At 40.1% G+C, this 135,437-nt stretch overlaps 3 protein-coding genes across 3 annotated transcripts; 2 read left to right on the forward strand and 1 right to left on the reverse strand.

Moving 5' to 3' along the window:
• Positions 1-1,812: 1,812 nt before the first annotated feature.
• H2AJ (H2A.J histone) lies at positions 1,813-2,475 on the reverse strand. Its single transcript, XM_079714739.1, is given in 2 exon segments — positions 1,813-2,003; positions 2,006-2,475. Coding segments are annotated over 2 exon segments (441 nt in total). The 5' UTR covers positions 2,373-2,475; the 3' UTR covers positions 1,813-1,929.
• A 2,564-nt stretch (positions 2,476-5,039) lies between these two features.
• On the forward strand, positions 5,040-5,351 carry H4C16 (H4 histone 16; the record flags this gene model as incomplete). The annotated part of the gene is made up of 1 exon (XM_079715571.1): positions 5,040-5,351. The coding sequence occupies one exon, from the start codon at positions 5,040-5,042 to the stop codon at positions 5,349-5,351; it is 312 nt and encodes a 103-aa protein (XP_079571697.1).
• A 41,524-nt stretch (positions 5,352-46,875) lies between these two features.
• On the forward strand, positions 46,876-118,847 carry GUCY2C (guanylate cyclase 2C; the record flags this gene model as incomplete). The annotated part of the gene is made up of 27 exons (XM_079715213.1): positions 46,876-47,092; positions 51,202-51,314; positions 52,633-52,697; positions 55,521-55,736; positions 58,310-58,431; positions 59,874-59,970; positions 61,980-62,097; positions 64,129-64,264; positions 73,256-73,341; positions 75,906-76,017; positions 82,355-82,436; positions 84,932-85,037; positions 88,534-88,596; positions 89,206-89,277; positions 89,737-89,841; positions 93,826-93,912; positions 95,040-95,172; positions 97,190-97,327; positions 98,133-98,221; positions 101,167-101,258; positions 103,617-103,775; positions 107,779-107,971; positions 111,351-111,525; positions 115,089-115,187; positions 115,720-115,814; positions 117,483-117,559; positions 118,673-118,847. 27 exons carry the CDS (start codon positions 46,876-46,878, stop codon positions 118,845-118,847), a joined length of 3,222 nt encoding a protein of 1,073 aa, XP_079571339.1.
• Between the last annotated feature and the right edge of the window lie 16,590 nt (positions 118,848-135,437).

Consider the following 135,437-nt stretch of genomic DNA (forward strand, 5'->3'; position numbering starts at 1 on the left):
CCTCAAAGTTTTTAGGAAATTAAGACATAAACGTCAAAACCACCACCTGATATACACTTTTTTTCCCTCCACTGCCCATCCCTCCACAAAATGGTAACAATGAGAACTATTCCTGATAATTGGGCATTAAAAACAACAAAATCATATTAACTACAGTTACCTATTCCCTAACCTATAAAGGTAAGCCTATATCCCTGTAGAAAATGGTACTTCTTTCAATTTACTGACCATCTAATATCTGGCATGCAATAAAGGAACAATATCAGTCATCAAAATAGGTATTATGACTATTAGTTTACATATGAGGAAGCCTTCTGAATAGAAAGTGGTAAGTGGAGTAAACAGCTGGACACCTTGGAAACTGCCCTGGGTACATACCCTTGGTATTTTCTCACATTTCACATATTTATTAAAGCATTACTGTGCCATTAATCAACACAACCCCAATAGGCATTGTTGGAATGAGGTCATTACTTTAGGCCTCCGAACACGGGTTTGTGTGGCCTAACCTTTGTATATTTCAATCACATGGGAGAAGTAATCCCAACATTCATTCCACAAGCAACAGAGAGACACAAGTACTAGTGGAAGCTGAAGGGAAATCTTTCTCTGATAGTAACTTATTTGTTCAGTGTCCTATCTTCAGGACACTGAACAAATAAGTGAGCTTTCAGAGTCAAAATCTAGTTGGTCTCATCTACAGCTATACCCCATCACCCAACACCTAGTACTGTGCATGGCATATAGAGATGCTCAATAAATATTGGGGAAGAAATAAAGACAGTCCATGTGAGAAAACGGGCCAACTACAATACTACCAAGGATGAAGACATACTCTTTTTTTTTTCAAGAAGACTTCAACTCTGACTCACAGGAAAGATGAATCCAAAGATGTGAAATCTAAACGGGGATCTTTTTTTGTGGACCATGAGGGCCAGGACAAAGCTTGTAGAAAAGGGTGAAATGGAAGGGTCAATTAAGGACAGATTGGATGGCTAGTGTGTAACTTTCAAATTCCTGATCTGAAATCATCTGTCCTTGCCTTTTCTCACATCTCACATATTTATTAAAGCGTTACTGTGCCATTAAGCCACACAACCCCAATAGGCATTGTTGGAATGAGGTCATTACTTCAGGCCAGTGGTAGAACATAAGGGACATCAAGAGGGTGATTTGTTGTTATAAAGCAAAATCAAACCAATTACATTTCCACAGGAATCTAATATGGTGGAGATAAGACCATTATGAAGCCAGAAACTTGAGAAAATCATTTTTAAAGCTCATAAGCATATGAAACTCATGACGAAAGGTGCTGCACCGTTCTGCAACATGAGTGTCAGGGGAACAAACTTCCAACTTCGTGACTCAAGCTTCCGTATTACACATATTCCTGGATGTTTCCTTCATTTTAAAGAAATGTAAACATAAGCATGTACATAAAAATACAACTTCCTGCCCAAGACCAGCTCGAAGCCACCGCCTCCTTCCTAGAACAGGTTCCTGAACTGCCCAAACAGGGCAGGGGAGCAAAGGCCTTGGGAAGGGAAAGTAAAAATAATTCCCCCAGCCGCATTCGCACCTACTCTGTCTCTCCTCCGCCTTCAGGCGAGGAGGGAGAGTTCCCAACTCTGCCCACCTCCAGGCCAGTGGGTCCCTTCTGGTCTCTCTTGTCCGCCTTGAGGGTGACCTGCGGACCAAAGCAGCCCAGAAAGTGGATCAGGCCGACCCACCAGTACCTCCTCCAAAAGGCCTCCCGGTTGCCCCCTGGGTCACCCGGCAGGCCCCCGCGATTACACAGTTCTCTCGACCAGACAACTTTCACCGACTTTATTGGCCCCCGACCCTAATGGGCCCCTCGCCGCCCACCTCCCCACTAGATCGCGCCGGCCCTCCATAACATCAACCGTATTCAGAAACACTGCGGGGTGGCTATGGAAAGAGCCTTTGCTGAGGAAGCCAGCTCTCCTGGGGCGGCGTCAGGGTCACTTGCTCTTCGCCTTCTGACTCTCCGTCTTCTTGGGAAGCAGCACGGCCTGGATGTTGGGTAGGACGCCGCCCTGGGCGATGGTCACTTTCCCCAGCAGCTTGTTTAGCTCCTCGTCATTGCGGATGGCGAGTTGCAGGTGGCGAGGGATTATCCTGGTCTTCTTGTTGTCCCGCGCGGCGTTGCCAGCCAACTCCAGGATCTCCGCCGTCAGGTACTCCAACACCGCTGCCAGGTACACCGGCGCCCCGGCTCCCACTCGCTCTGCGTAGTTACCTTTGCGCAGCAGTCGGTGCACTCGGCCCACCGGGAACTGCAGGCCTGCGCGAGAGGACCGGGACTTGGCCTTTGCCCGCACTTTGCTGCCCTGCTTTCCGCGACCAGACATGTTTGTCTCTCGCCTAAAACTCCAGCTAGGGGAAAAAAAACCCAGCGGTCCAGTTCCTAGAATGGGAGGGCAACGTACCACATCTGAACTGCCTCCACCAACACTTTGCTGACACTAGGCAGTGCCTTCCCATTGGGCGCGGCAACAACCTCGGCTCCGGTGACCAATGACAGGCAGCCTCTTCTCCCAATTAGAGCGCTGGCAGAAGGACCGCCTTCTCCATCTTGCTCCAATCAAAAGAAAAACTGCTAACCCTCATTTACATAACCTCCCATATGAATACCCTGGGCCCGACTGCTCCGCCTTTAGGGGGTCAGTTGAACTTACAAGATCCTGAGGTTTCAACGTCCTCGCTCACTCCCAGGAAAATAACGTCTTAAGAATTAAGTAACCAGGCTTCCCTAGTGGCGCTAGTGGTGTAGTGGTTGAGAATCCGCCCGCCAATGCAGAAGACACAGGTTCTACCTCTGGTCTGGGAAGATCCCACATGCCACAGAGTAACTAAGCCCGTGTGCCACAACTACGGAGCCTGCGCTCTAGAGCCGGCAAGCCACAACTACTGAGCCCGCATGCCCGCCGTGCTCTTAGAGCCCATGCTCCACAATAAAAGAAGCCACTGCAATGAGAAGCCCGCTCACGGCAACAAAGAGTAGCCCCTGCTCACCGCAACTAGATAAAAAAAAGCCTGCACGCAGCAACGAAGACCCAATGCAGCCAAAAATAAATAAAAATTAAGAAACCATGGTAAGAAACAGAAAAATCCAGACTAAAGTACAAGGCCTGAAGCAAGAAATGCCTCTAGCACTTGAGGTCGCAGGGTATTATGCCCCCTATTTTTGACTTATTATTATTATTATGGACACCTTTTATTCTTGTAAACAAGAGAGATCTCTAACTTGAAAATGTTCTAACCTTGATTTCTTAGTAAATATTTAAAAGCCAACCTATTTTATCATTACAAGAATCCTGACTCTTCAAGACTTTTCTTCTTTGAGTCAAGGATTAAAATCATGTGGTACAATTTGACTATTTAGGATTTTTTTTTTTCAGCCATCCGGACAGTGTTCTGAGAGCTCTTTTAATTCTTCTTTAACAACAATAACAGTAACTTTTTTGTGCTATGGAGATAGGTAAGGATAGGTAAATAATAAGCATTTAGGTATATATAAATATTTACCATAAGGCTTTCCTGCTGGAAAGGCTTATTCATCAGGACTAGGGACAGGGAGCACAGTTTACTAAAATATTTGTTCCTCAAGGTGTTAAGTACCTGGGAAAGAGTTATGAATCATCCTCTAAATACTGCTGCCTTTTATCGCAGTAAACCCTTTTGGGAAGACAGACAGTCCTATCTCCTAGAGGGGCGACACTACTCAAAAGTTTCGTTTTTGCTCAGGGATTCTCTTAAGAAAAGAATGGAGAGCCTCCTAATTGGGGATCTGCAGTATAAATCACTATTTAAAGCCACGATCATGGCATCCATTATTTTACAAGAACTTTGAATTTTTAAGTGAGAACCTCGGGTTTTAATGAAATAAGAATATTACAGTATTTTAACTAAATAATCACAGAAATAGTTATTTGATTGAAAAGCAAAAAACGCGCTTCGGCTGGAGGCGGCGGAGGCAGTAAAGTCTGCCAACTGTGCAGAAAAATCTTCAAGGGAAAAGTCTGGGGGGATTGAGGGGGAATGGGTAAGGTTAGACTTTTTTTTTTTTTTTGCGGTACGCGGGCTTCTCACTGTTGTGGCCTCTCCTGTTGCGGAGCACAGGCTCCGGACGCGCAGGCTCAGCAGCCATGGCTCACGGGCCTAGCCGCTCCGCGGCATGTGGGATCTTCCCAGACCGGGGCACGAACCGATGTGCCCTGCATCGGCAGGTGGATTCTCAACCACTGCGCCACCAGGGAAGCCCAGGTTAAAGTTTTTGAAAGGATTTTAGTTCTTTCTCCACGGGGCCCCCAAAAGAAAAAAAAAGAACCATTAAAAGATTTTCTCTACCCCAGCTAGTGACTTAAAAAGATCCACAGGTGTAAAGCAACTGCTTTTAAATTTAACATGTAGTAAAGCATTCCTGGTTCCTATTGATTTTCACATTAGTCTGAGAATGGTATTATAAGAGTAAGCATTCCGTTTGAAAACTATAAAATTAGAATTCCCGCGCCCTACAGAGAGAGAGAGAGAGAGAGAGAGAGAGAAAAGGCAAAATAAATTTTATCGAGTCTTTCCTCAATTTCATGGCAAAAATAAGAAAAACTTTCCCAAATAAGCAAACAAGAATATATTTTTTTTTTTCGGTATGCGGGCCTCTCACTGTTGTGGCGTCTCCCGTTGCGGAGCACAGGCTCCGGACGCGCAGGCTCAGCGGCCATGGCTCACGGGCCCAGCCGCTCCGCGGCATGTGGGGTCCTCCCGGACCGGGGCACGAACCCGTGTCCCCTGCATCGGCAGGTGGACTCTCAACCACTGCGCCACCAGGGAAGCCCTATAGGGAGAGAATTTAAATTAAAAAAAAAAAAAGAAAAGAAAGAAATCTCCTGGAGCCTATAGCTCCGCCCACTTTCTTGAGGTTTTCAAACAGGTCCGCTAGAAGGAACTATAAGCCCAGGTTCACAGCTCATAGAACTACTAGCAGCTTGCTTTTCGGTTTTAGCTGTGTGTCGTGAAAGATGTCCGGCCGAGGTAAAGGTGGCAAAGGGCTGGGTAAGGGAGGCGCTAAGCGCCACCGGAAGGTCTTACGGGACAACATCCAGGGTATTACGAAGCCCGCCATTCGCCGTCTGGCTCGCCGTGGTGGTGTAAAGCGCATCTCTGGCCTCATCTATGAAGAGACCCGGGGAGTGCTCAAAGTGTTCCTGGAGAACGTGATCCGTGATGCGGTGACTTACACGGAGCACGCCAAGCGCAAGACGGTCACGGCCATGGATGTGGTGTATGCGCTGAAACGCCAGGGCCGCACCCTCTACGGCTTCGGCGGCTGAGGTGTGCCTGCGGCTTATCTCCAGATCCCAAAAGGCCCTTTTTAGGGCCCTCAAAACGTCAAGAAAAGAGTTGGTAGTGCTTAAACTGCCGTGTGAATGTGCAGATAGGTGCTTCAAATGAAGCGTTAATTGGGGTTAGGCTTGAGGTTTGGGGAGGTGTGAGCAGCAGAGCTCGAGCGGGGAACCCAGCGTCCGCGCTTAGAACGTAGCCTGGGAAATGCGGCGCAGGGCAGTAGTGACCTTGCTCTCTGTTTCAGAGCCGGACTGCCGACTTTGGATTCCTTTTGGGAAAAGAAGGCATAGCTACCTTTCGAAACCCACGTCTTGGAAGTGGTAGACTCTTCTTGGCGGCGGAGGCCTGAGCATATATAGAATGGCTTGTATGCAAATAGGGTGAGCCGGCTATCCTCCTCCGATTGGATAGGAGGCGTCAGAGGGGGCGGTTCTCGCTGGTCGACCCCGCCCCGTCTCTGAGACCGCGGATATCGCGGCGTCCAATAGGAAAGCTCGAGGTGCAGGCCTAGTGTGGCGCGCCGGAGTCTGCCGGGTGTGAATATTTTATTTTTTCACTGACTTTGTAAGGGGTAACCCAGCTCAGGCGCTGAATGCAGGGTGGCTGCGTGTGGGCGAAGTCCAAGGCTGGGCCTGAGCCCTCGGCCCCTGCGCTAGCCGTGGGTCAGCTGCACAAAGATAGACGCGCCGAGCAGGTGAGCGTTCCGATCCCGGAGTACCCTGCGGCGGTGCTCGAACTCCTAGACGTGGGGAATCCAGGAGTTAGCCGGCAGCGTGGCCGAGGCGCAGGGCAGCGTCCTGCCCAGCATCCATGCGCTGCTGTTGCTCGGGAGAGAGGGTCGTGTGGCCCGGTAGCAGCCGGGAGATAAACCCTCACTTCCTAGTAAAAGTCGTTTTCCGAATCGCGGGCGGGGCTGAGGAGAGGAGAGAGGAGGCGAGTTGGGTTCTAAGGGGTTCAGTGAAAAGGATGTGGCGAGAGAGCTGTGTAGTCGTGGAGTCCTAAGCAGTGATCCTTCCCAGGAGAGCAAGGAGCGGTCCGTTTGCGGGCGCTTTTTTGGGTCGCCGGCGGAGCTGGAGACGGCGCCCCACCTGCGTGCCGCAGGCAGGGGCCGCCAGCGGGGCGAGGCGGAAACCGAAGTCATTAAAGGGCCTCGCTCGACTCCTGTCTCTGTCACTCCTAACTAACCTGTTTATATGAGGGAAATGGGGAAGGGGCTTAAGGCCCCCAAATGCGGTGTGATCCCATGCCCCTTAACTGATCTCCCCCAGCTCCGGCTTGTCTAGACATCGTGAAATCACTTAGCTTCCTAGAGGTGGTTGCCTGGATTGGCTTTGGGGTAATTTCCCAGCCTTGACTGCGATGTATGTGTATCTCATTTTAAGCGGTATATCAATATATCTCATATGTACTCTAGCCAGGGAAACATTTCTTGTATTCTCTCAGCAGAGGCTGGCATCATATCATTTATTGAATATCAGACACTTTGGGACAAATTGTATTCCATGATTGCATTTGATTCCCCAGCAAATTTACGAATTATTATTAATTACCATTTTACAGATGAGGAAACTGATACGGGGTGGGGGGCAGAACTGAGCCAGGATGTGAACCCAGCCCTGTTGGATGCTGCACGCTTTGACCTTAACCGTTATGTGCTACTAATTCTGCCAGGGAGGCTCCCGTCCCTATTTGCTGACATTTCACTTCTAAGTGCTTTCTTCTGCTCCATACTCAAGTGTATTCATGGTGCTGGTATTAATTAAATTTCTGGGGCAGTGAGACAGTCCCATAAGTTCAACTTTCTTTAATTCAAGTGAAAAAACCCCTGAGTTACTTAAAAAGAAGCAGCAGGGTCTGGCACACTTCTGTGCCGTTGTATTTGTTGAGTGAGCGAATGAGTGAATTTGAGTAGATAGGTAATGTACCTATTAAATCCCCAATTTAGTGTGAATCAGATTATTGAGGATGAAGGTGGGACTGCAGTGGAGCATGAAAATAAGTATTCGTATGACAATTTAAAATATTCTTTAAGTATTTAAGTTATTTGGAATTAATTTTTTGTTTATATTTTTGATGGTGGCCTCAATTTTTTTGAACCTGTCTAGTAGAACTTTATTTTCCCTTGTAGCACAGCTTTTTTGTTTTTGTTCATGTTTTATGTACTTTATAAAATATGACCAAATTATTTGAACACGAGAAATCTTTTGTTTTTGTCTGTGAGTATGAGTCCCATGGTAGTGTCCAGTCCTGAAGTAATCATTTTCCAAACCAAAACTGGGTCACATGATTTGAGAATGCAAGATATCTGAAACTAGAACTGACTGAGATTTTCTGAAGTTGACTAATAAAATGCCTTCCTACACGTTTGTTAAAGAACTTAATTTAAAGCTGTTCTATAAGGCTTTTCTTACAATATGAATGAAATGCTGTTGAAATTAGATCCTGTAGCAAAGTCATCTCTTCTGAAGTTGAACATTTAATGCCTCTTTTGTCCCAAGAACTGTTAACTTTTGAAGATTCAGAGATAAATAAGCCATCAAGAAGCTTCTATTTTCCAAGTAAAGAGCGAGGGAAGGGGAAGACATCTATGTGGTGGTACACATGTGGTTTGCTATAATGGAGTGGCATGAATGAAATGCTCTTGGTGTACAGAACAAATTTTATCAGGCCTAGGGGTGTCTTCAGAGATCAGGTAACATTTGTTCTGAGCTGAAGGCCCTTTGGGGAAGGAGAAGGCCACAGCAAGCTTGGGGAGCAAACAGTGTGAACTAATGCCAGAGTAATTTCTAGGCATGATGTATTTGGGAAACATTCTAATGTTGGATATCTAATTTGTTCTGTTGCCTGAGAATAATGTAGTGGACCAGGTAAACAGTTGGATATAAATTGAAACCAGGTCCAAACAAGCCAATAGAAAAATGAGTAAAAGACAGTGGAAAAACATGGCCAATAAGCATAGAAAGAGATGTTCAGTTTGAGTCATCAGGGAATTGCAAATCAAGACCACAGTGAAATGCAATTTTTCATTCACTAGGTTGGTAAAAAATTTTTAAATGACAATAGTAAGTGTTGCACAGAATTTCTTATAACACTAGTAGGAGTATAAAGTGATTCAACTATTTTTGAAACAAAACTTTGTCATTGTCTTGTGAACTTGAAAATAGATTCACATTTATGCTGAACCAGCAATTCCATTCCTGCATATTTACCCGAGGGAAATGATAGCACTTATGTACATGGTGCATGTTCACTAAAGTTCTTGGTAGAGCTCTTCACAGTAGCAAAAACAAACCAGCTGCACATGGACAAGAGACTGGATGAATAAATTACGGTGTGTTATAATTTGGCAGTCAGAATGAACTGATAAACACAGTCAATTCATGGTGGTCTACAGCACATGAAGACTTGTGACTTTATTTATTTGGCAAATATATATTCTAAACTAATATATGGTTGAAGATCACCTGTGGGAGTCCTGAGGAACTAACTGAGCATTGCTGCCTTCCACAGAAAATTAACAATTTCTTCTTCTTTGGGCTGGATGCTGCTATCAACCTGTGACCATTTTAGTGCCCTGTGGGTGTCCCAGGTTGTTGAAGAGGCTCATATTCTACTTCGCCTCCTTACAGATTTATTCTCCATTGCAACCCTAGAGTGGAGGCTTGCTTACCTCTCACCTTCAGTTGTTATTTCACTGTCCTTTTATTTTTTATTTTTTGTTCTTTGATGTCCCTTATTTTCTTCTGGCCATAATAATGCAGTGTTTGTGCTAGAAGGTTCATTCAGATTGTGTAGATTGCCAAACTGCTGTAAGTGGATTTCACTAACTACAGCATTTGAATTTATGTGTTTTCCCTGACTAGTCTGTGAACTCCTTGAAAGCAAGAATCTGATTCATATGTGTACCCCTAGAACCTCGGACCTAGAATTTGGAATACTCATAGGCACTTATTAATATTTTGGGAAAATTATCTATTTGATAATATGTTAACATATCTTACTAAAATGAGTTGTTTTCCATATATTTTCATTTTCTGAAAAGATTTTATACCATGACAATTATCTGTCCCTTAAATTTATTAGTAAACCATTTGCCTTGACCTGCCCTGGAGGTTATGTTTTGGTTATCTTTTCAGATTCTTTAACCATTTTTATTGGTCAGCAAAGTGACCTGACAGGTGGAGAGAAGGGCTACCTTAAATATCATATGTGGAATATTAAAAACTTAATAAACAAACAAAAATTGTAGTTGATGTTTACCCTTAAGTAATTCTTTAATAACTGGCATTAAACATTATGATAATGATTATATTCTGATATAAGAAATAAGTTTGCTTATTATCAAATCCAAAATTCTACCTAAATATTTTTGTACTTACATACATAAATACCTACATATTTTGTATTCTAAGGTTATCTTTCACAAAACTTTTTTCCTTGAGCTCACTCAAATAATAATGTCCCAAAATCTGAACAACTGCTTTACTATCTTGAAGATTATAATCGTGCATAGCAATAAGTACTTGGTGTCTAATACTTTCTTATGGGATATATGAAATTTGATTAAAAGCAAGCTATCTTAGAGATAAATTTTATATTAATCTTGCAATTTGCTAAACCTTTGAATTAGGCATTCTAGATATATAAAAAAGAGATACTTTTATATTTTCAATTAAATACCTGCAATTCTGCATCATCTTTACTCATCTTCATTGTCATAATCATTGCTGCCAAACTCTTGGGGTTTTTTTTGTTTTGTTTTGTTATTTATTTTATTTATTTATTTTTGGCTGCATTGGATTTTCCTTGCTGTGTGCGGGCTTTCTCTAGTTGCAGCGAGCAGGGGCTACCCTTTTGTTGCAGTGCGTGGGCCTCTCATTGCGTTGGCTTCTCTTGTTGTGGAGCATGGGCTCTAGGCTCCCAGGCTTCAGTAGTTGTGGCACGTGGGCTCAGTAGTTGTGACTCGCAGGCTCTAGAGCACAGGGTCAGTAGCTGTGGCACATGGGCTTAGTAGTTGTGGCTCACGGGCTTAGTTGCTCTGCGGCATGTGGGATCTTCCCAGACCAGGGCTCGAACCCGTGTCCCCTGCATTGGCAGGCGGATTCTTAACCACTGTGCCACCAGGGAAGCCCTAAATTCTTGTTTATTCACTGAAGAATAAGATAAAGAAACTGGAGGAAGGTGCTGCCTGAGTTCAGCCTTTTTAGGAAATAATTTTCTTATAGTTTTGTTTCTCTGCAACTTATAGTGGTTTTATATTTTTAACTTAATCTGACAGTTAGCTTTTAATGGAATTCAGTCCATTGTCACATTTAAACAACTATAAACATGATTCTTTCTTTCCATCTTTATGTTTTTCTATTGCTGTTCCTTTTTGCTATTTCTACTGGTTTTATCACGACACTGTGGCAGACATCACTGGCAGACATCCATTATCCATTCTCCCGTTTGTTCTTAATACCAGAACCTAAATTTTTGGGGGAGTGATAATGCACTCAGGAGAAAAACTGTATTTCCAAGTCCCCTGTGGTGAGAGGAGGGCCGTATGGCTGGTGGAAGCTGTGGGTGGAGCTTCTGGGAAACCTGACTAAAAAGGAGGATAACTCAGATGAGAGATCCTTTGTAGTTCCCTTTTCCTCCTCTTTTTCTACTTGGAGTGTGAGAGTAATCATGGCCGGGTAGCACTTAGAAGATGGCATTGAAAAAGGAAGTCGAATATTCAGGATATTGGAACAAAAAAATTAAAGGAGCCTGGACAGTGATGACCTCGTGAAGCCACTGTTGTCAGCCTTGAGTGGTCTACTTTCAGGGGCATGAGGGAAAAAATAAACTTGTATCGTCGGTAAGACCCTGTTATTTCAGGTTTCTATTACTAATTACTAATCGCCCCAAAGTAATACCAAACTGGCAGAATGTATATTCCCCTTTCTTCTTTGTTAATTTAGAAGTAATACTGTATTTTTTATTACTGGTTACATTCTCTTTTGACATGCACAGTTAAACCATATTTCTTTACCCTTTTTATAAAATACCAGCTTTTGCACATCCAGCCCCTTCACTGTTCCCCCGCCTCAGAAAGTGGAGATTTCAGAATATATGTACTTCCCCGCCTTCTACCTTTACTCTCAGGTTAACATCTTTTTAATAGTTTTATTTTCTTCTTTATATCCCCTGTCAACTCCAAAGATTTGTTGAGATGATTTAGCACTTTAATTCTAGACTATTATGATTTCTCTTGCAGAGTGCCTTTTTGTTTTCAAGAATCATTATGTAGCATTTATATTACAAATTCCCAATCACTGTATCATTATCTACTCAGACTTAATTATACATACATTGCAGGAATCATAGCTCACTACTATTTGTTTTCTTCTTCATCTTCCCTGATTTTGAAGTCTCTGTTCTGATTTTTCTTTTTTTTTTTTTTTTTTTACTTTTGGCTGCGCCATACAGCATGCAGGATCTTCCCCAATCAGGGATTGAACCCATGCCTCCTGCAGTGGAAGCACGGAGTCCTAACCACTGGACTGCCAGGGAAGTCCCCTGATTTATTTTTCAATTGAGTAGTCCTTTTTGAAGAATTTCCTTAGGTGAGGTATGTGAGTAATAGAGTCTATGAAATTTTGCAGCTCTAGGAATATCTTTCCTTCACCCTGACTGGTAAATGTTATCTAAATGATATGTAGACCCTTAAGTTGTAGCTCTTTTTTTTCCTCAGAAGTCTGGATAGTGTTCCATGGTCCATCAGCTTCCAATGTGCAGCTAAGAAGTACCATTCTCGTTCACTGGCCTTTATTCATTTATTATTTGTGAGGTTTTATTTTTATCCTTGGAGTTCAGTCATTTTACCAGGATATATTTGAAGGTATTTTGTTTTTGTATTCCATTACTGTGGTAACTCCTTTTCAATCTACTGACTCAACTTATTCTTCACATTAGGGAACTGCTTTCCCTGAATCAGAGCCTAAGACAGGGCTTGGGTGCGGATTGTTTACTGAGGGAGTGCTTTTCAAGAAAATGTGAGGGCACAGTGGAAGCCAGGTAGGGAAAGGAAGTTATTTCCAAGGGCAGGTAAAGTCTAGCCTTGGTCTGATCCACAGGAGTTTCTGGAGAGGGAATTATAACTCTGAATTGTCCCATCTTAAAGCAGAGGCCACAAAACATGTATAATATAAACATATTTTAAAATTTTCGGAGGTAAACATATTTTTAAAATAAGAAAAAATTATGATTAAATATTTTATTGTGGTATGATCAAACATGGTTTTATCCATATCTTTTCTTGAGCTTTTTTGGTGGTGTTCTGGATTATGTCAATTTATTTCTTTTTCTCAGTTTTATTGAGAAATAATTGACATACATCACCAATGGTTTGATTTGCCTATATTGTGAAATGATCGCAACAATAAGTTTAGTTAAGAACCATCATCTCATATAGATACAATAAAAAGAAAAGAAATCCTCCTCACGATGAGAACTCTTAGGACTTAGTCTGTTAACAACTTTCCTATGCAGTTGACCTTGAACAACTCAGAGGTTGGACACACCAACCCCCGTGCAGTTGAAAATCCTCCTATAACTTTACAGTCGGCCTCCTCATTCGGTTCCAAATTTGTGGATTTAACCATCCACAGATCATAGTACTGTAATATGTATTTATTGAAAAAAATTCATGTGTAAGTGGACCTGTGCATTTTAAACCCATGTAATTCAAGGAATAACTGTATATCATCCAGCAATGTTAACTATAGTCATCATGTTGTACATGATATTCCTAGTACTTATTTATCTTATAACTAGAAGTTTGTACCTTTTGACCACCTTCCTCTAATTCCGCCCCCCACCACCCCTCTTCTATAGCCACAGATCTGATCCCTGATCTCTTTTTCTGTTTTCTATAAGTTTGGTATGTTTGTGTTTTTTTTGTTTTTTAGATTCCACATATAAGTGAGACCATTCAGTATTTGTTTTTTCTGTCTGACTTGTTTCACTTAGCATAACACCTTCAAGGTTCATCCGTGTTGTCACATGTGGTAGGATTTCACTGTTCTTTATGGCTGAATAATATTCCATTCTTTATCCATTCATCCATCAATGGACACTTAGGTTATTTCTGTATATTGGCTATTTCAATAGTGCTGCTATGAACATTGGTGCAGATATCTTTTCAAGTTAGTGTTTTCATTTCCTTTGGATATATTCCAAGAAGTGGAATTGCTGAATTTTATGGTAGTTCTATTTTTAATTTTTTGAGGACACTCCATGTTTTTTTTTATAGTGGCTGCTCCAATTTACAATCACACCAACAATGTACTAGGGTTCCCTTTTCTTCACATCCACACCAACATTTGTTATCTCTTGTCTTTTTTATGACGGCCATTCTAACAGGTGTGAGGTGATATCTCATTGTGGTTTTAATTTGCATTTTCTTAGTGACTAGTGATGTTGAACATCTTTTCATGTACCAGTTGGCCATTTGTGTATCTTTGGAAAAATGTCTATTCAGGTTTTTGACATTTTTTATTTGAATTAGTTGCTTTTTTGCTTTTCAGCTTTATGAGCTCTTTATGTATTTTGGATTTTAACCTTTTCTGAGATATACGGTTTACAAATATTTTTCCCATTCTGTAGGTTTTCTTCACTTTGTTGAGAGTTACTTTTGCTGTGCAGCTTTTTAGTTTGATGCAGTTCCACTTGTTTATTTTTTCCCATTAGGTGTGATTTACAAAAAAAACCATGACCAACACCCATGTTAAGGAGCTTTTTTCCTACATTTCCTTCTAAGAGTTTCATGGATTCAGATCTTACATTTAAGTCTTTAATCCATTTCATGTTAATTTGGGGGAGTGGTATAAGATAGGGATCAATTTTCATTTTTTTACATGAATATCCAATTTTCCCAACAACATTTATTAAAGAGATTGTCATTTCTCCACTGAGTATTCTTGAATCCCTAGTTAAATATTAGTTAACCACTTATGCTTGGGTTTATATCTGGCTCTCAGTTCTTTTCCATTGGTCTGTTTGTCTGTTTTTATGCCAGTACCATACTGTTTTAATTACTATAGTATTATAGGATAGCTTGAAATCAGGAAAAGCCTCCTGCTTTGTTCTTCTTTCTCAGGATTCCTTTGGCTATTTGTGATCTTTTGTGGTTCCATATAAATTTTAGGAGGGTTTTTTTCTATTTCTGTAAAAAATGGCATTGGAATTTTGATAGAGATTGCACCAAACCTATAGATGGCTTTTGGTAGTATTGACATTTTAACAATATTAATTCTTCCAGTCCATGAACGTGGGATACCTTTCTATTTATTTGTGTCTTCTTTGATGTCTTTCATCAGTGTCTTACAGTTTTCAGAATAGAATTCTTTCACCTCCTTGGTTAAATTTATTCCTAAGTATTATATTGTTTCTGATTCTATTGTAAATAGGATTAATTTCTTTTTCAGAAAATTTGTTGTTTGTGTATAGAAATGCCACTGATTTTTCTATGTTCATTTTATATTCTGCAGCTTTACTGAATTCATTTATTAATTCTAACAGTTTTTTGGTTTTGTTTTCATCTGCAAGTAGAAATAATTTTATTTCTTCTTTCCCAATTCTGATAACTTTAATTTTATTTTCTTGCCTGATTGCTCTAGCTAGGACTTTAACCTTTCACCACCGAGTATGATGTTTGCTCTAGGCCTCTGATGTATGGCCTTTATTTTGTTGAGATATGTTCCTTCTGCACCTAATTTGTTGATTGTTTTTATCATAAACAGTTGCTGTATTTTGTCAAATGCTTTTTCTGCCTCAGTTGAGAAAATCATATAGTTCTTTTCTTTCATTCTCATTGGGGGATTTTTGATTATGCAGTCAATATCCTTACTAGTAATTGGTTTATTCAGATTTTCTGTTTCTTCCTGATTCTGTCTTGGTAGGTTGTATGTTTCTAAGAATTTTTTCACTTCTTCTACGTTGTCCATTTTGTTGGCATATAGTTATTCACAGTAGTCTTTTATGATCCTTTGCATTTCTGTGGTATCATTTGTAATGTCTCCTTTTTCGTTTATAATTCTGTTGATTTGGGTTCTCTCTCTTTTTTCCTTGGTTAGTCTAGCTAAGGGTTTGTCAATTTTCTTTATCTTTTCAAAGAACCAGCTCTCAGTTTTGTTCATCTTTTCTGTTGTTTTTCTGTTCTCAGTTTCATTTATTTTTGCTCTAATCTTTATTATTTCCTTCCTCCTGCTAATTTTGGGCTCAGTTTGCTCTTCTTTTTCTAGTTCCAGAGGCATAGAGTTAGAATTTTTATTTGGCTTCATGCAAAATGGATAGCAGAACCTAGATTCTTATGCTAATCACATGGCAGCTTTTTTTCCCTTGGTCTTTGCAGAGTAGAATGTAACTGTTAGCAATCTGGACAATATAATTTTTACACTGTTGGAGTGAAAGATATGAAGGAAACATAGAGGAAATGATAGAAGCAATAATATTCTCAACTTACAAAAAAGGGGATTGAACTTAAAATTCCTATGTGAAGTGGGGCTGAGATATCTGTAAGGACATCATAACATTTTTTTTCTTTTGATACCATATACTCATATTACTTTGTTAACTTTTTTTTAAGATCCATTTTGAGAAACAGCAATTTATAATTTTAGTGACAGTAATGTAGTAATTACCCAGAAGCATATAAAATTTCCATTTTTTTGTTATCTGTGAAATGTTTATAAGGAATTTTAGTTTCTGCTTGGTCATTAATTACCTCTACCAGTGTATATTGATATTTCAATATTATCTCCAATACTATCTCATAGGAAAGATACAACCCAGTACAGCACCTTCAATCTGTCTAGATCTTTTCAGAGAGCCATTGTCTTTGATAAAGTTACATATATTCAGACCCACTGAAAGACTAATTCCTGGTGTGTGGTGAATTGGGGTTTTTCAGTGAAATTTGCTGCAGTCACCAACCGAAGAGATTGTTGCCAGGAAGAAACAAATGAAGCCATGGTTTTAGTTGGAGATTAATTTGAAAATCATGCCACATTAAATGCCAAGTATATATCCAAGTTTTGCATTCTAGAAGGACCTTGTGCATGCGTGGGGAGAGACAGAGAGCAAATTCTCCGGTGTCTCTTCTTATAAGGGCACTCATCCCATCATGAGGGCCCCATCCTCATGACCTCATCTCACCTCACTTTCCTCCCATAGGCCTCATCTTCAAAAATCATGATATTGAGGGGTAGAGCACCAACATATGAATTTTGGAGGTCACAAATATTCAGACCGTAATACATGCCTTGTATGTTCAGGGAATACCCAGATGGCCAGTGAAGGTCAAGCAGAGTTGGCTAAAGAAAGACTGGGAGGAGATGTGGTCAGAGGGTCTGTTGGCTTAAGATACTAAAAGGGCGTTGCCCTTTATTCTGAATGAGATGGGGATCCACTGGAGGATCTTAAGCTGAGGAGTAATATGATCTGACTTATAATTTAAAAGAGCTAGTTTGTTGGTGGTGAGGAATATAAACTGTAGGAGGCAAGAATCCAAGAGATGATGATTGTTTGGACCAATGGCAGTAATTTGATTCTAAATGTATTTTGAAGGTAGAGCCAACATATTGGAAATTAGAGAGGAATTGGATGTAGGATATAAAAGAAAAAGAAGAATCAAGGAGGGCCTGAGAGGACTTCCCTGGTGGCACAGTTGTTAGGAATCCACCCGCCCATGCAGGGGACATGGGTTCGAGCCCTGGTCTGGGAAGATCCCCCATGCCACGGAGCAACTAAGCCTGTGTGCTGCAACTACTTAGCCTGTGCTCTAGAGCCTGCGAGCCACAACTGCTGAGCCTGCATGCCACAACTACCAAAGCCCATGCACCTAGAGCCTGTGCTCCGCAACAAGAGAAGCCACCGCAGTGAGAAGCCCACGCACCACAACAAAAGTGTAGTCCCTGCTCACCGCAGCTAGAGAAAGCCCACGTGCAGCAATGAAGACCCAATGCAGCCAAAAGTTAATTAATTAACTAATAAATTTTTAAAAAGTGGTATTATTAACAACAAAAAAAAGGAGGACCTGAGAAAGTAGAGTGGTAGAGAAGTAGAGTTATAATTATTGAGATGAGAACAACTTGGGGAGGAGCAAGACTGGAGAGAGGAGCTGAGGAAAACAGTAGTGCAGTTTTGGACATGAGAAATTTAAAGTATGTATTAGACATCCAGGTGGAAATGTCAAGTCAGCAGTTATATATAAAATTCTTGAGGTTAGGGGAGAAGTCAAGGTTAGAAATATATGTGTTTAGGTGTTATCAGCATATAGACAGCATTTGGAGCCTTGAGTTAGATGAAGACCATCTCATAACTCATAACTCCTTTTTAAGAGCAAAGAAACCTTTTCAGAGATCCCTAAAAAACCTTCCCACATGTCTCACTTGCCAGAATAAAGTCACATGGCCATGCCTAAGCTCATCATTAGAAAGGCAATGGGACCACTGCAACTGAATCAGTTAATTAGGAGTCACCTCCTGGAGCAGGGGAGGAGCCAAGCCTCCCAGAAGCTCATGTTAGCATGAGGATTAGCAGATAGCTGTACAAATTGTGGTGCCAGGAAAAAGGAGGGGTAGGCCTTATAATCATTATAGATGTCTTTAGCAGCAGAGATCAAATTTTAGGGGCAGCTTTTAAAGGTCTGGCATTTTCCTCCTTCTTCCAGCAGGTGGGAGTATTTCCAGCAGTCTTTCTCACATCTTCTATATTACTTACCGATACCACCTCCTCTTCAGGTTTCTTCTGCTGCCAAAGGAAAGTGAAAGGAAGTGTGACATGTTACAGTGAAAAATAAGATACTTTTTTTTACCCGTGTGGCAGTTTATTCTGTATTAAATATTTTCATGAGCTAATCTCTAATGGATATCTCACTTTAGTAAACTATTAATTATTAATCCATCAATTTTGACATAAACTAAGCTGGGCTTATTCTTACCTTGACTGAGTTGTTTCGATAGTTAAAAAATAATGGATGTAAATTATTTAAATAACTTTCTGCAAAATACTTTGCTATGAAATCAAAGCTTTAATTACTTACCTTAATTTGATTCTGGAAAAGCTTATAGAATCTTAGATACCTAAGTATGAAATTGTCTTCTCTTTCCTTTTATCTTCTAATTGTTGCACTATTGTTGCACTAGTAATACAAAATTCATTTTGTGTGCAAAATAGTTTTCTGTTTCATATATAAATTAGACTAATACAGTTTCTTGACAAAAGAAGAGTCTTAATTGCATTACTCACAGTTCAGACACTCCCCCCACATTGTAAAGAAGATATGCAGGTAAATATTCATTGTGCACTTTCCTTATTATCCTCTTTCTTTTCTGTGACCCTCATACTCACAGAACAGCTTTGTACTGGGCCAATAATGCCACTTAAGGCTAACCACCTTTCTCTTTCCCTCACAAACTTGGACAACTCCTGCCATCTCAGGTCTTTAACTGTTAATTCCTCAGTTAAAGATCTGGAAGCCAATCTAGTCATGGTGTAAAGGAAGAAAATTAAAGACAAAATTCAATAGTAGATTTCCACTTCCAAAATAGTAGGGTAGATGTAGTTTGCCATGTTCCTCCTGCTAAGTACACCAAAACCCTGGACACTATATATAAAGCAAATAAAAGAAGACTCTAAAAGGTGGAGAGAAAAAGACAGATTGACGAGGGAACTCAGAATCCAATGAACAACAAAGTGGTGAGTTTTCTGGGTTTTCTTTTTGGCCTGTAGATCCCAGTCTTGGAACTGCAGAAGCTAAAAAACTGGAAACACTAACAAATGCAGACAAAACAAGCCCAACAAAAGCCTGCTCTCTCTAGCTGGAGGAAAGGGAAGCCTAACAAGACAGAAAACTTTTAGACAGTAACAACTCTCTCCAGCCAAATACCAAAGAAAAACTGTTGTCTCACCCCACCTCTACCAGAAAAGGAGCTCGGATTTCCACCCTTGCTGGGCTGTAAGAAGGCATAAGTGAATAACCTAGACTCCTATCTCTATTTGGCAGTAATGAGGCTATGTCTCTCCCTTTCCCTGCCAGAGTGATGTCCAAAGAAGACAGATAAAACAGAAGGTTAAAATAAAATTCAGAGTCTCATAGTATAATATCCAAATGTCCAAATTTCAATAGAAAATCATGTTATACCAAGAACCAGAAAGGCCTCAAACTGAATGAAAAGATAATCAATAGATGCCAAGATTGAAGTGATAGAGATGTTAGAATCATCTGTCAAATATTTTAAAGCAGCCATCATAAAAATACTTTAATGAGAGCTTACGAACACACTCGAAACAAATGAAAAAATAAAATTTCTTCAAAGAAATAGAAGATAGGAAAAAGAATTATACAGATGATTTGTTGGAGCTGTGAAACTATTCTGTATGATACTATGTTGGTGGATACTTGTCATTATATCCAAACCCATAGAATGTACAGCATCAAGAGTGAACTGTAAGCTGTAGACTTTGGGTAATAATAATGTGTAAATTAGGCTCACCAATTGTAACAAATGTACCACTCTGTGGTGATGATGCTGTGAGGTTGATAGTGGACAAGACTCTGCTTGCTGTGTGGTGGCCATGAATATATGGGAACTCTGTATTTTCTGTGAATCTAAAATTTTGCTGTGAATTTTGCTGTGAATCTAAAATTGCTGTAAAAAAATAAAGTCTGTTAAAAGAATCAAATGTAAAATTTAGAACAAAAAAATAAATTAATTTAAATAAAAACTCAGTTGATAGGCACAAAATCAAAATGTAGAGGAAAGAGGAAAGAATTAGTGAACTTAAAGATGGAACAATAGAAATTACCCAATCTGAATAATAGGAAGAAAACAGAGCAAGAAACAAACAGCCTCAGGAACTTGTGGGAATATAACAAAAGATCCAACATTTTTGTCATTAGAATGTCAAGGGAGAAGAGAAAGGAGGGCTGCAAAAGTATTCCAAGAAATAATGTCTGAAATGTCCCAAATGTGGCAAAAGACATAAACTTAGATTCAACAACGTGAGTAAACTCCAAGGAGTATAAAACCCCCCAAATCCTACCTGGGCACATTAAAGTCAAACTTCCAAACACTAAGGACAAAAATTCTTGAAGGCAGTGAGAGAGAAGTGACAGCTTATATATAAGAGGAGAACTATTCCAATGATAGCACATTTCTCATCAGATATTGTGAAAGCCAGAAGGAAGTGCCACAACAATTTTAACATGCTGAAAGAAAAGAACTGACAACCCAGAATTCTGTATATAGCAAAAATGCACTTTAGGAATGAAAGGTAAATCAAGACATTCTCATTAAGGAAAACTAACAGAATTTGTCACCAGCAGACTCACTCTAAAATAATGGCTCAAAGAAGTTCTCTAAACTTAAAGGAAACAATGAAAGAAGGAATCACAGAACATCGCAAAGGAAGAAAGAATATGATAAGCAAAAATATGAATAAATACAATAGACTCCCTTCTCTTGGGCTTCTTAAATTATGTTTGATGATTGAGACAAAAATTTAACATGTATCTGGTGTGATTCTAAATATATGTAGAGTAAATATTTAATAAGATTATATTATGAATGGGGAGGGTAAAGAGATAAAAAGGAGGGTCAGGATTCTGTACTTCATTTGAACTGGTCAAACGATGGCACCAGTAGACTGTGATAAGTTATGTGTGTGTATAACACCTAGAGCAACCATTTAAAAAATTATATAGAGAGATACACTCAAAAACATTACAAATAAACCAAAATAGAATTCTACAAAATGTTCAAATAACCCACAGGAAGACAATAAAAATGAAACAACAAAAACAGAGAACAAGTAGAAAACAAACATAAAAAATGATGGACTTATTCCCTAGCATATCAATAATTATATTAAATGTAAATGGTCCAAGTAAACAAATTAAAAGTAATCTTGGCAGAGTGGACTTGAAAACATGACCCAGCTATATGATGTCTATAAGAAACTCATTTCAAATATAAAGATATAGGCAAGTTGAAAGTAAAAGGATGTAAAAATTTATATCACACGAACTTTAAAGAAAGCATATATGTCTATATTAAAATCAGATAAAGCGGAATTCAGAGAAACATAACAAAACCCACCAGAGCCAGAGGGATATAATGTAATAATAAAAGGGTCAATCCACCAATAAGACATATCAATCCTAAATGTGTCTGTATCTAATAGCAGAACTGCAAAATATTTGTAACAAAAACAAATAGAAGGGAAAGGAAAAATAGACAAATTTACAATTATAACTGGAAACTTCAGCACCCCTCTTTCAATAATTGATAGAACAACTAGACAGAAGACCAGCAAGGATATAGAAGAAGTCAACAACACTATCAAACAACAGAATCTTATCAACATTTATAAAACAGTCCTCCCCAAAATAGCAAAATACACATTCTTTTCAAGTGCCCAAGGAACATGTACTAAGATAGACCATATCTTGAGCCATAAAACAAACATTTTTAAAAATTTAAATCATACAGAGCATGTTCTCTTGCCGTCATGGAATCAAACTAAAAATCAACAGCAGAAGGAAAACAGGAAAATCTACAAATGTTTGAAAATTAAACAATGTACTTCACGGTCCTCTTCAAAAAGGAAACCTGAAAAGAAATAAAAAGCGCATTGAATTGAAAGAAAATGAAAATATATCAAAGCTCATTGGATATAGCTAAAGCATTGCTAAAAGGGAAATTTATAAAATTAAATAAATGTATTAGAAAAGGGGAAGGGCCTCAAATCAATAATCTAAGCTTTCACCTAGAAAAAGAGCGAAGAAAATCCGAAGGAGACAAATATAAGGAAATATTAAGGATAAGAGCAGAAATCAATGAAATTGGAAACAGAAAGACAGTAAAGAAAGTCAATGTAACCATGGGTTTTAAAAATTTTTTTATTTAATTTTTATTTTTTAAACTTTGGCCACACCATGTGGCTTGTGGGATCTTAGTTCCCCAACCAGGGATTGAACCTGGGTCCACACACTGAAAGCCTGAGTCTTAACCACTGGAGCGCCAGGGAATTCCCCGTGGATATTTTTAAAGGTCAATAAAATTCATAAACTTCTAGCAAGACTGATTAAAAAAAAGAGAAAAGACACAAATTACCAATATCAAGAATAAAATAGGGTTAGCACTATAGACTGCACACACTAGAATCATGCTAAGGGAACAAACTCTATACACATGAACTTGACAACTTAAATGAAATGGGTCAATTCCTCAAAAAGTACAAACTATCACAAATTATCCAAAATGAAATAGATAATGCTAATAGACCTATAACTATTTTTATAAATTTATTTATTTTATTTATTTATTTTTGACTGTGTTGGGTCTTTGTTGCTGCGTGCAGCTTTCTCTAGCTGCGGCGGCGAGCAGGGGCTACTCTTCGTTGCGGTGCATGGGCTTCTCATTGTGTTGGCTTCTCTCATTGCAGAGCATGGGCTCTAGGTGCGCAGGCTTCAGTAGTTGTGGTGTGTGGGCTCAGTAGTTGTGGCTCACGGGCTCTAGAGTGCAGGCTCAGTACGTGTGGTGCATGGGCTTAGTTGCTCTGCGGCATGTGGGATCTTCCCAGACCAGGGCTGAAACCCGTGTCCCCTGCATTGGCAGGCAGATTCTTAACCCCTGTGCCATCAGGGAAGCCCGGACCTATAACTATTAAGGAAATTGAATTTACACTTTAAAAAAGTCCCCCAAAAGAAATATCTCCAGGCCCAGATGGTTTCACTGAAGAATTATACAAAACATTAAAAGAATTAATGCCAATTCTAAACAATCTTTTCTAGATAATAGAAGAGAAGGAAATACTTCTTGACTTATTTTGTAAGCCTAATATTATCCTGAGAAAGAAAGAAAGAAGTGGAGAAAGGAGGGAGGGAGAGAAGGAGGGAAGAAAGAAAGGAAGGAAGGAAGAAAAGGAAGAAAGGAAGGAAGAAAATTGCAGACCAATATCCCTCATGAATATAGAGGCAAAATTCCTTATCAAAATATTAGCAAATATAATTCAACAATATAGAAGAATTCTGCATAATTAATTAGGTATATTCTAAGGAAACAAGGATGGTTCAATATTTGAAAATTAATGTAATCTATCATATCAACAGAAAATTGCATAATATTATTAATAGATGCAGAAAAATCATTTAACAATATTCAAGATCCATTATGATAAAAATTCTCAGAAAATATGAAATAAAAGGAAACTTCCTCAATTTGACAAAAATAATCTACAACAAAACTGTAGTTAACATTACACTTGATGATGAAATACTGAATTCTCCCCTTCTCTTCTCCAAGACTGAAAACAAAGCAAGGTCAAAGTTACACTATTCAAAATCAATATTAATTGTATTTCTATGTACTAGTAATGAATACATGGACACCAAAATTTTAAATATAACACCATTTCTAATCACTCAAAAAATGAAATACTTTGAAATCTAACAAAGCACATATATTACTTGTATGCTGAAAACTAGAAAACTCTGGGGAAAGAAATCAAATACAATCCAAATAAATGGAGATACATGTTCATGGCCTGGAATATGCAACATAGTAAAAATGTCAGTTGGTATACAGGATTAGTGCAGTTTGTATCAAAATAGTGGCAAGATTTTTTGAAGGCATAAACAATATTATCTTAAAATTTATGTGGAAAGGCACAGGAACTAGAACAGCTAAAACAATTTTGAAAAAGAAAAGTAGGAAGAATCAGTCTACCTGATTTCAAGACTTATTATATAGGTACAGTCATAAAGACTTTGTTAAAGGCAGAAGGATAAATCTATACATCACTACAACTGAACAGAGAATCCAAAACTAAATCTGCACAAATATGATTTTTTGAACATCTTTATTGAGGTATAATTGCTTTACATGGTTGTGTTGCTGCTGTATAACAAAGTGAATCAGCTATATGTACACTTATATCTCCATATCCCCTCCCTCTTGCGTCTCCCTCCCACCCTCCCTATCCCACCTCTCTAGGTGGTCACAAAGCACCAAGCTGATCTCCCTGTACTATGCAGCTGATTCCCACTAGCTACCTGTTTTACATTTGGTAGTGTATATATGTCAGTGCCACTCTCTCACTTCGTCTCAGCTTACCCTTCCCCCTCCCCATGTCCTCAAGTCTGTTCTCTACGTCTACATCTTTATTCCTGTCCTGCCCCTAGGTTTTTCAGAACCCCTTTTTTTTAGATCCCATATATATTTGTTAGCATAGAGTATTTGTTTTTCTCTTTTTGCAAAAGCAATGCAACGGAGGAAAGATAGCCTTTCCAACAAATGATACTGAAGCAACTGGACATCCATAGGCAAATAAAGGAATGAATGAATGAGCGAATGAATGAATAACGACCCTCCATCTCAGTCTCACTTAAAATAATTAACTCAAAATGGATTATAGACTTAAATGTAAATTTAAAACTATAAAACTATTTTTTAAAGTAGGGGAAAATCTTTGGGATCTAAGGCTAAGCAAAGAAATCTTAGACTTGGCACAAAAGCATTATCCATAAAAGAGTTCCATAAACTAGACTTAAAACTAAAAACCCTTTTTCTGTGAAAGACCTTTTGAAAAGAGGATGAAAAAGTAAACTACAGACTGGGGAAAATGTTTGCAAACCACATATTGGACAGAACAGTAGTTTGTAAAAATATATAAAGAACTCGCAAAATTCAACTGTAAAAGAATAGACGATCATGGGCAAAAGACATAAACATTCGTATCACCAAAGGAGATAGGCAAATGACAAATATGCACATGAAAAGATGTTCAACATCAATACCTGTTAGGGAGATGAAAATTAAAACCACAATGAGCTATCATTATACACCAGTTAGAATGGCTAAAATTAAAAATAGTGACCACACTGGGCTTCCCTGGTGGCGCAGTTGTTGAGAGTCCGCCTACCAATGCAGGGGACACAGGTTTGTGCCCCGATCTGGGAAGATCCCACATGCCGCGGAGCGGCTGGGCCCGTGAGCCATGGCCGCTGAGCCTGCACGTCCGGAGCCTGTGCTCTGCAACGGGAGAGGCCACAACAGTGAGAGGCCTGCGTACTGCAAAAAAAAAAAAAAAAAAAAATAGTGACCACACTAACATTCTCTGCTCATGAGAATGCAGAGAAACTGGATCACTAATAGATTGCTGGTGGGAATTTAATGGTACAGGCACTCTAGAAAACAGCTTGGCAGTTTCTTACAAAACTAAATATGCAGCTATCATGCTGCCCAGCAATTGTACTCATGGGCATTTATCCCAGAGAAATGAACATTTATATCCACAGAAAAACCTGTACATGATTGTTCACAGAAGCTTTATTTGTAACAGTCCAAAACTGGAACAACCCAGATGTCTTTAACTGAATGAACAGCTAAACAAACTATAGTACATCTATACCATGGAATACTATTCAGCAATAAAAAAGAATAAACTACTAAAGTACACAACAACCTGAGGAATTTCCATATTATACTGAGTGAACAAAAGCCAGTCCCCAAAGGTTATATACTGTGTATTTCCATTTATATAACACTTTTGAAAGAAGTATATAGAAATTGAGAACATATCAGTCAGTGGTTGCTAGAGGTTCTCATGGGGATGGCAGGAGGGAAATGGGTATGGCTATGAAAGAACAACTTGAGAGATGCTTCACTCTGTCAGTGTCAATATCCTGGTTGTGATATTGTACCATAGTTTTGTAAGATGTTACCATTAGATAAACTGGGCAAAGGATCCATGGGATCTCTCTGTTATTTCTTAGAATTGCATGTAAGTCTTCAATTACCTCAAAATAAAAAGTCTAATTAAAAAAAATAAAGTAAGAACATTTTTTAAATGTTTCTGATTAGTAATACCTCTAAGACAACTGATGAAAGCAAGTGCAAAATAATCCCTGGGTTAACACGTTTAATACATAAGCCCCCCAAAAGTTACAGAGATAAATTTCCCCCCAAAATGAGATACCAATAGAAAACACTACCACACACAAGCAACTACATAAACAAGTGTCAGAAGAAACAATGGCAGAATCAGGCCACAGAGTTTGCAGATATTGGATTTAGCAGTTACAGAGCATGCAATAAGTGAATTTATTATGTTAAAAAAAGAGACTTGAAACCATTATTAAAAAGATAAACTTCCAAAACATACTTAGTGGATTAGAAAACAGGTAAAACTTATTTAGAAATTAAAGATACAGCTCCTAAGTTTAAACTCTTAATGGGCAGGTTAAGCATCTTCTTTGGTATAGCTGAAAAAAAAGTTGGAGAGCTGGGAGATAAATCTGAAGAAATGATCCAGAATGCAGAACAGATAGGGAAGAATAAAACACTATGAGAGAGGTATAAAGAAACAGAGAAGGTACATCTCTGTCTAATAGAACTTTAAAAAGGCAAGAAGAGATGGAATGAGAGTGAGGCAGTATTTGAAGAGCTAGTAGTTGGCACTATCCAGAAGTGATCAAAGAAATCAATCCTCATAATCAGGAATATCAATAAATCCCAAATAGAAAAATAAAAATAAATATCAACCTAGAAACTTTTTGGTAGAACTGTAGAAGCCAGAAGACAAGAAGACTTTAAAAACCTCTAGAAAGAAAAGACAAAGGATTCATGATTAGACGGATGACTTCTTAACAGGAACAATGGAAGCCAGGAGACTGAAGAATATATCTTCAAAGTACTGTCACCCTAAAATTGTATAGCTGTTGAAAAATGTCTTTAAACTTATAAAACAATTCTTAATTTAACTCCTAATAAGAGCAATGTAATTAGAAATCTGAAATATCATTTCTCACCTATTAAGTAACCCAAAGTCTAAAAGTTTAACAACACGTTCTGTATGAGGGGCTGTGAAGAACCAGGTAGTCTCACATATTACAGGTGGGAGTGCCTCACATGAAAGGCCAAAGTGGGTAAATCTAGCAATATACACAGAAACTATAGCTTGCATTTACTCTTTGACCCAAACATCTCCCTTCTAGGAATCTATTTCTCAGATACAATTATACAGCTATAAAATAATGTATACAAATTACCCATTTGAGCAATATTTGTAGCCAAGGATTGGGAAAAAATCATGTTCAATAAAATGAGACTGCCTAAATAAACAATAAAAAATTACATGATGAAATATTATGCAGTTATTTACAAAATAAGAATGAAGATCTCTATGTACAGGTATGAGCATAGTTCTAAGATTTTTGTCATTAAATGATGTCAGTAGACAAGAAAAAAGGTTAAAAAAGAATATATATTCATCTATGCTTTTAAAAAGCTGGAATGATTAAAGCAAAATTAAAACTTGTTACCTACATAAGGTTGGTAGAACAGAATAGAGGGGACAACGATTAGAATTAAATTGTGTAGATCATTTTTATATTTGATTGTTTCTTACTGATTTGTAGGTGTCTTAAGGTAATCTGCACATGTTAACCCTTCGGCAATTATTCATACTACAATTATTTTTACTCTTTTTTACAGTGCACTTGATGAATAGAAGTTCTTAATTCTAGTGTAGGAGAAAAAAACTAGCTTTCCCGTTGTGATTTTCACTTTTTTGTGTTGTTTTTAAAAATCTCACCCTCCCTAAATATTCAAGAACAGATTATTTCAACCTTATATTCAATACAAACTCTTCCAAAGAATAAAAAAAAGAAACAATACTCCTCAACTCATGTTATGAGATTGACACCAAAACCTGGCAAAGGCAGTACTTTCTCATATTATAAAGATAAATTACCAATATCACTCAAAACAAAGATGCAAAAATCCAAATGAAATAATAGCAAACCAAATCTAGCAATGTATAAATAAGAAATAAATATATATAATGACCAAATTGGGTTTATCTCCAGGATTCAACTACTCCAGGAATAGTTCAATATGATAAATATAATATTTTTCATGAGGAAATTAATGATATAATTTCCTCCTGAAAAAATAAAAGTAGAAAAAAACATTTGATCATCTCAATAGATAAAGACAATACAACTAAAACATCGTTTATGATTAGAAACTTGGGAACCTAGAAATAGAAGGAAATGTCATTAACATGATAAAAGAATCTAAAAAATAAAAACTAAATTCCTACAGTGAATTTCATACTTAATGGCAAAATGTTAAAAATCATTGTCTTTAAAATAAGAAATATAAGAAGATATGTATTGCTAGGTGAAAACAGTAAGTAAGAAAGGAGAGAAAATAAGTGTATAAAAACTATCTTACCAACCCACCTAGGCAAACTAAGATGCACAATCTTCCGAGATCTATTAGGAACAATACAATAAAAAGAGAAAACAATCATTTAGTAAATGATGTGCTTTCATATATAAAAAACTTTCATCTACAAACTATTAGTATGTAATAAAAGAACTTAGCAAGTTTGCCAATATGAGATCAATACAAAAAAATTTAAATTTCTATCCATAAACAATAAGACATTTTAAAAACACAACTTACAATTTACTTGCAATAACAACAAACATATATAAATATATAGTAGTTATGAATAATTCTAATAGTGTACAGTATACTTATGTTGAAAATAGTAAAATTCATTTAGATGCATCAATAAAGATGTAAGTAAAGGGACCGAGCATGTTCCTGAATAAGAAGACTCAGTATACTAAAGATGTCTAATACCCCAAATTGACCATGTTCATAGATATTAACCTTTACACACACTATGCTCTAAAAATACTGTGGAAGAAATTTCTTTTTTTAGAAGAAGAATATTTTAAGTGCCTTTCTAATTTCATCTATATCCTAAAATATTTTGCATTCCATCCAAGTGTAATAATGGGAAGGGGAAAATAAAAGAATGCAAGTTCTATATTGGTGTGGAGAGAATATTAAAGTTGATTATAAACTATGAAAAGTGTCAGGAGTTAATAGTCATTGGGAGATTAATATTGAAAACTATTATAAACCACCTTATAATGCTTTGTGCTTTTCAAATTACTGCAATATCTACTTTTAATTCCTCAAGGTCTTTTAAAATATTTATTAAATTTTGACTGCACAATTCTAGGAGATGGAGATACAGAAATGAATAAGACAGCTCAATTCCTTGAATTCCTACACCTTAAGTTCTAATGGGGGAGGCAAATTAATTAATAAACAAGATAATATCAAATTATGATAACTTTTATAAAGAAAGTAAAGCAGAGTAACGTAATAGAGAATGACTAGGGGAGTGAGGTGTCTTAAACTGGTTAATCACAAGAAGTGTCTTTAGGAGTTGCCATTTGAGCTGAAATCTGATAACAATAAAGATAGCAGTGGCAGAGAGTTCCCAGCAGAGGGAACAGTTGATGCAGATGTCCTTAAGTGAGTGGAACTTAGCAAGACAGAGCAGGATAGGTGAGGAGACATGCAACTTGGCAAGTCAATTACCATGTAAAACAGTGGTTCTCAAAGTATGGTCCGTAGACTCCTTGGGTAAAGGCACTTTAAAGGGTCACAAGACACTTTAAAGGGTCACAGAGTCAAACTATTTTCAAAAGAATACTAACATTTTATTTGCCTTTTTCTCTTTGTTGACATTAGTGTTAATAGTTCAGAAGCAATGGTGGGTAAAACTACTATAACCTCAGCACATCAAGGTAGTGATACCCAGACTATACTAGTATTCATTATATTCTTCATCCATCACATATCATTTGCATGATTGAGTTGCAAGCTGAATTAGTCACCTTTTTATGGAAACCATTTTTACTTGAAAGACAAATGATGGTTATTCAGATTTGAATGTTTGCAGACATTTTCTCAAAAAGTAAGCAAAGTGAGACTGTCACTTCAAGGAACACAGCTGACAGTATTTGTTACCGATGATAAAAAGTCATGCATACAAGTAAAAATTAAAATTTTGGAAAACTTGTATCTGCTACCATGATCTTGACATCTTCTTGATACTTGACTTTTCTAATGAGACCAACAGTGATACGACAAATGCGATATTTTGATATTGTACTATGCAATGTGTTAAAATTTGAAAAATCTGCAGAACTCAATGAAACAGTATTTTCCAAATTAACTGATTCATGATGTTAAAAATCATGCGTGTGTGAAAGATTCAATCAAAGTGCATGATAGCTCAGTAGATTTTAATATATCAGGGTATGAAATTTCCTTGATATGGTTCCAGATCTCAAATTTCAACTAACCTTTGAGAAACTATCACTTGTCAAGTTTGGGTATAAAATCAAAGGATATCTGAAAAGGTTATGAAAATTCCTCCCCCCCCCCTTTTTCAGCTGCATATCTATGTGAGGCCAGATTTTTTTTTTATTAGTTTCTGCTTTATAACAAAGTGAATCAGTCATACATATACATCTGTTCCCACATCCCCTCCCTCTTGCGTCTCCCTCCCTCCCACCCTCCCTATCCCACCCCTCCAGGCGGTCACAAAGCACGGAGCTGATCTCCCTGTGCTATGCGGCTGCTTCCCACTATCTATCTACCCTACGTTTGGTACTGTATATATGTCCATGCCTGTGAGGCCAGATTTTCTTCATATACTTCAACCAAAACAACAAATTAAAACAGATTGAATGCAGAAGTAAATATAAGAATCCAGCTGTCTTTTATTAAAGAGACACCAAGGAGGGACTTCCCTGGTGGCGCAGTGGTTGAGAGTCCGCCTGCCGATGCGGGGGACGCGGGTTCGTGCCCTGGTTCGGGAGGATTCCACGTGCCGCGGAGCGGCTGGGCCCATGAGCCATGGCCGCTGGGCCTGCGCGTCCGGAGCCTGTGCTCCGCGGCGGGAGAGGCCACAACGGTGAGAGGCCCGTGTACCGCAAAAAAAAACAAAACAAACAAACAAAAAAGAGACATCAAGGAGATCTGCAAAAATGCAAAACAAAATCACTCTATACATCAGCTTTTATTTTAAGAAAATACAGATTTTTTCATAAAAATATATTTTTATTGAAGTATAATTGATTTACAATATTGTGTTATTTCAGGTGTACAGCAAAGTAATTCAATTATATATATTGTTTTTCAAATTCTTTTCATTATAGGTTATTACAAGATATTGAATATAGTTCCCTGTGCTATACAGTAAATTCTTTCTTATCTATTGCATGTGTAGTAGTTTGTAATCCCATATTCCTAATTTATCCCTTCTTCTTTCCCCTTTGGTAACTGTAAGTTTGTTTTCTGTGTCTGTGTGTCTGTTTCTGTTTTGTATATAGGTTCATTTGTGTTATTTTTAAGATTCCACATATAAGTTATATAATATTTGTTTTTCTCTGTCTGACTAACTTCACTTAGTATGATATTCTCTAGGTCCATCCATGTTGCTGCAAATGGCAATATTTCATTCTTTTTTATGGCTGAGTAATATTCCATCTTCTTAAACCAATCATCTGTTGATGGGCACTTGAGTTGTTTCCGTGTCTTGGATATTGCAGACAGCGCTGCTATGAACGTTGGAGTGCATGTATCTTTTTGACTTAGAGTTTTCATCTTTTCCGGACATGTGCCCAGGAGCGGGATTGCTAGATCATATGGTAGCTCTAGTTTTAGTTTTTTTAAGGAACTCCCATATCGTTTTCCATAGTGGCTACACCAACAAAAAAATGCATTTATGTTAACATGTCATGGGTTTAACATTATTATTTAAAATAAGTTTTTTTAATAAATTTATTTTATTTATTTATTTTTGGCTGGGTTGGGTCTTCGTTGCTGTGCACAGGCTTTCTCTAGTTGCAGCAGACGGGGGCTACTCTTCGTTGCAGTGCATGGGCTTCTCATTGCAGTGGCTTCTCTTGTTGCAGAGCACGGGCTCTAGGCGCATGGGCTTCAGTAGTTGTGGCGTGCAGGCTCAGCTGTTGTGGCTCGCAGCTCTAGAGTACAGGCTCAGTAGTTGTGGTGCACAGGCTTAGTTGCTCCGCGGCATGTGGGATCTTCCCAGACCAGGGCTCGAACCCGTGCCCCCTGCATTGGCAGGCGGATTCTTAACCACTGCGCCACCAGGGAAGCCCTCTTTTATTTTCAATATAATAAGTATCAGTAATTAAAACCCCATAAACAAAAGCTCTTAGGGTCCTCAGTAATTTTTAAGAAGGGGTCCTGAGATCCAAAAGTTTAAGAACTGGAGATGTAAATTTATGAATTCAGGTTCTGTTGAGAGACAGTACAATGTACTGCTAAAGAACACAGACTCTAGAGCTAGATTGCTTAGGTTTGAATCCCAGAACCAACACTCAGCATGTGTATGACCTCAGACAAATTACTTAATCAGTCTTGCCTAAGTTTCCCCATCTGAAAAATAAGAATAATAATGAAACTGATATCATAGATTTTTGTGATGATTAAGTTAATTTATATAAATCACTTAGATTATGTTTGGCTCTTGGTAAATACTATACGTGGTCATTATTATTATAATAAATATGACAGCAAGCCACTGAGAGTTTTAGGAAGCAGTAATACATAGTCTGATTTAGTAGTTTTTAAAAAAAATCTGTTGGCTGTTGTGTAGGAAATGGATTTTAGGAGGACAGAAGCCAAAGTAGGGAGACAAGTTAGGAGGCTGTGACAGTATCTCAGCAAGAGATGATGGTTTGGACTAGGATGGTAATAATGGAGAGGGAAGGAGTGAACCTTTTTGGGAAATACTGTGGCAGCATAGCTGATAGGATTTGCATACCCTATTGGATGTGGAAGATGAAGCAAAGAAAGAACTCAAGGATGACTATTAGGGTTCTGATTGAATAGGGTAGATGAGGATTCCATTTCCTGGAATGGTGAAGACTGGAAGAGGAACATGATACAGGGTGATGCAATCTAGAGTTCTGTTCTAGACATGCCATGTTTGAGGCTTCTATTCCACATCCCAGTAGAAATATCAAGACAGATATTTGAATCTGGAGTTAGTTCAGGAAGAGTTCAGGGTTCAAGATGTAAACTTAAGTTCACTCACCTTCTAGAGATTATATAAAGCAATGGATGAGATTTCTTAGGAGGAAAGTGTAGACATTGAAAGATAACAGACTATGCAACCCCCCCAAAAATGCCCCTTTGGTATATTGATTATTTTGAGCTGTAGTCACTTGAAAAACAGCAAATACAAACAGGGGCTTTCTCTGAACTCCTTTTATCTGCCTAAAGACAGATCCTCAAAAGCAGTTCAATTGTCATAAATCCCCTCCCTGGGAGTTTCATCAACCAGGGAAGATTGACTCTTGTCACAGGAGAAGAGAATAAAAGTGGACACCGCAGCCAGACAGACGGTGTCACAAACTAACCTACTTCCCATCTATTCGTCTAAAGGTCCGTTCATCTTTCCTAAAAATCACTTACTCTCCCCAAGAGGTCTACCTCCCTCCTCCCCTTTCCCTATTAAGATGGTATTTAAGCCTGAATTCTAAGCCATTTTATAAGTTACTCATTTTTCCCTGGGAATCTACCCCATATACATAAAATATACGTTTTGTTTTGTATTTGGGGGAGGGAGGATTTGAAAAGATACTTTATTATTTATTTGTTTACTTGTTTTTAGCTATTCCAACAGGTTTTACTGTATTTTTTCTTCCAGTTTTTTTGAAATATAATTGACATACAGCACTGTATAAGTTTAAGTTGTACAGCTTAATGACGACTTACATAGATCATGAAATTATTATCACAATAGGTTTAGTGAACATCCATCATCTCATATAGATATAATGTTAAAGAAATGGAAAAAAATATTTCTCCTTGTGATGAGAACTCTTAGGATTTGTTCTCTTAACAACTTTCATGTATAACATACAGCAGTGTTAATTATATGTATGGTGTACATTACATCCCTGGGACTTATTTATCTTATAACTCTGCTTATTGACTGCTCTCATCTAATCTTCCCACACACCCCCACCCTCCAGTAACCACAAATCTGATCTCTTTTCCTATGAGTTTGTTTGTTTGTTTTTGAAATATAATTGACCTCCAGCACTATGTTATTTCCTGTTACACAACATAATGATTCAATATTTCTGTGCATTTCACAGTGATCACCATGATAAATCTAGCTGTGATCTGTCACCATACAAAGATATTACATAGTTATTGGCTATATTCCCCACACAGTACATATCATGTCTGTGAATCATGTATTTTGCAACTGGAAATTTGTACCTCTTATCTCCCTCACGTAGAGGTATTAATAACCTTCTGTTTGTTTTTCTCTTGTTAATCTGTCCTTAATTACAAGGGTCTCAGCTAAGAACTCAGAAGAGTAGAGGGAAAATTATTTCTCTCCCCTGCCTCGAACAGCAAGTACTGGGACAGTTCATTTTTACAATTTTTTTCATAAAAGCTATCTAAACAAAATGCCTTGTGTGGCACAAAATCATATCCTTATAAATTAAACACTTTCAAGGTTTTGCCATTTTCCCTTTACCTGTTTTGCTTTCCTGTGTCTATTATCCTTTTATACTCTTTTACACCTTTATGTGTCATTTTATTTCCCTCCAAAATTTCCTCACTCTGCTTCCATAAACTACTTCTTTGTTATTTAAGTCCATCTAATTCATTGCCTTCCAGATGTTTCACCACCTGCCCTCCTCACCAGCTCCCAGCCCCCAGTCTCAAGTAATAAGCTCAGAGTGGAGAAGGCTAGGCTTCTGGAATGTGGCAAAACCGATCCAAATTCTGGCTCTGCTACTTACTACCCAAGCGGCCTTGGACCCAAATGTTACCAACCAGGGTTCTTGGTCTTCCTTAATCAATAGAAATTGATCACAGGCCAGACAAGAAGTTCAGGCAAGGCTTTACTGGGGCTCCTGCTGCAGCAGCGGGGAGCGAGAACAAGTAACAGTCCCTTGCTAGCTTGCTTCCCTGAGTGGATGGGGCGAGCTAGTTCCTTATATGGGGTGAGGGTAGAGGTGTGTCCAGGGGTCGGGCTGGAGGGTTGGCTCAGGTGTCAGCCCACCCCTTTGTGGTGTTGAGTTCGGGGGGGCATGCGAAGGGCCTTCCTGAGCAGACCCCTCCCCTCAGGTTCTCTGCTTTAACTCCTCTCTGAAGTACCTAGGTAACAGTTATCTGATGCACATTTCCTGAGTTGTTTTACAGATGCTAAAATTCCCACCAAATGGAAGAAGTTAACTACTTGATGACCATGAGCACCCAGACTTATTGGAGCCTGAAGATTGATATTGTTAAACCTGTGACCCTGCCCTGTTACCTCACCCTGTCAACCAGTCAGAGAATTGCATGAGCTGATCACAACCCTGTGACTCCCTCCTTCACCTGGTCTTTAAAAATGCCTCCCTGTGGGGAGGGTGGGAGGGAGGGAGATGCATGAGGGAAGGGATGTGGGAACAGATGTATATGTATGACTGATTCACTTTGTTATAAAGCAGAAACTAATAAAAAAATTAAAAAGAAATGCCTCCCTGAAATCCACTGGGGAGTTTGCACTTTTAGAGCATTAGCTGCCCCAGACTCCTTGTCTGGCGCCTTACAATACACAGTGCACTTTCCTTCATCACAACCCAGTAGGTTGACTTTATGTGCAGGCAAGCAGACCCAAGTTTGGTTCGGTAGCAAAATCCAAACTTCCAGTATCATTGTTATCATTCCTGCTGATTTCAAGTGTGTGTTTCAAACTACCCTTGCAACTTTCTAAATTTATGTCAAGAATTCTCACTAGCCTCTACATTCACGTCCTCAATATAATTGTATATTCTTTCCCGACAAATTTACAGCTTTGTACTTTGTTTTGTTGACTCTTGGCCTCCATTTCTCTGATAAACACCTTAGTCTCTCCTTTTATTTCACAGGGATGCTGTGGGTGTGAGCTGTAAATGGGCTTGGTTTCTTTTCTCAGTCTTTTTTTTTTTTTTGCAGTACGTGGGCCTCTCACTGTTGTGGCCTCTCTCGTTGCGGAGCACAGGCTCCAGATGTGCAGGCTCAGCGGCCATGGCTCACATGCCCAGCCGCTCCACGGCATGTGGGATCTTCCCGGACCGGGGCGCGAACCCATGTCCCCTGCATCGGCAGGCGGACTCTCAACCAGTGCGCCACCAGGGAAGCCCTCTCACAGTCTATTTTACATCCTTACCTATCAGGGACAGTCTGTCACTGTCTAGACCTCTGAGTGTTTTAAAAGCCTATAAAGGTGTTTGAGACCTAAAAGAAAGAAGTCTTGGCTCCAAATTCAAAAAAAATAACTAGAAAATCAAAACTGATAGCAAAACTATAAAACTCCTTTCAATTATTTACAGAAAAAATGTTTTACAGAAAAATGATACATATCAAATATATTAAATGTGGTCGCATCTAATACATTTGATATGATGTGTCTTTGGGCGACCAGTTTCTGCAATCTTGAAGCATTAATAAGACTTTTCTCCCCTTGATCTTTGTATCCCTTTCCATCTAGTCCTATTTCATCAGGCATTTGTTCATCCTTCAAATAATTTTGCCAAGTTTTAAGCATTTGACAAATTCGTTTTTCCTAATCTCATACATAAGGTGAAAAGGAATATCTACCACTCTACATTTCAGAACTTCTTTCTTTCAAATATATCCTGCTGATTCACTGTTAAATATAAAGAAGTATATCTAAGTAAAAGTAGTTTACATTTTTGTTCCTGTGGTAGATTCCAAATGTTTGTCTTAGGGACAATTTTTTAATCACATCTAGCCACATAATTATTTCTTGAATACAACTGAAATTTCTTTCCATAACTATTCTTTTCTAATAAAGTGAAGTTGTCATATACTTCGCTTTTTCAATTCAATTAATTTCAATTAAATAAACATTCAATTAAAGTTGGAGAAGGTATTCCTACTGTACACAAAAGTAGCACAAAGGAAGGAGCAATTGATTGTGCCGTTTAGAGAAGGGCATCAAGGAATAACAATAACTATCTAGGTGCCAGGAACTTTCTAATACCATTTTCTGCTTTAATTTAAACCAAACTTCCTTGTGCTAGAATCTGTGAAGTTCACGCAACAGTAGTAACTTAATTTTCACTTGCTGGTGCTCCTGTGAATATATCTAGAAGTTGCTAGGCATGTCTTGAATATTGTCCAATAAGTCTGTTTGTCCCGGGAACTGCTGTGGGCCCACTGAGCATGAGGGTCTCCAGTGGATTCTGCCACCTGGTGAGTGCAATTTGCTCACACATTGAAGTCCCCCACTGGGTGCTACCACAGCTCCAGCAATCCCGACATCCACCATGGAGGACTCTCAAAGTGCCAGAGCAGGCTGCCAATTTTTGATCAAGTGAGGTACGACATCCCTCTTCTTTGTGTGATAGAGCCTGTTAGAGTGGCCCTAGGCAATTATATGTATGACTTAATATTCTACTGACTTCTTTATCAGGTTGTTCTTCCAGTTTTTTATTCCAGGCCTTTTTCTCTTTTGAACTAAGGTCTGCATGTATGGACTGGATTCGAGACAGGCTTGAATAATATGGAAGATATTGTTTGGCTGTTTCCCTGGGAATGCATCACCTATAGTGTGACTCGTCAACCCCAGGTGAGCGAATGTTGTTTGGGCAAATCCCATCAATCATCTGGCACACCTACCCACATCCAAACTGCAACAAGGGTCACAGCTCAGGCTTACTGGCTAGAATAGAAATTAAATTTATCTTACAAATAAGAAAACTAAAGATCAGCAAATGTAGGTAATCTGCTCAAGTTCATATGCTTAACAAACAGTTGAAACATGATTCAAATCCAGCTTCAAGTTTGGTGGGTCTTGGTTTTTTGTTTAAGAATATCGAACTGCCTCCTGAAACTCAAAGATGCTCTTTTTTACCTCAGGATATACAATTCTGTTCTTTAAATGCTTGCCATACCTTTCCAACTTTGTAAAGAAGCATCAATAAACAAAACTGATAATTACTCTGTTCCTAAGGAGTTTACACTTCAGGGGACCGATCACTTTTTTTCCTTCTTTCCCAAGCTATTGTTTTAACCCGTATAACTAGGAGGAAGTAATCCTTCAGCTGCCTTGGCGTGGTGGGGAAGAGTAATGTCCAGCTTCTCTACAGGAGAATACAGAGTTCCTCTTTCAGAATTGACATATCAACCCAACCAACCACTCTTGGCAGCCTACAGCCTGTTTCCTTCCATGTGTTGGAGGTAAGAGAAAACAAACAAAGCTGTTTCCAGAGCATGGAGAAGTTTATTGCAGCTGAGAGGCATGACTACTGTCTCCAGCACATATTTCCCTAAGTAGGTAAAACTAGCCACCTGGACAGAGGAGGTAATCCAAGAGTCACTAGGAAATTGAACAGAATTCCAGCTGCCCCTGCAAGTATATAACAATGACCTACTCCAGCCTTTCCTGAGCATATGAGAAGACTGTACAAAATGGGCTGGGGAAGGAGGGAGAGGAAGACATTGCTCAGGGTTTAAATAGAGTTTCTTTTGTTGTTTGTTTGTTTTATTGGAGTATAATTGCTTTACAATGTTGTGTTAGTTTCTGCTGTACAACAGAGTGAATCAGCTATAGGTATACATATATCCCCTCCCTCTTGAGCCTCCCTCCCACCCCACCCCCATCCCACTCCTGTAGGTCATCACAGAGCACGGAGCTGAGAACGGGAGAGGGGAAGACAAGAGGAAACAGGCTTAACAAGGAAAAGAAACAAGCCTGTCAGCCTCAAGTGCCCAGGCACTGGTGCTGGATTTAGATATGCACCCCTAGTGTACAATAGTGATTTGGGTGTCAGTCGGGTCACCCGACCTTGTGATCTAGATAACATGACTTTGACTCTCATCGCATCCTTGTAGAAAGTTCAGAAACACTTCCCAATATTCCATCAAACCCTGAAGTCCTAAACTACCATGATCATCTCTGACTTCAGACTCCTGCTTCTGAGAATCACCTAGCCATCCTACTCCTGTTCTTACCCCATGAATCTAGACACAGATATGACCACCTTTCCATAATTCCCAAAAGTTAGGCAAGTCGTATCTGGCACAGACTTGACTGAAGGTTTGGGAACCGTTACCCAGTTTTATCAGTTTTAAATTCCCGGTAGAATACAATTATCATGAAGGCAGAAACGTGTTCATTTGTGTAACCCCAATGCTGAGAACGGTTAGAGGGTGCTCAATAAATATCTGTTGTATGGATGAAGTAAAGCATCTTTTCCTCAAGGAAATGACGAGCAACCTCTTATTTATTTTACACGTCCTTGTTCTTGAATGTCTTCAGCCCGCATCCCACTAGGCCTTTCCTACAGGCCATTTATTTCTATGTAGCTCCCATCTCTTTCCCTTTATCTCTTTCCATCTCTCCTCCTCATTCCCTTGTTCCTGGATTGGCCCTGAGAACTTCACATTTTCCTCATTTTATTATGTAAAGCAATTTCTATTTCTCTATGCCTAACTCAGAAGGTTTGCGTAACCAAATCCATTTGAGTACTCGGCAAAACCGTATAGCCTTTTATTTACCTGAACCCATCTGGCATTATGTTATCCTGTGTGAATAGGACCAGTAAGGATTTCCTTCACAGGAAAAAAAACAGTTAAACTAGGAATCATTAAAAATTATATATTTATACCTTAAAAGTTGTATTTTATCTCAAAACATATTCATGTTTGTTTATTCACCCATTGGTTGATGTCAGGCCAAGTAATATTCTTTGAGCATGAGTAGCCAGGTTGGAGCTCTGTATCAGCTTTCTTTCTTTTTTTTATTGAAGTATAGTTGATTTACAATGTTTCAGGTATGCAGCAAAGTAATTCAGTTGTGACACAAAGTGATTCAGTTGTGTCTTTTTCAGATTCTTTTCCATTATAGGTTATTACAAGATATTGAATATAGTTCCCTGTGCTATACAGTAGGTCCTTGTTGTTTATCTGTGTTATATATAGTAGTGTGTATCTGTTAATCCCAAATTCCCAATTTGTCCCTCCCCCCGTATCAGCTTTCTTAAGTAAACCACACCCCTAGTGCATCTTGTACTGCTTCTGGTGTTTGATGTTTTAAGGTAATTGACAAGTTCTCTAAGGACAGAATTCCTTTTAGGTTTCTTTGTTATTCCCTGGTGTTTTATAGCAGTCTCGCCACAGCAGTTTTCTTAGTAATTTGCTTTGTTTAAGATTTCCAACAGTTTTTGTACTCATTTTATCAGATTACATAACATTTAATTAAGGACATAATTTAATAAATACGTTTGGCAAATTTGGGCGCAAACGCAAGGGACCCTTGGTAAGCAGATGACTTAATTGGAAGGAGCAGTATTCACGTCCACTGGCTGCAGGCATTCAGGGTGTATTTCAGCTAATCTGGTGCGTCTATTAAATCATCCGTTCAGAAATACTCTAATGTACAGCATGATGACTACAGCTAACACTGCTATATGATACATAGGAAAGTTGTTAAGAGAATCAATTCTACGAGTTCTTATCAGAAGGAGATTTTTTTCCTTTATTCTTTCCTCCTTTCTTTTCTTTTTATTGTATTTATATGACAAGACGGTTATTAGCTGAACCTATTGTGGTACTCATTTCACAATATATGTAAAGCAAACCATCATGCTGTATGCCTTAAACTTATACAGTGATGTGTGCCAATTAGTTCTCAGTAACACTGGAAAAAGAGAAGTACTTTACTGTAGCCATTTTTCCTCAATAAATCCAGATCAGAATCTCTACTTCTGTGCTTATTTAAAAAAAATACTTTCACGTTTTAGTTCTATCAGTTACATTAGTTCGTAAACTCACTTTTGCATCTGCACTGAGGTAGGGAGAGAGGAAGCCTAGGACTGCTACAGACTGTAGAGATGCCAAGTATTCCGATAGGCCTGAAGGTGAGCAGGGGATCTTAATGAGAAGCATACAAAAGGGACCCAAAGTCTTGCCAGAAACGAAAGAGTGGCACATGCAGGTGACCTGCACAGCTGCCCCTCCCCATGTGGAGTAATATCCCTTTTTTTCCTCATATCTTTAGGGCTTTTGTGTTCTACCGAAGAGTATGTCTCATAAATCTGCCAACTCAGTGTTCCATTATTTGTTTTCACCCTTGAAACTTTCCCAGCAGAACCTGCCTCTCTTTAATCATGATCTACATGCTGGTAGTTTTACAACATAAAGAAGACACACAATGTTTGCCTTAAAGGATCCAGAAAAGACTGTTATCTTGTTCCTTCCCTTTTGAAAATCTTCCTGGTTCCATGCTATAACCAAAGGGTTCCCAGAACTGCATCTGCCTCTGTCTTCCCATCTGAATTAAACGCACCTGACAGTTACAACTTCGTCCATCCCTTGATGGTGGCTTTTTTTTCATATTTGCAATTTGCAGACCAAATCAAAACACAAAAACAAAAACAGTCTACTCTTTCTCCTACCACAGGAAGTGGGAATAGCAACATATTAACAGACAACCACGTTTGAGTCCACAGTAGCAAAGGTTAATCACCGTTGTGATGGCCGTGTGTCTCTCTACAGCCTGCTGTTCCATTCTTCCTAACGTCCACTAAAAGTATCCAGGGGCACCCACTCCTGACCACTCTCAGTCACCCATCACCACGTACTCCCCCATAAAATAACCCCAGTGCCTTCCTTCTGAATCAAAGCTGAATCCTATGAAGTCTGAACATCTACCGTCCTCCCTCCAGGAGACACTAGAATTGAACCCACCTTATTCCACATCACTCATCCCCCCACACATGAGTACTTGAGGTCATATCTTCTCTAGCCGTTTTTCATCCCCATATTGCTACGCCATGCTCAACACATGCCTCAATATCCTGTATCTCTTCATGGACTGTTCCGTACACCTCATGGCTAGGTTGGGAGAAGCAGAGGTGATGTGTTAGGGATGGGGCACACAGAGTACAAAGGCTCTAGTAACATTTTATACCTTAGGCTGTAATGTATGTACATGAGTGTTCATTTTATTATTCTTTTAATTTGTATATATTCATTGTAGATATGCCTTTACATGTATGGTCTACTTCATAATTTAAAAATTAAAAAAAAAATACCTCTGTTCCCTTGAGGCAGGTACCATCTAGCCAGGATACTCTCTATCCCATTTCATCAACCACTGTCAGTTACTGAAGTCCTGGATGTTCTCCCTGGTTTATTACTCCCCAACAAGGGCCTGCTATCAGTCTGGTTGATTTTCATACCCAGGAGGTAACCTGTCCAACAGACTGGACTCTGAGTTCCTGAAACTCCTCTGTTCAAAAACATTTTCCTTCCCCCGCCCCCTCAGCCACCTTGAACTTTTCAAATCAGTACTTCAGAAAATCCACCCTCTAATGCAAACACTACCCTTACAGCTGTTTGTTTCAGCTGTTCCCTTTCCACCTGTACTTCTGCCTGCCTACTGTACCATCATCCCTTCAAGCCTCTTCTTTTTTTTTTTTTTTTTTTTTTTTTGGCCGTGCCGCGCGACATGCAGGGTCTTAGTTCTCCCACCAGGGGTTGGACTCACAGCCTGGGCAGTGAAAGCATGGAGTCCTAACTACTGGACGAGCAGGGAGTTCCCTCAAGCTTCTTCTTTATGCCTTTCCCTCACTCCCCTCCTGCATGCACTTCATTGTTATTCAATTTAGATTTTATAGTCCATCTCTCCACTCTTTTGACTTTGTTCAATTTTTTTTTTATCCATTTGTTCTTTCATTGCACCTACCTGGAAAAACCATACCTGAATAAGCCCAACCATTCACTTTCCTGTACCAGCTTTTGGGCAACTAAACATTGCTAGAGAAAATCATAAAGCTGGGCTGAGTAGGGCCAGTTTTCAGTCACTCATCTCCTAATCTCACCACTGACAACCTTAGGACGCATCTCTTATCAGTCCCTTCTCTCACTCATCACAGTAACTTTTCAAGTCCCACCCTTCTCAAGCCTCTAACTAGCCCAGCTCTCCTTTCATTCTCAGCCAATGACTCACCACCTTCAGAAAATAAATTTAAAAAATCATACATAAACGATCTCATCTTCCAGCCCACAAGTCTAGAAATATACATGTGTATATGAAACCGAGCAGATCCCTGCAGGGCCTTCGTGATTCCAGACCCTTCCATGTTCCCCCACTCCCACCTTTAGAAAAAAAACACCTTATTTTCCCTGGCCTGTTTGAGAAAACAGACTCAAGCAATTAATCATTTAAGGAGTAGCAAAAGTGGGAACTAAGAAAAGGCAGTCAAGCAAGGAAGGTGATAACAACTTAAGCAATAAGTAAAATTGAATGATTGGGTCATAAAGTCCTAGTTCTCCTTGAGAAAAACAGATAACAGTGTCTGACACACATTCTTAAGTTATTTCTTATGGAAACCAGATCCCCGACCAGGTGGAAACTGCTGACCCTGAACATATGGACCCAGACCATAGACTGGTTGGAGCTGGAAAATTGATGATCAGGATTACTGAAACACCACCCTGTCACCTTACCGTCTACCAATCCGAAAAGTGTCCATGAGCTGATCACACACCCTGTGACCCTCACCCCAACACTGTCTTTAAATACATTTCTCTGAAAACCATCGGGGAGTTTGGGTCTTTGAGTATTAGCTGCTCATTCTCCTTGTTGGGTGCCCTGCAGTAAACACTGTGCTTTCCTTCACCACAACCCAGTAGATTGGCTTTGCTGCGTATCTAGGTGGGTGGATCCAAGTTCTGTTCAGGAACATACACGATCATCCTACAACATGTTCTTCCTTTTATAAGGAAGAGTTGTTCTTTCTGCCATGTTTGGAACCCCATTGCCTCTCATTTTCTTGGAGCCATCATCATTTACACCTCCTCTCTCACATTTGCCACCTCTCCCTCTCCACCAGCTCCTTATCAACATTTAAATAACTCAACTAACTTTCACCCTTAAAAATCCTCTCATAACCCTTTCCCCACTTCTGGTTATCACTCTGTTTCTCTCCCCTGCTTCTGGTAAAAGAAGCATAATTTCTGGTTTCAATCACTGAGTGGATTTCTAGAACCAGCCTATTTTTCAGGTTTTGGTCTACTATAAAATGAGGAGAATCACAAATACTGTCCCATTCAATTTTACTAATCCCTTCTATTAATGTCTGGTTCATTGAGTACCCAGAATGCATTTCTCCTTTTACCTGGGATGAACAGTAGAACCGGCAAGGCTAAGTCAAGGGAGTGTTACACCAAGCAATTCCTGTCCCATCCCAGGAGGTCTGGAGGCAGCCTTTCCATGATCACTCACAAGATCTCTTTCACATCATGATCTGAGGAAGTCCATTCTCCTTGTAGGCCCTGCAGTGGGGGATGCAACTGCCAGTGTAGAGGTGTGATCAGCTGGGACATGGTAGGTCACTAGAGGGCCATTCAAGTTAACCTGAAGAGTGGCAACAGCCCAGATTTTATTAAAAATTTTTGTAGCACAGCACCATAAATCAACTATACTCCAATAAAATTAAAAAAAATATTTTTGGCGGCCGACCAGTGTGATTGATTGAATTTATCATTTCATATATTGCATTTGGTCAGTTTTAAACTGTAAATAGAGTTACTTCTGGGGAAAATTTGTAGGGCTACTTTCTCTCGCTGTCTTCTTTTGCTATTTGATGGTTTTCTTGTAATGATTTGCTTTCAAGTTTTTTCTCTTTATCTTTTTTGTACCTACTATAGTTTTTTCTTTGCGGTTAGCTCAAGGCATGCATAAAATATCTTGTAGTTGTAGCCATGTATTTTAGGTTGATAACACCTTAACTTCAATTGCCTACAAGAACTTTGTACTTTTACTCTCCTGTCCCCACACTTTCTATATTGTGTGCCCAATAACAAATTTTTATCATTTAACTTTTATATTAAGCTTAAACATAACTTAGGTACCACCATTACAATATTATTTTACTCTGCATTTTTTAACGTATTTACCTTTGCCATGAGATTTATGCTTTCATATGCTTTTGCATTGCTGTTTAGTATGTTTTCATTTCAATTTGAAGAACTCCTTAAGCATTTCTGTAAGGCAGGTCTAGTGGTGATGAGCTATCTTAGTTTTTGCTTATCTGGGAAAGACTCTATCTCTCCTCCATTTTTAGAGGATAATTTTGCCAGGTATAATATTCTTGATTGGCAGGGTTTTTTCTTTCAGGTACTTTGAACATACCATTGCACTGTTTCCTTGCCTACAAGATATGGGCTGAGAAATCCACTGACAGTCTTATAGGGGTTCCATTTCATGTGATGAGTCACTTTTCTCTTGCTTTCAAAATCCTAGAGCTTGGTCAACAGCTTTCCCATCCACCCAGCTGAGTGTATAACGGGTCACTCTCGACTCCTCCCTCTCTCTAATGCCCCAAGTCCAGTGAAATATCTTCTTATCATTTTACCTTTTAGATGTCTCTTGAACCCACTTCCACTGCCACTGCCCTCATCTGGCCCCCTTCACTTCTCACCTAAACCACAGAAGCAGCCTCTTAATTTGCTCCATGACCCCACTCCTGCCTCTCTCTAGGTCATTTCTTCCATGGCAGCCTAAGTGCTCTTTACAAAATTTATCTGATCATGTCCCTTTCTTGACTTAGGGTAAAGTTCCAAATTCCTAATGGCTCACAGGAAACCCCCTGGCCTATACTTGCCTACTCCTCTGGCATCCTTTACTGCACTGGACTAGCTTTCTTCACTTCAGCCATACTGTATCTCTTTCAGTTCCTCAAATATCCTTGCCCCCTCCCACTTCTGGGCCTTTGCACAAGCTCTGTCCCAGCCTCACATGCTCTCCCTCACTTTCCATTCAGCTAACTCCTGTTCATCCTCCAGGGCTCAGCTCAAAGGATACTTTCTCAGGGACGTGTCCTTGACTTTCCAGAATAGGTTAGGTTAATCTGCCATGTGCTCCCACAGCACTCTGCACTGTTTTTCATTGTTGAGTTTAGTTATTCATAATTATTTATTTAATGTTTGTCTTCCCCACCGGAAGACATGTGTTCCATGAAGACATTAATGTATCCATGTCATTCATGGCTGTATGCCCAGTGCCCTTCCAATGCCCCGTGAAGTCTCAATAATAGTTGCTGACTGGGTGAGTGAAACACAGATCTTCCTAGTTAGGGATTCAGTTTCAATGTGAAGGATTCAGTTTCAATGTGCAACTATAACCTAAAAGCTAATAATCTATCATATTTGTGCTTGCCTTAAACACTTTGACCTTTATTTTCCACTTTACAAAGCGTTTTTGGTATATGCAATACTGCCCTCTTCCTCTTTTCCCTCTTCTCAGTGATGTGTCACCAGTGATGTTTTTTTTATTGGGTGAGGTGCAGGTAATCTCCCCGTTTATAACTCTGACCTATCTGTGAGCAAACACGTAAAGTGAACTTTGGTTTATCTCCTACTGTAACGTAGCTGCTAATTACCGACAGGGAGGCTGTATTCTGTGGTCCACGTGACCAGTGGGGTGACCAGAAAGGAGCGTGGGGAAGAGTAGACCAAGGGACCCAGTGACAGGCTGTTCAGCTGGAGTTTCTGCTTCCCTGAAAGCCCAGAGTAAAGCAAGGTGTATGGTGCTGAGGTGAGGGAGGTCATGAAGACGCCACTGTTGGCCTTGGCCTTGTGGTCACTGCTCCTCCGACCAGGGCTTTTGTTCTGGAGCTCCCAAGCGAGTCAGAAATGCCGCAATGGCAACTACGAGATCAATGTCCTGATGATGAACAACTCGGCCTTCCCAGCGTCCCAGGTTAACTTGATAGAGGTGGTGAATGCGGGAATGGAAATAGTGAGACAGCGTCTGCTTGAAGCTGGTAAGAAGATGGTAACAGAATTCTCCTCCCTGTTACCACCTCTGGGGTCAGAGGGTTGCTAAGCCAAGACCTGTGTTCTTTGCCTGATCACCCAACCTTCTCTAAGGGCCTGGCCCACAGGCCTTTTCTATTTCAAGGCAATAGATCCTCAAAGAGAAGGATTTGAGCCCTACCTCAATGAGTTCACTCATGATCTACTCTGCTTTTGGGATGGCCCCAACCCAGGTGTTCACAGCAGTGAGATGTCCCAGCTAAAGCTGGATTTAACTTAACTGGATTTAAGTAGATAAAACTACTCAACATCAGGAAGGCATTATGTTTCCTTCTGTAGCTTCTCAGAGGCAAGATTTGGTCTGTATCTGAGATTTCACAGGATTACCAGTCAAGAAGATGAATTAAGTAAAGATCCAGGTGCTAAATGTTTCACTGGGATTTTTAATCCGTCTATTCACTCTTTACATCTCTGGTGGCTGTTATTATAAGATACAGTCAACATGATAAATTTGCAATCAAATTCAGTGTTGAAGTTCTTTATTGTATCTCCTTTTTGGGGGGAATAAGAAAATTATTTTATTTTACTTTTTAAAATGTTTTATTGAATATAGTTGATTTACAATGTTGTGTTAATTTCTGGTGTACAGCAAAGTCATTCAGTTATGTGTGTGTGTGTGTGTGTGTGTGTGTGTATTCTTTTCCATTATGGTTTATCACAGGATGCTGAATATAGTTCCCTGTGCTCTACAATAGGACCTTGTTGTTTATCCATCCTATATATGCTAGTTTGCATGTATCTCTTAATTATTAAAATAAGCTATAGCAGTAGATAAAACATGTAGAATAAAGGGAAAAAAGTCACCCCTGATAATTTCCAGCCACCTGGATATTTCCAGTATCTTTTCATATGCCTCCGAGTTTCTTATTTTTAAGAACATAGTTGGGGTCACTATGGCACAGAAACAATTTTCTGTCCTTCTTATTTCATTTCACATTATTCTACAATTGGCTTTCCTAGAGCTGCATAATCTTCATAGCATCATGTGAATGAATGACCAATACCCCTTAGAGTAGATATCCTCCAAAATCATGTAATAATTCCCTATGGTAGGACATTCCATTGTTTTTAATTTCTCACGATTATTTAAAAACTACTACAATAAACATTTTTATGTACATGTTTTTTTCCCATGCTTTGAGGTGAGATTGCCATAAGTATAATTACTGAGTCAACGAGTATTTCATACACCTTAATGGTTATTTATGGTTCTAAGGAGAGGATGTCTTAATTTTCTCTATTTAAAATTTGTGGTAATAATAGCAGTAGGTATCATAGATCATGTATCCTATATGTGTAATAACTGTCTTCTGTGCAATATACATTTCTTCAGTCCTTTCTGAGACTGGATTCAGATATAAATGGATGGATCTGATCTAGCGCTATAATGGAACTAGGAGGTCATTTAGTAAAATCCCCTTATTTACCTGGGCAGTGTGGTATAGTGGAAAGAACATTTGATTCGAAGTCTGAGGACCTGAATTGGAGTCCCTGCCAATCTCATGTGAGCCATTTCCCTTGGTCTCCCTGAACTTGGTGTTCTTGTGTTTTGAGTACCTGTCAAGCGCTAAGTAAGATAGATAATCTCTTTACTCGCCACAGCTCTGTACGATCAACACTGCTGACACTGTTTCACAGCAGAGGTTTAATAACTTTGCTGAAGTCATACAAGTTGTCTGCTTGAAATGAGAGTCAAACCCCTATCTGTCAGGTTCCACAGAGTGTATCATGTCGCCACTGTAAGATCTTTACCCACCCATTGCTCGTGAAAGTAAGGTAGTGGAACACTGGTTAGAAGCAGAGATTTGGAATCGGACAGACCTTGGTTCATATTCCAGCCTTTTATCCACCCATTTGTCACCAGTGACTTCACGCAAGTTACTTACATTTTCTGAGCCTCAGTGCCCTCACCTGTAAAATCACAATAAATAGTAGTTTCCTTCTGTGGGTGTGGTGTGAGTTAAATGAGGAGATTCACATAAAGGACCTAATTCACTGACTAATACATAGTAAGAACTCAATAAATGGCAGTTGTTTTATTGTTGCTGCTCTTACTGTTGTGCTTGTGAAGGACGTTGATATTGTGTTTGTTGCTGTGGTGTCGGAACATGTTACTAGGCATATAAAATAAACAGCATGGTGCATTGGTAAGATGCTGATCTCTGAACTCATATCACCTGAATCAGCATTTCTGCTCCATCGTGTACTAAGTGACGTTGAGTGAGTTACTGATTCTCTCTAAGTTCGCTCATCTCATTTGTAAAATGGAGTCAATAATGGTTTTTAAATGGACTCAATAAAAGGAGAATTGGAAGGGGAGGTGTGTGAAAGAATGAACATTGATGCCCAGATTTCTACATTTGATCATACGTTTTGTCGGACAGATGTTCAGGCATAGTAAACTCAAGAAGTGCAGCTTGTGAGAGAATGATAGATATATGGTCTAAACATGCTAAGCATTGTTATTTGGGAAAAAGCTTAATACGGTATACTTAAGGGCTAATTTGAAGAAAAGAAAGAGTTCAAATGTGGGTGATGTCCAAATGCAAGAGAGCAATATTTTTCCCTAGTACTTAGGAAAGCTTTGTGGGTTTTGAAGAATACATAGGACTTGGTGGAAAACATGAAAAAAAGATTCCTTCAACCTTAGGAAATCAGCTTCCCAAGGATGTATGTGCCATGGCTAAATGTACCTGGTCCATACCCTCCACGTGCTCTCATGTGCTAAGGGGGTCCATTTCCTAGACTCCAGCGTCTATATCCAGATTCACTTTGGTCCAGTCCCATCCACAAAGCCCTAGATTTGAAAGAGAGCATTCTGAGATCACCCTGTATTCCATAATGTTCTACTAACCTCCCCAGGACTGAGATCTCATGGTGTTCTGGGGGGAGTGCCAGCAAGACAAGGATGAAAACAGCACTTGGAGGGAACTGCTTGTATCTCCCCAAATCTGATTTGAAGTCATCCCGTTATCTCAAAAGTGAAGCCTGATTTGAAGTCATCCCATCCCATTGTCTAAAAAGTGCTCAGGGGCTTCCCTGGTGGCGCAAGTGGTTGGGAGTCTGCCTGCCGATGCGGGGGACGCGGGTTCGTGCCCCGGTCTGGGAGGATCCCGCGTGCCGTGGAGCGGCTGCGCCCGTGAGCCATGGCCGCTGGGCCTGTGCGTCCGGAGCCTGTGCGCCGCAACGGGAGAGGCCACAGCAGTGAGAAGCCCGCGTACCGCAAAAAAAAAAAAAAAAAAAAAAAAAGTGCTCAGTATTTTCTTGAGAAATCACTTGGGATTTGAGGAGATAAAAGTAAGCAAAAACACATCACATCACCATAATAATGAGAGGCAGCAGCTTACTACAGTACGTTCTACGGAAGTGGTTCTCAAACTTCCCATCTCAAGGGCTTTTTACGCTCTTAAAAATAATCATGGGTTCTAAAGAGTTTCATTTATGTTACATTTATCAATGTTTATTATATGGGAAATTAAAACTGAAAAATGTTCAAAATATTTTCTTATTGATGCAGTTAGAATAACAATTGTAAGAGTTTGTTAACATAAATAAAATTTCATATTAAAGAAAACATATTTCTCAAACCAAAAACTAGAAGTAGGTGAGAAAAGTGGCAGAGATTCACATTTTAGCAAACCTTTAATATCAGGCTTAATAGAAAATGGTTGGATTCTCATATCTGCTTCTGCAATTAAAATGTTGCCATACTACATATTATGTAGCCTCTGGAAAACTTCACTATATGCTCGTGAATGTCTTAAAATAATAGAATAGTTTTGACCTCATGGACCTCCTGAAAGAGTCTCAAGGTGCCTCAGGGGTCTATGGCACACACTTTGAGAACCACTGATCTATAGCATATTGGTTCCAGAATCAGACTGCCCTGTGTTCAAAACCCAGCTCCACTACCTGCCAGCTGGTAACCCTAAGCAAGTTAACTTACCTCCTTAGATCTCCTTTTTCTAGAAAGGTAGAAAAATGAAGTCTCATGGCTGGTATAAACTTCCTGAGAAATAACACTAGTCTTCTCTTTCCCCTCATTTCTGGATAATAGGCCTAAATGTGACCGTGAATGCCACCTTTATCTATTCGGAAGGTATGGCTTATAAGTCCAATGACTGCCGGAGTAGCACCTGTGAAGGCTTCGACCTACTCAGGATGATTTCAGTGAGTACCTGCCTTTGCAGAGTCAGCTCACACCCTCCTGCCGCAGGAGGGCCACAGCGTGAGCTTGGGCGCTGGCCCGCCAGGATCTCTCACATCATCTCCAGCTATGCAGCTGAGTGATTTGGAGACCGGGTGCTCCCACTGTATCTCCGTCTATTTCCCAAGTGACAGGCACCCTCCAGGAATCCAGGAAAGCGGGGAGAACCTTAGCTATGTTCTGTCTGTACACGTTCAGTGGTATGGAGGGGAATTATTTTGTTTTCAGCTGTTTTTAGAACTTTTAAAAAATTTAAATGTTGGTATTAACTGGTTTGCCTTCGTGTCCCTCAAGAAAAATCTGAGGTGCCCCATTAAAAAATATACTCTAAAGCCTTACACCAGACATCTGTTACAAGTCATCACCATATACACGGTCACAGGTTTATTGCTTAAGGGCTGAATCTGACACCTAACTTTAAAGTAGTAACTGTAATGTCAATCCGTAGAAATGGGAAGAGAGAGATTCTTGCCTAGTTCCTCCTACCAACTCCATCCCCAACCAGAGCTTTCTGGAACTGAAGAGTAGTCCAAGCTCTCTAGAGGCAGGTAGGGTGTGAGAGGTCCCTTTGGTACAGAGACCTAAGGGAAGGCCGTGCAGGAAGCTGAGCACTGGGCACAGATCCATGGCTCTGAAGCTCTGATCAATAACATCACATCGACCAGATTGGCCGCACTCCTGTCAGGAAGTGGTCATTCTTGATCATGGGAGGGCAGGGAGTGAGCAAGGGGAGTTTAATAAACAGGTGTGCCTCCTCCCTGACTCCGCAGGTGGGAGGTCCCACCTCATTCCCCAACACCAGTGATAGAATGCTCCTAATCAGTTTCCCCTTGAGAAAGAGTGGAATCAAGATCTGTAGTCTCCCACCTGGCCACACTGCATTTTCTTCTCTCCAGCCCCACTTTGTAGCTCTCTCTGAACCTGAAACTTGCCCTGTCCCTCCACAGCACCTCCAAATCTAGCCTCTTCACCCCTTGGCCTACAGATAACTGCTAATGTGACAGTCTGCCAGTCCCTCTCCACCACTGGACATCCTCCTCTTGATAGAGTCCAGGTTCACGTCCAGTCAGTTCACCTTCAGTGGGATGCCCTTCCCTCCCTCCGCAGCCTCTCCCCTCTCGGACCCCTTTATCCCTCGGCTGCTCCTTTCTGCTCTACATTCTAACATCTCGAGCGGCCCGCTTTCTAGCCTTCTGGGAGCCTTCCCCTTGCTGGTTCTTTCCTGTGCATTGAGTCATAGTTTTCGTTTTAGGAATTGGTTGTTATTTTTTTCTCCTACAGAGGAACCAACAGATGGGATGTGTCCTCATGGGGCCCACGTGTACCTATTCCACCTACCAGATGTTGTAAGTAGTTTGGTTTGTTGTTGTTTTCATGCCCCTGTGAATTGAAGTCAGGACATCATATCAAGATTTAAATGACTTATCAAACAGCAATCTAGTCAAGGCAATACAATTGAGGGTGCCAGGGCCCTCGTATTTCACAGTCCCTCTGTAAATGTCATTCCCTCATCCGGGTAACTCAGCCTTTGCTCAGTGTGGGGTGGATGACAGTAGATATTCCGGTTCAGTTACTAACATCTGAGCTTGAAAAGCAAAAAGGTAGAGGTGAAAAGTTAGACTCCAGGCGGGAAACAGGGAAGATAGTGAACTTAGATGTTTTGAGAGTTGAATAAAGGAAATCTTCCCAGAAGTATGGGCAGACTGTACCCAAACACAAAAGAAAGTGCAGCACCCTAGGGCATTAACAGGGCTCCGTTCCCTCCTTAGGGCTGTAAGAATAGGGAAGGTAGCGGGGTTCCTATTTCAAAGCACTATTTGAGGATTATATACATAACATACTAAAGTACTTTGCACAGTGCCCTTATCAGCTTAGAAAAAAAAGAAAAAGCTTCCACTGTATTTAGAGTGAAAATACTTCCTGGCTTTGGGAAAATCGCCCTCATCCCTTTCGATCATTTCACTCAGTGTAATTCTCCTCACTGCAAAACACTTTGTTCTGCCAGATCACCTCTCCCCCAATCCACATCCCTCTCACATGCCTTTCTTTCACATGTTCCACCTCCCCGTGAATCAAGGATCACCCTTTGTCTACACAGAGAAAACTATGCTGAAGGAACACTTGCAGTAGGTTTTGAAGGGTAGACATTAGACTTCTGAAATTTCTGTTGCAAAGTCTGCTTCTCACACCTGCCACCCAGCTGTATAAACAGACTCAGACGTTCAAACCCACACAGACCATAGACACCCCACAGAAGCACATTTGACCTCATCTTCTGTACCAAAGTGCAGACGAATACAGAATCTTATCTTCCTTGTGCTCATTCCCAACTGTCATCTTACCTGACCATTTACTGATATTGCTGGAGAGTGTGCCCAGAAGGAAAGGAGAAGTAGAACATTGATTCACCACTTATGAGGAACTTCCATGTGCAAAGACGCATTTTTGTGGTGTCAGAGTGGAGACAATTAAGTAAAATAGAGAAGGTGACAAGGACACTGGTGACCAATACAAGGCAGAGTGGGACAGGTTCCCTTAGAGAAGTACAAGCAAGGTGCTATAGATGCACAGAGGAAATGGTCCCTCTGATTGGGAGAATTAAGCTTCAAGAGGAGAAAGACTTCATGAAGGAGATGGTATATGAGTTGAGTGTTGAAGAATGGGTTAAACTGTAATGGGTAGATGAGGTGATAAGCATCCCAGCCAGCAGAGGGAGAAGTATATGTAAAAGCAAAGCATCAGGGAAGTGTAGAAAATTTGTGAAAGTCTGTATTAACTGGAGTGAAAGAGAATTATAGGGGAGGTAGTAGAGATAAAACTAGGAAAATTAAATAGGGCCATATTTGGGTGGTCATGAGTTCTAAGTGAGGGAAGCGTTTTTAATTAGATTTGCATCAGAAACCACTAAAACAGCAGGGAAGTGCCATCAGAAGCAGCTCAACTTTGGGGAAGAATAATTGGCAACAGTGTAGAGGAAAGGCTGGAGCCCACCAGGAGAGACTGAGGACAGGAAAATCAGCACCGGGGGTGGGGGTGGGGGGAGGAGATCCTGAACTAGTGAGAAAGCAGTCGACTTGCAATAGGAGGATCGCCTTAAAGATATTTAAAAGTAGAATCAATAGCATTTGATAACTGATTGGATATTGGAGTGTGGGACGAAAAGTAGTTGAAAAGGCTTTGAGATATCAAAACGCTAAAAGAAATGGGAAAATCAGGATAAGGAACAGTTTTGAGAAACAAAAATAAGAGACAAATTGAACTGTGGCCATTAGGAGTTTGAAATGCAAGCAGGACACCCAAGTGAAACCTTTCAGTGGAGCACCGAAGATGGAAGGGGAGATCATTTTCCTCCCTTTATCAAATACATCTTAAGCATCTACACATAAAGCAGGCAGACCGGAAATGCTGCGGTGAACAAGCTGGGCGTGATTCCACCTTCGTGGCGCTTGCAGTCTGGTGGAGGAGACAGATATTAAACAGGTTCTCTCACCCATGATTCCTGGTCTTAGTTATCAAGGAAAGCTCTCCTGATGGATAAAGAGATGTTTCATTAAGGACCTGATGGATGAGTAAGTATCAGCCAGGCAAAGACAGAGGGGAACAGCATTTCTGGCATCTGTAAAGACCCTGGTAGAAAATAAAACTTGCTGTGTTTAAGGGACCACAAGCAGACCTGTGTGCCAAGCAGCGGAAGGAAAACAGTAAGGTCCTCAGGTGGTGTCTGTCTCAAAGGCCGTCTGTAGAAGAGCTGGAAATAAGGCAATGCATGGAGGGAAGCTGCAGAAGGCATCTTCTGGGCTTTACAACATTTGTAGTAGCTATGGTGGCCCATTTTCTATTTTTTCTCTGCCCTACTGCCCGAAGTCCATATGTCCTAGCCTAGATGTTAGGACAACCCAAATGGCAACTCATTTTAGAATAAATCAAAGTAACCAAGCCACATATACAAGAAAACACCCAGAGTATGCGTAGAACATAGCATACGTTCAGTAAATATTGTTTTAGATTCACCTGTGAGGGACAGACCTATATACATGGAACACCTGCTTGAATGACCCTGTTTCATTTTTGTTATTTATACCCACACGCTGAAACAGCTTAAAGAGGGATCTTATTTGTACTACTTAGGTTAATCCTGATATTGGTTTCTCTCTCACCTCTTGGCATAGCCTTGACACAGATTTGAACTATCCCATGATTTCAGCTGGAAGTTTTGGCTTGACGTGTGACTACAAAGAAACTTTAACCAGGCTGATGTCTCCAGCCAGGAAGTTGATGTACTTCTTCGCTGACTTTTGGAAGGTCAATTCTTTTCCATTCAAAACTTTTTCCTGGAACACTGCCTATGTTTTCAAGAATGGTACCGAGTCTGAGGACTGTTTCTGGTAAGCAGGACCATTAATATCCTTCTGGCACTTAGCAGGGAGAGAAGCCATAAACTCTCAGCAGGCCACTAGTTATTATCAGACATGGCTTCCATGAATAGTAGCATTGGGAATGGAAACCAGCCCACTTTCTTACACACAAGTGGTACATAGCTTACATTTAATTGATTTCATTCTTAAGCTGTAGATATATATATATATATATATATATTTTTTTTTTTTTTGTGGTATGTGGGCCTCTCACTGTTGTGGCCTTTCCCGTTGCGGAGCACAGGCTCCGGACGCGCAGGCTCAGCGGCCATAGCTCACGGGCCCAGCCGCTCCACGGCACGTGGGATCCTCCCAGACCGGGGCACGAACCCACGTCCCCTGCATCGGCAGGCGGACTCTCAACCTCTGCGCCACCAGGGAAGCCCTGTAGATATATTTAGATAAGGCTGTTTGTTACTCCTGTTTGAACTACGTATATTAAGCATAGCTCTCTGAAGTAGATACCCATTAACTTTAGGTCAAATTGAAATTTCACTTGGAAGTGTACAACAGTTCACTGATTCCATGATCTAAATCAGTAGCAACAGGTAAAAATGTCTGTTTTTTTTTAACAGCAACTTTCTTTGAGTCCTTACTTTTTGCCAAACATTGCACTAAGCACTTTCTTTTTCTTTTTTTTTGGTTTGAAGCCATTTTTTTTTAATTGGAGTAAAATTGCTTTACAGTGTTGTGTTAGTTTCTGCTGTACAACGAAGTGAATCAGCTATATGCATATCTATATCCCCTCCCTTTTGGACCTCCCTCCCACCTAGGTCATCACAGAGCACCGAGCTGAGCTCCCTGTGCTATACAGCAGGTTCCCACTAGCTATCTGTTTTACTTATGGTAGTGTATTTATGTCAAACCTAATCTCCCAATTCGTCCCACCCACCTCTTTCCCCACTGCGTCCACATGTCCATTCTCTACATCTACGTCTCTTTTTAAAAGAATTTTTATTGGAGTAAGTATAGCTGATTTACAATGTTGTGTTAGTTTTGCTGTACAGCAAATGAAAAATGTCTTTTCAAGAACATGTTTAAAAAGTTACCTAATATTTATTTCCTAAAAGGAGTGCATGGAGTTATTCAAGGTGGCCACAATGTTCTTCCTGACCTCTACCTAAATTGTTATTAACTACTAGAACGTAGTGGTGTAAGAAGGAGAGTCTGATGTTGAGGCCGACAGTCTTAGGATATGAGCTCTACAGATTCAATTGAATAATGAACGTTTATTCTATAGGGTGTGCAGCTAATGTTTCATATTAATAAAAAGGAATCATATGGAGTGTGTTATATGTCTTGAGAACTCTGAATAAATGTTTTTTAAACATATTTTCAAAAGTTGCATTTTCTCATAGAGTTTTTTAGTTAACAGTGATCTGATTTATTTTGTTGTCTCAATGTGATTGACATAAAGTGTCTATGTAATCGTAAATACATCGACTAAATTTTTTTCTAATTCTTCCCAAATGGCATAAGTGACCTAGCAATAAGTATTTATATATATATTTTTTAGATTTATTATTCATTTATTTATTTATTTTTTGGCTGTGTCGGATCTTAGTTGCGGCACTCAGGCTCTAGTTGAGGCGTGCGAGCTCAGTAGTTGTGACACGCGGGCTTAGTTGCCCCAGCATTTGGGATCTTCGTTCCCTGACCAGAGATCAAACCCACGTGCCCTGCATTGTAAGGTGGATTCTTTACTACTGGACCACCAGGGAAGTCCCAATAAATATATTTTCATGAAAATAAACCCTCTAAAGAAAAGAGAACAAGTACTATGATCTCCATTTTACAGATAAGGAGAAGGGAGACCAGAAGTAAATGCTGTCATATTACCGTGCAACATATGATAGCAGAGAATATGCATTCTGCCTGTCCTACACGAGTTAGAAATCATTTCTCTCACAGCTTTTCAGAGGAATAAGGGTGGTGGGGAGAACAGGATATTGGGTACCATTGCTAAAATAAAATCACAAGGCTCACACAACTCCAGCAAAGGTGGCAGAAAGAACCTCTTGAAGGAGTCTGCAGTAGCTCTCCACCAAAGCATTCAGAGGACTAAAATAGGGTACCACTGGGAACACACATCCAGGGAACAACAAGAATCAACCCTAAGGCAGCATCCTAGAAATTCTGGGATGAACTTAGAGCACACAAAAGTCCGTTTCACACAGTAGGAGAAGTTATTCCTATCAACTCTGAATTTTTGTACTATAGATTCAAAAGTTTCCATTTATCTGTGATAATGGGACAAGCAGAATAGTCTTCCTTCAGCAAATAACAAGAAGCCATTATAAGGGATTTGCCAAATGTCTACTATCTGTATATATACATGAAGATTCCCTAAAACTTTCCCTAAATTAGATGTCCTTAGTCCTAACCATTGGTATCATGCTGTGTATTGTCTATTGTGTTAGTGGTAGAAATGAATTTTAGGTGAACAAGTCCCTGGTCAGTTCTGTAAACAGTGAGCAAACAACATGGAAAGCCATGAAGAAACTAAGCTGATTTCTTAGAGTTTCTCTTTTTTTCTGTTCTAGGTACCTCAATGCTCTGGAGAGTAGTGTTTCCCATTTTTCTCAGAAACTTACCTTCAGGGAGACGCTGAGAAGAGATAACGAGTTTCAGGATATCTTAATGGGCCAGAACAGGAAAAGCAATGGTAAGAAGACATGAAGATAATTTTTGGCCAGCTACGTCCACACAACTGCCACCTCCCTATGAGTCATTCTGACAAATCTACCACCACAGAGCTATCATCATTACTGTATATTTTGTATATTTGCAGAGATCTGTAGCTGCATGCACCTCCGTTATACTGTTCCTTTTGCTGATTAAAACCTTATCCTCTGAGAGAAATTAGCAAAGTAATGTTGAGCAAATATATTAACATTATGAAAGTAATGATGATGCTAAAATCCAGCTTTTATAAGCCAAAAATGATATCACGATCCACCATTAGTAAACTGCTTTTTAAGTTCACCACAATCTAATATATTGTTGGATTTGTGACGAATTCTCAAATATTCTGAACCCTGGTCCCCTGGTGACCAAGAGGATGTATTTATTGATATGTAGCCTTAAGCAAAATTACCAGGTAGGCAAGGATTGTCTCACTTTGCTTTACTCTGTCGGTATTTTACCTGCCTAATGATCTCTCAGTTATAGGCCAAGTGTGAAAAGCCAATGGGATACTAAGTTATTTGGTGATTTATTTCACTTCCCACAGAATTCTTTTTGCAAATAAGAATATATCAGGAGCAAAGGAATCAACTGTGGAATTTTCTACGAGGAAATGTTCTTGCTTGTCAGGATTTCCTGGTATCGCTTGAAATATCATTTGCTGTTATAATTAAGCATTTGCCATATTAAGAGCCTACCATATGCAAAACGTTAACCAAGATATGGGGAACAAGAAATATAAGATGATTCATGTCCCTAAAGTGTTTACAGTTCAACTGGACAACACAGTGTGAACAGATCTCATGAAGTGTCTCCCAGCTTATTCATCTTACTCATCAAGCCATGCATTTGGGAAATCTGACTGCAGTGGATAGGAGAGCTTAGAGAATCAGACTGGAACTCAATCACTGAAATCACTGAGTTCTAAGCTAAGAAGCTGCAACCAAAACCTAAGGAAAGGTGCTTAGGAAGACTTCATAAATTCTCACGTTCATTTATATCTTTTCCAGCTACTTTACAAGTGGCAGTGCCCTTCACTTACCACTGAAAATAGCTTCTATAACTACTCCAGCCTTGTGTAATGGAATAAGCACTAAGCCAGACTCAACTACTTGACTATCAGAATTATTCATCCACCAGTTTTTTATCTCATTGACATTTTAGCTACAGTCTCCTTAAATCAATAAAATTAAGGGGAAGGACCAGATGATTCTTTTTAAGATCCCATGCAGTTCTCCTCTTCTTCTGTGACTGTAAATGAGACATAAAAGGAGGGGGCAGTGAGTTGGAGGAACTGGTGTTCATCTTAAAACACGAATGTAGCATGGCCGTACTGGGTTCAACTTCAGGCCCCTGGTTCCCTTCCTGCTTGGGAGTAGACCACTGTATATTTTTCTCCCTGTCTTGCTCTGTCTCCTGCAGTGATTGTTGTGTGTGGTACACCAAACACCATCAACGTCCTCAAGGGTGACCAAGCAGCGGCTGAAGACACTGTCATTATTCTAGTGGATTTATTCAAGTAGGTATCATGTTTGGAAGAACTCTCCTCCTTTCAGAAAGGAAATACTCTAAGGATTTCTGGAAGATATTCTCTTTTCTCACGTTTTGCACAGCCTAAAATGGGATTCTGTATGAAGATAATACTTTAACCAGTGTTTCATTTCTTCTTTATCACACCCTCATTCTTATTTAATTAATTATAGCTTTAGCAGGGATGTATACCTTTGACATCACTATCATGTCAAATACAAAAGTTTTATGAAATCCCCGTTAAACCCGCACGCTCATTCAACAAAGATCCTGGCCTTCAGCCTGATTTTAAGGTGTTTTTTTTCCGGGCAGTAATAAATCAACTAATATCCCAATCATATTTCTGAGAACGTGGGCCCTATCTATGCCTTCAATTGCTAATGGTCTTTGGTCCTAGATTATTTTTCCTTCAGCCACCTTCGGTAAGAGAAAAGTTCCTGTTAAGTGAATTTGATTTACACAGTTATTCTTTGCCCTCTGTGGTATAGTCATTGGGTGGTGATCTTTTCCTCTGCACTTATCTGGAACTAAGGGGAGGAAATTCTGGAGAACAGAAACTACCTTTTATCACATTCCCTCTTTTTACTACTCATTTTCTAACATGGTTGGAGACCCCACAAACAAACTGTGCAAAGGTAATATCTGAGTCAGATTAGGCTTAAAAAAGTTGTTGCTGGTACACCTGTGTCCCTTGCCCCATCAGCTAGATCATATGACTTCACTTATCTGATTGGATCATTAATCATTCCCTGTCCGTATTCAGACCAGAAGCTATTCCTGCACTATATCATATTAGCCTAATCATTTCACCCACACTAAATGCACTTGTCCCAGTACTGAGAAAAATGAAGCATAGGAACTGCAGGCCTATCTTGTTCACAAAGATAATTTAGTCAACCGAGCCTTTTAGCTGCAGAATACGAAAAAGAGGGCAAAATGATCAACATTTTATTCCTACAACCACATTGATAGCTGCTTTCAATAGCTGCTTTGCCCTCTGGAAGGAGGCCTCAATGTAACAAGCCTGGTGTAATTTTATTTTTAGCAAATCCTCAATCAACTGCCAAAGTGTTGGCATTCTTTTGTCACTATTCCCTAAGGACCTCTGGGTCTGTTTCGGAATGCTCATGAGATAGATTCATTTGAAACTAGACATAACTTGGGTTCAAATTCTAACTCTGACACTTCTGGTTCATTTGACTCTTGGGTATTACTTAGTATATCTTGAGATTCTCATTTGTAAAGTGAGAATAAAAATGTCTACTTTATAAGGGTGCGTTTAGGATTAGATGTGACAATATGCGCAAACTATTCAACACAGTCCTCTGTACATAGATGTGTTCACCTACTGTTTGCCTATTAAATGATGGTCATCCTAGTTACAGCGGTTCAAGCTTGTTAGATTATTTGCATATTAAAACATTAAAATGATTAGGAAGCTTGGGATCCATATGATTGGCAGTGCCATCCCAGACGGTATTGAGGGTCCACAGTGTACCAAATACTGTCTAGGAGTCGAGGATACAAGGACCGATAATCTAATGTTAAGAAGCTTACAGTGTTAGAGAAAATGCTTAGTCTTTTCATGCTTATGTTTCACCATCTGGAAAGTAAATTTAATTCATAAAATTTCTCTCTGTCCTATCCCTAAATCTCTAAAGTGTTATGAGCACTTATGGAAAAGAAAGTTTCCAGGTATAAACCAAGAGTCATTAAGCCTTGAAAACAAGCTTATGTGCCCAGAGCCCCCAAAAAAGCTTCCTCATATAAGTATCTGTGTTCTGATCTTCCTTTCCATTTGTGTATGTTAACCACAGCTGCCTAATTTCTGCTATTCAGGGTAGCAGGTGTAGAAGGAACTTATCTGGGAAAAGTAGAACGTTTTGCAGGAAAAAGATGTTTTAAACTATTTCAAGCCTGCTGTATGAATTGTAGAAGCTCCATTTCTATTTTTGGAGGAATCGAATTTTCATGAGAAACTTGTACTTTTTATTCCAGTGACCAGTACTTCATGGACAATGTTACAGCCCCTGACTATATGAAAAATGTTCTTGTTCTGACACTGCCTCCTGAAAATTCTGTCTCAAATAGCTCTTTCTCCAAAAATTTATCACTGGTAAGCTTCATATACATATATATTATTATTTTTTTGGCAAGGGTAAAATATCATCCTTCCATTTGGGACCCAAATTCTAAAATGAGCAATTCATTTTTTTCACTTGTTCCAATTCGCTCAACTGAGGCCAATAGCAGGATTCCTGCTACTAATACTGTTACTATAGGTCACTGTGCTAGGCTATAGATCAACAGCAAATTGCACACTGCTGGAACATCAGAACAGAAATGACAGTGTGGGAAGATCAGAAGAAGCCCTGCTAGCGTAGGGGAGGTAGAAATTAAACAATGAAAGATAAATGAAGTCCCCTACATCCTAAAGCAACTTTCTGCTGGCCCTGATATCACAGTTCTACCTCTAGAGCTACATATTCCTAGGTTAAGACATTGTCCTTTTTTTTTTTAATTAGGTTGGCCATTGTTCAAATTTGTCCAGGCGAGGCCTGGTTTATTCCTCTTATCCCAGCATCCCATCTGGTTTAGCATTTGTCCCAGAAAAAGAACCTCCAATTGGACATTAAATCATTCATGTCTCAGGACTTCCGTGGTGGTCAGTCCAGTGGTAAAGAATCTACCTTCCAAGGCTGGGGACGGGGGTTTGATCCCTGGTCAGGGAACTAAGATCCCACATGCCATGGGGCAACTAAGTCCGCACGCCACAACTACTGAGCTCACATGCCTCAACTAGAGAGTCTGTGTGCCCACGTGCCGCAAAAACTGCAGACAGAGCCCATGCACTCTGGAGCCCGCACGCCACAACTAGAGAGAGAAAACCCAAACGCCACAACTAGAGAGAAGCCCACGCGCTGCAAAGAAGACCAGACACAGTGGAAGAAAATAAAGAAATTTTAAAAATATATTTTAAAAAAATCATTAATGTCTCAATTAAATGCAAGACCCCTGCCGCTAATACCACTTTGGGTTTTATCAGTCACTGCACCTTAACGCGACTAAATTCATCAGATGTTTTCTGCCCTCAGACACAGTTGAGAGCAGGTTTGGAGAGAGAAGTGGAGGGGCAGTCTGTCCTGAGGACCCTGAACAACTTTGGGATGACAAGGCCCAAAGAGCAGTGAGGAAAGTTGGGGACCTTTGAGAGAATCACAGTTTTGCCTAGACTAGCAGTTCTAAGCCCTGTGTTTTGCAACCCTGCCAAAATTAGGGGCTGCAACCCCTTTGGGGGCTGGGTCTTAACTGATTCTTTTCATGTCATAAAGGGATGATTTCAGCAAAAGACACTGAAACCAATGAGAAGTGTTTTAGTTTTTCCTTTTTATATTTTCTAGCAAATATACTTCTGGGTGTAGTATTCACATATCATTTGCACAGCTTCGAGGCTCTAGCAAAAGTCTGATTCTTCACAGGTGGGAGTTCCAAAGTGTCTGAGCCGACAGAACTCATGTGGTCTCAGGGGGGCACAGAACTTTTAAGCCATAGCCCATCTCTGTGAAGACAACCACACAACTGTCGCAAAGGCAGAGGAGTTCTGACCCCCTTCTTATGTTCCCCAGGGCAGACCTTTGTGGCTTGAACTAACACCCAATCAGGACTATCTCCAAAGCAAATTCAATGGTATCATCCAATCAAAAGTCTTCCCACCCCACCAGGATACTCAAAGGCAGTGGGGTTGTTTTTGTTGCTGTTCTCTTTTCCTCTTAAATGAAAGCATTATTTCTATATAAAACCTTACAGGAATTGAAAATGCTGTATGTTGTCCTTCCTGGTCGAAGTAAAATATTTTCTCATCATGGGAAGGAGGAAGCGCAGCTGCTTTTATATACTTCCCTAAAGGCAGGGTTTGCAGTTTATTGATCCCAAGAGAGGACAGAATTGTCACGTGGGGATGATAAAGAGCCCTGGCCCAAGAAAAGTTTTTCCAAAACTTCCTTTAAGACCACCCCTACAATTCCCCTAATATTCCTTCACCTTTCCAGTTACCCTGCTGACCCCAAGAATGTGTTTCTCCAGGTTCAAGACCAGAATCTTTTTTTTTTTCTTGGAACTCATTTTAAGATTTTCCTTTACCATTCAGGCAAAAGATGATTTCGCTGCTGCCTACTTTAATGGAGTCTTGCTCTTTGGACACATGTTGAAGATATTTCTTGAAAATGGAAAAGAAGTTACCACCTCTAAATTTGCTCATGCTTTCAGGAACGTCACTTTTGAAGGTACCGGTTTCCTAGGAGCAAACAACACTTACCTAACAGTTTCTAGAGGAATCTGATGAAATATGGGCCCTGTGGGCAGACTTTGGGAAGGAAAGAGAGGGTGTGGCAATAAACGGATTAACAGCTAAATACCTTTAACTTAATTGGAGGCAAACATAATTGCATAAACCTTGGGGATGCTATAATCTTTAGACCCCAGTTTATGCTTCAGATCTTGAGAATCTTTGGATATCAAAGAAAGAGCAGGTAGCTCAGGCCCTATACTTATGAACAAGCTCATCACAGGGCGTTTTGGCAGTGATGTCCTGACTCTGCTTAGAGACCAGCAAGAAGGGAAGTAGCTGCAGTTTGATTTTCATCCTTCCATGTCTCCCTTTCTGTCCTTCAGGGATCAAGGACCCTGTGTTACGTCTCTAACTAAAAACCCTCTCATAGCAATGCCATCCAAAACCTCCCAGTACATGTCCCTCTGAACCACATGGATCAACATTCCTTTTCTACACAAACCCCTATTGAAACTTCTGTCTTTCATTTCCCAGATCTCATCCAGGTATTAGGAAGAAATTCCCTTTTAGATTTAATGTGTATTACATAAAAGACAAATGACGGTTCACCTCTCTAACTTGCCTGAAATCTTTACTCTGGAAAACCTTTATCCTGCTGCAGAGTGAGCCTTCTTCTCTTGGCTTCAGAGGGCAGCAGACACCCATCAGTAAAGACTGAGGGCTGTACCAGCATCTGTGGGGTAGGACAATGACAGGAAGAGATACTTCTGCTCCCCTGAAGATGCAGGGAGGGAGGGAGAGTCATTAATCATTCCCTGTATCCCAAGTTCTGCCAGTGACTTTATGTGCATTTTATCTCAGTTTTTTTTATTGTGGTAAAATACGCATAACATAGAATTTACCATCTTAACCACTTTGAAGTGTACAGTTCAGTGTCATTAAGTACATTCATATCGTTGTGCAACCATCACCATCCTCCATCTCCAGAACTCTTTCAGTTTGCAAAACCAAAATTCTCTTCTTACTAAACAATAACTCCCCATTCTCCGCTCCCTCTAGCCCCTGGAAACCGCCATTCTACTTTCTGTCTTTATGATTTTTACTACAGTTTTGACCATGTAATCTTACGATTATGATTTATATGTACCTCATATAAGTGGAATCATAATATTTTTCTTTTTGTGCTTGCCTTATTCTACTTAGCATGGTGTCCTCAAGTTTCATCCATATTGTAGGATATGTTTCCTTCCTTTTTAAGGCTGAATAATATTCCATCATATTATATACAACGTTTTGCTTATGCATTCATCTGTCGATAGAAACTTGAGTTGCTTCCATATTTTCGCTAAGGTGAAGAATGCTTCCATGAACATCAGTGTATAAAGATGTCTTCAAGACTCTGCTTTCAATTTATTTGAGTACATACTCAGAAATGGAATTGCTGGATCATATGGAAATCTTATTTTTAATTTTTTAAGAAACCATCATATTGTTTTACACAATGGCTATACCATCTTACATTCCTACCAATAGTAGTGCACAAGGGTTCCAATATTCCACATCCTCAACAACACTTTTATTTATATATATATGTGTGTGTGTGTGTGTGTGTGTGTGTGTGTGTGTATGTTGATGAGGAGAGAGAGAGATATATATAAGCCATCCTAATGGGTATGAAGTGGTATCTCATTGTCATTTTGACTTGCATTTCTTTAATGAATAGTAATGTCTAGTACCTTTTCAGGTGCTTATTGGTCATTCGTATATCTTCTTTGGAAAATGTCTGTTCAGGTCCTTTGTCCATTTTTGAATTGTGTTGTTTTCTGTTGTTATTGTTGAGTTTTAGGAGTTCTCTATATATTCTGGATATTAATCCCTTATTAGATATATGATTTGCAAATGTTTTATCCCATTGTGTGAGACGTCTTTTCACTGTGCTGTTTTTTTATGCACAAAATTTTTAAACTTTTCATGAAGTCCAATTTGTCTACTTTTTCATTTGTTGCCTATGCCTTTTAGTATCACATCCAAGAAATCATTGCCAAATTCAGTGTTGCAAGCCTTTTGCCCTGCGTTTTCTTCTAAGAGTTTTACAGTTTTATGTATTATATTTAAGTTGTGGCTGCATTTTGAGTTGACTTTTGTATATGGCATTATCTAAGGATCTAACTTCATTCTTTTGCATATGGATATCAAATTTCCCAGCACCATTTGTTGAAAAGACTATGTTTTCACCCATTGAATTGTCTTGGCACCCTTGTCGAAAATCATTTTACCATATATGCAGTGTTTTATTTCTGGACACTCTATTCTATTCCATTGGTCTATTTGTCTGACTTTATGCCAGTATCTTTTGATTACTGTAGCTTTGTAGTAAGTTTTGAAATCAAGAAGTGTGAGTCCTCCAGCTGTGTTCTTCTTTTTCAGGATTTGTTTTGGCTATTCAGGGTCCCTTGAGATTCCATATGAATTTTATGATGAGTTTTCCTATTTCTGAAAAAAATATCATTGGGATTTTGATAGGGATTGCATTAAATGTGTCAGTTGCTTTGGGTAATATTGATTTCTTAACAATATTAAGTCTTTCAATCCTTGAATATGGGATGTGTTTTCATTTATTGATGTTTTCTCAAGTTTCTTTCAGAAATCTTCTGTTGTTTTTATTGTACAGGTCTTTCACTTCCTTGGTTAAGTTAATTCCTAAGTATTTTATTCTTTTTGATGCTATTTTAAATGAAACTGTATTCTTAATTTCCTTTTCTGATGGTTCATTGTTAGTGTATAGAAATGAAACTGATTTTTTTGTGTTGACTTGATATCTTGCTACTTTGCTACACTCTTTTATTAGTTATAAAAGGTTATTTGTGTTTGGAATCTTGTGAGTTTTCTACGTATAGAGTCATATTTTCTGTGAACAGAGTTAATTTTACTTCTTCCTTTCCAACTTGGATGCCTTTTTTTTTGTCTTGCTTAAATGCTCTGGCTAGGTCTTCTAGTACTATGTTGAATAGAAGTGGTGAAATTGGGCATCCTTGCCTTGTTCCTGATCTTAGAGGAAAAGCTTTTAGTCTTTCACCATTGAGTATGATGTTTGCTGTGGGTTTTTCATATATGGCTTTTATTATGTTGAGGTAGTTTCCTTCTGTTCTTAGTGTGTTGAGTGTTTTATCATGAAAGTATTGAATTTTGTAAAATGCTTTTTCTGCATCAATTCATATGATCATGTGGTTTTTTTCTTCATTCTCTTGTAGTGTATTATATTGATTAATTTTTATATGTTGACCCATCCTTGCATTTCAGGAATTAATCTTATTTGGTCATGTTGTGTTCTCCTTTGAATATGCTATTGAACTCTGTTTACAAATATTTTGTTGAGGATTTTTAGATCAATGTTCATAAGGGATATTGGTGTGTAGTTTTCTTTTAGTGTCATTGTCTGGCTTTGGTATTAGAGTAATTCTGGCCTCATAGAATAAGTTAGGCAGTGTTTCTCTCTCTTCAGGTTTTTGGAAAAGTTTGAGAAGGATTGTTAATTTTTTTTTTTAATGTTTGGTAGAATTCACTGGTAAAGTCATTAGGTTCAGGGCCCTTTCTTAGTGGGTAGAGGGTCTGGAGATGTTTGACTACTGATTCAGTCTCCTTACTAGTTATTGGTCTATTCAGATTTTCTGTTTCTTCATGGTTTTGTTTTGGTAGGTTTTGTGTTTCTAGAAATTTGTTCATTTCAACTAGGTTATCAAATTTTTTGGCATACAGTTGCTCATGGTACTGCCTTATATTCCTTTTTATTTCCTTAGAATTGGTTGTAATGTCTCCACTTTCATTTATGATTTTAGTAATTCAAGTCTTCTCCTTTTTTCCTTACTCTATCTGGCTAAAGGTTTGTCAATTTTGTTGAACTTTTTGAAGAACCAACTTTTGGTTTCATTGATTTCCTCAATTGATTTTCTATTCTGTATTTCATTTATCTCTGCTCTAATCTTTACAACTTCCTTCCTCTGCTAGCTTTTGGTTTAATTTGTTCTTTTAACTAGTTCCTTAAGTTGTAAAGTTAGGGTGTTGATTTGAGACCTTTGTTGTTTTTTAATGTAAGCATTTATAGTTATAAATTTCCCCTTAGCACTGCTTTCACTGTGTGTGTCCCATAAGTTTTGGTGTGTTGTATTTTTATATTCATCTATCTCTAGGTCTTAAAATTTTTCCCTTGTAATTTCTTCTTTGATCCATTGGTTGTTTAAGTGTGTGCTGTTTCATTTCCACAAATTGGCGAATTTTTCAGTTTTCCTTCTGTTATTGATTTCTAACTTCAGCTCATTGTGGTCAGAGAAGATACTTTGTATGATACCTATCTTTTAAATTTTACTGAGACTTAATTTGTTGCTTAACATATGGTCTATTCTGGAAAATGTCCTACAGGCACTTGAGAAAAATGTGCATTCTGTTGTTGGGTAGAGTGTTCTGTAGTTTGTCTCTTATATCTAGTTGGTTTATCATTTTGTTCAAGTCCTCTGTGTCCTTACTTATCTTCTGTCTTATTATTCTATCCATTAATGAAAGTGGAGTATTAAAATCTCCAAGGATTATTGTAGAAGTGTTTATCTTGTGCCAATTTTTGCTTCATATTTTTTGTTGGTCTGTTGTTAGTTACATAAATGTTTATACTTGTTATATATTTTTGCTTTATTGAATGTTTTATTAATATATAATGAATTTCTTTCTTTGTCTCTTGTAAACTTTTTTGATTTAAAGTCTGTTTTATTTGATATTAGTATAGACACCTCTGTTCTCTTTTGGTTACTATTTGCATGAAATATCCTTTTCCCTCCTTTCACTTTCAACCCATTTCTGTCTTTGGATCAAAAGTGAATCTCTTATAGACATCATATTGTTGTATCACTTTTTAAGTCCAATTTGTGAATTTCTATTTTTGATTGGAGTATTTAATCCATTTACATTTAAAGTAATTACCGATAAGGAGAGATTTATTCTGTCACTTTGTTATTTGTTCTTTATATGCTGTATAGCTTTTTTATCCCCATTTCCTGCATGACTGTCTTCTTTTATATTGTTTATTTTTTATAGTGAAATGTTTAAATTCCTTTCTTATTTTTTGTGTATGTGCTTTAGCTGTTTTCTTTGTGGTTACCATGGGGATTACATGCTAAAATTATAACCCTCTAGTTTGACTTTATACCAGTTTAACTTCAATGAATACAAAAACTCTGCTCCTTTAATAGCTCCATTCCCATCCCTTTCAGACATAGGTGTTTCAAAATTACATCTTTATACTTTGTGTCCAAGTAGGAAACTAATGTTTTTTTAAGCATTAGTCTCCTAAATTGCTTCAAAATCAAAGGGTGGAGTTACAAGCAAAAATTACAGTAATACCAGCTGTTAGACTACTTTTTTTTAATGTATCATCTCTCTCTCTCTCTCTCTCTTTTTTTTTTTTTTTTTGGCTGTGCTGGGTCTTTGTTGCTGCGCGCGGGCGTTCTCTAGTTATGGCGAGCAGGGGCTACTCTTCGTTGCAGTGTGCGGGCTTCTCATTGTGGTGGCTTCTCTTGTTGTGGAGCACAGACTCTAGGCACGTGGGCTCAGTAGTTGTGACTTGCGGGGTCTAGAGTGCAGTTTCGGTAGTTGTGGTGCACGGACTTTGTTGCTCCGCGGCATGTGGTATCTTCCTGGACCAGGGCTCGAACCCACGTCCCCCGCAGTGGCAGGCGGGTTCTTAACCACTGCACCACCAGGGAAGCCCTGTTCATCTCTTAAGTCATGTAGAAAACAAAAAGTGGAGTAACACATTGTTCTTACAATAATACTAGATTTTATAATTGCTTGTGTATTTACCTTTACTGAGATCTTTATTTCCTCACATGGCTTCAAGTTACTGTCTATTGTTCTTTCATTTTAACCTGCCAGACTCCCTTGAACATTTCTTACAGGGCAGGTCTAGTGGTAGGTAACAAACCCTCTCAACTTTTATCTTAGAATGTCTTACTTTCCTTTCACTTTGAAGGACAGCTTTGTTGAATAAAGCGTTCTTGATAGACAGTTTTTTCTTTTAGCATTTTGAATATATCAGCCCACTGCCTTCTGGCCTTCAAAGTTTATAATGAGAAATCTGCTTATAAATCTTATTGAACATCTCTTATATGTGATGAATCACTTCTCTCGCTGCTTTCAAAATTCTATGTCTTTGGCTTTTGACAATTTGATTATAACGTGCCTTGGCATGGATTTCTTTGAATTCATCCTACTTGGCATTTATTGAGCTTCTCAGATGTTTATATTCACGTGTTCCATCAAATTTTGGGAAGTTTTCAGCCATTATTTTTTTAAATAGTCTCTTTACCCATTTTTCTGTCTTCTCTTTCTGGGACTTCCACAATGCATGTATTGGTCTGCTTGCTGGTGTCCCACAGGTCCCTTACACTCTGTTCACTTCTTTTCAATCCTTTTTATTTCTGTTCCTCAGATTTGATAATTTCCATTGTCCTATATTCAAGTTCACTAATTCTTTCTTCTGCATGCTTAAATATGCCTTTGATCCCTCTAGTGAATTTTTTATTTCAGTTACTGCACTTTTCAGTTCCAGAATTTCTTTCTGGTTTCTTTTTTAGGTTTTCTACCTTTTTATTACTATTTACATTTTGTTCATACATCATTTTCTTTTTTTTTTTTTTTTTTGTGGTACGCGGGCCTCTCACTGCTGTGGCCTCTCCCGTTGCGGAGCACAGGCTCCGGAAGCGCAGGCTCAGCGGCCATGGCTCACGGGCCCAGCCGCTCCACGGCATGTGGGATCTTCCCGGACCGGGGCACAAACCCGTGTCCCCTGCATCGGCAGGCAGATTCTCAACCACTGCGCCACCAGGGAAGCCCCATACATCGTTTTCTTGACTTTATCCATGCCTTCCTTTAGTTCTTTGAGCATCTTTAAAGACAGGTTTTTTTTGTTTGTTTTTTGTTTCTTTTTACATCTTTATTGGAGTATAATTGCTTTACAATGGTGTGTTAGTTTCTGCTTTATAACAAAGTGAATCAGTTATACATATACATATGTTCCCATATCTCTTGCCTCTTGCGTCTCCCTCCCTCCCACCCTCCCTATCCCACCCCTCCAGGCAGTCACAAAGCACCAAGCTGATCTCCCTGTGCTTTGCGGCTGCTTCCCACTAGCTATCTACCTTACGTTTGGTAGTGTATATATGTCCATGCCTCTCTCTCACTTCATCCCAGATTACCCTTCCCCCTCCCCATATCCTCAAGTCCATTCTCTAGTAGGTCTGTGTCTTTATTCCTGTCTTACCCCTAGGTTCTTCATGACATTTTTTTTTCTTAAATTCCATATATATGTGTTAGCATACGGTATTTGTCTTTCTCTTTCTGACTTACTTCACCTCTGTATGACAGACTCTAGGTCTATCCACCTCATTACAAATAGCTCAGTTTCGTTTCTTTTTATGGCTGAGTAATATTCCATTGTATATATGCGCCACATCTTCTTTATCCATTCATCCGATGATGGACACTTAGGTTGTTTCCATCTCTGGGCTATTGTAAATAGAGCTGCAATGAACATTTTGGTACATGACTCTTTTTGAATTATGGTTTTCTCAGGGTATATGCCCAGTAGTGGGATTGTTGGGTCATATAAGACAGTTGTTTTAAAGCCTTTGTCTAGTAGATCCACCATCAGGTCTTTTTCAGGGATAATTTCCATTGGGTTTTTTTTTTTCCTCTTATTTTGAATGAACCATATTTCCTGTTTCTTTGTATGCTCTGTGTTTTTTGTTGAAAACTGGACATTGGAATCTAATAATCAGTAATCCTGGAAATCACATGGGGAATGGGGAATTTTCTCATTCCCCAGGGTTTGCTGTTTTTTGGTTTTGCTTTTTGTTTTTGTTTTTATTGTTGTAGGCTATCTCTGCTGAGGATCAGCCTGAGATATAAACTTAAGGTCTTCTCAGGTCTTTTCTGAGCCTCTGCCTTCCCCTGGGCATGTGTAGTAGCTTTCTAATTTCCCTCATATATGCAGTTGCTTGAATATTCTAGTCTTCAATGTCTGGCTCTCAAAGGGGAAAAAGAGAAAAACAAAGGGGGATTGAGGGGAGCACCAACCCTTTACATCCCTTGACAGTCACAATCAGCAGAGGGGGAAGGGCTTCAACAATGGGGGAGATGCAACGGCAGTGGCTGCCACCATTTTGCCTGCAGCTCTGTGATCATAAGCAGCAATTAGTCACCTGCTAGCTGTACCTATAACCTGGAACAAGTTAGTAATATTTCTGACCTCAGATTTCTCATCAGTAAAATGGAGATAATAACAGCTTCTATGTCATGGTATTTGGGGAAGAATAAAATGATAAATGCAATAAAACACTTAGCACAGAGCCTGGTCTAGTAAACAGAAAATAAGTATTAGCTATTATGTTGAACCATGTGAAATTGCTGATATTTGATCAATTTTTTTCTTTTACCTAAACAGCCATTTCATAGGCTCATCCTATATGGCTATAATTTCATAGTTGAGAAAACTGAGACTCAAATAACTTAACTTTTTCAACTTAACTTTTTCAATGTGTTCAGCTAATACATGGTAGTGAAAGGACTTTGACCTTTTTACAATCTAAGTTAGATTATGGAGTGACAAACACTCTGCCACTAGTTTAGTAAATACTCTCAACAAAAACTTTTCACTAATAATCAAGAGAAATCTACTGACTGATTACATTTAGTATCATCATTCTAAATGCAATGAAAAAGAATTTTCCTTCTAACTAAATACCATCTCTTATAAAAATATCCTTCAGAGATCTCAGGGCCAAGAACCAATCCAGATGCCCTCAGATTACATCATTAAGGTCAATAATTTTTCAGTAAAATAGAGCAATTTGAATCTATTTTATACCCTCTGTCAGGATGTAACTGGTCTTTCAGTCAAGAAGTCAACAATGGCCTCTAACTCTTTCTGATTTTGCCCTAGGGCATGGGGGTCCTGTGACTTTGGATGACTGTGGGGATATTGACAGTACTATGATCCTTCTGTACACCTCTGTGGACACCAACAAAGTATGTCTGACTTCTTATCAGGAACTTGGGGTTAAGTGACTAGGTGAGGAGGGTTATCCTGGAAGGCAAATATTGGGTTGGCCAAAAGGTTTTCTGTAACTAAGATCTTACAGAAAAACCGAATGAACTTTTTGGCCAACCCAATACTAGCAAAGGAATTAAGAGAATTTATGTTTAGAATCCAGAGGTTAGTTTATTTCAGATTTACGATTTTGCCCCCCTTGGGGCCGTATTCCTTAAACATTTTCTCCCATAGAACTTCTTATTCAGAATATCCACTCTATTTACTGTATAAAAAATACCCACCCAGAAAACACTGGTATAAAGACCAGACTGTTGATAGGATACCAATGAGAAGGTGACGGTTTTTTCCTAAGAATTGTTTATTCATTTCCACAACTAAAAATTTGAATGAAGTATTAACTCTTCTCTCTCCTTCTGAAGTCTCATGAAAATCATTAATTGTGTAATCCCTCTGGCACATACAAACAGCCTTCTAATGTTATGCTTTATGTTCACACACTATATATATACATAGTACATATCTATCTATAGATAGATATTTACACACCTACATATGTGCTTTATGTTCACACACTATATATACATCTATCTATAGATAGATAGATATATTCACACACCTACATAGTAGGTTCTTTGAAGAAAGGGAGTGGATCTCATTTCTCCATGTCTCCTGTGCTTAGCTTCTTTTTTTTTTTTTTTTTTTTGCGGTACGCGGGCCTCTCACCGCTGCGGCCTCTCCCGTTGCGGAGCACAGGCTCCGGACGCGCAGGCCCAGCAGCCATGGCTCACGGGCCCGGCTGCTCCGCGGCACGTGGGATCCTCCCAGACCGGGGCACGAACCAGCGTACCCTGCATCGGCAGGCGGACTCTCAACCACTGCGCCACCAGGGAAGCCCCTGTGCTTAGCTTCTTATCTGGCACATAGTTGATGGCTGCTAAGCGTTTAATTTAAAAACAAAAATACCTGCCTTTATGTCACCCAGAGTTGTGCCCATCATGAACTAGAAGCCACTGTTCTAACCAACCAAATGGTAGGTAGAAACCTTTTCTTCTTTAAGAAGTTAGGTCCTGACATAACCAGGAATCTACTAGAAAAATTTTTTCATTTTTTCATGTAATTTTCCAATGTGAGCATTCTGACATCCCTAACTCATATATTGACTGTATGTATTGGCCCAGCTTTGTAAAAGACATCTATAATGCGAAATGTGGAAAGCTAGAGAAAAGATGCTCAGATTGAGAAAGTTAAACTAGAAGTTCGGGATGGGGGTAGCAGCATTTCAGAAAAGTAATGCATCGTTTTTAGTTACATTGTTTTACTTATACTGAACCTTTACTATAATGCTGTATTTGGCATCATACCATGGGAATACCTTAAAATGAAATCTGCTCAATACTTCAGTTTCTAGTAGTAACTACTGAGATAACTACATGCCCCTCTAAGTTATTTGCACCTGGGATGATGCCTTTGCCTCCCTTGGAGAGAGGCAGATAGATACCTGCAGTGAGATTCTATGTCAGCCTTATGATTGCTCTTCAAAATGAAAAATGTGGTTCTGTGCACTTGCTGTCCACAGGCAAGTCTAGTTGAACTTTTCAATAATCTAATGCCATCAATTGTGCTGTATGATATGTATCTATGGGGAAAACAGGGATTAATTCTCAAAACATAGGGCTATAGATAAGTTATTCCATAACCAGAGTAGGTCTCAGTAGAGATATAATCTACCAGCCCCTAATATATAGGATATTTTCTATCCTCAATATATGCAAGTTTATATTCTGTTTTCAAGTTAAGAGCATAATTTTGAGAATGTAAAATTTTGTCCAGAATGTTTTGAGGGAGCATGGTGAATTTAGAAGGATGAACATTTTCCAGATGCCTCTTACAAAACTGACTCAATATATGCAGCAGTAATTTAAGGATATATTAATATTTCCATTGACAGATTACTTGAAAAAAAACCTTTTATCTTGGAAACCTAATGAGTGTCATGTCTAAGAAAGCACATTAGAGCATAGGGCTAGAAGAGATTCAAAAATTATGTAATTGACAGAACTTAAGAAATGTAGAATTCTCTAGGAGCCCCTTGACGTGTATAAATATGGATAATGGATGTTAGCTATGGTGCATTTTCTCAAGACATCATTTTTAATAGCAACTTAATATTGTGGAAAACACTGCTGCCTCCCTTGTCATGTGACTTGGAGCTAGCCATTTAATTTTTCTTGCTTCTATTTTAACATTAGTAAAATGAAAGACTTGAACTAGAAAGACCCAAAGAATCTCTGCTGGGCAGGTGTAGCATATGGTCATAAAGAAACAGAAAACTAATCGGCCCACAGGGAGCTTAAATCCATGTTCATGGTGAGAACCAAGTGGATCTTGACTAGCTCCTGGCTGGTAACATTTACCTTGTTTCACTGAGAAACATTGCTATGAAATTCAAATGTCATTGGGCAGCACGGTTAATCTCATCAGAAGTCATTCTAAAATGTCTTTTTCTGTTCATCCTTCTTCTTTTCATGCCCCGACACAGTACAAGATTCTTTTGACCTATGACACCCACATAAACCAGACTAACCCGGTGGATAAGAGCCCCACATTCATCTGGAAGAACCACAAACTTCCTAATGATATTCCAGACGAGGGTAAGATATCCTTCGTGAAGTTTCTTTTCCTGAAATTGTTTTTTTGGTAAGGAGAGTAAATTCTGTGGTTTATGAAATTAGCCTGTGTTTTTTGTTTTGTTTTGCTTATTGTCTGTATTAGATTTGCCAGGTTTGTAAACATGGACTTTACGTCTCTGTCCAATGAATAATATTACAGTTCTGATAGAACACTGAAGATATTCCATTCTAATTTAGCTATAACTGTCTTTAATATAGGGTGTCTCTAATAGGGTGTCCTACCTACCCTTTGACGTAAATTTTCCTATAGAAAACTAGATTTGGCAATTGGCAAAATGAACACAGAGACACATAGTCTCACTCCATTTACATTTTACTGAAGGAAACTCATGGAATATATACTTCAACAAGGAATACTCGATGTCATTAGGCTGAGGGTGGTAAGTGAGCATGGCCTCTGAAGTCTTCCCCGTTTCCTGAGAGGACACATACTTGGGTCATAATGATGGTTACCTTCCTACCTGAGTGAGGTCCCATCATGTCATGAAAGCCCTAACACGGCTAGGGCTTCACCCATGCAACTTGCCATGCAACTGTATAACACTGACTGTCACTGGACAGGGCCAGCTGAGTGTCTCATGGGCAACAAGGTCTCAGGACACTCTGCCCATGGCTGGCTTGGCCAAGGCTTTCCACAATAATAGTAAGTAATTCCATATTACTAATCAATTTTTAGGAAAAGAGTTTAAATTTGAACAAATATTTATGCCCAAAGATGCAAAAGAAAAAAAAAAGCTGGAAACATTATTAATAAAATGACTTAGAAAACTACAATGTATTCATAAATGGGGCAACATGCAACCAATTAAAAATAATTATTTACAAAGAATTTTAAATGACATTGGAAGTTATGAGTAAAGTAATACAGCTTTTTTATTTAATGAAAGTCTAACTTTGCAAAACAATGTATAGAAATAAGACTGTAGAAAAATATGCTAAAATGTCAATAGTCGTAGCCTCTGAGTAATAGTATTCTAGATTTTCTTTTTGCTTTTTTATATATTTCTTAATTTTCTAAATTTTCCATAATGACTCTATTAATTTACCATTTTTTTAAAATATTAAAAATTATAAACTAGAAATACTTCTATCCTAGCCCTGCTCTACAGCCAGAAACTCTGGATGAAAGGTTGATCTGGCTGAAGAGAACAGTTCTGATTAAATGGGCTTGTTTACATTATAGCTGTAACTATGTTTCTAGTTCTTGTGTTCCATGAGTCAAATTTGGTTAAAAATGAATCCTGTGTTTTTAGTCAATAGACATGAGGTAGTTGACTGAAGCAAAGAGAGAGGTAGGAAGTAGGGATCCCATTCTTCTAAATGATTTACTGTCATCATTGCTTTTTAAAGTTGATTTGTTTTCTTTAGCAAGCTTTTTTTTTTTCTTTTTAATTATCTCTAGAACCATCTTCAAGCTTCCTAGATTCAAGCCAAACTTGAATATATCTCTTTTCTCACAGGCTTCTGCAGCTCTATGCTTCTTTCTTTTGTAATTTTTTGAGTTAAAATTATTTTTCTTTTTCCTTAATTATAGCCCTCAGTGACAGAGTTGGGTTTGTATTTTTAATATATTTCTTTAAAAGTTTTTAGATATTTTGGTTATTAAACAGAAAGTCTGTACTGTGTAAAATAATGAACTTCTCAAAACATGATTTTTGAGAGAGTTCTCATTATTTACCTAAATGAGATCACATTAAATATTTACATTACATACGACAGGGACATTGCCTCATCCTGGGCAACTTTACTTCATCCTCAGTTAACCAGAAAATTCAGTTAGCCAGAGCTTTTCATTCTTTAACTATTACATTTAGTTTCAAACTTTACAAATTAAGTAACTCAGTCTTTCAAATAGTATACAAGTAAGATAGTCATGCCTGGTCTTTCATCTGTGTACACAACTGCCAACTAAGTAACAGAACGTTTCATCTGGAGATTCTACCATCACCGTCTTTTCATTCATCTGACAAATATTTACTTAATGCCAGACAATGTTCTAAGCACCTGGGACACAGCAGTGGACAACGCAGATCTGGTTCCTGTTCCTCACCCAAGCCTTCCTCAGCCGCCTCCTGGGTTCCAATGACATCCATCTGTCTTCCTGCTCAGCCCCACCTCCTACCCACCTCAAACCCAACCACCACTGCCGCCAGAGGGACAGCGCAAATCCAGTCGCATTACCCAACTGCTGCCAAGTAACCCTTCGATTGGCAGCTTCACTTTGCCTTCAGAGTCCAAATGACTTATTATAGCACAAAATGTCCCTGATCTTCCCACGTCTCCAGCCTTCTTTTTCATCTTACCTGAAATCTCTTCCCCACTCTCTCAACTTCTGCCTACTTCCTTAAAGAAAGGGTCTTGCAGCTTCATGCTCCTGGGTCTTTATTGATGCTACTCCCTCTGACTAAAATCTGTCACCACCACCCCCCATAGAACTAGTAAACAACCACTCATCCTCAATGTGTAACTTGGATTTCACCTTTCCTAAGCTTTTTCTTAGCATCTCAGGAGGTTATTGATCTTGCCCTTATTACACTGGACTTCTAGCATATTACTTATATCTCATTTATTTGTTTACACCATACACTGTGTAAGTGTAGGGTCCATTCTTTACTCAAACACAGTGCCTTGAAAGGAAGGAAAGAAGGGAGAAATGAAGGGAGGAAGGAAAGAAGGAAGGAATGAAAGACAGTTTGAGATAACTATGAATATGCATCTATTCAGTCCTAATCTAGACAGTGTTCATTTCAGTCCATTTACTTCTCTAACTATGAGTATCTTCCTCTGTTAAGTCAGGAGATTTGTTAGCTGATCTCAAAGTTCTTTCCAACGATCATGTTCTATGACCTTGGGGTTATAAAACTCAATCTGCATTCACCGTCTATCTAGTTAAATAGGCTGTGATAACCACAGTAGCCACCAGAGGGCAGCAGAAACTTAAGCTTAGAACTAATGCGATAGGGTGATTTACAAGTATGTTGAATTAAAAATTACTATATTTAAATAGTATGTAGTATATTTAAATATCATAATTATATTTCATGCAATGTGATGTTTACAGTAGGGAAGAATTGAGAGGGGCTAAGGACTCAGCAGATATTTCCTCCAACTCATGCTGTAGTCTGGAGGCTGGGTAATTTTAGTAGACTGATGAGTAGAATCATCTGCACTGTTGAAATTGTATTCCTCGTACTCACTGTTGTTTTTCGTGTGGGGTTGGGGGTATGAGAGTGGTGGTGATGGGGATGGAAGTGGTGATTGTAGTAATAAACGGAATTCACCAAAGACAAATATGCCCACAATGCAGCTCCACCTCCAAGGGAATAATTTATTTCTGTGCTAACGAGAATAGAAACCCAGGGCTCACATTTTCACTGTTAAATTTTTCCCTTAGCAGAAAACAAAATAACAAGGAGAGGCAAAGTTATAAGTTAGCAAAGCATAACTCCTTCCAATTCATCCCTTATAGAAAGGTGTGGCAGTATGAACCTTACTAAACCCTCTACCTCAGAAAAAAAAAAGGTTAGTTCATTAGAAGGACATAATGTGATGAAACAAAAATGGTTCAAAAATACATGTGACATGTAAGCTAAGTCTAATAGCACAAGAGATTTTTTTTATGTGAATTTATTTACATATATTATTTGGGCATTTTTCTTTGCCTCTTCTCAGAGAGTGAGATGAGCAGGGCCAAGTTTTTATTCAATTATTTATTTATTCAGTAATTTTTTATTGATACGTGACCAGGTACCAGGTCTGGTGCTGCGTGCTAAAGGTATCAGGATGAGCAGACAGAACACTGGCCATGCCCTCAAGGGTCTATGTTATGGTGCCATGAGAGAGAATACAGTGTGAGGTGTTGAGGTGCTACCTGAATAAGATCTGACCACTCATCATTCCAGGGACACCTTCATTAATTATATTTTTATTGTATAAAAATTCATGCACATGATTTTAAAAGCCAAGAGTAGAAATATTCATAATGGAAAGTGAGTGTACCTGGTCCCACCTCTGTGCATCCCTGGCCTTGCAGTCCCTTCTGCTTAGTTTTTTTTCATATTTTTAAATAATATGCATATATTTCTTGCTTTATAAGCTTTAGATGTTATCTATTTATTTCTTGTATTGATAAATGAAGATATAGTTCATTTTCACTAGCCCTACTTTTCTCTAAGCTCTTCTCAATATAGTTATATCTTTTTGTCAATACATTTATTGGTGCCTTGTAATTTTAATTAATTTTGCATAAGCTTTGAGTTCTATCAAGTATATATAAAAGTTCTTGCTTCCCAGCTTTGTAAGATGAAGACGTTAGTGTCACTTTCCTTTCTTCTACCTCCTTCCCACCTCCCAAATTCTCCTGTATTTTGCTTTAATTTGTCTGGGCTGCTAATATTTTTTTGGTAGCCATATGAAGCCCTCTGTCATTTACCTATCAGTTGAAAATTACTAAACATTTTCATTATTATTATTTTCATAAAGCTAGATAGCATGTCAGGATAACATTTCTTTCTGTATAACTCCAATGTCTCTCCTTTGTGACACACACACACACACACACACACACACAAATGGATTTTTTAAATTCCAAATTCTCAAACTATTTTACCTCGTTTTATTTTTAGATTGTGCCTTCCTTGAACATCCTTCCCTAGAGTTTCTGATTGGGTCTCTCTTATTTATGCTATAAAAAAAAAAAAAAAAACCTGTCTCCTTCACCATATTGCTATTACCTTCCAGCTTCTTACACACTATCTGTTGCTTGGAATCCATTCCGTTTCTTCTTCTTGAACCCTCTAACTTCCTATTCTAATAGGGATCTGTTGAGGCATGTTTGAACAACGACTTTCTTGTACAGTTTTTTTTTGGCTGCATTGGGTCTTCATTGCTGTGCACGGCTTTCTCTAGTTGTGGCGAGTGAGCCAGGGCTACTCTTCTCTGCAGTGAGAGGGCTTCTCATTGCAGTGGCTTCTCTTGTTGCAGAGCTCAGGCTCTAGAGCGTAGGCTCAGTCGTTGTGGAGCACGGGCTTAGTTGCTCCACAGCATGTGGGATCTTCGCCTGCATTGGCAGGCAGATTCTTAACCACTGTGCCACCAGGGAAGCCCTCTTGTACAGTTTTATTACTGTTGTTGTCCTTCTTAATCTAGGCTTAGCCTCTGCACACTCAGAGTCTGCTTCAGTGCTTCCTTGGGTTGGATCCACATTTTCCTGAATTCCACTGACTCTTCTGCGAGTCTCTCAAATTCCTCCTTCTACACAGCTTCACCTACATGCTCATAAATCAAATTCCTTACATTCTTCATTGACTTCCCTCAATGACCCGGTTGAGCTTGGAAAGGACCAGTGGGCAACATTGTCATGTACTCTTCGTTCCACACTGTCCTACTTTTCCTCCGATTTGTTCTCTGTATTGAAAAACAGTTGTCTATTTCTTCCTCTATGAATCCTCCTTAGGTATATTGGTTTCAAAGACGTCAGATAGTTTTCCCACCAAAATTATTTGTGTGCCAGAAACTATTTTATGTTCTTGTAGCTTTTGATGATTCCCGTAAGAAACGAGATGTCTAAACTATAAGAGTAGATGAAATTAAGCCACTTTGGGGCACATTCCAGACAGTTTTCCTCATAGACCAAGGATGCAGGATCTGTATTACCAATGAAGAGATTAATAAAAGACAGATATCTTTTTTTAATTTAATTTTTATTTTATATTGGAATATAGTTGATTTACAATGTTGTGTTAGTTTCAGGTGTACAGCAGAGTGCTTCAGTTATGCATATACCTATATCCATTCTTTTTCAGATTCTTTTCCCATAGAGGTTATTAAGAGAATATTGAGTAGAGTTCCCTGTGCTAGACAGTAGGCCCTTGTTGATTATCTGTTTTATATATAGTAGTGTGTATATGTTCATCCTAAACTTCTAATTAATTTATCCCTCCCTCCCACTTTTCTCCTTTGGTAACCGTAAGTTTGTTTTTACGTTTGTTTGTTTTTAAGTCTGTTTTAAGTTTGTTTGTTTTTAAGTTTGTTTTAAGTTTGTTTTTACTTAAGTTTGTTTTGAAGTCTGTGAGTCTGTTTCTGTTTTGTAAATAAGTTCGTTTGTATCATTTTTTTAGATTCCACATATAATTGATATCGTATGATATTTGTCTTTCTCTAAAAGACGGATACCTTAAAAGGTCTCTCCTTTTCCCCATCCTCAAGTTACATTACACAACTAGGATCGTGTGAGGTGTGCACATTGTCTTTTCAAAGGTCCTTACTGGTGCCATTTTCACCGTCTTTTCTGCCCCAGGCCCTCAAATGCTGATGGTCGCCGTCTTCACTCTCACAGGGGCTGTGGCCCTGCTCCTGCTCATCGCCCTCCTGGTGCTCAGGTAACTTCCAGCCCCTCTACCCTGCTGTGCTCCCCACTCAGAGAGGGAGGGGGGCAAGGGGGAGAAGTCACGTCTGTGGGTGATAGTATACATTCACAAGAAGCTCTCCGGACAGAGCTAAGGTCATGGAGGCATTCAGCATCAAAGACTCTATCAAGGGAAGAATATTACTCAGTGGGTGGATTAGAGCTTTTGGCCTCAGAGACGTGTGAACTCAAATCCCAGTTCTGGGCTTTACCAGTCGTGTGGTGTTTACCATATTATTAGCAGCTTAAACATGTTACTCAGCTTCAGCATCCTCATCTGAACTGTTGTGAGGAGTTGAAATAAGGTCCATATCGTGACCATATACCAGGCATTCTACAGGTAGAAATAGCTATTTCTGCTGTTTTATTAGTATATTGTGGGAAATTTCAGAGTCTCTATATTACGCACTGTCAGGCCGGAAGAGGCTTTAGAAATCATCCATTCCAAACCTCCTGCTTTAGCCTGAGGAAAGAGAGACCCAGAAAGCCAAATGGCTTGTCTGCAATCACATCACCAGGTAGTGTGTTGGGCCAAAGGTAGAACTCAGGCCTTCTGATCATCAGTTCCATGATGGTTCTGCTCAGCTTGGACATATGAAGAGCCTAGTGCAGTGCCAGAGACATAGTCTGTATACTCAGAAATATTTCTTGACTATATAAATGAATGAGTGAGTCCCACACTACCTCCTAATCTGTGTGTGTTAAACACACAAAACTTTCTATCCCATTATAGTACCAGGATCACTCCCATTTCCTAACTAAACCAGACAACAGTTTTTCTCTATGTATCACACGCTTTGGTCTGTGTGTCACTGTACCCTCTCATGATGAGAGTCCAGTCCGTTGCGTGTCAGTTAGAGGTTTCTCCAGAAAAGCGGGTAGATTGTTCTCTTCAGTCTGAAGGCAGAGCTTGACTCCTGTGACTCTGTATTACCAAGAAATGTAAGAGATGATTTACAGTGTATGGTGACCATTTAGTTGAAGGTAAGAGGAAACCAAAATTTGAGGAGAGTAAAGGCAACAAATAGCAGGGCCACAGATGTGGCTATTGTCCCTCAGACACCAAGTCCAAATGGGCGTCAGCTTAAGATAGGATGAATCACAAAGTAAGAAACAGTAACAGGTGGAAACAGGCATTTTCCATTTTCTCTGAGCAGGGAAGGCAGAGATAGGGCTTCCTAATGGCGAGAGCAATACCGTGTCCATGAGGAGATATGGAAGACAGATCTTATTCTTATAGTTTTCCATTCCAACAGCTATGCAAGAAAAGTAGTGAATGATTTATAGCATCCTCTAATTCAGTATGAATGGCGGTTGGCTCTGTGGAGTCCCAAGAGTCTTCTGCAGTGCAGAGATGAGAGTCTGGGAGCCTTCAAGGCCCTAATAGTCACGCCACTTGCCACCAGGTCTTAGGACCAAAATCTTTGGCCAATAATATACTATTTTATATGTATCTAATAGAGGAATAGTCAGAGTTAGATGGAAGCATAGGAAGAGAATTTAGGGGACATTCACAAAGTCATCATCAATGACCTTGACAAGGTGAGTAGGAGTTCGTCAAATGAGCACAAGCAAAGACAAACTCAGGGACAAATAGGCCAATGGAAAAGAATACAGATTCTAGAATCTGACACGAGCAAGCGTGAGAACTTGGCATATGATGGGAACATTGTGAGTCAGTTGGGAAATGATGTTGGAACAGTAGGCTCTCAACATGAAAAAAATGAAATTAAAGCCCTACCTGAAACAATACACAAAGCTAAAGTTCATTCCATATGGATTGTAAATGGACTACAGACCTAAATGTGAGAAAGCAAACTCAGAAGAAAGTAATAGAAAATGACTTTATGTCTCAAGTAGGAAAATACTTCTCAGTCAAGATAAAAAAGAAAAGTCAAAGAAGAAAATAATATAACCATGACCTTAATAAAATCAAAACTTTTTATACAGCAAAGCTCAATAAAGCAATAAACCAGAAGAAGGCATTTGCAACGCATCAAAGGACAAAAGATTTGTTTTGCAGAATTTATAAGGAACTCATGTAAACTAATAAGGCAAAGACAATGCAATAGAAAAAAATGGGCAAAATTATGAATAGGCAACTCTATAAAATAGCTAGAAAATATTTGAAAAGATATTTAATCTCTCTAATAATCAAGAAAATGAAATGCAGAGCAACAAACACCATTTCACATACATCCTAAGGGTTAAAAAAAGTTAAACAATACCAAATGTTGTTAAGAATACGGAGGAAACAGGAATTTTCACAGTGGGAGGGCAAATTGGTGCAACCGCTTTGGGAAACAATTTGGCAAGGTCTGTGAAGTTGTGAGTGTGCATTCCTATAACCCAAGAATGCTGCTTTGTCTATACTATCTGGGGGAAACAATCACAAATTCCCTAGTGTTCAGAAACCGAATGGCATGAATACTAATACAAGCCTATTGGCTGGTTCTATTCCTTTCATAGAAAATATAAGAGAGAACATGCACTTCGTCAGAAAAAGTGGTTCCACATTCCTCCTGAAAATATCTTGCCCCTGGAGTCCAACGAGACCAACCATGTTAGCCTAAAGGTAAGGTGTCCCTTACCTGGTGAATGCAAGGGCTGGTGCAACTTGCCAGGGATTTGACAAGACTTTGGTACATGGTATGAAATGTTCCAGGCCAGGATCATTTGTTTCAGAATCCAAGACTTAGATGTTTTCGAACTCTCAGCTTCCTATCTTTCCCTTGGCTCTTCATTGCAGTAAATGTCAGCTACTTGAACCAGTGAACACTTCGGTGGAGGCTGAGATATGGTGTGTTCCTCATTCTTTGCATTTGACCCAGAAGAGAAATGTACAGAGTGAGAATATTTTATGGAAGGGATACGGAAATGGGTAGAGCATTTGAGTTCCTCTAAACCTTGGGGAACTACTCTGCTTAGACTAAAAGACGTGTGACTTACTTGCTCATTGCTGAAAAAAGAGGTCTCTGCTGATATTTGCCCACATTCTCCCTCAGCCAGGAAATCTCAGCAGCAGCCCATGATAACTCCTCCCATCCACTGAGGCTGATGCGGGACCTAAGTGGTCTTATCCACTCCCCACAGGACCTCATGAGATGGACTTTATCATCATAATTTTGCTGATGAGAAAATTGAAGGGCAAAGGGTTGAGAAACAGAGCAGGATCACACACAGCTAGTGAGTCAGATTGCTACAAATGGTACAGCTAACATTTCCTGAGCACTGGTTATGTGCCAGGTGCATTGACCCATTTCATTGTTCCCGAGCACTTTGAGGCAACAGGGCTAGAATTTCAGGAGCGTGGCCACAAGTTGAACCCAGTCTGTGTAACCGTGAAGACCACGATCCTAACATTCACCATGCACCATAGCCTTATCAGAGGTTTTATACCAAAGCATACTAAGAGGAGATGGAGTCCCAGAACCTCCACGTGAAGGAGTGAGCAGGGTCCCTCAGAGTAGGGCCAAGCCAACAGCATCTTGTGACCTGGGGTGCCTCCCTGCCTAGAATCAGCAAAAGTAAAATTGTTTCATGGGTCAGGTTTGTGCTTGGAGCCTCTCCGCCAGCTCCTGGCATTCCACCCCAAGTCCTGCACGCTGCACTCTGGTGCCTCAGGTCCCCTCACGGCTGTGCAAGGACTGGGTCTTCCCATCCTCCAGAAGTGCGCCATGCTCAAAAGCGATGCTCCTGTTACATTCTGAACCACAAAAATAAAGGTGCTGTTGGCAAAGACCAAGGACTTGCCCGGCGGTCCGGTGGTTAGGACTCCGAGCTTCCACTGCAAGGGGCATGGGTTCGAACCTTGGTCAGGGAACTAAGATCCCGCAGGCTGTGCAATGTGGCCAAAAAGTTAACCAACTAACTAACCAAATAAATAAATATTTTTAAAATTAAAAAAAAAAAAGACCAATCTGTCTCAGGCAAGTGTCAGGATGAAATCGATCTTGTGGTCATTCACAGTACAATGTAAACAATCATCAGATTATTGGCTTTTCAAAGAGAGAATTTATTGACCTGAATGACTTACCGGCAGTACCCTGGGAAGGGGAGAGGAGACCTTTGGAAGGAGTGAGTGCTCCCCTGCCTCTGGTGTGACACGAGGATGGGCTCCCACATGGTTCACCTCTGCCATGTCCAGCCACGGCTCCACTCCTCACAAGCCTCCCCCACTGCCTCAAAACCCCAATATTGCACTTGGTTCTTTTGGGTTAAGCCTAAAACATTGTGTCTCTGTGCATTTTCTTAAAATATAAATACTCCTAGGAGTATACCCCATCTACCCCTCATCAGGCCTGACAGAATTCTTATGAGTTAATTCATCAGTTGGCTAAGGAATAGGTCTTGGGGACAGTAACCGAGAAGGAGGAAGGTTAGAAGTGATTCAGAGCAGTGGGGAGTCGCTGTCACTCTGAGGTGCAGCCCAGCTAGGGAGCAGGCGGCTGGGAATTGGCCGTATGGAGAGGTCTTCCGTCGCTCTGAGTCCGGCAGGGCCGGGAGAAGGCCCACAGAGGTCAGGCAAAGTCAGCAAGAGGGGAAAATGCCACACAACCAGACAGGCGGTGGTTCGAGCTCTGGATAAGGAAGCAAGACTAAGGGGCGAGAGCATGAAGAAAGCACCCCGGGCTAGAAGAGAGAGGGCCAGAAAACCAAGGCAGCCAGAGGGAGAGAAGTCAGCAAAGCCCCAGGGGGGAGCAACAGACAGAAAAAAAAGGTAACGATGCAGAGGACTCATTTGAGGATAAAACGCCTTTGCTTGCAAGAAAACGTCACCAACTTTGTCTCAGTTGATTCCCAGGCATCCCTGTGAGTTAGGATTGCCCAGATAAGGAAGGGACTGAGGCTCAAATGGTCTAAATGACGTATCGAGGCCTGAGAGGGTGAAAAGAATACTAGACCAGAAGTCATGCTTGGTTTCCATATGTTCTTAGGCCACATGTGGTATCATGTAACCCTTTGGGTTTTTTTTTGTTTTGTTTTGTTTTTTGCGGTATGCGGGCCTCTCACTGTTGTGGCCTCTCCCGTTGCGGAGCACAGGCTCCAGACGCGCAGGCTCAGCGGCCATGGCTCACGGGCCCAGCCGCTCTGCAGCATGTGGGATCTTCCCGGACTGGGGCACCAACCCGCGTCCCCTGCACCGGCAGGCGGACTCTCAACCACTGCGCCACCAGGGAAGCCCCTCGTGTAACCCTTTTGTACTTCATGTATAAAATGAGAAACAGGAGAAGGGGAGACAAGTGACATTTATTAACCTGCATTGTGCTGGGCATCATGCTTGGAATTGGATATAACTTATTTCACTCACATTTTCAAAATGTCCCTATGAAGTAAGTTTTAAAAAATATAATACACAGGTTTTTATGAGGATCAACTGGAAAGATGCAATAGTTCTCACTCTTTTTTCTGCCTTTAGACTGGCAGACCAAGAGCCATACTAGCCTGCAGGGGTGTGTGTGTGTGTGTGTGTGTGTGTTGTGTTTCGTTCCATATTTAACTTTTTAAGAATTAATTACCAAATACAAACATCTTGGAATGGCATAGGAAATCCATATTACAAGCTTCTTTTGACAAATCAGATGATCTGGCCACTCCAGGCTGAACCCAGAGCTGATGAGGCTGCCCTCTGAAGCCCCAGCACAGTGTCCTCACTTGCGTTGCTACTTGGGCATTTAGGCATGAGTTTGCAACTCAGATGCACAACGTGCTCCCCTAAGACCATCTGTCTGGAGCTACAGGCAATGGTTCCCAATAGATGGGGGAGCTGAGAGAGAAGGAAGCAAAGGAAATCGCTGGCTGAAATAAGCCACAGGAGGAAGGGAGGAAAACCCAGGATTAAGCTGGCGGATACTTGGAAGGAAGATACCGTTGGAGGGAGAAGGTGAGAATGATAGGGAGGGAACACAAGTCAATTATGACAATTTTTCTGAGCCTGCCCAGAGTGCTGTGAGCAAACTACAACAGATACAGCCCACCCGCAGAGCCTCTCAGCCTTGTCTGGCAGGTGGGGGGGGCGGGGGAAGACTAGATATGGAGCTTGTGGAATAATTGGCCTTTCCTTGTGCCAGATCGAGGATGACAAGAGACGTGATACAATCCAGAGACTACGACAGTGCAAATACGACAAAAAGGTGACTCTAGTCTCCTCTGCTCTTCTGAACTCTCAATCAGGAGTATGTGGTGCTGGGCCTTCTGACTCATTGTTGCCCCAGCTCTGATGTTGGCAGTGCGATGGCCGGGGTGCCCGGGCTGACCCCACGGGCTGTTCTTGGAGCCTTTCACAGGGATGGGCAGGCCTCTGCTTCAAGGGTTACAACACTCACAAGTCATGAGTATATTGAAGGAAAAATAGAATTTTTAAGAGGGGGAGAGTGAAGGAAGGAAAAGGAAAAATTAAAGAGATTCAGAGCAGTCCAGGCAACCCTGTATATATTTCAGCTCATTGCAGTGGGAATATTACAATCCCATAGGGGGGTTTTGTATCTTCTTTCCCTCCCTCCCTCCCTTCCTCCCTCCCTTCCTTTCTTCCTTCCTTTTCATTTAGTCATTTTTAAGAAACATTCCCATCTGAGCCTACCATATCCCAGGCACTAGTTACCAAGGATATAAACAGCAATAAAAGTGTTACCGCTCTCGAGAGCTTACAGTATTGTGGAAAGATAGACACGTGAGCAAATTATTATAACATGCATATGAGTGGTCATGCTACATTATCTCCTTAATTCAATGGATCTTTGCAGCGAGTGATTCTAAAGGATCTCAAGCACAACGATGGCAATTTCACCGAGAAACAGAAGATAGAATTGAACAAGGTATGTGTCCCTTACTTAACACCTTTAAGTGAGAAATAGCTTCACTCCATTTTCCCCAAGCATTGAGGTCCCTGGTGGAGCAAGGTGTTATTGGGGAGGCTGACAGAGAAGCCCTCAGACCGAGAAATGGGTGACCATACTCACTGAAAATTCTACCAAAATATGTTGAAGGGTGATGTTTGATGGTGTAAAACATGTCGGCATGTCCTAGAAAGTGGTCCTGATGTGATTTGAGAGTACTCAAAGGTTTGTATTCCAGTCCCCTTGCTGACAAAAGAAAGGCTGTGGGGTAAGATGTAATTCCAAGTGCAGTAGGAAATGAACTGACACTTCATTGTATCAAGAGCAGTACATCTTCCCAGAGATCTGAGACACGACATGTTTTATTAACATATTAGTTTTTACTCAGGCGCTCCTTTCTGGCTGACTTGCTTTGTAAATAAACATGTTATATCTTAGTTGCTACAGATTGACTATTACAACCTAACCAAGTTCTACGGCACAGTGAAGCTTGATTCCATGATCTTTGGGGTGGTTGAGTTCTGCGAGAGAGGATCCCTCCGGGTAAGGAACCAGGATCGTTTCCAGTTCCCTAACTAGCCAACCGTATGCATAAAAAGAATATTTAGTAGCGATTTTAAAGGCTCACTCAGTGAAATAATATCAGAGAGTTATCAGGAAAAGTGTATGGGCCCATATGCTTGTCAAACTAGATCACTCAGGTTTTGTCAGTCATCCGTATTATATCTTTATAAGAAAACTAGCTAAGAAATATTCAGGAGTGTAGACTTGAAAAGACAAAGAACAGATGTGGAAGAGTGATTGCCTCTTGATTCATTTTATTTTACGGGCATACTTGCTTTCGTATTAAAAGGAGACCGGATGGTCATTAAGACAGCAAGGAGGCTTGTTCCTAAGTCCTAGTTCTGTCTAAATCCTACCCTTGTCTCCCTTGGGAAGCATTGAGGATGACCCAGGAGTTGCCAGATGGGGTCAGGAATTCTGGCTGAACAAGTCCAAAGCAGAAAAAGAAAGACAGGACTGAGGCAAGTTCTTGGGAAGAACCAACTATCCAGCTAAGAATATCCAATCATTGGCTAGTTCAGAAGGGCAGGCACACACAGAAGCAGTCAATCAAAAAACAAAGTCAGGTGTCGAGGAAGAGGGGGGGAGGGGCAGGAAGGAAGCCGGGACAGTTGCTTCAAAGAGTATCGAAATATTTGCTGCTCACCTTGAGCGCTTTCTAGGCATATGTTACAAGAGGTTTCAGCCTTTTAAATACCTTGGGGTAGGGTGACCATATAATTTCATTCTCAAGATCCTTTGAGAATGAAAGGGGGTAACAAAATAATTATGTGGTAACAGCAGACATAAACTGCAACTGGCCCCAAGCAAACCAGGAATTGTGGTCACCCTACCTATGGGCTCCTTTCCGACCTCGTATCTCTTAAAAACCTCAATGTTTTCCCCAACAAAGCCAGAATACTAACATTGGGGGCAGCAGCAGCTTCAAAGAGGTCCAAACATTCATAATTCAATAAAATTTTAAGATAATGAAAGGTGCTGAACTAATAACTTAAATATTTTTGTTCAATAAGCTTCAATTAAAAAAAAAAAAAAAAAAGACAAACACAAGAGGGAGTTCCCTGACAATCCAGTGGTCAGGACTCCGCAATTCCACTGCAGGCAGCACGAGTTGGATCCTGAACTGAGGTCCTGCGTGCCTCACGCAGCATGGCCAAAAAAGAAAAAAAAAAAAAAATGTAGCTTTAAAACTGTATGTATGGCATAAACTCAAATCTATCTTCAAAGAAAACAATTATATCCCTAAATGCTCTTCTCTCTTAAAAAAATAATCTAAGTATTCAATGCAAAATTTAGAAGAATAACTATGGCCTAAGGACAGGAAACCTTCACAATTCAATTACTATAAAACTGGTAAATTTTTAAAGTGCATTCATGAGTTGTTTATTTTTTTAAAAACTACAAAACATACAAGCTTCTCATACTTCTAATTAAGTCTCTAAAACAAACATAAAAATACACAAAAGTGAAAATAAAAAAAATAAAGCTATGAAAAAGATGTTTTCAATTATGAAAGAATGTCATGACTATTAAGTTAAAAAAATGTTAAAAAAAAAGGAAAAACTTCAGAAACAATATAATCATGAAAACTTGACTCAAAGTAAAAACTTAAGGAGGTCAGTAACAGTAGAAGAAATTAACACTCCCATTACAAAGAAAACCAGATTCAGCTTAATTTTTCTAAACTTCAATGAATAATTCTCATCATCTATGTAAATACTGTTCTAAAGTTAAAAACATGAACATCCTCTAAATTCATTTAACATTCAACAAGGCTAGCATAAAGTTGATACTTAAATGTGATTAAAGACTAATTACATTTATGAATGTAAATGGAAAAATTATAAATAAAATACTGGTAACTAAGCCAGTTGTATATGAAAAGTATAATACAACTAGATACGGTTAATTCTATGAATGGAAAAAATATTACTCTAATGCATCATATCAAAAGGTCTTTGGAGAAAGACCATATGATCATTTTAATTGATGCTGAAGTGATCGTTTAAATTGCTGCTGATATAATAAAATAAACACATTCCTAATAATAACAATTTCACGTCTTTCAAAATTCAGTGTTTTCCATACAAAGGCTAGACCATATCTGATTCATTTGATTTCAGTGCAACAGAAATTTCCAATTAACAGAGCCTGGTCAAAGGGTTTCACACGGTCTTTTAATCCCTAAAATGCCTAGCCAACATTTAAATATCATATGCGTAGTGTTTTGTTTTGTTTTGTTTTTTTGCGGTACGCGGGCCTCTCACTGCTGTGGCCTCTCCCGTTGCGGAGCACAGGCTCCGGACGCGCAGGCTCAGCGGCCATGGCTCACGGGCCCAGCCGCTCCGCGGCATGTGGGATCTTCCCGGACTGGGGCACGAACCCGTGTCCCCTGCATCGGCAGGCGGACTCTCAACCACTGCGCCACCAGGGAAGCCCTGCGTAGTGTTTTTGACTCTCTACCCTATGGTGGGAAACTTCATTTACCTGAGTGGCAAATCCCATCAGAAAACTACTTCTGTGAGGAAACAAATGAGAAAGTCTCTCCCTAGACAGAGTAAAAACAATATACTTCCCATCTTATAAATATACAGCAACCAGGACTTCCCTGGCGGCACAGTGGTTAAGAATCTGCCTGCCAATGCAGGGGGTGCGGGTTCAATCCCTGGTCCAGGAAGATCCCACATGCCGCGGAGCAACTAAGCCCGTGCGCCACAACTACTGAGCCTGCACTCTAGAGCCCGTGAGCCACAACTACTGAGCCCGTGAGCCACAAATACTAAGCCCGCGAGCCACAACTACAGAAGCCCGCACGCCCAGAGCCTGCGCACCGCAACAAGAGAAGCCACCGCGATGAGAAGCCCGCGCACCACTATGAAGAGTGATGAAGAGTGGCCCCCGTTCGCCGCAACTAGAGAGAGCCTGCGCACGGCAACGAAGACCCAACGCAGCCCAAAAATAAATTAATTAATTAATTTAAAAAAATATACAGCAACCTTGGCTAACCTTGTTTAGGCACAGTTGATTCATTCATGCAATAAACATTTATCGAACATCTATTCTGTGCCAGACACTTAATAGATGTTGCAGATACACCAGTAAATGAAGATTATCACAGAGTTGACATTTTTGTAAGGAGAAGAGATAGTAAACAAAAACATAGAAAATGTCAGTGCTCAAGGGAAGAGTTACTTAGGGTCTGTCTGCTCAGAACTCCTCTCCCTTAACTTGGCCTGCTATCCACAGCTCCTTACCTGAAATGACTGACGGCTTTGGACCCTCTGTTGGAAACTATTGGTGCAGCACCTGAGTTAAAACTGGGCTTTTTCCCCAAATAAAAAACTATTGTTAGGTTCTCAGTTAGGGTGCTGTTTAGAGTTTTACTGTGAAGAATAGTTTTCAGCGTAGTTAAAACCCTGTATCTTGATAGAACCATCATCACGTTAATACTGTGAGTTCAAAATTCTAGGTCCTACACTTCCCGTGAAAGTCCAAGCGCTCTGTCTTAACGACAGAGGACTTAGTAAACGGAAGAAACACTTAGAGGTATTAAGCCAATGGATGCAGTTGATCATGTAAGTGAAAACATAGCCTAATGAAGGAATTTCCTAATAGCAATTCCTTGTTGAAAAACACTCGGGTAATTTTGCTGAGACAGAGCCTGTGTCTCAGCCCACGACCCCACTCTCCTGGCAGGTGTCTGTTCATTCCTTTACTCCTAGTGGAAGAACCGGTATATTGGATCTATGGTCATCTCCTGCTCATCTCCTTGGGATAAGAACCACCTAATGTTTCTTAAATCAGAGAGAAAAGAAACACATGTTCAGGAAAACCAGGACAATGGAGTTCCAACTTGTTCCTGAGCCCAAGGCCTCATGATCAGAAAGTCATTATTTGCCTGTAACAGTCTTTCCACAATAGCCTCCTTCAGACAACTCATCTTCTTCTTTTTCTCCTGCTCAGGAAGTTTTAAATGACACAATTTCCTATCCTGATGGTACATTCATGGATTGGGAGTTTAAGATCTCTGTCTTGTATGACATTGCTAAGGTAAGAGACCCACAAACACAAAAGACATTTATGAAAGTTAAATCTGGGAAGACAGATGTAGCGAGCTATTGCATTGGTCTCTTCACCTGTAAAATGATAATAAAAATAGTACCTATGTTATAGGGTTGTCGTGAGGATTTTATGAAACAATGCATGTGCTCCAAATAAGACCTGACAAGCAGGTATTCAATATATGTTGGCCATTATTATTTTTATTATTAAATTCTTTCTACACTGGGCTTGGGGCACATATTTTCACAGATTTGCTGGAAGTAAAAAAATCACATAAGGTCTCAGAGAAGATGACTGAATCCTCATCTTCATAAGAGAAAATATTAAGGGTAGGCATTCGTCTTGCATGAGGCAATAATAAATCTGGACATGTATATTTCCCAGATGTGCTATGAAAAGGAAGTGGATACCAGTAACTAGGGCCCCATTCAAGAATGAAGAAAAGCAAGTCCCGAGAGTAAGCTGTGTGATACAGTCTTAAATCACTTGAAAGTCACATAGGATCAGAATCAGTTGGAAAAAATGTGACACAATACCTTATTTGGTACATTTCATCCCTGGGATCAAGGCCAAACACCAGTTTCTGCAATACCACCTCTGGCCACCAGGGGGAGGCACATCAGCCCAAAAAGGTCTTCCTCTTTCAAAACAGAATGAAACATTCTATTTTAAAATAGAATGAAACAGTTTAGACTTTAGGAAATAATCTAGCCTCACCTCTCCCTTCAGGAAGGCAAGGCCTTATTCATGTTTTTTCATTGAGGTAGCAGAGGACTAGAGACATACCCAAGGTCACAGACAGAATAAGTGGTAAGCAGAAACGCTTTTAAAAAAATAGGATCAATCTTTGCTTCATATTATATACAACTACTAAACAGAGTCTTCAGACAATTGCCTTTTACTGTGTCACCTAAATAGACTTCAAAACTAGATGCAGTGCTTAGGCAAATATTGGGGCTTTAACAACATTAAGTTAAACTTAATGGAATTAAATTTAAAATTTGATGGTGATTCTGCATGCCAAAATAATTTCAAAACGTCATTTCTTTCCTTAAAATAATGGAGCTGCTGAAAAGTGTCATATCTCTGTTTTCCTGTTATCTGAAAAACTACAGGGGATGTCATATCTGCACTCCAGTAAGACAGAAGTCCACGGTCGTCTGAAATCCACCAACTGCGTGGTGGATAGTAGAATGGTGGTGAAGATAACTGATTTTGGCTGCAATTCCATTTTACCTCCAAGAAAAGGTCTGTCATGAATGAAATTTTTACTAGTTTCCCACTTAAAAATTTTTTTTTCTCACAAGTCCATGTAAGGTGTTCAGGAAATGGTGATACTGATCAGAAAATAAACACTTGGAGTTGTAAGAGGCATCAGCTGGGTCATTCTCCAGCACTACCCCCTTCTCAGTGTTCAGTGCATGCTTGTCGAGTTGAACAAATCTCCTCTGTGGATTTCCTTCATCTGTGTGTCCCTTGATATCAGGGAGAAATCATGAAGAAGTTATTGGCTTGTGGAAGCAGGACTGCGTGAGAAAATACAGAAGTTAGAGCAGTAAGAGATCTTAGAAATCGTCTGATCGAACCCTCTTCATTTGTAGAAGACAGAATTGAAGCTCAGAGAGGTTAAGAGATTTGCCCAAGAAGATAGAGTACAAGGCTGAAGACCAGTTTCCCAATTCTAGACTTCATTCATTTATCTGTGATAATGATAAGAAATGATAATGATAAGAAAAAAGTCTTACCAGTAAAACGTATTCATACTTAGCCCTTTCAGGATTGTGATGAGGGTCAAAAAAGCAACACACAAAAAAAATGATTTGTAAAGTATAAAGGGCTTTTCATGTTGAACATTCACCTGTTCTTTACTAGAATTCAGGGTTAAACAGCCTCAGAAGGCTAGGACTCAATATATGCCTCAAAATACTACCTGGATCCAAAAACTAAATTCTACCTCTAATTCTACTTTGGAATCCTCTAGTTTTCCCTTAATGGATGAAAAATTACAGTTCTGCCCCCCACTTCTTCAGTCATGTCAAGGATGCTGGGACATTGGACTCAATCTAGTAAGTGCTTGTTGAGGACCTACTGTGTGCCAAGCAGTGCTCATCATGGAGTGAGCAAATCTCTTTCATGAAATGACTCACCTTCATGAAATGACTCACCATGACACAGCATCAGATGAACTGCAGGCCAAATCCGATCCTTCTGGACATCATCCAGTTATACCTACCTATCTGTGGGGTCGGTTATCGGAAATTTTAGCATAAGTAGATTTATTTCCCTTCCCACAAGTTTAACCATTAGGATCAGTTGTTCATGAATCACAAGCCACATGAATTCACAAGACATAAATTCAAAAAGGCAGTGAACAGTTGGATGGAAAACTAAATGAGGAAAGTGTGCTTCATCTTAAGCATCTCACCATACTGAGAACACATGAATCTGTAGGTTTATTTAATTGAAAATGCTGAAGGTAGAAATCTCAAAAAGTCTGCAAGGAGCTAGGTGATCCTGGAAAACTTCCAAGGGATGTTGGAGGATAATTAATTGTGTGCCCTCATTATTATACATAAGATATGTGATAGGGGTCCAAAACCCAAGTGTCTATAGGAGCCAAACACAGGACACAGGAGTGCTTCACTCGTGTGAAGTAGACTTGATAGAAAGCACTAGGAGTAGCAGGCACACTAGTAAAACGTGAGTAAAGTGTATGCATTCTTTTTTTAAATAATACTGCGAGCACCAAAGAAAACACATCCGTGGATAATAGCTGGCTTCATGGCTGCCAGTATGTCACACCCAGAAAATATCAGTGATGGTCTCTTTGTTTATTTTCTTTTAGGAAACATTATCAATATATGTATTGATAATGTTTTATATTACATTAAATATATAGTTTTAAAATATTTATAGAGGCTTTCATAGGTTTATGCCATATGTTCCGTAAGCTATTAAATCCTCAGCCTCTTACATTCTACTGCATTCACCCCACAAATATTTACTGAGCGCTTCCTATACCCCAGGAGCTAGTCTAGGTAGACCTTGAGGGTTTCAGGACTACGATCCAAGCAGTTTTAGGGAAGGCATTGCCATATTTCCTCACCCAAATCCTGGCCTTGCCTAGTCAGCTTGGAAGGCAAGTGTGTGTTCTGCCCTATCACCAGCATCAGCATGGTAGAGGGACTTAAACATAAAAGCAAGTCGGGGACCTCTGGGCCGCTCACCCCGTCTCAACCTCGCGATCTCCATTCTGAACACACAGACCTGTGGACTGCCCCGGAGCACCTGCGCCAAGCCAACACCTCGCAGAAAGGAGACGTGTACAGCTATGGGATCATCGCCCAGGAGATCATCCTGCGGAGAGAAACCTTCTACACGCTCAGCTGTCGGGACCAGAAGGGTGAGAGTCTGACCCTTCGGGGGCCTTCTCTGGGACCCAGCAGGAATTCTAGGCTGGCTGAGACCCTGAGGTTTCTGTGACCACATCTCAGTCCCTCATCTGCAAAAGCAATGTCACATCCACCCTCCACACTCCATGGGGTAGTTGGAGGAATTCAGTGACAGTATGAACGTTAGAGGACTCTGAAAAGCATAGGACAATATACCACTGCCAGCTGCCACTACCATCAGCATTTTTGTGAGTTAGAGAATCTCGCCTTACAATTTCTTGCTTTCCTTCTGATTCCAATAAGGGACGTGTGTCTGTTTCATACCTGAACAAGATCACTCTAGCGGGACAACACATATTTTAGTTCTTACTAAGAGCAGATCTATGGTTTTGTCACATGTCCTCTCGGGGAGGAAATGTCTCCTTGCGTTCATCCAGTCCTTGCTTTACTGAGCACTTATTATGTGCCAGCTCTTACCTGTCTGGGGGATGGAGGTGGCTAAGGGATATAAGGAGGACAGGCTAGGGTCTTGGTCAGAGGAAGCCTCCCTAAGACAGCGGTCTCTGAGTTAAGTTTTAAAGGGTTAGTAGGCTTAACTTAAGGTAATCTCCTGGGTGTAAGGGGGCATGAGACCCCTTCGCCTGGTGGACCATCCATTCATTCATATCTGTCTGTCAAGTGCTGGCCTAGGCTCTGCCACACTCCCACTGGGTACCCACCCAGGGTTGGTGAGCCAATTCAGAGTCTGGCGGCTGCTGCTAAAATTCCTTCACGCTGCATTCTTTCTTGTAATTTGAATTCTTCCTACCCCACCAGAGAAGATTTTCAGAGTGGAGAATTCCAACGGAGTGAAACCCTTCCGCCCTGATCTGTTCCTGGAAACAGCAGAGGAAAAAGAGCTGGAAGTGAGTATATCTCCCTGCATGGAGTTTTTCTGGGCCGCTGCAAGAGGACCACAGACTTGGTGGATTAACACAACAGAAATGTAGACGCTTACAGTTCTGGAGACCAGAAGTGTGAAATGAGTTGTCAGAAGGTCATGCTTCTTCCAGAGGTTCTAGGGGAGAATCCATTCCTTGCTCCTTCCAGGAGCTTCTGGTGGCTACTGACATTCCTTGGCTTGTGGCCACAATGCTCTAATCTCTGCTTCCAGGCCACATTCTCTTCTGTCTGTCTAATCTCCCTCTACTTCCCTCCTGTATAAGGATACATGTGATTACAATCAGGCCCATCAAAATAATCCAGATTATCTCCCCATCGCAAGACCCTTAACTTAATCACGTCTGCAAAGACCCTTTTTCCAAATAAGGTAACTGGTTCCAGGGGTTGGGACACACCCTTGGGAGCCGCTATCAGCCTACCATACTCCCAACTCAGGAAGGAACTCAAGTACACATTACATTCTCGATTTTTAGGAGCTAAAAGAGCAAGATTCCATGTGATACCCATATTAAGCTTATAAATACTACCTCCTGATTAAAAACTAAATATGCCAACATCTAGAAACAATAGAGAAATGTACTTTCACTCTTTTTATCCCTCCTCTGAAGAAAATGGAGATTTTCTCTGTATCTGCTTAATTTTTTTGTAATGCCTCACAAAGGCCTTTAAGGCCTGTGGGAAAAAAAATTCTAATTTTCTTTTTGAGAATTTTATCTGAGCTTTTATAATCCAGAAGATGGTAAGTAAATGTTTAAAAAATATTTATGGTTGTTAAAATTTTTTTTTCAACCTTTGTTCCTTGCAGGATAAAGATTAAAATATTTTGCTTTAATTTGCAAGCAACCTGCCAGATGTGGTTATGGCCAGACTCTGCTGGGCATGAATGGGCCATTTTTACTTCTCTCTCTCTTTTTCAGCATTAAAGGCAGGTTGTACCCAGGGTTCTGAGCTATATCTGCTTCTCTCCTTGCTTCTCCTCATGCCTTCCTTTCCTCCTGCTTTTCTGGATCCTTGGATTCCTCCCCACACATCAGCATCTCTCTTCTCAAACCCTCCTTTCTAGCCTGAGTATATCCACATGTTGTTTACAACCTCTTTCACCAAAGCATCCTCCTCATCAGTTCACTTGTGTGGCTGGATGCTTCTGGAACTGGATATGAGGAATTCGATTGCATTATCTAGTAGCTGGTTCCAACAGAATACAGGCCCGAAACTCCAAGACTTGGCAGTGCCTGAAGAGCATCTGCTGTTTCACGGGCGGTGCCGTATCAGCCCATTGTCAGTGCTTCTGTCGCTTCTTTGCTAAGGCATCAGCCAGCAGATCGTTTTCCCAGGCAGCAGCATCACCTAGTGGTGAATACGGGCAACCACGGTTCCATACCGTGGTCCTGTCCCTCCCCAGGGACTCTCGTTAAGGCAAAAGAACGTAGGCAGGGACTGTATCTAGTACCATTTGTGATCCTGTTTGGGGTCAGAGTGAAGAACAAACTTTATTATTATTATTTTTTTTTTTTTTTTTTTTTTTTTTTTGCTGTACGCGGGCCTCTCACTGTTGTGGCCTCTCCCGTTGCGGAGCACAGGCTCCGGACGCGCAGGCTCAGCGGCCACGGCTCACGGGCCCAGCCGCACCGTGGCATGTGGGATCTTCCCGGACCGGGACACGAACCCGCGTCCCCTGCATCGGCAGGCGGACTCTCAACCACTGCACCACCAGGGAAGCCCTATTATTTAAAACAAATGGTTTTCACCATGCTTTTTGATCCCACAAAAGCTGCAAACAAGTGGTATCAAACGAAAGATGGTTCCACAGGCCTCCTCGCGTCTCCTTCTCCCTCCATACCTCCCCTTCCTCGCTTCTCTTCACCACAGCTGGGCAATGCATCACCTGGGGAACTTAAAAATGTATAGATTAGTGTCCTTTGGCCATGCAACATCTGGGACATACTTATGCTAAAGAAACTATTCGTTGTTTATCTGAAATTCAAGTTTAACTGGGTGTCCTGTATTTCTATTTGCTATATCTGAGAACCCTAACAAGGCCCCTTCCCAAACCAGTTAATTCAGAATCTCCCGAAATCATAAGAAGTTTTGTGAATGCTCCGCAGGCGATTCCACGGTCAGGCATGGCTGAAAACGAACGTCACAGAGCCTCACTCATTTAGAGTCACTTGCCTCATACTCACAGAGCCCAGCTGTTTATTGCCATCCCCCGCACAAAGCCTGCAAACGTCCGTCTGTAAAGCATTTTGTCTCTCCCATCAACCCCACCTGGTCCAAATCGGTATCTCCGTTTTCCTTAGTTTAGGATCGAAGGGAAGGGTGAGGCAAGGTAGTGCAGGCGGCAGTGACTGAGATACACACAGGGAGCCGGGCCGTTTCATCCTCGTTGTCAGAGTTGAGACGTTTTAAAAATAGTCCCTGCTTCAGTTACTCCCATCCCAGAACAGAATAGGATAGGATGCCACCCTCTAAGCTGATCCACCTGTTCATTCATTCATTCATTCATTTTTATTGAAGTATAGTTGATTTACAATGTTGTACTGATCTCTGCTGTACAGCAAAGTGACTCACTTATACACATATATATTCTTTTTTTCTTATTCTTTTCCATTATGGTTTATCACAGGATACTGAATAAAGTTCCCTGTGCTGTACAGTAAGACCTTGTAGTTTATCCATTCTAAATGTAATTGTTTGCATCTACTAACCCTACACTCCCAGTCCATCCCACTCCCTCCCTGCCCACGCCTTGGCAACCACAAGTCTGATCTCTGTGTCTATGAGTCTGTTTCTGTTTTGTAGATAGGTTCATTTGTGCCGTATTTTAGATTCTACCTATAAGTGATATCATATAGTATTTGTCTTTCTCCTTCTGACTTACTTCACTTCCACCTCTTCTTTCTTCCAGGTCTATCTGCTTGTCAAAAACTGCTGGGAGGAAGATCCAGAAAAGAGGCCAGACTTCAAGAAAATTGAGAATACACTGGCCAAGATATTTGGGTATGGCTGAAATTTTTACTTTTCCCTTCTAATTTCAGATTTTTCTAATAATAGCTGACATTCTGTGGCAGCTAAGTATGAGAATATCTTTTCTAATGAAAAATCACGGACTACAATACCTGTCTCAAAAAAATTAAAATGGTATGGAGATGAACAGACCATTTCCTTGGGGGAATAATCACTTGAAACGTTAAGTACTGTACTCAAGGGCAAAACTTGCCTGATTAGAAAATAAATTCTGACTGATGTGTTAAAAATATAGTTCCCTGACCCTTCTGCAGGTCATTAGGATTTAGAAGTCTAGTACAAATCTGCACAAAACCCTGGAAAGTTCTGAAGATCAAAAAGTTTCTTACAGTTTTAAAATCTTAAGATCAGCAACTTTGGCCTTAAGCACTTGAGCCATGAATCGGATTATAATTCAGGATCAAAAAAAGTAACATACAGTTATCCAGTAAGACTGAATTTTAGATTTCCCATGTTTTGAGTTAGATACAATGCAGGGTGAGAAAAATAGCTCTGAGGTAAGAGTGAGGAGATCTGGTTTCTAGGCTAGTATCTAATAATAGCTAGTTGTGGGACATTGGGCAAAACACCCGAACTGGGTATCAGTTTTATTGCTAGTAAAATTGGAATGATTTCTGCAGTTCCTTTCAGCTCTTTCTGTAGTTCTCATCAAGTCAAAGACACAGATTCTTAGTGAAGCTAATTTAATAAAGCCCAGGACCGAGATGTGGTAGAGTGAAGACAATGAAAGTGTGGCCATTGATTGTTTGATCTAAACCGTCATATGTGGAAAAGGAACAGGAAATAATAAATGATTTATTATTTTCATTCCTTCCCAGACCTGTTACTAAGAGCAGATGAGATTGTATGTGTGACATGAAATGTAAGCTCGTGAAGATAAAACTAGGCCCCTGATATTTAGCCTTTAATATGGTGGTTCTCAACGTGGCTGCACACTGAAATCACCTGGGGAGATTTTTAAACTACTGATGCCAGAGTCCTACCCTAGAGAGTCTGGTGTAATTGATCTGGGTGCAGGCTGGCATCAGGAGTTTAAATAAGCTCCTCAAGTGATTAAAATACACAGCCAAGGTTGAGGAAACTGTTTTAATTGAGTCAATTCATCATGAAATAAGATAATCCATCCCTTACACCTGCTCCCTCACTCCTTCTACCCAACTAGACTCCATAATGGTTTCCGGTAAGAATCTCCTAGGGACCTTGTTAAATATTTCTCTTAATCCCAAACCTAGCAGTTTCCAGTCATATAGGTCTGTGATAGGACTCAGAAAAGTACTCAATTTTTAACAAACATCCCGCCCCACACCAAGGGGATTATGATGTAGTCCATCTTTTTGAGTACAGAAATGGCGACTTGTAATTGTTGTTGTGATAATGAAATGGTATGATCTATTCATCCCTTCGGTTGTGTCATGAATGTTGTCGCCAATCCTCACAACAGCTGTGCGGGACTCGGTGTGCCTCCCGACTGGGCTCTGCACCTAGGCGTGTCACAGGGTCACACAAAGCTGCCATCTCATCTAAGTTGTCTTGATCTAACAAAATACTCCAGAGTTAGGGCTTTTGCTCTAGGACCCTGACTCTGTCTGAGGAGATACTATATAAGGCTCAGCTTTACTTTTCTTGGTCCTTTTCTTATATTTCCCTTTATTGCAAGTTGCTCCTTATTAAAATTTTAGAAAATATGAATAAGCAAACAAGAAAGTAAAAACATCACCTGGTTTTTAATAGATGACCACCAGTTTTCAAAAATTAAAAATGGGATGATAATTTTTGCTGTTTTATGAACTGGCTTTTTTCACTTAATAATATAGAGGTAGCATCTTTGTGTGTATCACGATTCTAATTTGTGTTTAATGATACATTCATATTCCATCATTTCATATTTTAATCACTTTTTGTTACACATTTAGATTATTTTTAAATGTTTGCTTGTGAAGAATACTGTGGCTTTCTTTGTAGTTAACTTTCAGCACATGCATGATTGTTTCCTTCGGATAATTCTTAGAAGTAGGGTTGATGGGCCGATCGGCATAAGCATTCTTAAAGCTTGTGACACATTTTACCAAATTTCCCTCCAGAAAGGCTGTAATGTATATTTTTCTGCCGTCTTACCTACATTGATTACCATTGTGCTAACATTTGTTTTTCTTTTTTTAAAATGTTATTTCTATTCCTTTGATCCTTCCTCGGGTTAAAATTTTTTGCTACATTTGTTGGTCATTTTTATTCTTTGTTTAATTACATGTTTATGATATTTGCCCATTGTTTTAATGGATGTTCATGTTTTCTTGATAATATGGAGATCTCTTCATCTATCACTACCTACAGCCTTTTCCATGACCAAAAAAATGAAACTTATATGGATACTTTGATCCGACGTCTACAGCTGTATTCCCGAAACCTGGAACATCTGGTGGAAGAAAGGACACAGCTGTACAAGGCAGAGAGGGACAGGGCTGACAGACTTAATTTTATGTTGCTCCCAAGGTAAGGAAGTCCTCCCGCGGACGTGATTTTCCAGACTCCACAGACATGCTCAGCCCTTAAGGCTGAAAGCCAAAGCATATTTGTCTAGCGATGGTTTTCTCTGTATTTATATAGGATTGGTCCCTTTTGCATATTCTTCAACAGATTGTTGTGTTTAAAAATGCATATACCTCACTTTTACAAGCACTGCTCTAGATATACTTGAACAATTTAATATGTACAGAACATGTATTTATTCTGGATGCTAGTAAATAAATAAGAATCATACTGTATTAGAGGTTGTGACAACATTATTGAATTTTTTATGTATATAAAGCCATATGTTTTAGAGTGGTTTCTATCAGTCTTATTTTCTACTTCTATGACACTGTGAACTAAAGAAGAAGAATTTTTAAAAATCAAAGATGAAGAAGGAGACCAAAAAATTTGTTTGTTTCAATAATAAGTTATAGGTAAAATCTCTAAACCTTCAGAAATAAACTGCTCACCTTCAGACTGAGTTGGAGTGTATTAAAATAAATTATGCTATTTCCCACCAAACATTTTAATTTAGTGCTGATTTAAATATAACATGTTGTTACTTAGTGCATTTTAGTCAAGTTTATATTGCACGATAAAATATGAGAAAAAAAATTTTTTTTAATTCATGTACCTTGCTAAGCCTTGTCCTGGTTTGCACTGTCTAAATAGCTAGAAGAAAGAGGTTGTTTTCCAGTGGCTTTGTGGTGCCACGGAAGGAGCATGGACGGTAGAATTAAAGTGACCTGGGTTCCAGCACCTCTTGGCCACTTCTGCTAAGTCTGGGACCTTAGGCCAGTCACTGTCTCTCCCCAGTCCAAAAATGGAAATTAAAGTTTTCCTACAGAATCTGTGAGCTTTAAGGCATTTTCAGGCACTAAGTATTAATTTCTTTGCTTTCTTCTGTCTGCCTCAAAGTAGAGGCCAAATTACAAGAAGTGGGAGCATCTTTAGTGGAGAAGGTATGGTCCCACTCTCCTCAGGTGTCTCATCACACAGGCATCTATGGGCTCATCTCTATTTTGTGAAACAATATTACAACCATGACAGAAGAGAAAGAAATTAAGGTTGAAATCCCAGTTTAACGTTTCATAAGTGTTGGTCCTCAGGTAATAACTAAGAAATGTTAAGACAAGCAAGAAATTAAAATGTGAACAGCTGGGAAATAGGTTGGACCAAGGGACCCACAACTGTCACAAGTGAGAGGTAATGTTCTCTGCTCAATGAATGATAAACTGTCCTCTTAGATTAAGGCTAAGCGAGGCAGTGTCACATTGGGTGAAATCATGGAAACTGAGATCAGCTAGGCCTGACTTCAAATCATGGTTCCACCACCTACTTGTGATCTGCAGCCTTGGACAAGTTACCTAAACACTGCAAGCCTCAGTTTCCCATCATAGGCTGGCTCAAAGAATCCTCTAAAATAATGTGCACAATATAAGGTACTTAGCACAGTGTCTGTAACGTCCATGGTTGTTATTACTATGCATAGTAGTTACGACTTTTATATATTACTTGCATTAATTATTATTTTATTTTGAACCCATGCTCATTGAGCATATCAGCTCTACATTAATAAAGGAATGATTTTGAGCTCATATGAGTTGTTTTCTAGATAAAGAAATAGTTTCTCTTCTACAAGCCTGAATGAGGAGGTAGGAGTTACACACAGGCCCTGTTCAGCCATCTGGCCCTGAAGAAAGCCTAATGCAGAACCCATGTGCCCTCAGCCTGGCATTGGTACCCTGGGCATAGGCTGGAGCCCTTATTATTCACTTTAGAGATGGCAGTTTCTGTTAGTGCTCTGTGAATGTTCTTTATATAATGCATCAGTCCTTGCCAGCCTTTCATGCTGAGTTGTGACAAAAACAACATCCTGATGATTTAGCTGCCTTCCCAGCTTTTTATCACTGATGGTTTTAACCAATAATGACACTCACGATTTGAAACATCTGGCTCAGCACCGTGGATTTTTTCCTACCCTTGGTTCAGTGTGCCATGTTGACCACTAGACGGGAGATGTTCCTATTGGATCACCAAAGATTGTAGAGCAAGGGCTGCAATACACAATGACTACAGGGCAAGTCACTTTGATCATTTATATACAAGTTCTTTATATTTGCAAAGGAAAACTAAAATATACATGCATGATACCTAGAAGAATCCAAAATAAATATTACAGCAAAATTGTAAATAAGTTGCAGGTAGGAGCCAGATACTACTTAGACACTTATTTCACAGTACTCCTTGGGGTTTTGAAACAGGTTAAAATAGAAGTTTTTTCTACCTATGGAAAAAACTACCTACCTGTGGGAAGCACTTCTAAGACACCTACTCTGTATACTGTGTCAGAAAAAACCTGTTATCAAAGTTCACCAGGTTAAGTCATAGCCCTTCCTTCATTTATCCACCAACATTAGTTTCTCTCTCAGGTAACATACTATTTTCTAAGCTCATATGACTTTTCAGCTATAAGCAGTAAAATGAAGGGCAAAGATGGCGAAATATCCAATCTTATCATTAGTCTGTGTAGCCTCCAAATAATCTGCACCCTTCTATGGGGCACGTAAGGAACCACCACCCCAGACGTGCCCCTGCGAATCTAACCAGCCACACGGCAGGGATGGTTTTCAAGTTCCCAAATTTCATCATTGTACCAACTGAAAGGACCTCCCTTGACGCTCTGAAGGTTCTCTAAATGTGTTTTGGGAATGCTTGTGGTTGATTGGCTGTCTGTTTTCCAGGAAAGTGCCAGACCTTCTTCCTTTACTACAGCCAGCACACCTCCAAATCTTCCCCATCACCCCGAGGATCCGAGGCCTGGGTTGTGGAGGAATGTGATGCAATTAAAAGCCTGAAGGGTGGGAGTTACTGAGTTCCAGCACTGGCTCTGCCCTCAGTGACTCTGGGACCTTGTGCAAGTCATACTTTTTTATTTGGTTGGGTTTTTTTTGGCTGCACCTTGCAGCTTGTGGGATCTCAGTTCCCCGACCAGGGATTGAACCCAGGCCCTGGACAGTGAAAGCATGGAGTCCTAACCACTGGGCCACCAGGGAACTCCCCTTACTTTCTTTTTAAGCCTCAGCCTTCTCATCTGGAAAAGTAAGGGATTTTATGACCTCTGTCATACCTCCCAGCTTGCAGGCGGTCCATATTCTGATCCTTTACCAAGTGATCCCAAAGGCAGACAGGGAACACGCAGCCTCATGTCAGCACCCCTCCACCCCATTTACTCAATGAAAAGGCAACTTGGCACATAAAGGAAGTGTGGCATCTCTTCTTGTGGTTCTTCTCTCTTAATTCTGAGTCTGATATACTGCTCTTTATATCTGTTCAACAGAGATATTCTAAGTTGCTTCTATTTGACTTGTGCAGTTTTAGCAGAATTTTAACTTGTTTACGTGGTAATTGATGTTGCTTTTTAAAGGACCCAATTCTGCTCCAAAATGTTTCAAATAAATCCAGGTTTAGAATATATCAAAATTCATTTTAAATACATTATTTCTTCATAGTGATATTAAACAAGGCCATGTTAAATATGCCAGGGAAGTAAAACTATTTACTGATGAGAAAGTCAGATCTGAGAGCTGTCGTGAGTCAAGCTCTTACATTAATGACACACTCTCCTCGGCTTCTGGATGTAGAGCTCTATCTAGAAGAAGCTATCGATAGAGAGGTAAAAAGTGAGCAAGTATTAGGATTGTGTAGGTATTACAGTTATGTGTACATGTTTATTAGTGTTATAATCAAGTATTAAATTAATACTGAACCTCCTATTCATCTGAGGTCAAATACATGTGTTATGTGTGTATGTAGTATATTCATACATTTGGTATATGCAACCTATCTTTGCTTCCTACACAATTCACTGGAAATCCCCAATTTTAGAATTCCTGGTGGACAAATAGTACTGTCTCAAAGATTTCTGCAGGGGAAGAAGAAATTTGCTGAAGTTGAAGGCCTTGTTTTTCGCTTCCTCATCTAGGCTGGTGGTCAAGTCTCTGAAGGAGAAAGGCATCGTGGAGCCTGAGCTATACGAGGAGGTTACAGTCTACTTCAGTGACATTGTGGGGTTCACCACCATCTGCAAGTACAGCACCCCCATGGAAGTGGTGGACATGCTCAACGACATCTATAAGAATTTTGACCACATTGTCGATCACCACGACGTGTACAAGGTAACCACTTCACCTAATAGGCTGAATGATGGTTCAGCCCCAGTCCTCTGTCGCTACCCACTAGCCCCTCTGCCCCAGGATTGGTTCCAGGACCCCCATGGATCCCCAAATCCCCAGATGCTCAAGTCCCTTGTATAAAATGGCATATTTGCATATGACCTATGTACATCCCCATGTACTTTAAATCATCTCTAGATTACTTATAATACCTAATACAATGTAGATGCTATGTAAATAGTTGCTGGAGTGTGGCAAATTGAAGTTTTACTTTTTGGAACTTTCTGGAATTTTGTTTAAATATATGTGATTCATGGTTCGTTGAATCCACAGTGCGGAACCTGTGGATACAGAGGCCAGCTCTACTCAGGTCTTGTCCTTTGTAATTTAAGATTTAATGAATTAGTGGTTGAATCTGAGCTAAAAGTGAAGGGAAGTGGAAGAATAAGAAGGGTCGTAAGTCGAAGTGACCTTGTGACTTTAAGGACCCATAGGAAAGACCCAACATACAGTCCAGCAGGAATGAATCTGGGGTGTTAAATTTAGGGAAAATGGTTTACTCTTCCGTCATCTTCACAAAATGGGCAGTGTTTAGACTGATTATGAATGAAGGAGAGAAGGCACCGGAGTTATTCTCAGGAGAATTGGAATCTTTTGTCGTTGTTGCTGAAGTAGCATGCATCATTTGAAGAAGAGTAAAGAACAGAGCTGGATCTGTTGCCTGACCAGGGTGCTGGCCAGTTCCGGGCTGATAATGTCTGAATCAGAAGAGTAAAGGAGAATTGCATTCCCACATTTTCATGTTGGAAAAGCAGCAGAGCATATGGAACAAGTAACTTCAGAATTAGAGCCCTTTATTCAAATCCCAGGTTGCCCCACCTCATTGCATGACCTCATAAAATATAGTATTTAATTTCAGCAAGTCTCAATCTACCTATCTGTAAAATGGCATAATAATACCTAACTCAATGGATTATTTTGAAGGTTACTGAGATAAACAATATGACTAAAACTCTGTATCCTTAAGTTTAGGGGTCATTCATGTAACAGTCTGTTATGACGGTTTTACCCACAGGGAGGACTTCCTTTTAGGATTTATCTTAGCCCAGTCCTCACCCTATGTAGATCAGAAAGCCACACTAACAAGAGTTCCCGTTGAATAGAAAATGATTATGCATTTTAGAGATACTCAGCAAAATGAAGTTAACTAACCAACACACGTGAACTATGTATATGATTATGAAAATAATATTAAAAGGGAGAACATTTATCAAAGAATAAATAGGTCTACTACCTATTACAAGAAAAGTGATTGCAATCATCATAGTACAAAAAAGTGTATTATGTCCTAGAGGAACCTATAATTTTTTTAACATCTTTATTGGAGTATAATTGCTTTACAATGTTGTGTTAGTTTCTGCTGTATAACAAAGTGAATCAGCTATACATATACATATATCCCCATATCCCCTCCCTCTTGTGTCTCCGTCCCACCCTCCCTATCCCACCCCTCTAGGTGGTCACAAAGCATGGAGCTGATCTCCCTGTGCTATGCAGCTGCTTCTCACTAGCTATCTGTTTTACAGTTGGTACTGTGTATATGTCCATGCCACTGTCTCACTTTGTCCCAGCTTACCCTTCTCCCTCCCCGTGTCCTCAAGTCCATTCTCTACATTTGTGTCTTTATTCCTGTACTGCCCCTAGGTTCTTCAGAACCATTTTTAAAAAAATATATATTCCATATATATGTGTTAGCATACGGTATTTGTTTTTCTCTTTCTGACTTACTTCACTCTGAATGGACAGATTCTATGTTCATCCACTTCATTACAAATTACTCCGTTGTGTTTCTTTTTATGGCTGAGTAATATTCCATTGTATATATGTGCCACATCTTCCTTATCCATTCATCTGTCGATGGACACTTAGGTTGCTTCCATGTCCTGGCTATTGTAAATAGAGCTGCAGTGAACATTGTGGTACATGACTCATCTTGAATTATGGTTTTCTCAGGGTATATGCCCAGTAGTGGGATTGCTGGGTCGTACAGTAGTTCTATTTTTAGTTTTTTAAGGAACCTCCTACTGTTCTCCATAGTGGCTGTATCAATTTACATTCCCACCAGCAGTGCAGGAGGGTTCCCTTTTCTCCACACCCTCTCCAGCATTTATTGTTTATAGATTTTTTGATGATGGCCATACTGACCCGTGTGAGGTAATACCTCACTGTAGTTTTGATTTGCATTTCTCTAATGATTAGTGATGTTGAGCATCCTTTCATGTGTTTGTTGGCAACCTGTATATCTTTTCTGGAGAAATGTCTATTTAGGTTTTCTTCGCATTTTTGGATTGGGTTGTTTGTTTTTTTGATATTGAGCTGCATGAGCTGCTTGTAAATTGTGGAGATTAATCCTTTGTCAGTTGCTTCGTTTGCAAATATTTTCTTCCATTCTGAGGGTTGTCTTTTGGTCTTGTTTATGGTTTCCTTTGCTGTGCAAAAGCTTTTAGGTTTCATTAGGTCCCATTTGTTTATTTTTGTTTTTATTTCCATTTCTCTAGGAGGTGGGTCAGAAAGGATCTTGCTGTGATTTATGTCATAGAGTGTTCTGCCTATGTTTTCCCTAAGAGTTTTATAGTGTCTGACTTTACATTTAGGTCTTTAATCCATTTTGAGTTTTATAATTTTTTTTTGTCAAATAGTTTGTAAATAATGATAAGAGCCAAAGATGACTTTTCTGGTATTTAGAGATGTTCCTAAAGTTATATAAAACCATTCAGATTATTTCAACATTGATAGAATTGTCATCACATCTGGATGATTCATATTATTATAAAGTACTTTCATATGGTTAAAATCCTTTATAGTGGGGACTTCCCTGGTGGTGCAGTGGTTAAGAATCCTCTTGCCAATGCAGGCAACATGTGTTCAAGCCCTGGTCTGGGAAGATCCCACATGCCGCGGAGCAACTAAGCCCGTGCGCCACAACTACTGAAGCCCGTGCGCCTAGAGCCCGTGCTCTGCAACAAGAGAAGCCACCGCAATGAGAGAGGCCTGTGCACTGCAACGAAGAGCAGCCCATGCTTACCACAACTAGAGAAAGCCCGTGCGCAGCAACGAAGACCCAACACAGCCAAAAATTAGTTTAAAAAGTATTTTTAAAAAATCCTTTATAGTTGTTTTATCAACTATTTCACTAGGCTATAAAAACCCTGAAGAAATTAGCATAGAACTGGTCTTGAACTAGTCCCAGGAAAAGCGTACAGGGCCATGCTCATACTGAGTTCTCGAAAATTTTTGTATTTTTTATGTGACTAACCGCTTCTGTTTAATTTCTTGTGCCATTAGAATGGGCAGATTCACTGATGAGAAACTACTTCCACAGGTGGAAACCATTGGTGATGCCTACATGGTGGCTAGTGGTTTGCCTAAGAGAAACGGCAACCGCCATGCAATTGACATTGCCAAGATGGCTTTGGACATCCTCAGCTTCATGGGGACCTTTGAGCTAGAGCATCTTCCCGGCCTCCCAATATGGATTCGCATTGGAATTCACTCTGGTATGTAGCTGAGCACTGTAGCAATCGAGAACCGTGTGTACCTCTGTGCACCAACTAAATCAGAAAGGTTAAAGGATCTTCAGACATGATCAATTTTCACATGAGGTTTATTCCTGCCAAATACGAAGTCCCGTTACACATCCTGACATAATTAGACCTATAATTAGTCTCTAGAGAGTTCTAGGAAACAACAGCCATGACAGCACTCATGGAATGATAAACACCAACCACAAACTAAAATACCAAGCTCCAGACTTCCTATTTAAGCCACCCTATTTACTATGTCATTTATCTCTTCCCCATTCCCTCCCTCTCCCCCACCCCCAACTTCTGTGTATTTTTTTTCCACTAAACTATTACAGTATCTTAAATGGATTACGTTATCTACAGGGGGGAAACATATCTGGTCAGATCCCTACAATAAAAGGGCGTTTGTTCCCCCAACCCCTCAGTGGTACAGAAAGTACATGAGCCACTTTAAAGACCATGAAACTTATCCAACCTTGAATGTAGAGATTTGAGAAGATGAGTTACAAATACAGCAAGTCCCCTACATACGAACCTTCAAGTTGTGAACTTTTAAAGATGCAAACATGCGTTCGCGTGTCCAGTCATGTAAGTTAGTTCACATATCTGACGTATGTTGTCACATGCGTGCATCCTCTACAAGAGGTTGTGCTTTTGTGTACTTTACTGTATAGCACTGTTTAGAGTACAGTAGTACAGTATCTTTATTTCGAGCCCAGGATGTCCAGAAGTGAGTGTAAAAGCAGCGGTGACGTAGCTGGTACTACTGTACTTTTCAAGGTATTGTACTGTAAGATTTAAAATGTTTTCTTTATTTTTTGTGTTTGTTTTTTATGTATTATTTGTGTGAAAAGTATTATAAACCTATTATAGTACAGTACTATATAGCCGATTGTGTTAGTTGGTTACCTCGGCTAACTTTGTTGGACTTACAAACAAATTAGACTTAACACACTCTCGGAACAGAACTCGTTCCTATGTAGGGACTTACGGTATTGCAGAAAAATATAGTGGTAGAGGAACTCAGAAGTCATCTAGATTAATCTTTTACAAGGCATAAATTATTCCAAGATAAGTAATAATATAACCACATTTAGAATAAATAATCCCAGGATTCCCTGAAAACTCAGTATTTCCAAAGTCAGCTCACTCCTTTATCAAATAGGTGTAATTGTTAGACAGTCTTTCCTTGTGTTAAAGTAAATCACATCTCCCTATAATTTCTTGTCATTGCCCCTTTTTCTGCTCTCCAAGCCTCACAGAAGACCCACGGTAGAGAAAACCCAAGAGGTCACTCCCAGCTTTGTGGTGAGGGCCAGACAACTACATTTGCAAAAGTCATCCTGTATCCACCGTGCCTAGCACAGAGTCAGACAGTAAATATTTGGTTGAGTAATGAATCAGTGAGAGTCTCAGAATGACAGTAAATAGAAGTTAAAAAACCGCTGCCACATCTTTGACAGCCAGGAACATAGCTGTGGCCTTCCCCAGTCATGTCACAACCAAATTGTCGTAGATGTTTACATATACACATAAGGGAACTGTTCGGCATCTCCCTGACCCATCGCAAATTGTCGGGCCTGGAGGAGGGGACAGCAGCAGAACTGATGGAACCAGGGAGGGAGAATGGAGCTCTGGGTCCTGGTCCCCTCTCTTGTCCTCTGTGACCTACTCAATGCCTGAGTGACTGCCAGGGCCCAGGCACTGTCACATTGGGCTGGAATGAGAGTAAATAGTAGACCCATATACCGGGACGGGTTTATCCCTAAGAAATTAAAAGGTTGCAGTTAAATATTGATAGTTGAAGACAAAACATAATATCTGCAGGCATTTTCCACCTCCAGGCCCTTCCCAGTTTTATCATTCCATTTTTGAAGTGACTAGTCAAGACACAGCCTTGGGAAGCTCAGAGATCTTTTTTTTTTTTTAATGTATTTTATTGAAGTATAGTTGATTTACAATGTGTTGGTTTCTGGTGTACAGCAAAGTGACTCATTTATACATACATATACTAGTTTGCATCTGCTAATCCCAAACTCCCAGTCTGTCCTTCCCCTCATCCCCCCTCCCCCTTGGCAACCACAGGCTGTTCTCTATGTCTGTGAGTCTGTATCTGTTTCGTAGATAAGTTCATTTGTGTCATATTTTAGATTCTGGGAAGCTCAGAGAGCTTCTAATCAAGTAGCTGCTGCTGTTTTTGCTTGTTTTTTTATTTCTTTGTGGTTTGTTTTGTTTTTTGCATTGAACCTAACAGAGGAGGGTTCAGTATTTTTATTTTTTCAGTGTTCATAAACACAGAGTATTTGTACGACGAATCTATCAAGAAACTCATAGAGGTCAAAACCCAATCAGCCAACCATAAAATCAATAGTTACCTCTATCCAAAACCCGATTTTGCGGTTTCTGAGTTAATCTTTAACTTCTAAAATTTTAGCTCTTTGCATTCCGTCATTCCACACAAATGCTTGCTTGAGCAAACCCCTCTTTCCTACCTGATATGCCACTGTGCATCGCCTTGCCTTGGCTTTTGTTCTTCTTTTTGGTGTATCCCTGTGCGACAGGCTCCCCATTCTGTATTCACATGGTGCATGAAATGCTCAGGGAAGAAGATGCCAAGTCCTTGTCTTCTGGGTCTTCCATCATCAGGCCACCAATGCCAAAAAGGCTACTCTGACTTAAATAAAAATAAAATAAAACAAACTTGGGCCACTGAGCCTTCGATGTACTGTGCCCTCCAGCAGTTCAGCGCTCCGGGCTGTGTGGCTGGAAGAGGAAGCAAGCAGTGGGATAGTCTTCATCCTTCCTGAGAACCTTCTATTTAATATATTAGAGAGGGGGACTTCCCTGGTGATCCAGTGGTAAAGAATCCACCTTAACAATGCAGGGGACGCAGGTTCGATCCCTGGTCAGGGAACTAAGATCCCACGTGCTGCGGGGCAGCTAAGCCTGCTGAGCTCACGCACCTCAACTAGAGAGCCCGCGTGCTGCAAACTACAGAGCCCAGGCGCTCTGGAGCCCACGTACCACAACTAGAGAGAGGAAAGCCACACGCCACAACTAGAGAGAAGCCTGCGCGCTGCAACAAAAGATCCCGTGGGCCACAACTAAGACCCAGTGTGGCCGAAAATAAATAAATAAATAATAATAATAATAATAAATAAATAAATATAAATAAATAAATACATCTTTATATATATATATATATATGGATATATCCATATATATATATAATTTCAAGGAGCACTTTACACCTCTGTAGCCTGGATCTCTGGATGCCTTGTTTCTTGCCAATGCGCTTCTCTGTGCTAGAGCAAAATACTTTCTGAAAGTGTGATTTGGATAATGGTGCTCCTCCATTGAATACATTGATTTAAAACAAAAGTCACAGGTCACATTTCCCACCTTGAACCGCTTCTCCATGAAATGAGGTATCGTGCATCGTGACCCTGAGAAGAGGCCTGCCCCCTTACCTCCCCCCCCGCCACTCCACTCTGTGACTTCTGTTGATTCCACCTCTTGCTTTCTGTCCCTCTCAGGTCCCTGTGCTGCCGGAGTTGTGGGCATCAAGATGCCCCGTTATTGCCTGTTCGGAGATACAGTCAACACAGCCTCGCGGATGGAATCCACTGGCCTCCGTAAGAAGGGAGACTGCTTTTCTTAGAGGACAGAGATTCTGTCTTCCAGCAGAGGGGAATTGTAGGATAAAATGCAGAATAAGTGCCAGTGAGATGAAGAATGACTCTTCACACTGACTGGCCGTGAGCCTGGGTCAATCCGGTCCTTGCTACAAATTGCCGTTTACTGATAACTATTTTTTTTTTTTTTTTTTTTTTTTGCGGTACGCGGGCCTCTCACTGTTGTGGCCTCTCCCGTTGCGGAGCACAGGCTCCGGACGTGCAGGCTCAGCAGCCATGGCTCACGGGCCCAGCTGCTCCGTGGCATGTGGGATCTTCCCAGACTGGGGCACGAACCCGTGTCCCCCGCATCGGCAGGCGGACTCTCAACCACTGCGCCAGCAGGGAAGCCCTAAGTGTTTTTTTTTTACTACAATATCTAAGCTGCCAAGAGCACCTGTAATAAATATTCTGGCTCAAGGGGGAACAAATGGAGCTGTATAATAGCTTTCAAAACGGATGAGATTTTCATTTATCTATTTTGCATTTCCAGCCTTGAGAATTCATGTGAGCGGCTCCACAATATCCATCCTGAAGAGAACGGAGTGCCAGTTCCTGTATGAAGTGAGAGGAGAAACGTACTTAAAGGTAAGGAATCCACAGAGACAGCACCCAGAAGAAAGCTCTCACCAGCAGCCGGGGGATGCCTCCTTTGAGACTGGATAGCCAATGTTCAGTATACTGATGAGCATGAGAATGAAGAATGCTATCCTGTTCTCCCCGCAATGATCACCCACTCTCCCCTGTAGGAGAAGCTACCACCGAAGACTATAAACTCAGAACTTTCCTTTACTCCAAAGACCCCTTCTGATGTTTTGAACTATGGCCACTGCGTTATAAAATGCCACCACCACTTCTTTCACCTGTATCCAGGTTTGTCCCCAGTTCCCCCTCCACTCCCAAGAGCTAAGTCTATTGCAGGACTACTTTAGTCAAAGTCCCCCTCTCCCCACTTATGTCCTCGCTTTTACTGCGAGATGCTGCTACTCTCTAAGGCCACCTTTCTTGCTGTACTTTTCTGAGGTTCTGGACCAGTGAACCTCAAGGTGTGGCTCCACATTCTGACTCAGCATCATCCGGGCACTTGTTACAATGCAGATTCCTGGACTCCCCCCACAGGCCTGCTGAGTCAGACTCTCCTTGGGTGTAGATCAGAAATCTGTACTCGAAACACGTAGTCTACGTGACTGTGATGCACAGGGAGATGTAAGAATCCCCGTTTCAGATGCGCCGTGCTGCCCTGCACATTTAGTACAGCAGCCCTCGAGAGCCACCGCGTGTCTCCAGGTAGCCCACCGGCTGCTAGTTGAAGGCAGCCGCACTCACAGTTGGTCCGAAGCCAGTGATCGGCCAAGACCATCTGCCTCTACTAGTCATGGGGCCGCTGGCCTCTACTCTGTGACGGCAACTGGGAAAGCCTCCTTTTAGGTAGTTGTGTCTGAACATCACACTCGCTTTTTTAATTCTCCGTAAATACATTTTCTGCAGGGTGTTCCCCCCAAAACAGAAGTGGTCTAAGGATTATTACAGTCCAAACACAGCCCCAAACCACGATTGTTTTGAATGAGTGATTTTTAAAAATATAAACATCCAGTCTCCTTTTCAAATACAAGCTCTAGCAAAAACAGAATTGCCTGTGTTTCCCTTTATTTTATAGCCTACAGGTGGGCCCAGCCAGTGGTACTTAGTGAATGTTTATTACAATGCACATGCGTTTATAATTTACACACTTAAGGTGGGGAAACTGTGGCACAAGTTTCGTGGCAAAGTTTTGGGACAAAAAGGGCCAGAATAAAACGTAAACAACAGAAACCAGTTGGATTCGTTGGCGTAGCAGGATTGCAGATGAATGTTCTTCCTTCTTCATTTAGAGCTCTTGTGCTGTTGCTGTGGTGATATTTTGAAATATCTTTTGGGGAAGAAAGAAAATTCAAGTTGAATATATACATACCACATTACATAGCAATCCCACTACTAAGTTTAGGCCACAAGAAATATTCAAATATGTACATAAGAATATGCACGTCTGGTGGATGAGAGACTTATTTTTTAACAGGCACTTAGAAATAAAGATCGATCTACAGATAATGCAAATCATATCAGGAACAGGTGCTGTCCTGAAATACAGGCACTGATGAGAAACTCAGAGGTGAAATGTCTTTTGGAAACGGATACTTGTCAGAACGGTGGGTCAGAACGATGGGCTAGAGCCGACTGTCTTGGTCTCCATGGCACACACCTTTCTTTTCTCTCTAGGGAAGAGGAACTGAGACCACCTACTGGCTGACCGGGGCGAAGGACCAGGAGTACAACCTGCCAACCCCTCCGACCGCGTAAGCTGCCTGCGGCTGTGATGGGGAGGGGTGGGGGAGGGGAGGTCTTGGCTTTGTAAGTTGTGCTAAGTGCAGCGGGTTTAACTGTGGTCGAGTGCTTTGCCAGTGGCAGTGATGCAATGAATACAAGGTGAGAGACTACACATATGAAAAAGCTTAGAAACCTCCCTTCTCTGACTGCTAGAGGGTTTCAGGCCTGCTCAGGAGACCAGAGGACAGTTTAGGGCTCCCTCCCTGCCCCTCTGGTCGTAACAAAAGTAGAGCAGTGGAGCACACTGTACTGCATTGCCTCCCGTGCCTGCACTGCTCTGCCGAGTCACCCGATGAAACAGGAACGCCCCCAGCTCCAGGACTGCAGGTCTGGGTCTTCACATGGAGCGTGTGTTCCCCGTGAGATGAGGAAGACAGGTTTCTGGTCCAAGTAACCGGTTTCAGTTCCCCTAAAGATGACTCAAATGGTCTTCCAGTTGCACCTTGGCCACTGCGATCAGTCACTGTGGCCATCGGAATGGCTTTTGCTGTGGTGGAGAAACCCTGTTTTGCAGACTCCTAGACGCAGGACCCAGACACATGGGGAAGACCGTAGAGATGCCAAGACAACCCAGATCGTCCCTGAGTCACGGGGGACCTGGCCCCTTATTAAGAGCACCCCAGGGCCATTCTAAACTCTTGAAACCCTCCACCCGTTGTGAGCCCTCCCCAGACAAGCCACACTCCTAGGAAGGCGTGGGACCAATGCGTTTTCAGAGTTTCGTGGTGGCAGGGGCCTAGCACCCTCCTGGCTTCCTTTCCCCTCCCTGCAGAGGTATGTGTAAACCTAACCATGCCTCCGAATTCCGCAGCATGTTGTTTCACTTTGAAATTGAAATATACAATAATTTCCTGCTCGAAATATATCCTGCTTTTCCTACAACTACACAGAGCAGGGATGACAGATCTTTAAGCTCATCAGGGGAAGGCAAGGATCATTTTGTGTTCTCTGGACTTCCTGTGTTCAGCCCAGAATAGGTGTTCAACAAGTATTCAGTGAATGGAACTGGCGGTTCTGGAGCTGAGGGATAGTCTGTATGAATTGCTGAGAAGATCCGTTTTCCCTCCGCACTCTCTCTCCAGGGAAAACCAACAGCGATTGCAAGCCGAGTTTGTAGACATGATTGCCAGCTCTTTACAGAAAAGACAGGCCTCAGGGATAAGGAACAGAAAACCAACCCGGGTAGCCAGCTACAAGAAGGGCATCCTGGAATACTTGCAGCTGAACACGACAGACAAGGAGAGCACCCACTTTTAAACCTCAGTGAAGTCTAAGGGCTCAGGCAAACTAAGCCCAGCTGCACTTGGGCAACAACCTCAAGGGTCCTGAAGCTTCCATTTCTCTGACACCTCAGTGGAACGGAAGAAGACTTCGATGCAACCTCTTCAGCCTCGGCTGCCCTGTCCGGAACATAGACTTGCTTCTGTGAATCAGACGTGTGCCCTCAGGGCGATAATTACCTTTTACTCTGGGGCCCAATCTCAACAGTTACCCCAGGGAGCTTCGACCTGGGAAAGAAGAGGAATGAATGTACCATCTCAAAGTTGAGGAGATTTTGTTCTTATTTCGCCTATTTTTGTTTTGTTTTGTTTTGTTTACTGGCTCTTTTTCCTTCTGTATTCATGATAGGATTCTTTTTTTAATTGTCGCAATTATATTTTAAGTACTTTGTCTCCATTAAATTATATTTAACTCATAATTTTTGCAGAAAATATGCAGTATATGAGGTAGGAATAAAAGTTAAGTGTTTCCTGGGTCTGTGGATGTGTTTCCATCTATTGCACCCATTTTTCCTTGAATGCACCATCCACCGCCTTGCACTCACCGAAAAACTGACTTAATTCCCCTGCACTGAAGGAGGGCAAAGCTGGCATCATTGCTCAGGGATACGAACCTTGACGTTTATCATTACCTGTGTGCATGTGGGAATTTTGTGTCTAGCCCTCTACCATAGGAGCTGTTTAAGACCTGGGCTAAATTCAAATCCTGTTTACCTGTAAAGACACATTACTTCAAACTCTGCAAATATCCCCCTTTCACATCCAGCAGCAATCTCTTGCCCCTTCTAATGGCACTCTAACATGACTCGTCTGCTTGAAATCTCTGGGGAAAGGACAAAAGTCAGGTTGAGTAGACTAGTATCAGCAAGGGCAAGAACAAGCATGTAACACCCTGGCACTAAACCACTAAAACAACTGCTCTAACCACATCATGCCTCCCCAGGCCTCTGCCACAAAAGCCACCCCAGAGATTAAGAAACAGGTTATGTCTTCTCCATCACCTGGAAAAGCAGACAATCAAAAAGTAATAGGGCTTCCCTGGTGGCGCAGTGGTTGAGAGTCCGCCTGCCGATGCAGGGGACACGGGTTCGTGCCCCGGTCCGGGGAGATCCCACATGCCGCAGAGAGGCTGGGCCCGTGAGCCATGGCCGCTGAGCCTGCGCGTCCGGAGCCTGTGCTCTGCAATGGGAGAGGCCAAAACAGTGAGAGGCCCGCGTACCGCAAAAAAAAAAAAAAAAAGTAACAAATTATCTCCTGATATATAGGTTGAACACGTAATATGCAGCAAGAGTCCTTCCTTGGAATCTGGAGGTTTATAATCTGTCTGTGCCTCTGTGTCCAGCACAAGGAGACTTTATACACAGGGATGAGGTCGTGGCATGGAAGTTCTTGGTCATTCATTCATTCAGGAAACATATTTGACCTTCTCCTTTTATTCCAGGGACTGGGCTTAATGTAGGCGGTAGAGACATACAGTCTCTGCCAAACCTTGAATCTTATAGGAGAGAGAGAAATGGAAAGAGATAAGTGGGTGTGGGGACCAAGCAGCATCCTTGACAACAGGCAAACTTAGCAACTCTAAGGTCGACCAGAAAATTGTTTTTAATGCTCACAGGGCATTGATGAAAAACTTCTCAGTTGAAGACTCCAGTGTTTGTATTCTATTATAGACTCTACATGGTTGTGAAGTATTTCTTGACCTTTAAACAGATGTGTGGCCTCGGCTTGTCCACTTAACAGTGTGGATGTATAACACCAGTGATGACAGTGACTAAGAATGGTACCAGTCAAATTCCTTCTCTGCTCTTTTCTAGCTGTAAATTAATTAATGTCTCCAAGCCTCTGTTTCATTAATAAATCATTAATCATAATATCCACCTCAAGGAGTTGTTATAATGATTTTTTTAATGAAATTTGTCAAGAACCTAGCACAGTGGTTCATATAGTAGATTTTCAACATATAACCTCTACCTTCAATTTTTCCCCCCTCTCTCTACTTGCTTAATTAGTCAAAACTAAAGCATTTAAAACACAGGACTTTCATGTGCAATAAGCATACTTAAGATGATTTTTTTCAAGAATTGATTATAGAATTTTTCAAATGTACACAAAAGTAGAGAGAATAGCTTATGAATCCCCATCGAGTCACCATCAGTTTCAAGAATTACCAATATTTTCCCAATCTTGTTGCATCTATCTTCTACCAACTTTGTTTGTTTTACCAGATTGTTTTAAAAGAACTTCCAGGGCTTCCCTGGTGGTGCAGTGGTTGAGAGTCCGCCTGCCGATGCAGGAGACGCGGGTTCGTGCCCCGGTCCGGGAGGATCCCACATGCCATGGAGCGGCTGGGCCCGTGAGCCATGGCCGCTGAGCCTGCACATCGGGAGCCTGTGCCCCGCAACGAGAGAGGCCACAACAGGCTAGAGGCCCGCGTACCGCAAAAAAATAAAAAAAATAAAATAAATAAAAAATAAATAAAAGAACTTCCAAATATCCTTTCTTTCACCTATAAATACCTCAATACATCTTTTTTTAAATTTTTTTTATTGAGGTATAGTTGATAGAAAATGTGTTTCAGGTATACAGCAGTGATTCAGTTTTATATGTACATGTATATATATATATATAAACATATATATATATATTCTTTTTCAGATCTTTTCCATTATAGGTTATTACAAGATATTAAATACAGTTCCCTGTGCTATAGGTCCTTGTTGTTTATCTATTTTATATATAGTAGTGTGTATCTGTTAATCCCAAACTCTTAACTTACCCCTCTCCCCCCTTAACCAGTTGACAGTTTATGTAAAGGGTCAGACAGTAAATAGTTCACACTTGGTAGGCAACCCTCTCTCTGTTGCAACTACTCACCTCTGCTGTTGTAGCACAAAAGTCGCCATAGACAGTGTGAAAGGCCATGGGCAGGATGTGTTCCAATAAAAGTTTATTTTTATTTGCAGCTATTGTTTGCTTACCCCTGCTCTAGCAGATAAGGATTCTTTTAAAATCATAACTAAAATACCATTATCATAGCAAATGAAATTAATGAAAAGTCCTTAATATCAACTAATAACAGGTTCATTTTATTAAAAATCTCCCTAGCTGTTTCAAAAAAATATTTTACATTAGTTTTTTCAAGTCGGGATCCATAAATGTCCATATGTTTACACATGCCTGAAACATTACTCTAGTCTCTTTTAACCTATACTGTTTCACCCATACACACTTTTTTTCTATGACATTTATTTGTGGAAGAAATTGAGTCATTTTTCCTACATAGTTCCTCAATGAATTTAGCTGATTGAATATTCATGGTTATGTTTAATTTGTTCTTATATTTCCCATATTTCCTGGAATTTGGTAGTTAGACCCAGAAGATAATTAGAGTCAGGTTTAATATTTGCCCAAGATAATTTATGTAGCCAGTCTCCCAAAGGAGAATTTAGATGTGGAGAATAATACACTGAGATTCCAGCTCCAGTGATCAGTAATGAGACTAGATTATAATGCCACACTTGGCATTAGTTTTAATCACCCACTCCCACCTCAAACCCCCAGAATGACAGAAAATTACTTCTATAAAGAATTGGGGAACAGGAAAGAATATCCTCGGTGAACCAGAAATTATGAGGCAATTCTGAAAGACAGAAAACAGATGGGATCAGACTAAAAGAGAGAATAGTAGCCCAAAGCAATTGTAGAAGAGGACTGATGGAAAAGGTAGGAAGGGTTCTGGGGGAGCTCCAAGCTCAGAAGGAGCAGATAAAGGGGCAAGAGAGAATCTTAGTGTTAATCAACACTAGGGTGGAGTCTACCATTGCCCATGAGAGTACACAGACTTAGGGGGAATGGAGCCAGCTCAAACCCTGGCCTGGCTCTGCCTCTGACCAAGGCTGAGGCAGCCATTGCCAGCACACACATTCCTGTCCACACTTGGGAGGAGGGGAACTAGCTCCAGGTAGGAGACCAGTGAAACCAGCTGAGTAGTGTGGCAACAGCCCCACTGGCCCTGACCCAGCCTCTAACCAAGTCACACCAGGGAAAAAGTGAAGCCAGCACAAAAGTGCAGCCCCAAACCCTCAGGCCCTGGCTATGATGTAAACCAAGGTAGAGACTACCACCACATCTGGGAGAAACCCAACTCAGGGCTCCTGCTTCAGCCCCTTGGGTCCCAATTCCACTCCCGACAGGGTGATAACAGCCACTGAGCATAGGAGAAGCTCCAGCTTGCACCTGCCTCTGGCTCTAGCTGCTCCAGCTCCAACCCTACCTCCTACCAAGGTGGGGCTGCCAGCACACCTGTGGGAAGACATGCTCATTTCAGATCCATCTCTCCCACCAAAGCCACTGGGTACCAGAGACTGTACAGGATGCTCCATTCAAGGACACCCCTTCAAGACCACAATAAGTAACTGTTTCACTAATTTCATGGGGACAGAGAAAGTTAAACAAGTTGAGAAGACAAAGGAATTTGTTTAAAATGAAAGAACAAGAAAGAAAAAAACCTAAATGAAGCAGAGATAAATAATTTACCAGATAAAGAGTTCAAAGCATTAGTAATAAGAATGCTAACTGAACTCGGGAAAAGAATAGATGAACACAGTGGAAATTTTGACAAGGAACTAGAAAATATAAAAAAGAACCAGTCATCACTGAAGAATACAATAACTAAAATGAAAAATATACTAGAAGGAATTAACGACAGATTAGTTGATACAGAAGAACACATAAGTGACCTAGAAGATAGAATGGAAATCACCCAATCAGAATACAATAAGAAAAACAAATTTACAAAATGAGGATACATAAGGATAGCTTAAGGGACTTCTGGGACAACATCAATCATACTAACATTAGCATTATAGCAGTCCCAGAGGAGAGGAGAGAGAGCAAGGGGTAGAAGATGTATTTAATGAAATTGTGGCTGAAAACTCTGAACCTGAGGAAGGAAATAGATTTCCAGGTACAGGAAGCACAGAGAGTCATCAAGCAAGATGAATCCAAAGAGACCCATATATGACATCTCATAATTAAAATGACAAAAGCTAAAGAGAATTTTAAAGGCAGCAAGAGAAAAAGAGTCACATATAAGGTAACCCCCATAAGGCTAACCACTGATTTTTCTGCAGAAACTTTGCAGGCCAGAAGGGAGTGGCATGACATATTTAAAGTTTTAAAAGGGAAAACCTACAACTTAAGATACTATACCTTCAAGGTTATCATTCAGAATTGGAAAGATAAAGAGCTTCTCAGAAAAGCAAAAACTAAAAGAGTTCATCAGTACTAACCCAACCTTAAAAGAAGTGTTAAAGGGTCTTCTTTAAGTGAAAAAAGAAAAGGCTACAACAAAAAATAAGAAATCATAGGAAAGGAAAAATTCCACTGGTAAAGGCAAATATATAGTAGAGGCTGTGGATCAACCACTTAAATAAGCTAGTATGAAGGTTAAAAGACAAAAATCAACTATAACTACAATAAATAGCTAAGGGATAAACATGAAAATGTAAAATATGATATCAAAAACACAAAACAGGAGAAGAGAGTAAAAAATGTAGATCTATTAGAATGTGTATGAACGTAAATGACTACCATTTTAAAACTAGTAGATATAGTTCAATGTATATGAAGTCCACGGGAACCACAAATGAAAAACCTATAATAGATACACAAAAACCAGAGAGAAAAGAACACAAAGATAACACAAAAGGAGTCACCAAACCACAAAGGAAGAGACTAAAAGAAGGAAAGAACAGAGGAGAACTACAAAAACAATGAGAAAACAAGTAACAAAATGGCAATAAGTACATACCTATCAGACATTACTTTAAATGTTGACAGACTATATGCTCCAATCAAAGGACATAGGGTGGTTGATTGGGTTAAAAAATTAGACCCGTCTATATGCTGCCTACAGGAGACTCACTTCAGAGCTAAAGATAAACACAGACTGAAATTGAGGGAATTAAAAAACATATTCCATACAAATAGAAATGAAAAGGAAGTTGGGATACCAATACTCTTATCAAAGTAGACTTCAAAACAAAATAGATAGATAGACAGATAGGTAGATAGATATAGATAAATGTACATGTGTTCTATACACTAACCCAGTAGGTAGGACCTAGAAGTCATGACACCCAAATAGCAATGAACACAACTAGTGTCCAGATAGTTGCTTCTAAATACCATTGCCAAAAGGAATGAGGGCTCCTTGCAGAAGTGATTCATTTTAAGACTAGGGCAGGAGGGAGTTCCCTGGTGGCTTAGTGGCTAGGATTCCAGGCTTTCACTGCTGTGGCCTGGATTCAGTCCCTAGTTGGCAAACTGAGATGCCACAAGCCATGTGGCACAGCCAAGAAACAAAAATACCCTTAAAAAAAAAAAGACTAGGGCAGGAAAAATACAAAATAAACCTGGAGCACCTTGTGTTGACAGAAGGTAATGAAATGCTCAAAAACAAACAAAAAAAAGTTGGGGGCATGTCAAAATGACACAGAAGCCAACCTGAAAGAACTCCCAAATGGTTAAAGCTGGAAGAAATTTAGCAATAAAATAAATAATGAAACTTAAAGAATAAAGTAGATATCCATGATTCCATACCAAAATAAATGTGATTAAATATACAAATAAATGAGGGAGATGAGATAACACCTCCTTACAGGAGGTGTTATATAGGATTATATAAGGATTATCCTATCCTTATAGGATAATCCAATTAAGAAGTGTAGAAAAATGCAGGAAAAAGAAAATGGCTATGAGAACACCAGAGTAATAATTTTTACAGACAAGTTCCATCAATTAATGCTAAAATTAGTGGGTGACAGTTTAAGGACAAACAGGATGTTTGTATAGTTTCAAAGTATCTCCCCTCGAATGTTTATTATTACAAAGGGAAAGTAGTCATTTAAAGTGGAAAAGCCTCCGACACCACCTTAACCAGATAATTAAACCTAACTTCACCAGTAACAAGACATATTAACAACATCCTGTACCCCCTCATACAGTGTCTTGAGAGGGTCTCTTCACCTATGTGATATTTTTCCTTAATATGCATAACCTCAGTCTCATCATGAGAAAACATCAGGCAAAATCAAATTGAGGAACATTCTACAAAATACTTGACCAGTTCTAGGAATAAAGTTGGAGGAAATAGGCCCTATGAGAATTAGCTTAGGAGATTCTATCCTAGGTTGAAGGACTTGGAAATGAAAAATGTTTGAAGTTACAGAGATGATCAGTAGAGGTACTGATGGGGATGGAAAAAGATATTCCATGCAAATGGAAATCAAAAGAAAGCTGGAGTAGCAATACTCATATCAGACAAAATAGACTTTAAAATAAAGACTGTCACAAAAGACAAGGAAGGACACTACATAATTATCAAGGGGTCAATCCAAGAAGAAGATATAACAATTGTAAATATTTATGCACACAACATAGGAGCACCTCAATACATAAGGCAGATGCTAACAGCCATAAAAAGGGAAATCGACAGTAACACAGTAATAGTGGGAGACTTTCACACTCCACTTACACCAATGGATAGATCATCCAGACAGAAAATTAATAAGGAAACTCAAGCCTTAAATGACACATTAGACCAGATAGACTTACTTGATTTTTATAGGATATTCCATCCAAAAGCAGCAGAATACACTTTCTTCTGAAGTATACACAGAACATTCTCCAGGATAGATCACATCTTGGGTCACAAATCAAGCCTCGGTAAATTTAAGAAGATTGAAATCGCACCGAGCATCTTTTCCGACCACAATGCTGTGAGACTAGAAATCAATTACAGGAAAAAAAGCTGTAAAAAAACACAAACACATGGAGGCTAAACAATACGCTACTGAAGAACCAAGAGATCACTGAAGAAATCAAAGAGGAAATCAAAAAATACCTAGAAACACATGACAACGAGAACACGACAACCCAAAACCTATGGGATGCAGCAAAAGCAGTTCTAAGAGGGAAGTTTATAGCAATAGAGGCGCTGATACCATTGATAATGGAAGGAGGTGGAGAACAAGGTAGAGAGTATTGTAGGTGAGCCAACTCTTCGTTTGTCCTAGCAGGAAGTCAGATAATGTCGGATTGATAAAACGAGAAACAATAGTATAGGTATATTCGCTTGATTGATGCTGACACCTTCAGAAGACCTAAAAACAGAAATAGTAAAAAGGGACAACCTCAGAGACATTGCTTCTCATTATAAACACTGATTATATTCGTATTCTTTAAACTATGTGCATTAATTGCTTAGATTATTTTAAAAAATAAATAACGGGGAGGGGCAATATAGGGGTAGGGAATTAAGAGGTACAAATTATTAGGTATAAAATAAGCTATATTGTACAACACAGGGAATATAGCAAATATTTTACAGTAACTATAAATGGAGTAGAATCTTTAAAAATGGTGAATCACTATATTGTACACCTATAACTTATATAATGTTATACATCAACTATAAAAATAAATTAAAAAAATAAATAAGATAGTATTGCATAAAAATTGGGACTACTATGTTTTTGAAAGACTCAGAATAAGGGCTTCCCTGGTGGCGCGGTGGTTGAGAGTCCGCCTGCCGATGCAGGGGACACGGGTTCGTGCCCCGGTCCGGGAGGATCCCACATGCCACGGAGCAGCTGGGCCCGTGAGCTATGGGCGCTGAGCCTGCGCGTCCGGAGCCTGTGCTCCGCAACGGGAGAGGCCACAACAGTGAGAGGCCCGTGTACCGCAAAAAAAAAAAAAAAAAAGACTCAGAATAAAATTTGTTTAAAAATTAGATGTTCCCCATGCATAGAAAATGAGATTTAATAAAACAAGGAAAAAATAATTCATGCAAATATTTTTCAGAAACCTACCTATTGCACAAGTGAAGTACACGTGTCTTTCTGAGAGCATCTTTTAAGTGATCACATAGCCTTTGTTTTTGTAAATGAGAAAAAAACAACAACAGAAATGATGTGGGAAATTGCTCCTTTTGTGCTTGAGTCACATGAATTTTTATTCAGCCAGCAGATGGTAGACCAGATGTTGGATAATATGTCCTGAAAATGACCTTGTTTTATTAAGTGGTGATAAGTTAACCATTATAGAAACAGAAGACTTTCCAGCCTAGAATTCTCATGGAGACTTTGTATTTGCAGTAATAACACATTGTTTTCATGTTTGCTAAAAATGCCATTATCTTCTTTTCTGTCTTTTTATAGAATATAAACCTTTGTGTATGTGCTTACGTATACACATATATCATACAATGCAGTCCCAGTTAAAACACATCTTATCTAGCACCTTTAAATAATTTCAGTTTAACATTGTGTAGATTATTCCATCAAATTGTTTAATGTATTAACCTGACTGCAGTGTAAATAGAGCTCACAGCAGAGAAACCAGTGACACACTCCTGGTTTATGTCCTAATATTTGGTCAGACTCATGACTCAAAACTCACATTTGTTACAAAAGACATGAATTATCGCTTCCAGTTCCATATTTCTTTTGAAATAAATAATCAAATCTTGTGGTTTGTGATAGGGCAGATGGTAAGAGTGGGAATTGCACAAGAACCTTCTGCAACTTCTAAAGAGATCCTAAATTACTCAGTCACTCATTCAGCTTTGAAACAAACATTATATAGAGCAGTATTTCTCACTCTGTGATTCTGTGATCAAGGATCCTTTTTCATTTCAAATTGACCAGAGAATGATACTTTTATAAAACACAGAAGCACACGCTTAGATGTTATGGCAATGTCCATCTGCCATTGCAAACCAGGGCCGGTCTGCAGAGCCCCTAGTAGAGAGGACCATACATTCAGAAATGTAGATTTCAGTCTCAGCTTTGCCACAAGCTAAACCAAGAGCTTCTGGGCCAGTTGCTTAGCCCTCAGGGCTGCTGCGAAGACCAAAGGAGTCTTTATAGGTGAAAGCTTTGTAAAGAGAGGAGAACTATATTCATATTAGCTATTATTCTGAACCTCTCTGGACCTCAATTTCAGTCTGACTCAGAGAGAATTGAAGGAGGTGATCTGTATAGTACTTTGAACTTTAATGATTCTGTGTATTGATGCATTTGTTTACATAAAGCAAGAAGGGTGGACAGTGTGTGGATACAGTGTAGTGCCAAGAGGTTTCTAGGAGCTGGGCATAGAGCAGATAGTGCCTGGCCCCTTCTGTCTCCTCCCCCTTGGCTCCCTGGGTTGACTGATAAGAAGACATCCGAACAAAGGCTGCTCTTGGACACTTACAGGCTCCACTTGGAAGAGAACTTTTGTGAATCCTGACCAGCAAGTTGGGCACGGGACTCAGCATTACCATGGGAGCAAGAAGCCCTACCGCCCACCACCCAGTCCCCTCCATGAAGCCTTTTTCTCCAGAGGAACAGTGTCCTGCCTTGATTCTGCCTTGTTGCTTGTAAACTTCTTCCCCAGTGAGAAGGCCCTGTTTCTCAGCTACAGGGAAAAGAGTCTACTCCAGCTAGTCCAAAAGTAAGGAGTTCATCGGTAGCTCCCCCAGTCTCTGGAAGAGCAGGAGAAGCGGACTTAGAGGTCACAAAACCAGGAGTCTGCAAAAATGAAACCTGGATTGTCACAACAGAGAACTGTTTCAGCGAAACACCACAGGACCCTGCTCCCCAGCACTGTTAAGAACTGTAATCCAGAAACCCACTACATTTGCCCCAAAGGACCAGATGCTTCTGCCATATGCATGCTGAAAATACCACCTCCCCAAACACGGCCACCTCTCTTATTGCTCCAAGTTTTCCAGGATGATGTGCTCCATTTTCATATGCACATGCCATATGCCACCACCAACCTGTCTCAACCAGTGAGAAGGAAGCCATGTAGTCCTTAAAGAAAAAAAGAAAAACACCCAAAACAAAAACAAAGCAAGGGCTTCCCTGGTGGCGCAGTGGTTGAGAGTCCGCCTGCCGATGCAGGGGACATGGGTTCGTGCCCCGGTCCGGGAAGATCCCACACGCCGCAGAGTGGCTAGGCCCGTGAGCCATGGCCGCTGAGCCTGTGCGTCTGGAGCCTGTGCTCCAGAACGGGAGAGGCCACAACAGTGAGAGGCCCGCGTACCGCAAAAAAAAAAAAAAAAAAAAACTCAAACAAAAACCTATCCTGTAGCATTACATATAGGAGGTAATCAGTAACACAGGTTGATGATTTCACTGCTGATATTGATCATGACTTTGCTTATGCTGATTCCACTGCCTAGAAATCTCTCCCACATTCTTCACTTGTGCTTTGAGATTCCTCTCAGGTATCATCTCCTCTTGCAGGACTTCTATGACCCCCATGCATCCCCTCCATGCTCAGTGCCCATCCCCTGTGCCCCCCAGAGCGCCCTGTGCTTACCTCTATCACAGCACTTACCACACTGTGAAGTGAACTGCTGACCTCCTAGGCCCCTTCAGACCATGAACTCCTCAAAGGCAGGGGCTATGGTTCATACATCTATAGCCACAGAGCCTAGCACAGTGCCTGGAGTACAGTAGGCACTTCACATGTGCTTATTGAAATGCAACTGTGATTTAAATTGATTTGATTTTTAAACTATCCTTTGGCTTAAGGTCAACTGGGCCTGAGATTTGTCAGGAGCTCGCTAGGCCTGGGAGAAAGATCTGAGCTGCTCCTCGTCTGTGTAGCTGATTAAAGCAGCAAGCCAACAAAGAGAGCGAAGCCTCTAATCATTTACTGAGATGGTATAAGCAAGAGTCTGAGGCCAGAGGAAACACCACCTCCCCCTGTTGCATTTCCCCCATGGAACAGCACACCTGTTAAGGGTTGGGGGACCAGCACGGATGACATCATCTCACTGTTGAGGGAGCCTCCAACAAAAGGCTCTGGCTGTCTTACTGACTCTGGGGTCAAGAGAGGGCAAGGGATCAGGGCTAGGAGTGGAAAAGTCCTGGGTCCTGGGTCAAAATGGGGTAAAGTTTCTTCAAGTTTTCCTCTTCCCCCTCCTGATAAGGAGGCCTCCCCAGAAACACCTGGGGGGATTCTCTAGCCAAGGCTTCAGATAAAGAGACCTAGGAATGAAGGCACCCGGGCCAGGAATGCAAAAGTGCAAACAGTACGACTGGCCTGAGGGCCTGAGTCCGTGACTTCACCTCCCTCCAGAGATAGCAGTGCATGGCCTGTGCACCAGGCCTGTGATTTAAATTGATTTGATTTTTTAACTATCCTTTGGCAGGCAACGTTCCCTGTGAGGCCTGCCAGGAAGAGCCTATGGAACTGCCTACGGTCAGGCCTGAAAACATTCACACGTAAGTTTTTAACTAGGACCCATCCTCCTCAGTATTAAAAAACCAAAACACAGAAGCAATAACCTAGAGTGTCACAGCTGCCTCCCAGGCTTTCCAGGGATGTGCACACAGTAGTATATCCCTCTAGGGACAAATTGCTGAGAGAGGAGTCCAGACCCATAGCTCAGCTAAAGTGAAGAAGGAATGCATGCTCCTGTAGTTAATTAGGAGAGGCCAACAAAACTGACCTAGAATTTATCTATACATTGGAAAAACTGATGCAGTTCTTCTGTAAAAAAGAGTAATTAAGAAAAAAAACCCAAAAGTTAATATGTGAGTTGTTTCTTCTCAACACCAACAGCCAATTCTCTGACACCAACTGGGTGACCAACAATTCAGTTCTTTTCTGACAGTAGCTACCAACTTAGCACCGACTCCACAGGTTAAGGGCTTGGTCTCACAAGACTGTCTCCACAGCAGTTGCCTGTCACAAGTCCCAGAAGGCCACCCATATTCTGACTGAAGCTGTAATCCAGAGGTTCCCATGACCCCCTCCTCAGGGTCCATAATTTGCTAGGACAATTCACAGAACTTGAGAAAACACTTTATGTTTACCAGTTTATTGTTGTAAAAAAGAAACAACAGGCCCCAAATGGAGTCATTTGTGCTAAGCCCATGTCACCAAAGTAAGACTTAATACCTAACCTATTGGAACTATAGTCCCAACCCCTCAGGAAACTTCAACTAGTCGACCTGGAATTACCTAGTCAGCCCTAAGTGAGGTAGTCCTCCCTATAGGCTCTTCCATTCCCTTTAGGAGGTGACCTTGCCTGAAATAATGCATTCTTTGCTAATAATTTTCCCCCTTTCTGCCTTTAAGAATCTTTCCTTTTGTACAGCTTAGCAGAACTCCCTTCTATTTGCTAGATGGGATACTGCCTGATTCATTAATTGTTTAATAAAGCCACTTTGATCCTTAAATTTACTTAGTTGTGTTTTTGTTATTTAATAGTTTGATGGCAGCAGCGGGACTGAGGGAGACTTTCAACAGCTTCAAAGACAAGGAGAAACACAGGAGTGGTACCCTGTGACCTGTTTGAGTTCACTGTCTTTCTCACCGTTTCCAAGGCCCACGGGTAAGTCCTTTCTTGGTTCTCAGCTCTGCCCTCTTTGCAGGGAGCTCCTAATCTAATTGGCTTTTTCCATAGTTACTTATTTGGTTGGAAACCCCAGCCCTTGGTTTTGTCCCCAGATCCCCTGTTCCACATCGGGAACTGCAGGGTTATTGGCCAGAGTTGGGCTGGGTCTGACTTAAAAACCGGACTAGATCTGGATTCAGACTAGATCTGATTTAAATGGGACTGGGTTCAGTGTGAGGCCTTGAGTGAATAAAATTTTAAGTAAAGGCTATAGCTAATGGGAATCTCAGAAGTAAAAAAAAAAAAAAAAAAAAAAAAATCACAAAATTGGTGAGCATGGGAAGAGCATTTAATAGAAGCTGTTAGAATATTCACCACCTAACCCAAAGACTCTGGTGTTAGGACAAGCTGGTCACAGGATGGGTTAGATCAACACTAGGTCACCTGCCAACCTCAAGAAAATTTCTGTGCTGTGAGGTACCCTGCAAAACACCACACAATCCCCAACCCAGCAGCACATCCCTTTTGTGTATTATTTTGACTCTGAAAGACCCAAAACTTTCTCTTTAAAGAAGAAAAAAGGGGGAATCCTTAAAACCCAAAGAGTTAAGCATGCCACCTTCCTACATACCTGCTTAAGAACTATGGTCCAAGAAGCTATAAATATCTACCAAAAATGGTCAAAATCTCGCTAAAGACAATCTAGAATTTTGTGTCCTGAGAACTTGCCTTGGTAACCATCAGGTTGGGGGCCCCAAAATATGGCCAGACAAAAATGTGGGTTGCACCCCATGTGTGGCTAGATATGGCTCGGCAGAAATGTGGGTTGAACACCATTTGGTAAGGGTCCTACCAAACTGCTGCCAGCCCTCAGGGAAATCACAGGGGCCACTATGAGGAATGTTTTAGTTGGATAATATCATTTAAGAAGTGCATTTAAACACAAGGGATACATATTTTAATTGGTATGAAGAAGCCTCCAAAATGTTTCAAAATTCCAAAATAGCCCATTAAAAGATTCATTGCAAAAGGCTAAAATGAAAAAAGTAAGGACATAAAAGGCACCTAAAACAAAAGACTGTTAGGACTGATGTAATTCCTACTGCTCCGCTCTATCCTCCTTTATTCGAGAACTTATTCTAGCAATCCTCTGTCTGAATTGCCTTTCTATGCTGAAAAGACTATTAAACAGTTACCTTTCGAAGAGCTTGGCCTGACTTTCTGCCTCCCTGGGACATGCAGGCTGTTGGTTCTTTCTTTTGGCTCTCTTTGGGAGTGACTCTGGATCTTGAGAAGGCAGTACCATTTTCACCCTCTTTGAGGATGCCTTTGGGTCCATGAAGTTGTTTAATTTTGCTAGAAATATGTAGTTTGTCCTGGCTGAAAACTGACAAGACAGTTAAAAGAATTTTTAAGTAGCTCTGTGGTCAAAAGTTGCTCAGAGATTGGAAGCTGATATTCAGATCCTGATAGGAATTTTTTTAAAGCCTTCTCCCCTAAAGAAATTAAAGATAATGCAGTTGGATGAGTAGATCAATCCATAATATCATTTAAGCCTCAACCCAATTTCTTATGGAATTGAGAGCAACTGTCAAATCTTTACAAAACTAGGAAGACAGCTCTAGAGGCAATTCAAAAGTTCACTGTTCCTTTTTATCAATCCCCAAACCTCCCCTCTTTATCTTAAAAGGCTTGTAACTTACATTGTTTCCCTCTGTCTCTGAGATGTAAATGTTGAAGCACAAACTTCAGGGATGTATTCTTATCATAAGTAAAATGAAAGGGGGGAAGATCATTTGAAACTTAGGATCAAGAAAAAAAAAAAACCAACAACTTAGATCCAACTTCTTCAATAACTAGTAAAATGAAAACTATTAGGTCTCTTTGTGTTTGACTGTGTTTATGTGTTGTAGATGTGTGGCATTTACTACCTCTGGATGGTATTACTAAAATTAATAGTTTGTAAAAGAGCTCTATTTAATTGGCTTAAGTGCTTATATAAATTTAGTATTCATAAAAATTCTTATAAATATAATAACGACTAACCGAAATGTTTTTCAGGTTCACATTATCTGGGAAAATATTCAGTATTAAGGCTAGTTTAAGTTTGCTGGTTTAATTAAAGCAAGCATGGCTTTAGGGTTATCAATGTTAAATGTAAAATTTTTATTCTACCTGGGTTTACTAATCAAATAAGGTCCTATTATCTCTGTTACAAAATTTGTCTGCCAGAAAAATAACTTTGGATGATGGATGACTCTGTCTAATGTCCCATGAAGTTCTTGTGGGTAGCTTAACCTAAATGTTGAGAACAAGTAAATTAAATAGATAAGAGTTTCTAGGTAAACTTTCTAAGCCATTTTTTCCAAATCTTTCTGATAACCTAAAACCTTAGAACTTTGCTAAGTTAAATTCAATGAGGGAAATTCATTGAATATTTAGATCATTTCTAAATAAAAGACAGAAATATTAATTACTGACATAAGTTTATTCACTTTTTGTTTCCTTTTTTATAGAGGAATTAGACATATTTGGATCTATTAGTAAACACGTTTTGTGCCAAGCTGAGAAATTTACTATAAAAAAGCATGCCTCCAGAAATTACAAAAAGTATAAATTTGCCAGGCCACAGAATGCTAATATAAAGGACAATTTACAATTGCTTACTTCTTAGCTTTCACTAAAAATTAAGGGCTTCTAAGGATTAAAGATAATCCTAATATATGTGATTGAAGCTACTAAAAATAATAAGGAAAACATTTCCATATACAAGAAAAGATATGTGTTTTCAGTAAACTAGGTATAAGGAATGGAAATGCATTTTGTTAAAGGAAAAGAAAGTATTTTGTCCTGGCTGGGAATAAGGGAAAAAATAGGACAAAAATGAATCTAAAATGTATGTATGCAAAAAGAAAATTTGGAAGTTTGTGGAAAAGGAATACTCGAAAAAATTTTAGGTGTAGTCAGGACAGTCTATGAATTAAAATAAATTTAGTTAAGTAAATGAGCTTTCATATCAAAATTAAGCTGGTTCAAAATTATAATTTGGTCTTCTCTCTCTTTTTTACAAAGTTTTCTTGGACTTTTGGTCTGCTTTTGATAATAACAGATTGTAAAAGATTTTTCTTTATCTTTTAAGTTACATACCCAGAAAACAAAGATTTTGTC

This window comes from Hyperoodon ampullatus (assembly GCF_949752795.1).
Source record: "Hyperoodon ampullatus genome assembly, chromosome: 11".
Taxonomy (NCBI): Eukaryota; Metazoa; Chordata; class Mammalia; order Artiodactyla; family Ziphiidae; genus Hyperoodon; species Hyperoodon ampullatus.